At 43.1% G+C, this 144,179-nt stretch overlaps 2 protein-coding genes across 5 annotated transcripts; one reads left to right on the top strand and one right to left on the bottom strand.

The window, feature by feature from the left end:
* Positions 1-47,460: 47,460 nt before the first annotated feature.
* On the bottom strand, positions 47,461-92,437 carry GPALPP1 (GPALPP motifs containing 1). Of its 3 annotated transcripts, none has more exons than XM_070048792.1 (9): positions 91,733-92,437; positions 83,726-83,858; positions 82,853-82,957; positions 77,088-77,196; positions 73,121-73,252; positions 72,195-72,359; positions 68,851-68,949; positions 64,776-64,994; positions 47,461-47,699 (listed from the first exon to the last, which is right to left on the bottom strand). In XM_070048792.1, exons 1-8 carry the CDS (start codon positions 92,232-92,234, stop codon positions 64,776-64,778), a joined length of 1,464 nt encoding a protein of 487 aa, XP_069904893.1. In that variant the 5' UTR covers positions 92,235-92,437; the 3' UTR covers positions 47,461-47,699. The 3 variants fall into 3 exon arrangements, with proteins under 3 accessions (XP_069904893.1, XP_051706001.2, XP_051706000.2); XM_051850041.2 differs by lacking the exon at positions 47,461-47,699 and adding an exon at positions 57,818-58,878; XM_051850040.2 differs by lacking the exon at positions 47,461-47,699 and adding an exon at positions 60,917-63,810.
* A 9,494-nt stretch (positions 92,438-101,931) lies between these two features.
* NUFIP1 (nuclear FMR1 interacting protein 1) lies at positions 101,932-136,343 on the top strand. Of its 2 annotated transcripts, XM_070048795.1 has the most exons (6): positions 101,996-102,249; positions 114,542-114,634; positions 118,527-118,717; positions 127,684-127,800; positions 134,653-134,885; positions 136,041-136,343. In XM_070048795.1, the coding sequence occupies exons 3-6, from the start codon at positions 118,531-118,533 to the stop codon at positions 136,155-136,157; spliced, it is 654 nt and encodes a 217-aa protein (XP_069904896.1). In that variant the 5' UTR covers positions 101,996-102,249; positions 114,542-114,634; positions 118,527-118,530; the 3' UTR covers positions 136,158-136,343. The 2 variants fall into 2 exon arrangements, with proteins under 2 accessions (XP_069904897.1, XP_069904896.1); XM_070048796.1 differs by lacking the exon at positions 118,527-118,717 and having other exon boundaries at positions 101,932-102,249.
* Positions 136,344-144,179: the final 7,836 nt, after the last annotated feature.

Here is a 144,179-nt window from a genome sequence, read left to right as displayed (position 1 = left end):
AGTTTGGGAGGAATTATCTTCTTCATAATGAATCTTCCAGTAGCATGTGTCTCCATTTATTTGTGTCTTCCGTTTCTCTCACCAATATTTTGAGTTTTCAGCATACAGATCTTGCATACTCTTAGAAAAATGTTTAATATTTGTGATGCAGCTACAAATGATGCTTTTTGTTTTGAGTTCTGATTAGAGCTAGTATATATAGATACAACTGATTTATTGCTATTGACCTTGTATCCTGCAACCTTGCTAAACCCAGTAAGCCGGAATATTTGTAGCACTTCCGTCACTGGTTTTCCTATTCTCAGGGAATCTTTCCCAGTACTGCCTGATATTGAATGTCAGGAAATCTTCATGTATTTTTGTAGTTTTTTTTAGTTTTGTATAGAAGAGTAAATTTAATCAATGTTATTCTACCTTATCTGGAGTCATAGAGAACCAGTGAGATTTTTAGTGATTAACTCTTTAATCTGAACACATAGATATCACTGAATATTTTTTTAAAGATTTTTATTTATTTATTTGAAAGTCAGAGTTACACAGAGAGAGGAGAGGCAGAGAGAGAGGTCTTCCATCTGCCAGTTCACTCCCCAGATGGCCGCAACGGCCAGGGCTGTGCTGATTTGAAGCAAGCCAGGAGCCAGGAGCTTCTTTCATGTCTTCCACACAGGTGCAGGGGCCCAAGGACTTGGGCCATCTTCTGCAGCTTTCCCAGGCCATAGCAGAGAGCTGGATCGGAAGTGGAACAGCTGGGTCTCAAACCGGTGCCCATAAGGGATGCTGGTGCTTCATGCCAGGGCATTAACCCGCTGCGCCACAGCGCCAGCCCCGAGATCCCTGAATATTTAATTAAGGTACCAACATGAAAGACAGAGGCCTAAACAGAGAGTCAGAAAAAAATGGAACTTAAGAGAAAGCATCAGATCATTTAGTTAATAGATTACTCTGCATAAAAAATACGAAAAGGTACATGGTTGGGTACAAATCATATACCAAGAGTAAGTTCTAAGAGATTCTAGGATAGGACAGGAGGTGGGAATCAGTCACCAATAAAGCACAAGGGATGAAAATAATACTGGGTGTCTCAACAGCCACATTAGAAGCAGAAGACAATGAATCCTTGCCTTCGGCCTAGAACTCTAATCCCAAATTAACGGTTAAGATTTGATGATGGATTAAAAGTTACATAAAGCCATACAAAGCCTCAAAAATTGACCTCTCTTTCTCTGGAATGTATTGGAGGATGTTCTCCCAGATCGTTTAGTGATCCACTGATAAGGGGAAGAGAGATCAGCAGACAGGCCCTGACACACAGGAGAGGCCGCCGAGAGCCACACGATGACGACTGTGCCAGAGGCGTGGGAGTCTTCATTTTGGAGCTGGGTGGAGGATTGTTGGAGGGAAGAATCTAAGACATACAAGTGGTCTGCAGGGGCTCTGCCTTGATTTCTCCTCCCTTTCACTCCCCACAACCCCTTGCGCCTCTACCACCCCCTTTCCCAGTAGTACACCCCAGCCTCTGCTGTAGGGCCACATTGCCTGCCACACCAGCCCGTGGAGTATCACCATGTGCTTGCCCCATGGGTGTTGATGGGAACACAGGAGTGCCAAGCTGGATTAACTAAGCAAGGAATCCAAGGCTAAAACGTAAGGGGGCGCTCATTCTCCAATGTGGGTGCAACACCTCAGTGTTTCCCCAGTAGAGGCATATCTGTCCACACCCAGCACTCTCAGCCTTGCTGCCTTGCTTCCTGTTGTTTTTTTTTTTTTTTTTTTTTTTTTTTTTGAAAGGCAGAGAGAGAGAGAGAGAGAGAGAGCAAAATCTTCCATCTTATGGTTTACTCCCCAAACACCTGCAAAAGCCAGGGCTGGGCCAGGCCAAAGTGGAAGGTGAAAACTCAACATGGCTCTCCCAAATGGGTGCCCAGGTATTTTTTTTTAATATTTATTTATGTATCTGAAAGTCAGAGTTACACAGAGATAGAAGGAGAGGCAGAGAGAGAGGTCTTCCATCCTCTGGTTTACTCCACAGTTGGTCACAACGGTCGGAGCTGCACCAATATGAAACCAGGAGTCAGGAGCTTCTTCCAGCGGGTCTCCCACACTGGGTGCAGGGGCCCAAGGACTTGGGACATCTTCTACTGCTTTCCTAGGCTACAGCAGAGAGCTGGATCAGAAGTGGAGCAGCTGGGACTCGAACCGGTGCCCACATGGGATGCCGGCATTGCAGGTGGCAGCACTGCAGATGGCGGCCCTACCCACTATGCCTCAGTGCCAGTCCCATTGCCCAAGTATTTGAATCTTCACCTGCTGCTGCCCAGGATGCACATTAGGCACTCCAACACAGGTTTGACAAATGCCCACCCCTTTTGGCTGTGTTTACTCCTGCTTTTTCATGTTCCCCTTCTATGATGGGCTGAGGCCTAACCGTAAGTAAAGGTGTTTACTTTTAGAATTGATATAATTTTGGGTACTCAATTAAGTTTAAACCATGGGTTTATTTTGTACAGATATTTTAAAGATTTATTTATTTATTCAAAAGGCAGAGTGACAGAAACAGAGGGAGGGAGGGAGGGAGAGAGAGAGAGAGAGAGGTCTTTCATCTTCTAGTTCACTCCCCAAATGCTTGCAATGGCTGGGACTGGGCCAGGCAGAAGCCAAGAGATAGGATTTCCATATGGGGCTCCCACATGGGTGTCAGGGACCCAGGTACTTGTACCATCTTCTGCTACCTTCCCAGATGTATTAGCAGGAAGCTGGATTGGAAGTGGAGCACCTAGGACTCAAATTGGTGCTATGATATGGGATGCCAATGTTGCAAGTGGCTTAACCCACTGCAAAACAACACTGGCCCCTATATATTCTTCTAAAAATTTCTTTATTCATTTTTGGAAGTAAGAGTTACAGAGAGAGGGAGAGACACAGAGATCTTCCATCTGTTGGTTCACTCCCCAGATGGGCACAATGACCAGCACTGGGTCAGATTGAAGCCAGGAGCCAGGAGCTTCATCTGGGTCTCTCATGTGGGTTAAAAAATTCGGTCATGGCCGGCGCCGTGGCTCACTAGGCTAATCCTCCACCTTGCGGCGCCGGCACACCGGGTTCTAGTCCCGGTCGGGGCGCCAGATTCTGTCCCGGTTGCCCCTCTTCCAGGCCAGCTCTCTGCTGTGGCCAGGGAGTGCAGTGGAGGATGGCCCAAGTGCTTGGGCCCTGCACCCCATGGGAGACCAGGATAAGTACCTGGCTCCTGCCATCGGATCAGCGCAGTGTGCCGGCCGCAGCGCGCCGGCCGTGGCGGCCATTGGAGGGTGAACCAATGGCAAAAGGAAGACCTTTCTCTCTGTCTCTCTCTCTCACTGTCCACTCTGCCTGTCAAAAAAACAAAACAAAACAAAAAATGCGGTCATATTCTGCTGCTTTTCCCAGGTCATTAACAGGGAGCTGGATCGGAAGCAGAGCAGCCAGGCCACGAACCAGCATCCATGTAGGATGCCCATGTTGTAGGCAGTGGCTTTATCTGCTATGGTGCACTGCCAGCCCCTGGCCCCTTTATTTTATTTTTTTAAATTCTGGTAGATATTTCTTCACATTTTATGAAGCTGAATTTTAACTTTGAAATATATTAACTTTGCAACCTCAAAATTTCACAAGCCAAGAAATCTCCACAATAATATGAGGCATGTCAATCATTGATAATCCATGAATGTTAAAGAATAGGAAAGGAATCAAGACGAGAAGAAAGCTGAAGTATCCCAAACACATTTTGCTCTTACTTGTCAAATGCATTGCACTCTCTGAGGAAAATTTTCTACTTGCGAGGTTTAAGGACAAAATTTTCTCAAGTGATTGTGTGAAGCTGCAGGTGCAAGCTAAAATATGAGAAGTGGGGGGTGGAACATGAATCACTTTGCAGTCTCAAGTCTGCCTCTGAAGAGATTCAGGGAGCATTTCCAAGCGGTGCCCGGAGTTTCACTTTGTGAGATTCCTCAGTGAAATTGCATTATCATGATCGCACCAAGACGAGGAGTTGAAAATAAATCTTTACGTTGGTCAATCACCAATGGAGGAAAAGGAAAGCTTAATACTGCACTGGGAACATCACCATTAGCCAAAGACGTTCCTGGCAGAGTTTGCAAAAAGTCTTGCTACTCTTCCAGCCTCCTTTGAAAGTGACGATTTAATAGCATTAATGAGCAGTTTGGTGACTATGGGGCGGGGAGGGCAATCCAGGGGCTAATTATGCACTATAATTTTTGAATAGGACAATAAAAAAACATCATGATAACATTCCAGGTTTACTTTCACATTCCAGAGATTCACTCTGTGATGGTAATGTTTGGCCTTGATGTTGCCTTTTTTTTTTTTTTTTAAGATTTTATTTATTTATTTGAGAGGGAGAGTTACAGAGAAAGGGAGAGAGAGAGAGAAAGGTCTTCCATCCACTGGTTCACTCCCCAAATGGCTGCAACAGCTGGAGCTGTGCTGATCTAAAGCCAGGAGCCAGGAGCTTCTTCCAGGTCTCCTACGCGGGTGCTGGGACCCAAACACTTGGGCCATTTTCCACTGCTTTCCCAGGCTATAGCAGAGAGCTGGCTTAGAAGTGGAGGATCAGGGACTCAAACCAGCATCCATATGTGATGCTGGCACTGCAGGTGGCAGCTTTACCTGCTAAGCCACAGCACCGGCCCCCAAATAAACAAATTTAAAAAAATAAAATAAAATCACAGCTCTGTTGACGTTTCAATTTCAGCATTCTGGTCTCCAGAACTACAAGAAAATAAGTTTGTTGTTTTAAGTCATCCAAGTTTATGTTACTTTCTGGCAGGAGCCCCTAAGAAACTAGTAGAACATTGCAAGGTTCTATGTGACTGGGCTTTGGGGAGCTGACTCATTATAACCAAAATTCTCCACTTGCTTTATAAAATTGAGTTTGACTTATTAGTCTACAGTGGAAAATAGCTGGCTGGATGATAGGCACTCCCTGAGGGAGCAGCAACCTGGTAAACAGGGCTAAAAGACAAATCAGAAAGGAAATAGAGAGGGTCATTTTCACTGAGCATCTGATACAGTGCTGGTACCACACATGTCACAAGCACAGTACATGTAAACTTGCAGGGCAGGTGTTGTGGTGCAGCAGGTTAAGTCTCTACTTAGGACACCCCATCCCATATCAGGGTTCTTAATTCCAGTCCCAGCTACTCCACACTTCTGATCCAGTTTCCTGTTGATGAGCCTGGAAGGCCACAGATGATGGTCCCAGTGCTTGGATTCCTGCTTGCCCACGTGATAGACCAGGATGGAGTTCCTGGTTCCTGTCTTCAGCCTGGCCCAAACCTGGCTATTTTGTTTGGGCTTTTTTTTTTTTTTTTTTTTTATTTGACAGAGTTAGACAGTGAGAGAGAGAGAGAGAAAGGTCTTCCTTCCGTTGGTTCACCCCCAAAACAGCCACTACGGCCGGAGCTACGCCGATCTGAAGCCAGGAGCCAGGTACTTCCTCCTGGTCTCCCATGGGGTGCAGGGCCCAAGGACCTGGGCCATCCACCACTGCCCTTCCGGGCCACAGCAGAGAGCTGGACTGGAAGAGGAGCAACCAGGACTAGAACCCGGTGTTGTTTGGGCTTTTGGAGAGTGAACCAACAGATCTCTCTCTCTCTCTCTCTCTCTCTCTCTGTCACTCTGCTTTTCAAATAAATAATTTTTTAAAAGTCCTTTCTGAACAGCTTCAATAAATTATCTTAAAACAACACAATTGCAATGGTGATGGTGCTTGAAGAGAGACAAAACGTGACACATAACCTAGAGAGGATGTCAAAAAGACAAAGGAAGGCGACCCTTGGGGATGGATATGCAGCAACAGTGGGAAGTAACGCAGTGAAGGAGACGCTTGTGGTGCAGGTAGGGAATGCCTGCGACAAAAACCTCACACATTCAAGGACCTGAAAGAGGGGCCATGAGCACTGGGGCGGGGAATGGGGTTGTAGGAGATCAGACAGGAGAGGATGTTAGACACAAACTGAGTCTCTGAGATGGAGTTAGGGTTTGTGTCTCTCTCCTAAGGACAGTGGGGGTTGTTATAGCTTATTATGCAAAGGCGAGCATGATTAATTTGCATTTTTAAAAAGATTCCTTTCTTATTTATTTATTTTATGTATTATTTATTTGAAAGGCAGAGTAAGGCAGTAGTCTAACCTGCTACACCACAATGCTGGCCCCAAATTTGCGTTGTTTTAAAAAATCCCTCTGGGGCCCAAGTTGTTACTCAGTGGATTAAGGGGCCACAGTGATGCCAGCATTCCCTAAAGGAGGGCTGATTCAAGTCCTGGCTATTCTGTTCCTGATCTAGCTCTGCTATTGTGCCTGCAAAATCAGCAAAAGATGGCCCAAGTAGTTGGGTCCTTGCCACCCACGTGAGAGACCTGGATGGAGTTCCAGGCTCCTGGCTTCAGCTTGGCCCAGACCTACTTGCAGCCATCTGGGGAGTGAAACAGTAGATGGAAGAATTTTTTTTAAAGATTTATTTATTTATTTGAAAGTGAGAGTTACACAGAGAGGAGAGGCAGAGAGAGAGAGAGAGGTCTTCCATCCGATGGTTCATTCCCCAACTGGCCACAATGGTGGGAGCTGCACCGATCTGAACACAGGAGCCAGGAGCTTCTTCTGGGTCTCCCACGTAGGTGCAGGGACCCAAGGACTTGGGTCATCTTCTACTGCTTTCCCAGGCCATAGCAGAGAGCTGGATAGGAAGTGGAGCAGCCGGGATTAGAACCGGTGTCCATATGGGGTACCAGCGCTTCAGGCCAGGATGTTAACCTGCTGAGCCACAGCACAGGCCCGATGGAAGATCTTTCTCTGTGTCATTTTGTCTTTCAGAGAAATAAATCTTTTTTTAAAAAAAATCCCTCTGGCTACAAAGTGGAATACAGATTGAAGGGGGCTGACAGTAAAATGCCAGGAAATGTAGACAATGGTTCACCTTAGCAGACTCACAGCAGCCCACCCACCTGGGACAGCAGGAGGCCAGGTTCTCTTTCCCCCATGTCAAGAGGTCCCTGGAATCACACCCACCCTATAGACCCAAGCCTCCTCTCAGACAGAACCAGGACTCAACATTTGCCTGACTTATTGAAGCTGAGAAAGAGCAACTAAAGTGGTTATTGAGATTACTGGATTGACTTAAGATTGTGTGTGTATTTTTTTAAAGATTTTATTTATTTATTTGACAGGCAGAGTTACAGACAGTGAGAGAGAGAGAGAGAGAGAGAGAGAGAGAAAGGTCTTCCTTCCGTTGGTTCACTCCCCAAGTGGTCGGAACGGCTGGAGCTGCGCCAATCAGAAGCCAGGAGCCAGGTGCTTCCTCCTGGTCTCCCACGCGGGTGCAGGGGCCCAAACACTTGAGCCATCCTCGACTGCTTTTCCAGGCCACAGCAGAGAGCTAGACTGGAAAAGGAGCAACCGGGACTACAACTGGCGCCCATATGGGATGCCGGCGCCGCAGGCGGAGGATTAACTGGAGGATTAACCTAGTATGCCACGGTGCCGGCCCCAAGATTGTGGTTTGTTACTAACTTTTTACTCTTTTAACTGCAGATGGTGACAGTTCATAAAGTCAGATCCACACTCCCTCTATACCCCTGAGTGTGGTGTGAGTGCTTTACAGTCTGACCCAGGTGAAAAATAAACACTCAACAGTGTGTCACAAGCATGCTTTCAGCTCAGAACGCACACATCCAAGGCATTCTTTGTCATGGCTCCAGGACTCCCTGTGTGGATGAGTTATAATCTATTTTCTTATTTATTGGGAAGCAACATCTCTGTGGTATTTTGCTGTTACACCAGCACCTTACTTATATATCCATGAAGACTTCTGAATGTTTTTCTAGCAAGTCTTTTTTGTTTTTTAATAAGAGCAGTACTTACACTTCTAAAAATTATTTATTTATTTATTTTGTTTGCTTGTCTGAAATGTGGAGAGAGACAGAGACAGAGAGAGAGAGAGAGAGAGGCAGAGAGAGAAAGAGACAGAGACAGAGAGAAAGAGAGAAATCTTGTATCTACTGGTTCACTTCCTAAATCCCACAACAACAAGGGCTGAGCCAGACCAAAGACAAGAGCTGGGAAACCAACCAGGTCTCTTCATAAAAAGGGTGGCAGGGACCCAAGTACTTGAGCTATCACCTCCTGCCTCCAAGGGTGTGCATTAGCAGGAAGCTGGAATCATGAACAGAGCCCAGAGTCCAACCCAGGGACTCCTATATGGGATACAGGCGATTCAAGCAGTATCTTACTGCTTACTGCCAAATCCCAGCCCCTATGGGTACAGTCTTACTAGGAGGATCTCCAGGTCTAAGGGAGAGAATTTTTATCCTAAATAAACCTTTTATTTAAGGAATATAAATATCATAAGTACAACTTTAGGAATATAATGATTCTTCCCACCACACTTGCCCTCCCACCCACACTCCCACCTCACCTCCTCCTCATTCTCCTCCTCCCAGTCCTATTCTGCATTAGGATTAATTTTCAATTAACTTTATACACAGAAGACCAACTCTATACTAAGTAAAGATTTCAAAATTTGCACACACACACACAACTGTTTGAGAACAAGTTTTACAGTTAATTCTCATAATACAACTCCTTGAGGACTGAGGTCCTACATAGGAAGTAAGTACATAGTAACTCTTGTTGTTAATTTAATAATTAACCTTCTTATGTATGATGTCAGTGATCACCCGAGGCTCTTGACATGAGCTGCCTATGCTTGGAAGCCTTTTGAATCCACAATCTCCATCAGTATTTAGATAAGGCCATAAACAAAGTGGAAGTTCTCTCCTCCCTTCAGAGAAAAGTGCATCCTTCTTTGATGGCCAGTTCTTTGTACTGGGGTCTCACTCAAAGAGATCCTTCATGTAGGACAATTTTTTGCCACAGTGTCTTGGCTTTCCATGCTTGAAATGTTCTCATGGGCTTTTCAGCCAGACCAGAAGCCCTTAAGGGCTGATTCTGAGGTCAGAGTGCTATTTAAAGCAATTGTCATTGCATGAGCCTGCTGTATGGACTGCTTTCCATGTTGAAACATTCTCTCCTTTTAAATTATATATATATATTATTAGACATTTGATCTTATTTATATGATCCCTTTAACACTTAGTCCTATCTATATGATCACTTCAACACTTAATATGATCACTTCAACACTTAAGATGGCATTTTTACCACCCAGCTTAATAGGATTTGGGATTCCATGGCAAGTTTTTAAATTGTACTCTTAGAATTAAGTCTGTAGGGATGTATGCAGAACTACACAGCTTTACAGACACTAACTTCCACCTCCCTCTCTTATTCCCACTCTTTTTTACTGAGATCTATTTTCTTTTTTTTTTGACAGGCAGAGTGGATAGTGAGAGAGAGAGACAGAGAGAAAGGTCTTCCTTTGCCGTTGGTTCACCCTCCAATGGCCGCCATGGCTGGCGCGCTGCGGCCGGCGCACCACGCTGATCGAAGGCAGGAGCCAGGTGTTTCTCCTGGTCTCCCATGGGGTGCAGGGCCCAAGGACTTGGGCCATCCTCCACTGCCTTCCCTGGCCACAGCAGAGAGCTGGCCTGGAAGAGGGGCAACCGGGACAGAATCCGGCGCCCCGGCCGGGACTAGAACCCAGTGTGCTGGCGCCGCTAGGTGGAGGATTAGCCTATTGAGCCGCGGCGCCAGCCAAGATTTATTTTCAATTGACTTTATACATATATGATTAACTCTATGTTAAGTACGGAGTTTAAAAAATAGTATGAAGAAAAAAAAAAGCTATTCCTCAACAGTCAAGACAAAGGCTGTTCAAGTCATTGCTTCTCAAAGTGTCAATTTCACTTCTACATATTTCCTGTTAGGTGTTCTATTAGTTATCACAGATCAGGGAAAACAGATGGTATTTGTTCCTTTGGGACTGGCTTATTTCAGTAAGTATGATTTACAGATTCATCCATTTTGTTGCAAGTGACCAGATTTCATTTTGTTTTTTACCACTGTGTAGTATTCCATAGAGTACATATCCCATAATAAGGGAGAGAATATTTAACCACTGAGAGATTCAGGCAAGTCAACTACTTTGAAAGTGGTTCTGATATGCACTTCTACCAATGATCAAGCTGTAACTTAACAGCTTCTTAACTTTTGTCTGCTTCGATATACTTTATACTTTCCACATGTTATCTGTTTAAACTTTGTTCTATAGTTATAAAATTTCTATGTTCCAGGAGATAAAAATTTTCTTTCCCTTGAGCTATTGAGGAAAGCACTTTCTGTGTCACAGTGGGTTAAGCCTCTTGCTTGTAATACTGGCATCCTATATGGGCACCAGTTCAAGTCCCAGCTGCTCCACTTCTGATCCAGCTTCCTGATAAAGCATCTGATGATGGGAGACCCAGATGAAGCTCCTGGCTCCTGGCTTTGGCCTGAGCCAGGCCCGGCCATTATAGACATTTGGGGAATGAACCAGTAGATGGAAACAGTTTCCCTCCCTCCTTCTCTCTCTCTCTCTCTGCTTCTTCCTTTCGGTAACTTTGACTTTCAAATAAATAAATACATCTTTAAAAAAAAAAAAAAAGAAAAGAAAAGCACTTTCTGTGTTTGAATGAAACCCAGGGATAAGGTACCAGGATGAGTGACAGTAATCACATGGGAATGAACTGATGAAAAGCTCTGCAGAGAAGAAGGGCTTCTTAATTTTTGGAGCTTGCATTTCAGAACAAAGCTTGGGACAGCATCATCCATGTTACAGAGGGGCCAAGAGCGTGGCATTGCCAGGTGGGTTGGGGAGTCTGACTCCAGAAGCCAGTGACCTGGAACCTGGGAGGGGGAAGGACTGAGGGAGAAGCCCCAGGCACAGTGCAAGTGGATGGGGGTTTTGGAAGCAAATGCGTCATCTCCCAGAGTTCATAGAATTTCATTCTTTTTGCGTCTTTGTGCCTCAAATATGTATTGAACCTCTTATTAGAGACTTTGTGAGATGATTAGTTCTGGCCTTCCTCCCAGGAAGGCAGTTGTACAGCTTTTGTGAGTTGTTTCAACACAGCTGGGAGAAACCAGGAGAGCCAAGTTCTGACAGCGAGGGGTGAGGAAGGTAAGCAGAGGTTGTCCCCTGATGGGTAAGAAAGCTAATCAGAAGTCTGCCTCTAGATACGCCTGCAGGTAACAGATCTAAATCTGATGTTACCCTCATGTCAAAAATCCATGTGACTAGGCATAAGGGGGCACAGGTGGGTCACTGAAATGTGAGCTGAGCTCCAAGCTTGTAGACCCATCTGTACAAAGGGGCCTGAGCACCCTTGACAACAGACCCTGAGGGGTTTTAGGCATTGTACCAAAGAGAAGATCAAGGACAGCTGAGTGTCACCATAAAATGAAATAAGAGCAGTGGGAGAAACCATACAGCAGGGGCTGAGCCACTGTGAAAACCCCGGGCAAGCTGAGAGTGGGGAGGGCCTTACCTTCCTCCACCTGGGACCAAGTGTGACAGGTGAATCACCAACAAGGCCAGAGTGTGGGAGGGTGTATTTGTTTCCGAGGGCTGCAGTAACAAAAGACCACAGACTGGGTGGCTTACAACACCAGAGTTATTCTCTGACTGTTCTGGAACCTAGAAGTCCAAAATGAGGATGTCAGCAGGGCCCTCTGGAGGTTCAAGAAATTCTGCTCCTTGCCTCTTTCAGCTTCTGGTGGTTGCTTGCTTCCTTAGTTTGTGGCCACATCATTCCAATCTCTGCCTCCCTCTGTGCATGCCTGTCTCTGCTCCTCTTCTGTCCCTTGCAAAGACATTGGTCATTGGATTAAGGTCCACCTGGATGACCCAGGATGATCTCATTTCCAGATACTTAAATTCGTTACACTGGGAAAGACCTTCTTTCCAAATAAAGCGGCATCACAGGCCCTGGGGATTAGGGTGTAGACACAGCTTTTGGAGGGAGGCTGTTCAATTCCCTACAGAAATGTTCCCTGTGGAGGGGGCCTCTGGGGCAGAACCCAAACTTCTTAGCAAAAGCCCCTGGATGATCATGTCATAGTGGCATCTTTCCAGTCCTACCACCCTCCATCCCCTCTGCGCCCAAATTGCAATTCATCACTTCCATTTCCACAAATGAAGGGCTTTTCCAGGTCTCCATGTAGCTTCCCCTTTCAGTTGTAATTCATCAAGTTGGGTGCTGGAAGGGAAATCAATAGGATGGAATGATTACTGGGAGCAGGTGTAGACAGACAATGGGGACAGGCTTTGTGGTTCCAAGTGTTCCTATTTGATCAATAAATGCCTCCTAGGAACAGTTTAAGCTCTGGAAGTTTCTTTACTATTTTGTCTGGCTTTATATAAGTAGCAGTTAGAAGGTTTATTTGTATGAAATATGAACAGCTCCTCTCCAAAAATCCGATTTCACATTTAGTCATGAACAGCAGCTGCTTTCAAAAGTTGTTCACTTTTTGAGTCAATGGCGAGTTTGCTCTGAGCACGTAAATATCCCGAAGGTTTATTTCGCTTTGTGCCTCCGGAGAAGGCAGCGGGACAGAATGAGCTGGGTCTTCATGAGGCTGCAGATAACTTGTTTTGGATGCTCTCAGTAGACCGAGGAGCAGTTGCTGATGTGGGAAAGTGCATGAATTTCAATGGGGATTGTCAACCTTTAGTGAATGACAAAGATGCCAGCCAGGAGAGCAATGTATTTATATCTTTCTTTTATTGGCTCATTGCAATTAAAGCCTACAGAGGATTATGAAAACACGCGAGGAAATCTCCCCTGCCTCGGATTCGCACCTGGCACGCTGTGAAATGTGGGAGGATAGAACTGACATAATGCACATTCTGCTTGAATGGAGGGACTTGTGTGTGTAAGCTGGAGTTGCCATTGGATAAAGCTGCAAGGCTGTCCACACAAAGACAGACGAGCAGTGCTGCTTATTTAACATCATAAGTAGACTGGGAGAAATCAAAGGCAGGGGGAGCAAAGAAGCCATTGTGTGTCCGGTGCAGAGCAGATGAATAACTAATGCATAATCATGGGGACATAGCGAAGGGGGTTGGGAAGCAGGTTGCCGGAGCCTCGTCGGAAGCTCTTATCTCACAGATTTTTTTGGCTGTGTGAAACGCAATCATTGCTGTTCAAATGGGCCCCATCAGCTCACCCAGGATTTCCCAGGATGCTTGCCTTTCTGTGGCTGGAGATAACTGCCCGCTCCCCCCACAGTGCTACATACTCGGAGAGGAGGGGAGAGTAAATAAAGAAATGGGTCATGGTCTCCGCCTTCTCCATGCTGGGAGAGATCCCACAGGCCCATCCCATCTAGGGATGGACTAGAAGACACAAGCTTGGCCGGAGCAGGCTGATCCTCCCTGGCTCTCCCTGGGAGCCCTGAAGGCCTGCGGTACTCAGGAATGGCCTCTGGGGCTCTGAGGCCCAGTTCCTGGAGATTCCATCTGTGGGAGGGTGAAAGCAACCTGACCCCAGAGGCCTCTGCTTCCTCCCAATGGATGATTCTTGCCCAGTGAATGGAAGCAGAGAGGACAACCCGGCTTGTGTCAGGGCATTGGTTAGGGACAACCTGGCAGCACTGGGGTTTAGGAGGGGACGCTTTCCTGGATAGAAGGCTAAGGGCTCAGACCTCAGCCTGAACCATTGTCCTGCAGTTTCTGCCTCTTCTGGCAAAGGCCAATCATCTGCAGTCTCTGACATTGATTATCTTTCCCTAGAAATTAAAGTGATACCACCTACACGCCCAGGGTTCTTGTGTGAGGACAAGTGGATACGTATCTTCATTTATTCGGCAAAGCTTGCTTTGTGCACTGTGGTAGAATTCTAAGACAACTCCTCACTGACTCCATGCCCTTGTATTCATCCCCTTCCTTTGAATGTGAACCTGCAAACATGATGGACGTCATCCTTATGATTACGTTGAGTAACATGGCAAGTTTAAAGGATTTTGAAAATCAATTGATCCTTCATCAAAAGAGAAATGATCCCAGGTGGGTCTACATCTAATGAAGGCCTTGAAGTGTCAGAAAAATTCTGATGGCCTTCGGTGAGCCACCATGAATCCTGTTACTGCCAGGAAGTGCATTCTACCAGCAGTCTCATAAGGTCCGAGGAAGGCCTGGGGTCGCAGCTGAGGCCCCATCTCCCGGTGGCTGACACTGGATTGCAGCTTTGTGAGACCCTGAGCAGAGGACCCAGCCCCAGCCAGACTCCTGGCCCGTGGACACTGTGGGGTAAGCTTATCCCAAGAGGGCGCTCTTCATAGTATGTCATGCCGCCTCATGCAAGGTGTGTAAAGCAAGCACAGTTTTGCAGTGCTGGGGACACATACAAGGAGGCAGTGGATTCTGTCTTGTCTGGGGAATCTGCCAAGGGGTATTATCTGAATTATTTCTGAACTATTCCTAATCCTTCTACCACAACAGCCATAGGGAAGAGGAACAGAGAATGGAGTTTTGCGGGTTGGAAGGCACTGCTTAGGCCTCTAGTTCTGGAAGGCCAAGTTCCACTAAGTAAGACCTTCACATTGTGACCACAACCAAGGAGCTCTGGGAAGGAAGGGGATAGAGCATGGGGGACTCCCCTTCCAGGTGGGCAGGGAAGGAGAAAAAGCCAAGTTGTTTCTGAGAGTGGAGGCAGAGGAGGAGGAAGGCGCAGCGAGCCGTCCACATGAGCTTCCTCCTCAAACTCATGGGAGAGGGAGAGGCTTTAAATGACCAAAAATGTCTTGGGGAGATGGCAGAGTAACAGATAGGGTCCTCTCTTCTTTGCGTAGGTAGAAAATTCTTTAGAAAGATGCTTAATCCAACACACGCTGCTCAGGGGGTGAGCTGGGACCACGTCTGGTCTGAGGGAGGGCCGGGAATGGTGCCCCTCTCTCATCTGCCACCTTATGAGGCTCCAGCTCATTCTCTCACACTGCTGCTGACACAGAGAACAAGAGAAAACTTTAGAACATGTGTGTCCTACCATTGACTCAGAAATGAACTTCTCTTTTAAATTATGAATTATGTTTTTTTTTGAAGATTTATTTATTTGAAGGGCGGAGTGACAGAGAAGCAGAGGCAGAGAGAGAGAGAGAGAGAGAGAGAGAGAGAGAGGTCTTCCATCTGCTGGCTCACTCCCCAAATGGTCACAACAGCCAGAGCTAGGCTGATCCGAAGCCAGGAGCCAGGAGCTTCATCTGGATCTCTCATGCTGGTGCAGGAGCCCAAGGACTTGGGCCATCTTCTACTGCTTTCCCAGGCTGTAGCAGAGAGCTGGATAGGAAGTGGAGCAGCCAGGTCGCAAATTAGCACACGTATGGGATGTGGGCACTGCAGACGGCAGCTTTATCTGCTATACCACAGCCCCGGCCATGAAACTTTTGAAAGTAGCAGCTCTCATGAGTAAAAATGAAATCAGATTTCAGATGGGGAATTTTTCACATTTCACACAATAGAAGGTTTTAAACCAGAAGAGAATCTTATAGCTTAAATGGGCAAAATGAAGTGTTTTCTCTCACCAGCATGATGATGGCATGGTGGCATGAAAGTGAGATCAGACCACGATTAGCTGCCTTTTTTATTTGAGAGGCAGAGAGACAGAGAAGAGAGAGCTGCCACCCACTAGTTCACTCCCCAAATGCCTGCTATAGCCAGGATGGGGCCAGGCTGTATCTAGCAGCATGGAACTCATCCAGGTTTCCCATGTGGGTGGTTGGGAACTAAGTACTCGAACCATCACTGGCTGCCTCCCAGGATCTGGAATCAGAAGTTGGAGCTGGGGCCGGCGCCATGGCTCAATAGGCTAATCCTCTGCCTGCGGCGCCAGCACACCGGGTTCTAGTCCCGGATTCTATCCCGGTTGCCCCTCTTCCAGGCCAGCTCTCTGCTGTGGCCCGGGAACGCAGTGGAGGATGGCCGAAGTGCTTGGGCCCTGCACCCGCATGGGAGACCAGGAGAAGCACCTGGCTCCTGCCTTTGGATCAGCGTGATGCGCCGGCCGCAGCGCACCGGCTGCGGCGGCCATTGGAGGGTGAACCAACGGCAAGAGGAAGACCTTTCTCTCTGTCTCTCTCTCTCTCTCACTGTCCACTCTGCCTGTCAAAAAAAAAAAAAAAAAAAAAAAGAAAGAAAGAAAAGTTGGAGCTGGGAGTTGAACCCAGACACTTTGATATAGGATGCAGGCATCTTAATCTCTAGGCCAAACACCTGTTCCAAGAAAGCTGCATTTCACCCTAAGTGTTTATTTAGAGCAGTGGAATGCAGATAGCTAGAGTGCAACTGGCCTCGATATAGGCAATACCTTAAGTAGTTGGATTCCTGCCACTCATGTGAGAGATTTGGATTAAATTCCCACCCCAGCCCTGGGTGCTGCTGCAAGCATTTGGGGGGTAAGCCAGTATGTAGGAGCTCTGTCCATCTCTCAAACTGAAGGAAGAAATAAAGAGAGAGGGAGGGAGGGAGGGAGGGAGGGAGGAAGAGAGAAAAGGTACAGGCAGAGGGACAGGTGTGAGTGCAAGCCCATGGGGTGGGGTGAGTGAGGGACCCTGGCTGGGTGCGACCCCATGGAGGTGGTTGGGAGGAGGCTTAGGCAGAGGTGAGCCCAGCTCAGAGAGAACCTGTGAGGCAGCACAGACCCCGGCTTCATTCCAGGCCACTAAAGGAGCCCTCAGAGAGCTTCTTCCAGGCAAGCTGTGATGGGAGCAGGTTTTCCCTTCACAGATTCCCAGAGAATTTCAAATGCTTCTTGTCTGATCTTCGCAACCCTCAGGGAGCTAGAAGAGAAGCTGCTCCCACTCCTGCTTCAACATTGCGGTCTTTATTTCTTGACTTTCTTGACTATGAACAGGGCATAAACTGCCCTTCTGCCAAGATAGGAGGGGCTCCCAGGGGAGACAGACACGAAGCGGTCTGTTCTGGCTGAAGGGGCAAGGCTGTGCATGAAGGCTCTTAATTGCTTTATTCCTACGCCTACCAAGGCTGTGTTATTCTCACTCTGGTTAATGGTTTTTTTTTTTTTTTTTTTTTATGAAACTCGGCTGTGCCTCAGCTACTTAGCATTGCACAATTAAATCAGGTTCTACCCCAATAACAGTTGGCACACGAGTGGTGACATTCGTTTAAATTAACATGGGCTATAAGCAGAGTCTGTACATGCGCAGGCAGTAGTGTCACCATAGGAATACCACTGGGTAGTCAAGTGGGCCCTGAAGCCAGATGTTTGTCAGTTACGGTACTTGTGGCAAGTTGAGCACACAGAAAGGACCTTAATAAATGGATCAGGATGAAAACCAAGCATCCACACAGAATACATTCAGGGAAATACTGGCAGTGGCTTGCTCGTATTACCTACTTTGAGAGCATCTCCATAAACCAAGTGCATTATGCTGCCTCTTCCTGGGGGTGTGCTGGGCCTTCTCCATGCACTCTTTATTTATGATGTCCTCTAACCATGCTGGGGGTGAGGGTGGAGTGTTCTGCCTTCTGTTCTGCAGGTGGTGAGGAGGAGGATTCTGTGAATAAACTGCCTACTTACCGGCCAAGGGCAATGATTGCTTAACAACTTGTCTGATTTTTCTGGGAGATATTTGCCAATAAATACAAATTAAGTTGAGGACTAGAACAAATTCAAGAACTGATTTCTATCACCAACCATTATTGTTTTTAGTCTTGAATATTAGTGATTACACTAATGCTTTGTCTTCCACATTGCTGTAGGGTTTATTTTTTCTAAACAATGTTTAATATTGAGACACTCCTACGCTCCACATCCTTTAGCTCTCAAACCTCCCTATTGTCCATTCAAGTGTCTGACATTCAAAACCTTTCACGATCTGACCCTATCAAATCTTCCTGCTTTTCTTCCCTCCATCTGGGGTCTCAAGATGGAATCTAAACAGTAGCCATACTGTCTGCCTCTCCCCAGTTACGGTTTGCACTTTTAAAAATGTTTACTTATTCAGTTCTGTTATTTGAAAAGGAAAGAGAATCTTTCCCATCCATTGGTTCACTCCCCAAATGCCTACAACAGCTGGGGCTGTGCCAAGTCACAGTCAGTCCCTAGAACTCAGTCCAGGTCTCCCACATGGGTGGCAGGGACCCACGTTCACGAAGCATGACCTTCTGCTTCCCAGGATATGCAACAGCAGGAAGCTGGAACCAAGAGCCAGGACTCTAATCCAAGGATTGTCCTACAGAACCTGGTGCCTCAGGCAACAATTTAATAAATGCCCACCCCCTGATTTGCATTTTGATTCTTCATTTCAAACCATGTGGTTTCCTGTCTAGACTGTCCTACCATTCTACCTGAATCACTCCTATTAGCCTTTTAGGAATCATTTCAAATGGTGAGTTGGTATAGATAAAAATTACTGTATTTAGAAACCCAGATTTGGGAAGTGAGATTAAGGTCCTTGTTCTTTTGCCTATGCACGAATGTCAGTTTGACCTTTGCCTGAGTCATTTGCAAACAGATAGCTGTCTAACTTTGAGGTTCCCCTCTTTGGGAAGTGCCACCTGATCCACAGGTCACAGGAGTGAGCCTCTGGTAGCTGCATTTGTGTCACACAGTCCTCAGTTTGGCGGCTACCACTAACTCCCTAGAAGATTTTCTTTTCTGAAAATATTTAATTGGACCCAGGTCATGCTCATTGTGTGGCTAGAACTAAAATTTATAAATTTAACAAATGCAAAGCAGCCACCATCACTGTGAACCTATAGAAGACGCAGAGAAAATGAGTTCACGAAGAAAGAACAGGATAAGAAACCCTTATGGAAGAATAGAGATGAGAGATGGAGAAAGACTGGATGCCTCCCAGGCCTTCACCACATTCTTGCCCTTGGAATCCGTGAAATAACAATGCGTCCTTAGCATGTGTCCTTGTCTTTTAATTGCTTTCCAGCTCAGCTGTAGATTATAGCACACTATGTTCCTTCAACAATGAAAATCCCCTCTCTTGGTTTTATTGATTTTTCCTCTTTCCTCTTTGATCATTACTGCCTTTCCTGCAGCCACACTGCTGAATCAGCACTTGGTTGTGTGATTAAAATACAAGGTGTTTCTTCATTTTCCTGTGGATGAATGTTAAGTTGCTTTTTAAAATTTCAAATAAAGGTGTCAAGAACATTCTTGTGCTCATGCGTGTGTGAAATTGCTGAGTTGCAGGTTGCACACTTGTTCAACTTTACAAGATAATGTCGAATTGTTTTCTGTAATAGTTTACACCCCCACCTTCAATAATAATAATAATAGCTAAATTCAATGGACTTCAAAAGTCTAAAAGAAAAAGTGGAATTAAAACAAAAAAAATTTTGACAGGCAGAGTGGACAGTGAGAGAGAGAGAGACAGAGAGAAAGTTCTTCCTTTTTCTGTTGGTTCACCCCCCAATGGCCGCTGCGGCCGGCACACCGTGCTGATCCGAAGGCAGGAGCCAGGTGCTTCTCCTGGTCTCCCATGGGGTGCAGGGCCCAAGCACTTGGGCCATTCTCCACTGCACTTCCGGGCCACAGCAGAGAGCTGGACTGGAAGAGGAGCAACCGGGACAGAATCTGGCACCCCAACCGGGACTAGAACCTGGGGTACCAGTGCCGCAGGCAGATGATTAGCCTATTGAGCCACAGCGCCGGCCAAAACATAAAAATTAAGACATGAGCTTTATTTCTCAAAGTAGTTTCCATCAACTTCAAGACACATTAGTAAACAGTAATACCAGCTATTTAGTCCATCCCTAAAGAACTGAAGATTCTGGGTATTTAACTACATCTGTGAGTTTTTTACACATTACTGAGGAAAACTTTGTGCCATTTAATGATTTTAGAAGATTAGGAAACAAAGAGAAGTTAGAGGGAGCCAAATCAGGCCTAAAAAGTGGGCTGCCTGGGGTGGCATTTGGTGCAATTAAGATGTCACTTGGGGGCCAGGTGCTGCGGCATAACCAGTAAAGCCGCTGCCTGCAGTGCCAGCATCCCATGTGGGCACCAGTTCTAGTCCCAGCTGCTGCACTTCTGATCCAGCTCTCTGCTGTGGCCTGGGAAAACAGAGGAAGATGTCCCAAGTCCTTGGGCCCCTACACCCGCATGGGAGACCCGGAGGAAGCTCCTGGCTCCTGGCTTTGGATCGGCACAGCTCTGTCCGTTTGCGGTCATTTGGGGGAGTGAAACAGTGGGTAGAAGGCCTCTCTCTCTCTCTCTCTGTCTCTCTCTCTCTGTAATTCTACCTCTCAAATAAGTAAATAAATCTTAAAAAAAAAAAAAAAAGATGGCACTTGGGGCACCTGCAACCCATATCAGTCTCTGGGTTTGAGTCTTAGCTCCCCTTCTGATCCAACTTCTTGCTAATGTGCACCTTGCGGGGCATCAGATGATGACTCAAGTACTAGAGACCCAGATATTTAAAACAATTTTATTTGTTTGTTATGAAAGAGTTACATGGAAGGGAGAGATCTTCCATCCACTGGCTCACTCCACAGATGGCCGCAATAGCCTGCGCTGGGCCAGGCTGAATCCAAGAGCCAGGAGCTTCATCTGTGTCTCCTACACTGTGCCCATATTAGATGCCGGCCTTGCAGGCAGCAGCTTTACCCACCGTGTCACAATGCCAGCCCTAAGACCCAGCTTGAGTTCCCATCTCCTAGCTTTGGCCTGGCTCAGCCCTGGTTATTCCAGGCATTTGGGGAGTGAAGGAGTACATGGGTGCTCTCTGTGTCTGTTTTTCTGCCTCTTGGGTGTATAAATATTAAACAGAACTGTGCAAGCTGAACCCGGTTGCAATGTCTATGGTGTTGGCCATTATTTCTACCAGTAATCATCAGGGCACAAATAGAATTAAACTTTTTCCTTGAAAATTGATGAGGGTGGTCTGCCACCTTGGGCTTCATCATCATCTTCTCATCCTTCCTGAAAGTCAGTCATCTATTTGTAAACTGCTGATCCCCCCACCCCGATTTATTTATTTATTTGGAAGGCAGAGTAACAGAGAAGAGAGGGAGAGATGGAGAAAGAGAGATCTTCCATCTACTGATTCACTCCCCAAATGTCTCTGATAGCTGGGACTGAGCCAGGCAGAAGCCAGGAGCCCAAAACTCCATTCAGGTCTCCCACTCGGGTAGCAGGGACCCCAATTACTTGGGTCATCATCCACTGACTCCCTGGGGCATTAAGAGGGAGCTAGATCAGAAGTGGAGTAGCCAGTACTTGAACAGGCACTCTAATATGGGTTGCAGGCATCCCAAATGGTGACTTAACCTGCTGTGTCACAATGTCCATCTCTGTGATTTCTTTGAGGCGTTATCCACATAAACTTTCCAAGAAGTAACAACAAGTTCACCACTCTTTTATGCAGGCTTCATTATAAATTTGACATCTGGTCATGCTTCAATTTTAGCACAATCCATGCTGCTCTGGTAGCAGGCTCTTTTCACACTGACATCTGATCCTTCTAAGTGCCTCCAATGAGATCCTTTTCAGACAGGCTATAATAAGTTATTAAGAGTTTATTTTGGTGCAAAATGTTTTGAAACCAGTGGAAAGTTTTTTAATAATATGCATTTTCTGTAAGCTTTTAGAAGGCCCCTTGGATGTACTAAACAATTATCGTATACCAGGCGGTGCCCTGTCCTTGCATTCCTAGGATAAACCCTGCTTGATGATCTTGCACTTTATTTGTAACACTGCTGGATTCAGATAGCTAATATTTTATTTAGATCTGTGCATCCAATCTTGGAAGTACAAAGGGCCCATCATTTTCTTTTTCCTGTCATGACACTGTCTGGGTTTGAAATCAAAGTTATACCAGTCTCAAGAAATGAGGCTGTTCCTCTTTCGCTGTTTCCTACAATGACTTGCTTTATTAGAGGGTTATATTACATTCTCTGAAAATTGTCAAAACTCAACAGGGAAGCTGTTGGAAATAAGGCCGCTCTCACTGGGGACAAGGTTGAAGATCTCCTCGGCCATCGTGTAGGTTTCCTTCAAGGTCATTAGTCCCTTCCAGTTTCTGGTCCCTCTTGGGTCAGTTTTGGCATTTTATGTGCTTCTTTTCAGAAATGTCTTTTATTTCGATTGCCACCCACTCTTCATTCTTCCATTATTTTAAACTCCGCTGTGTTCGGAATTCTTTTTCTCTTCCCATTCTGAGACTTAGTTGCTTCTTGTCTGTTGTTCTCTTTGATTAGCTGTGCCAGTTCTCTGCTTAACAAAAGAATAGCTTCAGGTGCACTGATGTTCCCAAATGTGTAACTGCTGACGTTCCATCTCATTCCAGCCTTCAGCGTGATCTGTTACCGGTTTTCTCATTTCTCGAGTGCGTTCGTTTTCTGTATTTGCTTGGGGCTCCTGCGTTTGTCTTTGTATTTTTTCTGCTCCGCGCTCCCCCCCCCCCCACCCCACCGCCGCGCGCCCCCACAGAACTCACTCCCTCCTCCCTTGTGCCGTTTCAGTGCCACTTTCTCAGCCCAGCGCCCCCTGCCCACTCCGTTGAGACTTGCAGCTCTTCCTCTCTGCCTGCCATGGCTTTGTTTTTCTCTATTGCATTTCTTACCATCGGGTATAGTTTGTACTTTAATTGTTTATTATTGATATTAAAACCCTAGTCCCAGTGGGATGATACTAGGAGAGGAGGCCTCTGAAAGCTTCTTGGGTCATGCGGGTGAGGCTCTCACGTTGGGATTGGCGCCCTCTTAAGAAGAGATAAGAAGAGACAGGAGAGAGCTGGCTTGCCTTTTGCTCTCTGCTCCAAGAAGACACAGGAGAAAGAAGCCATGTGTACCCCAGAGAGCGTCGCAGCTGGACCAGCCACTGGACCTGCCCTAGTCTTTTTTTTTTTAATTAAAAAAATTAATTTATTTTTTGACAGGCAGAGTGGATAGTGAGAGAGAGACAGAGAGAAAGGTCTTCCTTTTGCCGTTGGTTCACCCTCCAATGGCCGCCGCGGCCGGTGCGCTGTGGCCGGCGCACCATGCTGATCCGAAGGCAGGAGCCAGGTGCTTCTCCTGGTCTCCCATGGGGTGCAGGGCCCAAGCACTTGGGCCATCCTCCACTGCCTTCCCGGGCCACAGCAGAGAGCTGGCCTGGAAGAGGGGCAACCGGGAAAGAATCCAGCGCCCTGACCGGGACTAGAACCCCGTGTGCCGGCGCCGCTAGGTGGAGGATTAGCCTATTGAGCTGCGGCGCCGGCGGATGCCCTGGTCTTGATTTTGGACTTCCCCGTCTCTAAAACTGTGAGAAGTAAGAGTTTGTTGTCTAAGCCACCCACTGTATTTTTGTTATAGCAACCAAGACAGTTAACCTAGGTTGGTTCTTGTTATTTGCTGCCACAGGATACTAAGATAACATGTTGATAATTATAGTATGAGGATTACATTGTGTATTTTGGCAGGGTAAACTACATTTTAAAGGAATGAGTCTCTTTAGCAATACATAAAGTCACACAACAGGGATGTTAATTATCAAAATCCAACTGTGGGACCTTACTGTGTTGCAGCAGGTTAAGCCACCGCCTGTGATGCCAGAATCCTGTATCAGAGCACTGGTTTGAGTCCTGGCTGTTCCACTTCCAAGCCAGTTCCCTGCTAATGTGCCTGGGAAGGTTCTGGAAGATGGCCCAAGTACTTGGGCTCCCACTACCTACATGGAAGACCTGAGGAAGTTCCAGGCTCTTGGCTTTGAGCTGGACCAGCCCCAGCCATTGTGGCCATCTGGGGTGTAAACCAGTGAGTGCAAGATCTCTCTCTCTCTCTCTTTCTCTCTCTCAGTGGGTGGAAGATCTCTCTCTCTCTCTCTCTCTCTGTCTCTCTCAATGGATGGAAAATCTCTCTCTTTCTCCTTCCTTGTCTCTGTCACTTTGCCTTTCAAATAAATAAAGTAAATCTTTTTTAAAAAATCCAAGTGTGGGAAACTCTAGGGGACAAATGGTGCAGTTTTTGCAAAATTGCATGAAGAAATAAAGGAGCAAGAATGGGGACCTACAGATTGAATGAAATTTAAGAGGTATATCAGCCAATCACAATGATTTTTTTAAAAAATAGTTTCATAAGCCAATTGAGCACATTGAAACATTTCACTGCATTAAAAAATTTGGTGATATTAAGGAATTGCTAATTTCCTTATATGTGGTAATGGGGTAGTGGTTATGTTTTTAAAAAAGAGACTTACCTTTTTGAAACTTCCAGATGAAATGATGTGATTTCTGTGATATGCTTTAAAAGATTCAGGGTGAGGGGAGAGGGTAGCAGTATGGATGAGGGAACAATGGCCATGAGTTGATACTTAATAAATCTGAGTGATGGGGAAATGTAGACTCACTACTCATTATACCATTCCCTCTGCTTTTGTATGCGTTTAAAATTTTCCATAACACAAGATTTTTGGTACAGTTTTCCTTTATAATTACTGACTTGGAGATCTAAGAAAAAAGAAGAGAGAACCGCATAGACAATTTATGCAAAGATTAAACTAATTAACCGTCAGGGTCTAGTAGGTGAGATGGGCAAGTAAACATGCAATTAGAACACAATGCAATTAACGTCTGTAATAGAAGCATCACAGGGCAATAACAGTAGGTTATTATATAGCTGTAGGTGAGGGTCACTCAACCCAGCTTGGAGTATCAGGCAGGCAGAAAGGCTTTGGGGCATGGTACTGGGCCCATGGCTGAAATGAAATACAGTTCTGTTTTGTTCAATGCCATCTGATAACCAAATGTACCTCCTCCAGGTGGCATCGTTCTCTTTATGTCTTCCAAGATGCCTGTTCATTAGAAAACACATTCTCTTGGTCTGTACGCTCTGTACCTACTTCCTTTAACCAAAGCCTGACTTTCCTTGGAGATGCTGCTCCCCTGTAGAGGTGGTTCATCCACGCACACGGGCCCTGTGCTGGCGACCATGCCAACAGGCCGTGGACTTTCTCCATTTTGTGGAGGCTGCCTACCTCCCACCTCCTCAGGCACCCTGCTCCTCTTTCTCCTCTTCCGCCTTCAATTTCTCCTTTCCATGGGACCTTTATTGTATAAGCATGTTCCAGTCTTTTGCACCCCAAACCAGAAACCTGGGCTCTTTGTGGGCCACACCATCCTTTGGTGAGCGCGTCTCTCTCTTTCTCTTTAGAACCAACCTTGTTCAGTGGTAACCTGGATGAAATGGAAGGAGAAGTAAGTGCACCTCTACTTCTTGACTCAGTTTTGGTAGTTTCTGGGTTCCTAGAATGTGTTCGTTGCATCTTAGTTACCTAACTTGTTGACATACAGTTGTTCATATTATACTTCTTTCATTTCCAGAAGGTCAGTAGCAGTGTCCTCTGTTTCATTTCTGATTCCAGTTCATTTGAATCTTCTCTCTTTTTTCCCTTGGTCAGTCTTGCTAAAGACTTGTCAATTTTGTTGATCCTTTTAAAGAATCTACTTCTGCTTTCAATGGTTTTTCTCTTTTGCTTTCTATTTTCTGTTCCATCATTTCTCTTTTAATCTTTAGTATTTCATTTTTCTGCTTGCTTTGGGTTTAGTGTCTTATTGCTTTGTTTGTGTCTTAAAGTGCAAGGGTAGGCCATTAGGCTTCTTCGCTTTAAAAGATGTTATAAAAGAGCTATAAATTTCCCTTTAAGAAAATTTGCAAGTTCAAATTTGCATTTGCATTTTCACTCATCTTAAAGCATTTTCTAGTTACTCCATGATTTCTTCTTATTGAAAGTAATGCTGCTATTTCTAAATGTAATGGATATATATCATGCTTATACTCAACACAGTTTCCCTCAAAGCTTTTAAAAAAATTTAAGGGGAAGGCGCAGTGGCTTAGTAGGTTAGGCATCTGCCTGCAAAGCCAGCAAACCACATGGATGTTGGTTGGAGTCCCGGCCACCCCACTTGCAATCCAGTCCTGGCTGCTCCACTTCCAGATCCCTGCTGATGGCCTGGGAAAACAGTAGAAGATGGCTCACGTCCTTGGGGCCCTGCACCCACAGGGGAGACCCAGAAGAAACTACTGGCTCCTGGTTTCGGATCAGCCTAGCTCTGGCCATTGTGGCCATTTGGGAGAAGTTCGTCATGAATGCATCCAAAATACTAGTGCACCCCCTCTCAGCATATGGAAGACCTCTCTCTCCGTTTCTGTCTCTCCCTCTCTCTGTCTATAAAACTCTGCCTCTCAAGTAAATAAATGAATCTTTTAAAAGAAAATTTAAACTACCTTTTTCTCTAGCAATTTATCTTATTCAGCGGTTTCATGGACTCCCCTTCTTCTACTTACCACCAAGAGTTAATATTCTCCATCATTCTTCTGCAGGATATAAATAGACCTGAGCCCCCAGGAATCAAGTGAATCTGAAGATTCCCACCTTAGCTTCCATTGGCTTTGAAAAGAAGTGAATACGGCTCGGGCACTATCCAAGGCCTGGGACAAGGCAATGCCCACAGCGCTGGGAGTTGGGAGACTAAACCAACCTGTGCCTCTAATCTTTATGGGAAAGCACGACCAGCTTCCGGTGCTACCTTCATGAAAGGAGACGGTATTATGAGGAGACCAGAGAAATGTGAGGTAGGAGAGACGAAGTAGGCTATTTGGTACAACAGAGAAACTGAGTTTCAAGAGCACCAGGGATCCCTGATGGATGTCATTCAGAATAATGGTGACGTCTTCAGGGGCTCTTTTGGTTTTTCTTGCTTCTTTGCCTGCCCTAGTCACTGTTGCTCAGTCATGACTGAGAGCTGTCCTGTGATTTCATGCCTCCATTTGCTCGCTTCACTATTTGTGGTGTAGAAAAGACTGTGGCTGGGCAGCTTGTAGCTGCAGGTGTGAGGATTCGACAGTTTCCATGTAGCTATTAGAGCTTGCAAAAAAAAAAATGTTTTTAATGTGCTACCAGATTTTTCTCTTGTTCCGAAAACTCATTTGGAGTGTCATTGTCATGTGCTGATGGTCCTTTATACATCAAATAGGGATGCTATTATTGATACTGCCTCTTGTCATGAAAAGTGCTTCTGAGAGAGTGGACATTTCAAGGATGTGAGCCAATTTGTATATCAAAGGATCCAGTTGCAGGCACTGGGCTTCCTGGGCAGAGAGTCAGACTGGAAGTACATGGTGTGCTCCTCTTTCTGCTTTACCATATAGTCATTGGCTATGCGCTTTAGTGCATTTTAGCATATTTTATCTACTCAAGAGAAGTTTGTCATGAACGCATCCAAAATACTAATGCACCCCCTCTCTGACATTTTTACTCTAAAATAGACAAAGAAAGAAATTATGGAATTTTCTAGCTCTTGGTCTATGGCTACCTGCTGTAAAGGTCACCGAAATTTGAAACTTCTTCCCAATGCCCTGTAGTACTGAACCGAAGTGGCCAGTAATTACTGAAGAAAGGGAAAACTGGATGCTGAAGTTCAAGTTTTCTAGTCATTGTATTGAAAAAGCAGCACAGCAGGATGAGTAAATGCTAGCTTGAGGACCAGACACTCTCAGCGATGATCCTGAGCTTGGTGGTGACAGGGTGGCAATCACTAACCACCTAAAAAACTGACTGTCTGTGTCCTAGGTACTGATGGAAAAGCTACAAAAACACAGGCCCTATCTTTGGATGACTTGTGATCTAGAGAAGAAAGAGCAGAGGGCCTCAAGATGTTCATGGAAATGCATATTATGAAAAAACTGTATGGATTTCAAAACACTTTTGCACCAAAGTAAGTATCGTTTATTTCCATTTTTCTACAAACTTCTTGAAGTACCCTCATTTGTACATGTAGGAAGCAGAAGGTAGCCAAGACAGGCCCCAATGTACTCAGCACCTAATATACCTATACCTTCTTCCAGTAAGCCAAAACAATCTAGGTATTGCTATGACAGGATTTTGAATATATCATTAAGGTCCCAAATCAGTTGCCTTTAAGACAGAAAGCTTACATCCAGATGGGCCTGACCTAGTCATGTGAGCCCTTTAAATCTAGACTGCAGGTCAGAAACAAGGGAAGTCAGAGATGGTAAGAGTAAGAGGGACTCAGCATGAGGAAGATTTATCATTGAAGATGTGGGGGAGGGGAAGGGACGGCGCTGTGGCGTAGCGTGTTAAGCCACTGTCTGCAGTGCGGGGATCCCATATGGGCGCCGGTTCAAGTCCTGGCTGCTCCAATTCCGATCTAGCTCTCTGCTATGGCCTGGGAAAGCAGTAGAAGATGGTCCAAGTTACCGGGCCCCTGCACCTGCATGGGAGACCCAGAAGAAGCTCCTGGCTCCTGGTTTTGGATTGGTGCAGCTCAGGCCTTTGCAGCCAATTGGGGAGTGAACCAATGGATGAAAGACCTCTCTCTCTGACTCTACCTTTCTCTGTAACTCTGTCTTTCAAATAAATAAAATAAATCTTTAAAAAAAAAGAAGATAGAGGGGACCATGTGGTAAGGAATGTAGGTGGCCTCCAGGAGATGAGAACCGTCTTGGGCTAACAGCCAGGGAGCATACAGAAACCACAGTGTTACAACCACAAAGAACTGAATTTGACCAACAACCTAAATGAGCTTGGTTGGAAGTATATTCTCTTCCTACAGCTTCCAAAAAGGTGAGTAGCTTGGCTAACACCTTGATATCAGCCATCAGGACACTGAGTAGACAGCCATCAAACCTGCAGAGATGTCTGAGCTTTGCAACTGTTGAGACAGGACAGAAACAGAGCTCACTAAATCAAACTTCTCCTGACCTGACAAGTACCTATCTCTAGCACCAAAACAATTTAGATCAAGGGGCACCTGGACCCTAACTGCAAAAGACCCCCTATTACGGTGAGAGGGACTTCCCAACCCGCACACAGGCCTAGAACAGCTGAATGTGATCAATATGTGGCCTTCCTGTGGTGGTAGTGAGCAACACAGCTATTTGGAGCCTGTTGTGTACACACAACTCTATAGTGCCTGCATAGAGCACTGAGCTGAGTGGGAATTAAAGCCATGTGCTGAGGGGGATGGGCCAGACCTCCAGGCCCTGTGCAGATCGAAGTACTGTGTGCCAACAAGGAAGTACTACACCTCCCCAGGCTCACAAAAGCACCTGTTTTACTCTTGTCAGAGAGTCAGTCAACAGAACCTCTTCCCATCACGCTGTCTCTCTCTCTTTTTAGCATAAGCCCCCAATAAATCTTTGCACATTGGCCTCTTGTCAATTTCTATTTGCAAGTCAGCCAAAGAACCTAGAGCCGATAACACCCTGAACTCAAGAATGAGTGTGGCTTTGAGCTGCTAAGGTTGTTGTAATTTGTGACACAACAGTGGAAAACTACTTCTTGCATAGAAAGAGAATAATAACACAAGAAAACTTGCATGTCAGACTGCCTTGCATGTGCAGCTGCACCCGTCTCCTGAAGAGATTTTATGTGCAGATATTGTAGAAGATTCCGGAGGATATTTTTGAGAGTTTGCATTGTTGTGTAATTAAGAGCTCAGGCTGTGCTTCAAAATAACCAGATTGAAAACATTCGTTGTGGGCAACAGGGCCCCTGACTGGGCTTATTCCAGGCGCTTTCCTCCATGTGTGAAAGAATTCGAGGTAAAGGCATACAGGGAAGTAGGATTTATTTAAAGCAAAGGAAAAGTGCAGAAGAGAGACAGACAGACAGACAGAGAGAAAGCAAAAAGCCAAGCACGAAAAAAATCCCCTTAACAAGATTCTGGCCATCCTTTTATACTATTGGGAGTCCTAAGGTGTGGTGTTTGGTAATTGAATATTCAAAAGAGGGTGTAGTTTGGGTCTAGGCTTCAGTACCTCCCAGTACCTTATCAGAAGAGTCATGGAACCAAGTGTATGATGGGAGTGGGAGTGTCAGCCATGGTGGTTTTTATAATGACATAAAGCCCACCACAAGGCCACATCCTGCAGCCACATTGGATATTTCCAGCCAGAATTGGTTGTATGTTTGCATACAACTTGTGGTTTCCACTATAAGGAAAATGGGGGACTTCGTGATGCAAACAGAGGGAGGCTTGGGAGGTGCACAGAAAAGAACAGGAATGTGATTGGTGCCCAGACAGGGGCTTTGGATGGTGAAGATTGGGCTGTCATGCTGTCACATGGGATGTCACATGGGGCCTAGCTGCAGTGCTGCGCCAGAAGCGAGCACTTCTGCATGGACGCCATCCCATAGCACGTGCATCACCTGGGACTGTCCCGTGTCTGTCAGCCGTGGTTGTCGAACCTCAGTTCAGCTGGAGCTGTCAAACCTCAGAAGCTTCTCTCTCTAGCTACCTCTCCTTCCACATCAGTTCCACCTCTTTTTTCTTTTCTTTCTTTCTTTCTTTTTTCTTTTTTTTTTTTTTTTTTTTTGACAGGTAGAGTGGACAGTGAGAGAGAGAGACAGAGAGAAAGGTCTTCCTTTGCCGTTGGTTCACCCTCCAATGGCCGCCGCGGCCGGCGTGCTGCGGCCAGCGCACCGCGCTGATCCGATGGCAGGAGCCAGGTACTTATCCTGGTCTCCCATGGGGTGCAGAGCCCAAGCACTTGGGCCATCCTCCACTGCACTCCCTGGCCACAGCAGAGAGCTGGCCTGGAAGAGGGGCAACCGGGACAGAATCCGGCGCCCCGACCGGGACTAGAACCCAGTGTGCTGGCGCCGCAAGGCAAAGGATTAGCCTAGTGAGCCGTGGCGCCGGCCAGTTCCACCTCTTACAAAGCTGTTTGATATTCTACAAATTACTAAAACCTAGGAATCTTGTGAGAAGTAAATAAGATGATGCAGAATGGTTTGATAGTGATCACAGAACATAAATAAACATATATATGTATTTTATTTATTTTATTTGAAAGTTAGAGTTACACAGAGAGAAGGAAAGGCAGAGGGAGAGAGGTCTTCCATCTGCTGGTTCACTCCCCAGATGGCCACAACGGTTGGAGCTGTGCTGAACCGAAGCCAGGAGCCAGGAACTTCCTCCAGGTCTCCTACATGGGTGCAGGGGCCCAAGGACCTGGGCCATTTTCTACTGCTTTCCCAGGCCACAGCAGAGAGCTGGACAGGAAGTGGAGCAGCGCCCATATGGGATGCCAGCACTTCAGGCAGCAGCTTTACCTGCTATACCGCAGTGCCGGCCCTAACATATATTTTAAGAGGGAATATTTATCAAATGTCAAATAATTTTCCATTGGTAGAATTTCCCCTAATATTGTCTACAAAGCACTCATCTTGAAAGTCATTTGGTGAAATAGGGGTTTTACAATTTAACTTGTTTGATAACATCTCATTCATTTCTCCACCATGGTACTGTATCACAGTGCCTCTTAAATAATAGGCTCTGAGAACTCCTTCAATACACAACTTGTTTAACTCAGTTATTTCTCCAACAGCGGGTTAAAGCCACAGCTTGCAGCACCAGCATCCCACATGGGCACTAGTTTGAGTACACGCTACTCCACTTCAGATCCAGCTCTCTGCTATGGCTTAGGAAAGCAGTAGAAGATGGCCCAACTGCTTGTGCCCCTGCACCCACATGGAATACCCGGAAGAAGCTCCTGGCTCCTGGCTTCTGATCAGCTCAGCTCTGGCCGTTGCAGTCATCTGGGGAGTGAACCAGTGGATGGAAGACCTCTCCCTCTCTCTGGTTCTACCTCTCTCTGTAACTCTATCTTTCAAATACATAAAGCAAATCTTAAAAACAAAAAGAGAAGAATATTTTGTCTTCCAGGAGAAGAACCGTTATGGTGCTTACTTTAGGAGACACAGATGATGCATTTATTCATCCAACACATATTCAGCACCTACCACATGGCAAGCAACCTTCTGGGTGCTGACAGCCAAACAAGACACTCATAATCATCAAACATGCTATCAAAAACTGCAGGAAGTGCTATGAAAAGATGTTGTTCAGATGGGGCAAGGGTCAGGGCAGGCCTCTTTCAAGAGGTGACGTGTAAGCTGAAGAGAGGTAGCAGCCACCCAGGTAAAGGGTGGGAAGAAGTGCAGCCTAGGCAGAAAGTCCAGTGTGTGTAAATGCCTTCTTGAGTTGCCAGACAGAGCCGGTGGCACGGTCAGGATCTTATTTGAGTGTATCTCTCAGAGGTTCATGGGTTGGAAACTTGGCCCCCAGTTCGGAGGCATTGGTGGAACCTTTTAAGAAATGAATAATGGAGGATAATTAGGTCATGGGGCACCACCCTCAGGAGGGATTAATGGTGGTCTTGCTGAGTGAGTGAGTTCTCTCCAGAGCAGGTTGTTATTAAGAGAGGCTACCCCATAGTCTTGGCCCCTTCCGCACATTGTGGTTCCTTTTCTGCTTCTCAGTCAAGTTATGGTACGATGCAGCCAGGGGGGTCCTTGCCAGGACACCACACCCTTGGGCCTCTACAACTGTCGGCTAATAAACATCTTTTCTTCATAAAGTTTCTAGCAACACAGAATGAACTAATACATAAAGAACAGTTATCAACTTGAGAAGATTGGTGAAAAAGCAGATCTGAAGAGAAAGATCAGTAATTCAGTGTTGGCAATGGACTGCTTGGGATGCATGCATCCCATATCAGAAGGCTGGTTCAAATGTCAGCTACTCCACTTCTGATCCAGCTTCCTGGCAATGAACCTGGGAGACAGAAGAAGATGGCCCAAGTACTTGGGCTGCTGCCACCCATATGGGAGACCCAGATAGAATTCCTGGCTTCTGGCTTTTGCCTGATCCAGCTCCAGATGTTGCAGGAATTTGTGGACTAAAGTAGAGGATAATAGTTATCTCTCTCTCTCTTCTTCTCTCTCTGCCTTTCATGTAGATGAAAACAAATATTTTAAAACAGAATTCAGTATTTTTTTTATTTTTAAAGATTTTTATTTTATTTATTTGACAGGCAGAGTTACAGAGAGAGAGAGAGAGAAAGAGAGAATCTTCCATCCGCTGGTTCATTCCCCAGATGGCCGCAACAGCCAGAGCTGTGCCAATCCGAAGCTAGGAGCACAGAGCTTCCTCCAGGTCTCCCATGCGGGTGCAGGGGTCCAAGGACCTGGGCCATCTTCTACTGCTTTCCTAAGCCATAGCAGAGAGCTGGATCTGAAGTGGAGTAGCGTGTACTCAAACTGGTGCCCATGTGGGATGCTGGTGCTGCAGGCTGTGGCTTTAACCCGCTGTTGGAGAAATAACTGAGTTAAACAAGTTGTGTATTGAAGGAGTTCTCAGAGCCTATTATTTAAGAGGCACTGTGATACAGTACCATGGTGGAGAAATGAATGAGATGTTATCAAACAAGTTAAATTGTAAAACCCCTATTTCACCAAATGACTTTCAAGATGAGTGCTTTGTAGACAACATTAGGGGAAATTCTACCAATGGAAAATTATTTGACATTTGATAAATATTCCCTCTTAAAATATATGTTAGGGCCGGCACTGCGGTGTAGCAGAGAGCTGGATGGGAAGAGGAGAAGCAGGGACTAGAACCGGTGCCTATATGGGATGCTGGCACTTCAGGCCAGGGCGTTAACCTGCTGAGCCACAGCGCCGGCCCCCAGAATTCAGTATTGAACATGTTTACCTTGAGATGTCCCTGAGATATTTAAAAGGAAATATAGGTAATTGGATATGTGAGTTTAAAGCCTAGAAAATAGATTTAGGTTAAGATAGTTAAATTATAATTTGCCCATGTTTCACTGCCAATTTACTAAAATTATAATAACTGAAAAAAAATCACTAGCAGTTATTGAGAAATTAATCACCAAATTGTGTGCCTATTCTAACGGGAGTGCTGGGGGGGGATATCTGGGTATGCCTTTAATTTAGTATGATTTTCCTTTGAAAAGAACAAAGCTTATTCTGGTGATTAATGTTCTTCAAGCCCCTGGGAGCCCCAGCTGGCAGCCATAGTAGCTGGTCCAAAGCCAAAGAGGAAAAGCATTTGTGTCTGCATAAAAATGGAGTAATTAATGATGTAGGAAAATATGTTTCCTTTATTTGCTTCTCAGCGTGGTTGCTTTGTATGGTGAAGATGTAGTGCTAGGGTTGAATATGAATACTATTAGGGAAAAATATTTGAATTGAAATCACTGTGTCATATGAAGGATGTTCAGATGGTTAGCAGATACACTATAAAAAATCAAGATGGCATCTTAAGACATCTAAGGAATTCTCATAGTGAAACTCTTAGCAAAGGATGATGTCTACAAGGAGCTTTGGTCATCCCAATAGTGCAAATAAAAGTGCTGGTATTGTGGTGCAGTGGGTAGTCATAGCTTGTGATGTCAGCAGCCTCTATCGGAGTGAGGGTTCTAGTCCCTGCTACTCCACTTCCAATCTAGCTCCTTGCTAATGCACCTGGGAAGGCGGTGGAGGATGGTCCATGTACTTGGACCTGTGCCACTCACAGGGAAACCCTGATGGAGTTTCTGGCTCCTGGATTCTTCGGCCTAGTGCAGGCCTGGCTGTTGAGGCCTTCTGGGGAATGAACCAACAAACAGAAGATCTCTCTCTTTTTCTCTCCATCCCTTTGTGTTATTCTGCCTTTTAAATACATAAATAATAAATCTTTTAAAACATTGCTAATAAGAATTGGAGGGGCTACTGCCTGCAACACTGACATCCCATCTGAGTACTGGTTTGAGTCCTGGCTGCTCCACTTCCGATCCAGCTCATTGCAAATGTGCCTGGGAAAGCAGCGGAAAATGACCCAAGAACTTGGACCCTCACCACCAATGTGGGCGACCTAGATGGATTTCTATGTTCCTGGCTTTAGCCTGGCCCAGACCTAGCTGTTGTAGGCATTTGGAGAGTGAACCAGTGGATGTAAGATCTCTCTTCCTCCCTCCCTCCCTCTTTGGCTTTCAAATGGCTGAAAATAAACATTAAAAAAAGAAGAAGAAGAAGAAGAAGAAATGGTATAGTCATTGTTTACTGGATATAGAATTTCAGTTTGAAAGTATGTGGAGGGGGCTGGCACTGTGGTATAGCGGGTAAAGCTGCCACCTACAGTGCTGGCATCCCATATGGGCACAGGTTTGAGTCCCGGCTGCTCCACTTCTGATCTAGCTCTCTGCTGTGGCCTGGGAAAGCAGTAGAAGATGGCCCAAATTCTTGGGACCCTGCACCCATGTGGGAGATCTGGAAGAAGCTCCTGGCTCCTGGCTTCGGATGGGCACAACTCTGGCTGTTGTTGCGGCCAACTGGGGAGTGAACCAGTGGATGGAGGACCTCTCTCTCTCTCTCTCTCTCTCTCTCTGCCTCTCCTCTCTCTGTGTAACTCTGACTTTCAAATAAATAAATAAATCTTAAAAAAAAGTGTGTGGAGATGGTGAGACAGACAGTGGTGACGGTTGTAAAACAATTTAAGTATGCTGTATGCCACTGAACTGTATACTTAAAAATGATGAAGTCAGTAAATTCTGTGTGGTGCGTATTTTATCACAGTAAAAAAGCCATCCAAACATACGTATAATTAGCTGTTTAACATCTTTCCCTTCAGCTACTCACTAAGCTCCAGGAGAGTGGGGCCTTGTGTTTTTTACTAGCTACTACATACCTACCCAGTGTAGTGTCTGGTGTTTGGCTATAGCTCTGTAGATATTTTTCAAGTGAACAAATAGTCCTAGGAGTGGGATTTGGGGGCAGAGTATGCCCCAGGAAAGCAGTATCTCATGTAATGAATTACCTAGGAAACATTGGCAGAAGATTACATAATTTGCTGCTGAAGATACCAGTTACCATGGTGCTTGGCAGTTTGTGAACATATATCTTGATGAAATACCAACAGGGGAGAACTAGGTATTATGTTCCACACCTATAGTCACCTTGCTAATTTGATCCTTTGTAGTAGAGGGCTTCTTTCTGTTGAGTCTTTTAAAACAACAAGGATTTTTTTTTTACTATCTGAGTATAATCATTTTTACATTTTCACAGATGAGCACAAATAACTTATATTTGAGTTTATAAGACTCAACCTAACTTAACACTTCAGTCTTTTCATTATAGAAAATAGAACAGGGAAAGGAGGTAGCAGAGTAGTGGGGAGAGAGAACTATAGGGAGCCTGGAGGAAGAAAAGATGGCTCTAGGGAAGCAATTGAAGATGGTATTTATTAAAATTAAAAATTCATATGTCTTTTGACCCAGCAAACTCATGCCTGGGAATCTATCCCACAGAGATATAATCAATAGTTCATATAGACACATGTACACGCCTGCTATTGCAGCATTATTCATTGTGACAAGAATCAGGAGACAAAGTGAATGCATGAATAATTTATGACATAGAACATCTTGAGTTGTTATTTAGCCATTAAAAAGAATGAATTAAATCTAAACCAATTGACTCAGAGCAATTTCCACAAATCTCTACACATGATTTTGTGAACAGAGAGAAACAAGGGAGAGTGAGTCCTTGACTGGTGGTCCAGATGGTGTGTGCTGGTAGGGCAGTGGCTGGTGTTGAGTGAAGAGGAAGAGGAGGAGGCAAGGAAGTGGGAAATGAAGCAGAAAAGTATTGCTCACAAATGAAAAAAGCATATATGGTATGTATAAAAGTATATGTGATACAGAAAAAAGTTAAGTAAAAAACTATGCAGAAAAAAGTTAACTACTTGCTTCCTCAGATCAAGGGGCTTCTCATTAGCTTTGACTGCATAATCTCTGAAACTCACATGTTAATGGCAAAGGGATGGAATAGTCTTAAGCAGCATTGACCTCCAAGAGAGATGGAGAGTCTTGATCATGGTCAGCTTCCCTTTTAACTGACTGTGCTGGGGGTAGAAGTAGGATGGGGAGCTGCTGACTGGCATGTCAGGAACCGGATTACTTATTTATAAAATAAAAAATGAATGTGTTCCTGAGGAATTTGAGATTCTCGGAGTTGAAAACATTCATGAAAACTGACTGAGAAGGTAAAAGTATGGGAAAACACCCTTGGAGGGTATCATGTTTTATTCATGCTGAGATTGTGTATAGGTCCATGTAGTGAGTCTTGCCTTTGTAAAGTGGTGGACTGCATGATCTGTTACCTAGGATGCAAGGTGTATAATAGAGAAGAGGTGTGTGGTGTGGAAAATGTCATGTTGTGGTGGTTTGGGGCTTGGCATCTGGGGTCATGCAGCCCTAGGTTCCAATCTGGATCCACTGGCTATATGCTGCTTTAAATAACAGGCTCAATACAGTAACTTCAGTAGGAAAGTAGGGTAACTCTTTCCCCAGTTAGTAATCTAGAAAAAAAGTGGAAGGCTTGATGGTGGTGGACACCTAGGCTCCTTTTGTTGCTCTGCATTCCCATCCCTTCATTGGTCCATCAGTCCATTTGCCTGCATGGGGAAAGATAAAAGGAGAGTCTGTGCACCTTTTCTTCTAAGGACTACACTCAGACTCTAGTCATATGACCACACCTAGCTGCAGGGCTAGCTGGGAAGTATGATACCCAGCTAAAAGTTCCATTGCTAGAGAAGACAAGGAGATAGACATTCACCCCTAAGTCACACAACTATGCCCTTGTAATGCTAAGAAGGAATGTCAGAATGAACTCTGAAAACATACATACAACAGGAAATCTTAATCAGTCATGGGTGGGGGAGGGACTGGAAGTTCAGGAAATTGGCTTTTTCTTAAAGAAGTGATTTTGAGTAGAGATCTGAGGGAGGGAGTTAGATGAAGCAAGGAAGAGGATCTTAGGAAGAGGAACAGTGCATGCATGACCCAGAGTGGGAGGGACAAGGTTTGTTTGAAGGATTGAAAAAAGGCCTAATTAAAGGAAATTCTGAAATCAATCAGTTGTCTTCCCAAAGACTTGAGACTGGCTACTGCAGAACACTGTATCCCAACACGTGTGCTGGCTCTAAAAGAAAACATTTATTTTCTGTGGCTTAGAAATAGGCCCCTATGGTTTCTCAAGTGGCGCAGAGAAAGCTGATATCTGGGAGGTCTAATTATTCCTAGTAAGACCTGGATCAATGAGTAAAGTCTCTGTGCTTGTGGTCTTAGAATAATTTGGCAAAGTTGAGTGCCTTGCTGTGTTATTTATGATTTTATGTAACCTTAGCAAGAAATCCTATCATTTTTGTCCACCATATGTTGAAATGCAATGGCTTTGAAAATCATTTGCTCTGGGACCAGCGCTGTGGCACAGCAGGTTAATGCCCTAGCCTGAAGTGCCGGCATCCCATATGGGCTCCGGTTCGAGACCCGGCTACTTAATTTCTGATCCAGCTCTCTGCTATAGCCTGGGAAAGCAGAAGATGGCCCAAGTCCTTGGGGGCCCCTGCACCCATGTGGGAGACCCGGAAGAGGTCTGGCTCCTGGCTTCAGATCCATGCAGCTCCAGCCATTGCAGCCAATTGGGGAGTGAACCATTGGATGGAAGACTTCTCTCTCTCTCTCTCTCTGTCTCTCTCTCTATCTCTCCTCTCTCTGTGTAACTCTGACTTTCAAATAAATAAATCTTAAAAAAAAAGAAAATCATTTGCTCTTTCGCATTAATGGAACAGATTGGCAACTGTGTAACGGATCCACCCTAGCAAGTAGGAGGTGAGAGCAACAGGAGCTGTTGACTCATCAAGACTCATTTCCATACAACACACATGAAAATTCATTTCATTACATTGTAGTTTCACTTCCCATTAAAGTTCTGTGAAATGTGAGTCATGGTAAACTTGGGGTCTCAGAATTTGAGAAAGCCTTGGATAAAAAATTCATGAGATCTTTCTGTTCTACTTATTCTACTTTTTCTTATTGCAACTGGTTAAGCTTTTTTTTTTTTTTTTTAACTTTCAATGTGCTTCTCTCCTTTGCTTTCCCAAGGACATGACCTTTACCTTATTTGGCTGTAGACATATGTCAAACTGCAGGACGTGACAATCTGCTATGGGAGGAAAGTGGAGGGAAGGACGGAGTAATTGTCAATCTGACATTCAGAACTGGGATCTGACAGCCAGGCTACTGTGTTGGGCGTGTGAATTTTGCACTTGAGCATGTTCAGCACACCTAGCAACTAGGCCCTGGGAAAAGTGTGGCACAGTGTAGAAAAGATACCCCTGCAGAGGTTGCCAGATAAGATTCAGGATGCACAGCTGCATTGCAATTTTAGATAAACAATGAATAATTTTTAGTATAAATGTATTACAAATATTGCATATGATATACTTCACTGAAAGAAAAACTCTGTTTATCTGAAACTCAAATGCACCTAGGCATCTTGAATTTTTATTTTTTAAACCTGGCAACCCCATTCCTAAGGTCTAGAATAGCTAGGCTAAGACAGTTATAAACAGTGGGCTCTTCATATATGTAGGTTCTGTAGCTGCTGATTTGACCAACTGCAGACTCAAAATAGTCACGGGGTGGGCATTTGGCTTGGTGTTTAAGATGCTGTCTGTATCCCACTTCTGAGTGCCTGAGTTTGAGTCTTGGCTCTGCTCCTGAGTCCAGCTTCCTGCTAATGTGCACCTTGGGAAGCAGCAGATGACGACTCAAGTAATTGGATCCTTACCATCCACCCATATGGGAGACCCAGGGTGAGCATCTTTGGCCCAGCCCAGTCCCCGGATGTTGCTGGCATTTGGGAGTGTGAACCAGTGGATGGGTGCTTACTGTCCCTCAGATTTCAAAGAATTCAGAAAAAAAGTGCATTTGAACATGTACAGATTTTTTCCTTGCCATTATTCCTTTAACAATATAGTACAACAACTACTTACATTGTATTAGTCATAAGGATGTCAGATTATAAGCAAATACTAGAACTTTATATAAAGGACTTGAATCCTCAGATTTTTGTGTCCAGGGGATACAATCTTGTCTGGGAAGCAACCTCTGCAGAAATAGAGAGGCTAAATTAGAGTAAGAAAATAAGCCAGGAACAAAGTATAGGGCATGCTGGCCACCGTGACCGTCCAGGCTTTGAACCTTCCCTATTTAGCAGAACCTGCTTCTCTCACAGAGTCAGAAAGTACCAGATGACCAGATGCTTGCTTTCCCAGCCACCCTGGAAGCCATATGCCAGCCAGAAGCACCTGCCCCAGCACTGACTAGAAAGCAGGTGTTTAGAAGCAGCATGTGTCATGCAGAGCGTCTCCTGGTGATGGGTGACAGTGGTGGCTGTGTTGGTGGTAGACCTGGGGGCTCCCGTCCATGGTGACAGCAGTGCTTCTAGGGCCTCACTGTGGTTCTAAGACCTTGTCCCTGTCTGCAGAGCCTTAGTGCCTGGCTCTGCCCTTCCAGGGACTCTGCAAGCTACCTACATCCTTCTGATGAATTCCTTGGCTCCTTAATTCTGATAGAGTCAGTTCTATTCCTGGCACCTAAAAACTGTGCATGGTAAATGAAATGAAAACTTCTCAAGCACGAGGAATTGTAGAGAGAACAAGAGGGGTGAGATAAGAGAGAGGCTGGCAAACTGTAAATCAGGGGTGGGTGGAGGCCTTCTCAGGGGATGCCCCTGTGCCAGTCTGCGTGTCATAGGGCCAATCTGGGAACTGGCAGCCGGTTTCGATTGTGTGATGAGGTTCATAAGGACCAGTTTCCATTCTGCCTGCACAGTGCTTGTCTTCTACTGGCTTCTCAGAATCTGGAGTCACTCAGGGGATGTCCATCTCATCTTGGTTGGGCATGGGGAGCCTCTGAGCTTTTGCTGTCCAAAGCTTCCCTCAACCCCAGTGTAGGACAGATGAATGTCAGAGTTTTGCAGAGGAGCTTGGCATGGTGGAGGAGTGGCTGTGCAGGGAACAGCATCCATGCTGGGGGTGATGCAGAGTGGCAGCCTTCACCAGTGCCATGGGCCCAGTGTGGGCTCACTGTCCAGGGAGCGCTACTGGGCTGGGTGAAGCAGGATTAGGCCAGGGGACTGTGCACATTGATTCGCTGATGCTGGCATGGCTGGGAACAACCTGGAGGGAAAGAAATGGTGTTTTCAACTCTTCTTGGCCAGCATGAGGTAGTAAAAACCATAATCCTCAACACTCCCTTAGGAGGAGGAACACAGGACAAGGTGAGCTACCTGGAGGTGCACATGGATGCAGGGATGTTTAAATTGTCAGATGTTTATCCACTTCTGTTCCTGGTCAGGTGTGGGTAGAGAGAAGACAGGGAGAGATCAAGCGAAAATGTTATTTTTCCTTGCTACATTTCTTCACTTCTCAGTCCACATCTGGTGGTCCATCCACCCAGGGCTGTTCATCACTGCCCAGACCATGCACACGTTGCCGAACAGGTGCAGGGACCCCTTCTGATGTATGTGGAGCTCTGAGCCATAGTTCAGCTGCTGCTGTCCATGACCTGGAGGAAAATCAATGGTCTCCAAGGTGCCTCAGCTTCAAACTCTATGTGCTTTTGTTCATTCTGTTCCCTTGGTGAGGAACTCTACCTTCGGCACTTGAAAAAACCCATTAGTCCCTCAAAAGCAAAACCAAATATCATGGGCAGGAAAGTCCTTGACACCTGTGCTGTTTCCTCTCCAGGCAGAATGGATCCCAGCACTCTTTCTCTGATCTTTGCATGTCTGTCTGCCTCACTGGCCCAGGAGACCATGTAGCCTACATTGTCATCCTCCAGCTCTTGGGGTAGACACAGATTAGGAGCTGGGCCTTGACAAAAGTTAGATGAGCTAATGGAAGAAATTTTCTCCTTTGTATTTACCTACCCCAGTCTCACATGTAAAATGGCCTTTAACTATATTTGTCTTTGATCTAAATCCTGGGGAGTGTTCACTCCCATCCAGTCATTATAGCTCTCTCTCTCTCTCTCTCTCTTTTTTTTTTTTTTTTTTTTTTTTTTTTTGACAGGCAGAGTGGACAGTGAGAGAGAGAGACAGAGAGAAAGGTCCTCCCCTGCCGCTGGTTCACCCTCCAATGGCCGCCAAGGCCGGCGCACTGTGGCCGGCGCACCGCGCTGATCAAATGGCAGGAGCCAGGTACTTCTCCTGGTCTCCCATGGGGTGCAGGGCCCAAGCACCTGGGCCATCCTCCACTGCACTCCCTGGCCACAGCAGAGAGCTGGCCTGGAAGAGGGACAACCGGGACAGAATCTGGCACCCCGACCGGGTCTAGAACCCGGTGTGCCGGCGCTGCAAGGCGGAGGATTAGCCCAGCGAGCCGCGGTGCTGGCCCATTATAGCTCTTAATGAAATAGCTTCCATGTCACAGGCACTCATATGGTGGTTAGTTTGATTGGATGTCTATTTTATATTTACTGCTTCTGTTCACAGAGAAGTTTCCCAGTGCAACCCCGCACCTGGTCTGTGCACCAGTGGGTTTATGTCACTCACAGACACACTCACAACGTACTCTTCTGGCCCTAAACTACTACAGGGCCAGCCTCTGTTCACTTATCACCAGTGTTTGTAACTTGCCTTCTGGTGCTGATGGTGGTGGTGAGGATGGATCATGTTAGTTTTCAAGACAACTTCTCTGCCATCCCCTTGATAACAATAGTAATATCTAATATTTAGTGAATGTCTCACTTTTGCCCAGGCATTTTGCTGGGCACTAGAGGGACAGATGAGACAAGCACAACAAATGGATAGTACTTATCTTCAAGGAACTAGTGATCTTAGGAAAGGAAGTAGAGCAGTTAAACAATTCTAGTACAAAAAGACAACTGCTGGATGGGTGTATGTAAAAAAGGCAGGAAACGTCTGGCTTGTGAGGGGATGGTGAGGGACTGGGTGGTGGCAAAGAGGAAGGAGAGAGAATAGTAGATGAGGGGCTTGCCTGTGAACAAACTGGAGAAGCAGCTCCAGAAAGAAGGGCTAGAATGTTCCAATAAGGAAGTAGAGAGAAACGCTGGGGACTGTGACATCTAGTGTAGAATTGTAGCCACAGGGCTAGAAAGACAGGGCTTCGGGAGGGGGACAAGCAACGGATGAGGCTGGAGACAGAGGTGAGAGTCTGACCTTCAAGGGCCTTTCTTGTTGTGCTAAGAAATTTGTTTTCATTATGTTAGCATTGAGGATCTTCAGGGAATTTTGTGCCACGAATTGACAGGCTCATCAGAGAGACTGCTTAGAGGGTGGGCAGTGAGGAAGCAGCCGGTGAAGGAGGCAGACAGAAGGCAGAGGTGGAGGAGCAGGAGCCAGTCATGCCAAGGGAGCAGCAGGTCCACCGGGGAACGAGTGACGAGCAGCGTTCAGTGCTGCGAAGCGCTGGACCTGGACTCTCAAAGGTCTCTTCTTGTAGCAACTTGGGGAACCATGGGAGAGCCATGGCAGTGCAGTGGTTTTACTACTTACTACTTGTTGAATTCTTTAGTTATGGAGGGTTAAGCTTGAGATAACAAAGGATTAAAATTACATCATTTAATAATTAAAAGAAAAATAAGAAAGGGAGGAGGAGTGAGGGTGGGAGCGTAGGGTGGGAAGTATCATTATGTTCTTAAAACTGTATCTATGAAATGCATGAAATTCGTTCCCTTTGTATAAATAAAAATTATGCATATATAAAGAAGTCTACAGAGGGTTTAGAACAAATGGGAGATGAGGAGTAAAGACAAGAGAACTCTTCTCAGGAGCTTGCCTGGGAAAAGGAGAGGGTGGATGAGAGAGAGAGAGAGAGAGAGAGAGAGAGATACGTGTAATAAGGGGGGACAGTCTTGGATCTGCTTCCACGCCATGAGGAAGGTGCCACGTGACAGGAAGGACCGAGGACCAGGAAGAGAGTGGGTGGGTAACTGAGGGAGCAGGGAGTGACCAAGGCTGACATCGTCCTCTGAAACATGGAGGGAGGCTGCTGGGCCAGGGTCAGAGGAAGAGCTGGTCAGGGGAGGCAGAGGTAGGGGTGGAGCAGGAGGCTTGTGAGGGAGGGCCTGCCCCCTGGACCATGTTCACGGGGAGCTCGGGAACACTCTGACTATTGCACACTGGTTCAGAGGTAGATTCCAGAGGCACTGCTGGGCCTCGCATCATCTTTCTGGCATTCTGTTGTTGCTCACGACCCTGGGAAATTTACCTAAACACCCTTCGCCTTGGTTTCCTCCTCTGTACGGTGCACACGCTAACCATCCTCAATGGATGATGAGTATAAGAATTAAATGAGTTACTGAAAAGTGCTTAGGACAGTGCCTGGTGTCTAATGAGGACCAAGTGACAAATGTGGTCATCACCATCGTCTCCAGCATCCTTATCTACCGTGGTCACAGGTGATAGAGCATTAGTTCCAGCCATTCAGTGACTAGGAGAAAGGGCTGAGCACGTGAAAGGAGGTTGCTGAGTCATGGTGGGGACACATGGGTAAGAACAAAAGATAAAGCTCTGTGGTGGGGCTGGCGCTGTGGCACAGTGAGTAAAGCATCTGCCTGCAGCACCGGTGTCCAATATGGGCGCCAGTTCGAGTCCCAGCTGCTCCAACTTCCGATCCAGCTCTCTGCTAATGGCCTGGGAAAGCAGCAGAGGATGGTTCAAGTGCTTGGACCCCGGCACCTGTGTAGGAGACCTAGAAGAAGCCTCTAGTTCCTGGCTTGGCTATTGTGGCCATTTGGGGAATAAATGAGTAGATGGAAGATCGCTCACTCTCTCTTCCTCTCTCTGTGTAACTCTGACTTTCAAATAAATAAATCTTTAAGGTTGTGTCAATTTATTTTTTTTAACTTTTATTTAATGAATATAAATTTCCAAAGTACAGCTTATGGATTACAATGGCTTCCCCCCATAACGTCCCTCCCACCCGCAACCCTCCCCTTTCCCACTCCCTCTCCCCTTCCATTCACATCATGATTCATTTTCGATTCTCTTTATATACAGAAGATCAGTTTAGCATACATTAAGTAAAGATTTCAACAGTTTGCTCCCACACAGAAACATAAAGTGAAAAATACTGTTTGAGTACTAGTTATAGCATTAAATCTCAATGTACAGCACACTAAGGACAAAGATCCTACATGAGGAGTAAGTGCACAGTGACGCAAGATTGTGGCAATTTAAATCCTCACAGTTGGTGGGGTTATCACTACATGACCTAAAGAGAGGTTTTATTTCCTTGTTACAGATGGGACACCTGAGATTCAGAGAGGCCCAGTGACTGTGAGGTGACACAGCGGCAAGTCGTGAGGACTTTGGTCTGTGCACCTTTTAACCACACAGATGCACTAAACAGAGCCAAAGCAGGTCACACTCCAAACTGTCATCAAGCTTCTTGAGGCTGTGTTTGCAGGGGACTGGTGGGGTTTGATGCACACAGGGAAAGGAGAAAATGCTTATCTCAGGATTAAAGCAGCTGAGACAAAGAAAGCAATTTGCCTGAAGCATAGACATGGTGGGATCCAGCAGAGTGCCCGGCTCAGCAAGGTGATTAGCATGTTTGCTGAATGAGTGAGCGATGACTCTGGAGGTGTGATAAGAGGGCAGGGAGGAGGTGGGGAGGCCGCTGTAGAAATCAGTCTAACGGAGGAAGTCCTATGAAAAGATTTCCTTCCTAATATCTTGCAGTATTGGCCCTGGGTGGGCATTGCAGTGCAATGGTTTAGTTGCTGCTTGACCTGCCTGGGTCTGAGTCCCAGATTCTATGCTTCTGACCCGGCTTCCTGCTAGTCAGCACCCTGGGAGGCCACAGGTGATGGCTGAAGCAGTTGGGTCCCTGCCACCCATGCGGGAGACCTGAATGGATTCCCGGGTTCCTGGCTTTGGTGTGGCTCAGCTCTACCTATTTTTTTTTTTTTTTTTTTTTTGACAGGCAGAGTGGACAGTGAGAGAGAGAGACAGAGAGAAAGGTCTTCCTTTGCCGTTGGTTCACCCTCCAATGGCTGCCGTAGCCGGCGCGCTGAGGCCGGCGCACCGCGCTGATCTGAAGGCAGGAGCCAGGTGCTTCTCCTGGTCTCCCATGGGGTGCAGGGCCCAAGCACCTGGGCCATCCTCCACTGCACTCCCTGGCCACAGCAGAGAGCTGGCCTGGAAGAGGGGCAACCGGGACAGAATCTGGCGCCCCGACCGGGACTAGAACCCGGTGTGCCGGCGCCGCAAGGCGGAGGATTAGCCTAGTGAGCCACGGCACCAGCATCTCTACCTATTTTGGTCACATGGGGAGTGAACAGCAGATAGAAGGTCTCTCTTTCTTTTCTTTCTGTGTGTCTTTCAGCTTTTCAAATAAAATGGCAATAAATAAATAAAAATTAATGTATTGGCAGTATCCAGAAATTACTTACAAGTCTGTAAAACAGTCACCTAAACAATTGACATCACTTGACTATAATAGCCAGGGCTAACTGTCCTCTAACATCTCCAGCCTCCCAGAGTCTAGATGGTAACAGCCCAGCTGCTTTCAATGGGTCTCCATGGTTACACTCATGCTCTGGTTTCCATGGCTACATTTCCTGGTTCCTCACAGAAGTGAGATATATATTTGAAATTTAAAAGGATTTTTTTCTTTCTTGCCTGCCTACACAGAAATCTAGGGTCCAAAGGTCTGCGCTGAAAGTTTCAGTGACCTCTTGGGAGGAAAAAGAGGAGGGGGGTGGTGGTAACGACATGTGTGACATTTGTCATCCACCATGGCATGAAGGAGAAAGACCCAATGGGGACATCCTGTGGTGATGGGATGATAGCCCAACACTAGGAGCCTCCGCGTTTTGCTCAGTTAGGAGAGGGGGAAGCCTGGGAGGAGGGAAGAACATGCCACTGTGTGGACGGATGGTCCCCAGGGCAGGTGGCTTGTCCAGAGGCCACACGGGAACTCTCCATCAGAGTCCCCTTAAAGTGATCCTTCATCTCTGTGCCACGACAGAGCTGCAGCTCCTGGCAGCACCAGTTCTCATTCCAGATTTTCTTTCTTGGCTCACTCTGCTCAGCCAGGCATCTGTTCTAAGGTACTAGCCCAGGTCAGGCCTTAGTTGGATCTGGCTTTTCTTGGCAGAGAGACTCCATGTGGAATTCTAGCGCCTCCTTGTGGTATCTCTAATGTTTTCGGCTCTAATCCACCTTCTAGAAAAGAATTTGTTTTTACTGCTATTTAATTTAGGAAGCAAAATATCAGTTTTCTTTATTTGTTGGTCCCTACTTGCTGCTCTCCTCCCCACCTCCCTCCATTTCTCCCACAAATGTTGCTGAATATCTATTGTATCTGAGCTGGGTCCTAGAAGCAATGCTAACAAAAAGAAAGGGTGTTACCTCCACAGACTTCACAATTTCACTATCGGGAGTAGGGACAAAACAAGCAAGCAATTCTTAAAGAGTCCCAACAGCTAACAGGAGAATGGCGGCACAGACGACCCACTGGCTGGGGAAGCTGTGGGAACTACTGAACGAGGGGACGTTTTTGAGGCAGCTGTCCAATGATTGTTTCCCAAGATTGAAAGATGAAAATAAACCTGCTTCCCAATATAGCACCAGCCTAGTTACTGTTTTACTCTCTTAGAGGCCCAGGTTTCTTGGTCACTCTTACAGAAACACACACACACACACACACACACACACATTCTCTTCCTTCCTTTTTCCTTCCCTCTCTTTCTCCCTGTCTCCTTCCTCTTTTAGTAACAAATTATTCTGCACTTCAGTGTTTTTATCTGCTATGTCTTGGAGATAGATATATAGACCCAACTTGTACCTTTAAAGAGCAGTGTCAACAGCATTCCATACAGACAACATTCTATTTATTTATTTTTAAAGGTTTATTTATTTGACAGGTAGAGTTACAGACAGTGAGAGAGAGAGACAGAGAGAAAGGTCTTCCTTCCATTGGTTCACTCCCCAAATGGCCGTTATGGCCAGAGCTAAGCCGATCCAAAGCCAGGAGCCAGGTGCCTCTTCCTGGTCTCCCATGTGGGTGCAGGGGCCCAAGGACTTGGACCATCGTCTACTGCTTTCCCCGGGCCACAGCAGAGAGCTGGACTGGAAGAGAAGCAGCCGGGACTAGAACTGGTGCCCATATGGGATGCCAGCGCCGCAGGCAGAGGATTAACCATTAACCCCCTCCCACTGATAGGCATTAAGGTTATTCCTAATCTCTTGTTATTATTGCAATTTTATATTTGTCTGAGTATATTAGTAGCGTAAATTCTAGCTAGGGAATAACAGTTCTGTTACATGCAGTGTTTATGGATATTGCCAAATTGGTCACATCAATTTACACTCCTACCCACAAAACCAATTTCCCTATTTCCACAAAACCTATTTTCCAACAGCCTTTCCAACACAGAGTGTTTTAATTTTTGTACTTCTGATAATCTACTGGGCAAAAAATTATTTCTCATTGTTGTAAAGATTTATTTGAAAGGCAGAGAGACAGAGAGAGGGAGACAGAAAGAGAGATCTTCTATCCAATGGCTCCTTCCCGAGATGGCTGCAACAATCAGGGCTGGGACAGGCCAAGGCTGGAGGCCAGGAACTCCATGTGGGTCTTCCATGTGGGTGGCAGGGACACAAGTACTTGGGCCATCATCTGCTGCAACCTAGGGGCACCTTAGCAGGAAGTGGAATGGGAAGCAGAGTAGCCAGGACTTGAACTGGCGTCCTCCTTGTAGTTTAAGTTTGCATTTCTTTTTTGCAAGTAAGGTTGACTTTCTTTTTCCATTTTTAAAAAAATCTCTTAGGGGATGGGTGTTTGGCTTACTGGTTAAGCCAAACATGGGACACTTGCATCCCCTATCGAAGTGCCTGGGTTTGAGTCCCAGCTTTACTTCCAATCCCAGCTTCCTGTTAAGGTGCACCCTCGGAGGCAGCAGGTGTTGGCTCAAGTGGCTGCTTCCCTGCCACTCACATGGGAGACCTAGACTGAGTCCCCAGCTCCCAACTTGGACCTGGCCCAGCTGTTGTGGGGAGTAAACCAGCAGATGGGAGGTTCTTTCTCTCTGATAAATTTTTTCAAAGATTTATTTTTTATTTATTTGAAAGACAGAGTTACAGAGAGAGGTAGAGACAGAGAGGAAGGTCATCCATCCGCTGGTTCACTCCCCAGATGGCCGCAACTGGTGGAGCTGCGCCAATCCGAAGCCAGGAGCCAGGAGCTTCTTCCGGGTCTCCCAAGCGGGTGCAGGCCCCAAGCACTTGGGCCATCCACCACTGCCTCCCGGGCCACAGCAGTGAGCTGGACTGGAAGAGGAGCAACTGGGACTAGAACTTAGCACCCATATGGGATGCTGGCACTTCAGGCCAGGGCTTTAACCTGCTGCGCCACAGTGGCGGCCCCTCTGATAAAATTTTTTTAATTAAAGATTTAACAGGAGCCGACACTGTGACATAGCAGGTAAAGCTGCTTCCTGCTATGCTGGCATCCCATATGGGTGCTGATTCCAGTCCTGGATGCTCCACTTCCGATCCAGCTCTCTGCTATGGCCTGGGAAAGCAGTAGAAGATGGCCCAAGTTCCTCAGCCCCTGCATTCATATGGAAGACCCAGAAAAACTCCTGGCTCCTGGCTTTGGATTCACGCAGCTCTGGCTGTTGCTGCTAATTAGAGAGTGAACCAGCGGATGGAAGACCTTGTTCTCTATCTCTCCCTCTCTCTCTCTCTGCCTCTCTGTAACTCTGCCTTTTGAATAAATAAATATATCTTAAGGATTTAACCTACCCCGAATTTACTTTAATCTACAGTGCAAGACACAGATCCAACCTATTCCTTTCTCCATGTATCCAATAGTCTCAACACCATTTATTGAGTATTTTTCTTTCCACTGCCTTGAAATGCCACCTCCGCACTTGTGTTTGCTTCAGAACTCTCCATGACGATGAGCTTGAATTCCATACGCAGCCTCGTCCTTGAAGGCAGGCTCGTTGTTTTGTTTTCAAATATGGGAGAGAAGGGCGCGTTTGAATGACAAAATAGAAAATCAAGCAGCCAAGGAGAAGGGCAGAGGAGATGCAGACGCACGAGTGAAGGGAAAACCGGGTGGCAACAGTTAGTGGCAGGCCGAGAGCTGACTGGTGTGCTCACCTCTGTGGATCTTTCAAGCAAGTTTTTCTGTATAATGTGAGGGAACTTCCCTCCTAGCTGATACAAGGGACCTTCAAACAGCTCATGGAAAATGTTATTACGAAAAAGCTATGCATGGATTTTCAAACATGTTTTGCCCCTAAATGAACTTATCTTTTAATTCCTTTTCCACAGACCTTTCAAATATCTTTGGATATCATAGCCCTCTCTCCAAGTTTGTCTGTTCCCTCCTGGCCTCTCTTCTTCCCCTGCCCACTCTGGAACCTTTGCTAATCTTTGAAACATTCCCTTGTAGGCATTGTGCCTCCCTAACCACCCCAACCTGACTGATGATGCCGCAATCTGTCTTGGCACAGTTGGGCAGATCAATATCCATGATGTGGTTTCTGGCCTCAGCTGGACCCTTAGCCTCGCCTCCTGCTGTCTTTGTTCAGGTCTCTCTCACTTGGTCCTCAGTGTTTTGGCCCTGGTGCCTTGTCCCATCCGAATAGGTTCTCTGCCTCATGTCTGTGGTTAGCATTCAGCAGTTTAGGGAACCAATTCTATGTAACAATCTGGGTAATGCGCCTTCTTGAGAGGAAGACGTCCAGAGGACTCATCAGATTCTCAATGCCCCAATAGGTTAAAGGACCTGTCTACTCCACAGCATGTGCTAGTGATGGTCTCCCTTGGCTTCCTGCCTCCGCCCCTCGAGTCATCTTTATGTCCTGTACTCTAGGTTTGGAAGATGCTGGGTCTGTTTATTCAAGGTCAACCCCCTGTACAACCCCTTTTAACTCCAGTTTCTGGAGAGATCTGTTTTCTTTGTTACCCCAGCTCCCTCGTTTCATTGTTTCTTTCTTTTAAGCTGGTCTCTCTCATCCCTATACATCCATGCAGTAACAGAAACAACACCACCCAAGCCCCTCGGTAGCCTTCTCCCTTTTTCTGGTTTTATGCTCAGCTCATCTCTGGGCTTCCCTGATGCCCATCCTCTGATCTGGGTGTTCTGTGCATCTCTGTTCTGTGCTGCCTGCATTGCATGGTTAGAGCTGGTCCTATTTATCTGTCTCCCTCACTAGGCTGTGAGGCTGAGAACTGTGTCTTATTTATTTCTCTGTCCTCAGACCAATGTCTCGCACCTTGTGGAAGCTTGATAAATATTTGTAGACAGGAACTAATCAATTTAGTTGTTCTCTCCTAGACTTTCTTATTTTTCCCTAGAGTTATAAAAACTAGAACAGGGAATAGTTTTGTAGGCAGATACTCCACAGTTTTACCCAAGTGTAGCATTTTCCCCTTCAATTTCCTTTTCTTTATTCTATTATAAAATATTCCACTAACTTTTGTTTTTTGGCTATAGTTACACACTGACTTGGTCTAAATGACTCTTGAAACTTTTTTTCTGAATCATAAGAACTCAAAACTCTCACCCAAATAAGCATAATTTGTACTACTGATGCCTAAATTAATGTCATAATGGCTCACAGTGAAGCTCAATTGCTGGCTAGGTAGTACAAAAAAAGCCTATTTAGGGGCCGGCGCCGCGGCTCACTAGGCTAATCCTCCGCCTAACGGCGCCGGCACACCGGGTTCTAGTCCCGGTCGGGGCGCCGGATTCTGTCCCGGTTGCCCCTCTTCCAGGCCAGCCCTCTGCTGTGGCTAGGGAGTACAGTGGAGGATGGCCCAGGTGCTTGGGCCCTGCACCCCATGGGAGACCAGGAAAAGCACCTGGCTCCTGGCTCCTGCCATTGGATCAGCGCAGTGCGCTGGCTGCAGTGCGCCGGCCACGGCGGCCATTGGAGGGTGAACCAACGGCAAAAGGAAGACCTTTCTCTCTCTCTCTCTCTCTCTGCCTCTCCTCTCTGTGTGTAACTCTGACTTTCAAATAAATAAATAAATCTTAAAAAAAAAAATCTACCTCTACTTGACAATACTTAAAAAACAATCCATTCCTGACTATTCATTCATGTCAGGTTTTTTAAAATTGTTTATAGTTTTTTCTTATAAGTTTTTGCCTGTCCATGATATATCCCTACCCCCTTTTTTTTTTGGTAATAATATTGCCATTTCCTTATGGTGCACAGAGACCAGAAATCTGAAGAGTCATCCAGTGGCCCACCGATGTCCTTGGCCAATGATGCGATTAGCTAAGAGTTGCTAACATGAGGTCCCATTTGGGCTTGGAGTGAGGGTGAATGCAGTTCCTGCCCATGTTAATTTCTCTCCAGGGCCATCTCAGTCGCTGGGCTTCTCCCACCAAGAGACGTGATTAAGTGTCAGAGTCAGCCAGGCTTCCTGGTTATTGATCGGGTTGGAGCCGGCAATCTTTCATACAAGTACTTTTTGATTCCCTTTTATTCTCTCTTATTTATAGTTAGAAAGGTAAACAACTCATTTAGAATTGTATTGTGATTACAGATTCCAGCAGAATGGGGTGAACATACTGTGATGGTCTCATTTCTCATCTACCTTGTTTGTACTACACGTACTTCTTGATGTCAGAGGATCTGATGAAGTGAGCAAGGAAAGGATGTGCAAGCTCTTAGGAAATGGTAGCTTCTTCCTGGGCAGATCCTGTCCTGCCCTGCTGAGGCCGTCCCTGGGTGTGTCAGTGTGTGCCTGCTTCCCTGCAGGCCCCACCCACCCAGATTCATAACCAGGAGAGCTGCACGCAGATAGCTAACGAGAAGGGGATTTGCAGCAGCCACGGGCTAACACCGACACACCTGAGGTGAACTGACAGGCGAGTGGGGGGTTCCTAAACAGCTCAAGTGTTTTGGCAAACAGATAGTGTTCTTAGAAAACAGGTGGGAATCAAAGGTAAGATGCGGCCATAGTAAACATCAGAAGTTGTTGCCTTTGTAGTTAGTATGTGCTATCCTTGTTGCCAGCCATAGCATTTCCTTCTGGAGAGCTACCCTGCCAGTTTCTTGGTCTATGTCTGCGGTTCAGAAGGACTTAACCCCGCTTTGGCTCCAAGTGTGGGGATATGGACCAGCCTGAGCTATAGGGTGTTGTTTCTCCCGGCCATGGGATTGATTCAGGGGTGTAGTAGCCAAAGCTGATCCTTGAAGCCGGCTAGCATCTGTTCTTGGACTTTCGCTGTAACTATGGGAAACAGCAGCTTTCTTTTCGTTAGGTTGCTAAGCTGTAGGATGTCGCTGTAGGGGTGTTGTTACCCATGTCTGATATCACCTAAGGGTGATGTCCATAGCAGAAAAGCAGACTAAAGCAGACAGAGTCCTGATGACATATTTTGGGCATGTGGATCCCACTGTCCCTAAAGCCAGGGCTACCCCATGGACTTGTGATTACATGAGTGAATAAATTATCCTTTTTTGATTAAGTCAGTTTGAACTGGATTTCTATTGCTTGCTGCCAAGAGTCCTGATACAGGAGTTTTCTGAGGTCCTGAGAAATGAGTAAGTCTGTATGTGTAAGTTCTCTCAGTGGATCTATTATCCAAGGGACTACAGTCATAACCATCATTTACTGCTGGCTCTTGTGCTGTTTAAATATGCTGTCTCATGCACTCCTGCTAACATGTTGTGAAATATTATTGCCCCCAGTTAAAAGATAAAGAAATTACAGTTGAGTCAAATTAAGCTTTCTCAGATGTACACAGCTAGTGGCAGGACCACATTTTGATGCTAGGTTGCTGTCTCCAAAGTTTATGCTCTTAGCTAGCATAGTATAACTCTCTTATGTTAGCCAGGGCTGTTAGCCGCAAACAGAGTTAATATATTTGGTTGTTTATGCAGGCTGGGATAGAAGAGGGATACGTCTGTCTACACTGCAATGCTCCTGCAGCGAAGCCTGTGTCACCACCTGTGTCACCACCACTCTACCATACCCAGACCTCACAGACCTGGTGGTTGGTACCAGTGGTGCTTGGGACTGCGCGCCAGAAGCACTAGTGCTGCTGAGTATCTGGACGACTCCACACTATGCCTGTTTCTCCCCTCTTCTCCCCCGGAACCTCAACCTCGTATGGGTGCATTTGATCGCTAGAGTTCAGGCAATACATTGGCTCTAGCAGCAGCAGGGGCATCTGGGAAAATGACTTTTGCTTTCTAGCCTTTGAATCACAAGGCTCAGTGGTCATAATCTGACAATAATCTTACATCTCCGAGTCTAGAAATATTAATATATCATGTTTGGATAAAAACAAGTTTGGTTCTCACACTTTGGAGTGGATTAGAATTACCTGGGCATGGTGCCAGAAAATAGATGCTGGGTCTAACCACAAACCCAGTCAAAATCTCTGGTGATAAGGCTGTCCGTCTATAGTTCAAGGGATTGCAAGGGAGATCAAAATTTCAAAAACTGTGACTGACGTTCTTGTCGAGTACATTGGTCCACAGTACTTTTGTTCCACTGTCTTCTTCTGCCTCCCCAGGCCTCAGCTTTATTTTGTTCTGGTAGATGCTGAATAAAGATGCAGGTAAAGCTGCCACTTGCAGTGCCAGCATCCCATATGGGTGCCGGTTCGAGTCCCAGCTGCTCCACTTCTGATCCAGCTCTCTGCTGTAGCCTAGGAAAGCAGTAGAAGATGGCCCAAGTCCTTGGGCCTCTGCACCCATGTGGGAGACCTGGAAGAAGCTCCTGGCTCCTGGCTTCAGATCGGCGCAGCTCCAGCTGGTGCGGCCATCTGGGGAGTGAACCAGTGGATGAAAGATGCCCCCACCCCAGCCTCTGCCTCTCTGTAACTCTGCCTTTCAAGTAAATAATCTTTCTTTAAAAAAAAGGTGCAGACCCTACTAAGTGTTCATATGTACTTACTGTAAAGACTCTAAATGTGGTATTTATTTCCCCTTTCCCTATATGGGATTTTATTATTATTTTTTATTTTATTTATTTAAAAGACAGAGTTACAGAGAGGTAGAGCCAGGGAGAGGGAGAGGGAGAGGGGCAGAGAGAGAGAGAGGTCTTCCATCTGCTGGTTCACTCCCCAAATGACAACAACAGCTGGAGCTGCGCCGATCTGAAGCAGCCAGGAGCCAGGAGCTTCCTCTGGGTCTCCCACATGGGTGGAGGAGCCCAAGGACTTGGGCCATGTTCTATTGCTTTCCCAGGCCACAGCAGAACGTCCAATCATAAGCTGAACATCCGGGAATCAAACCGGTGTCCATATGGGATGCCAGCGTTACAGGTCGGGGCTTTCACCTGCTCTGACACAGTGCCGGCCCCCCAAATGGGATTTTAAAACAGCCCCCTAATGACTTACTTGTAGAAAAGAATATTCTGAATCCATCTTTTCATGTCATTTTGAGGCAACACAGTATAACAGATTGGTTCACATTTTATAAGTTGATAGGTTCAGAGTTTTAATCTTTCTTGATAAATGGTTTCACTGCAAACACTTTTTAAACTGTAAGAACCTCAGTTCTCAAATATGCAAATTTTATTAACTACTACAAGACTATCAGGAAGAATATTGATGTAAAAGACTACAAAAAATTCAGTTAAAATGAGAAATGGCTATAATTTCTAGGTTTATTTGCTAGCTAATATCAAATTAATTACAAAGGAACTTCAAAAGGTTTGTGGAAAAGTGGGATTAAGGGATAAAAATTTAAAATATCAACTTTATTTCTCAATATATGTTCTACCATGTGTAGGACATTTTTTAAAGTGATGATACCAGTCATTGAGGCCATCCCTAAATAACTGGAGATTCTGGGAGTTTAACCTTTTCAATGCAGGTTTTTTTTTTTTTTTTTTTTTTTTTTTTTTAGTTAAGAAGCAAAACGAAGTCAGAGGGAGGCTAATCAGGACTGTAAAGTGGAAGCCTCACAATCTGCCACAGAATTCTCATGAGATTGATGAGAAGAATGAGCAGGAAATTGTCATGGTGATGGACTCTTTGATGAAGCTTTCCCATGCATTTTTCTGCAAAGGTTTGGCTTTCCCCATTCTCAAAATAAGCAGACATCACTATTCTTTCCTTCCAGAAGTCAACAGCAAAGTGCCCAGAACACCCCATTGCCAGACCTCTGGTCTGCTTTCACTGACTGGACCACCTCTGCCTCTTGGTAGCCATGCTGTCATTGGGCTTTGTCTTCAGGATCACAATGGTACAGCCAGGTTTTTATCTCCTGTCGGAATTCTTCAAAGGAACACACTGGGATCTTGTTCCCAATTTAGAGTTTCCATTGGAAGTTCTGCTCGTTTCTTTTAACTGCTCCCTGGGCACAGCAGCTTCGGCACTCATTAAGCCGAGATTTTGTATCACTTAACATTTCTTTCAAATTTATTTGAAAGGCAGATAGATACAGCGAGATATGGGTTTACTTCTCAGTAGATACAGGTTTATTTCTTGAATGCCCACAACAGCTGGGCTGGGCCAAGAGCCCAGAACTCCACTGGGGTCTCACACATGGAGGCCAGGGGGTGCAAGCACTTGAGCCAACATCTGCACCTCTCAGGATGCATTAGCAGAAAGCTGGATCAGAAGCAGAGGAGCTGGCACTCCAATATGGGATGCAGGCATCCCAAGTGATGGCTTAACTCACTGCACCACAGCACCTGCCCCCATGCGGCCTGCTGACACTGCGCCACACGTCTGCTCCCACTTGAATTTTTAATTAGAAGTGTGTAAGCTGAGCCAGCTGACTTATCTATCGTGTTGGCTGCTGTTTCTGCTGTTGTCAGAACTCTTCAATTAAACGCTTCATATAACCATACCTGTGGTAAAGTAGCAATCTTAGGCTAATAAATCGCTTTTTTAAAGTGCAGTGTGAATTAGGTATTTTATATTTTTATAACATCTTATATATATAAATTTTTATATATTTTATAAATTTTTTAGGTATTTTATATTTTAGGTGAGTACAATGTGTTGCTTTAAGTCTTTATCAAAAAAGGCAAAAATTATCATTTTAAACATTCACAACTCCATTTATTTTTTTGTATCACATGATAAAAACAGCAAGTTTATTTTCATCTCAGACTCTGGCTGTATAAAGATAAAACTTAGGAACAAATGCTTTTATCATATGACTGTTTGGCCCATATTATTCCATATTGTAGGGAAACCAAGAGGTTCTATTAAAGGACTAGAAAAGTGGTTACGAGAGAGAATTTGAAAATGAGCTTTGAAATGTTTCTTTTCAGTATTGTTTTTAAAAATCATTTATTCATTTTTATTTGAAAGACAGACAAAGAGATCTCCCACTTGCTGGTTCACTCCACAGAAATGCTTGCAACAGCTGGAGCTGGGCCAGTCAGGCTGAAGTTAGGAGCCGGAAGCCCAATCCGAGTTTCCTATGGAGGTGGCAGGGACCCCACCACCTGAGCCATCCCCTGCTGCCTCCCAGAGCGCACGTTAGCAGGAAGCCGAGGCAGGACTTGAATCCAAACACTCTGATATGGGATGTGAGCATCCCAAGCAGCATCTCCACTTCAATGCTTTACCCACTCTTCTTTCCAATATTCTAGAGTAGGTCCTTGAACTGTTTCCAGCTCTCAAAACAATGATGCGCCTTTGCTGCTTTTTAACATTCTTTTATGTTTTGTCAGAAAAGCAGAAACTGGTATCTAAAAATAAATTTGCTTGCTTCTGAAAGTACTTCTTTAAAATACTGTAGTACCTCGGCTGCCAAAGCAGAGTTACCTAAGACCTCACAGTACTTTAGCAACATTAACTGATTAATCCCCTAAGGAATACAGTCAGGAAGCGAGAGACCACCCCTTGGGGTTTAGCTTCAGTATACCATTGCTCCCCCTGCCCTATTAATGTTCTGTACTTCCTTTGTGCTCAGTGAAATCATAGGATGCTAAGTCAGGCAGGGATCAGGACCTTATAATCTACTTCTCCTGGGGGTTATTCTATTTTAAAAGGTGTCTAAGAAAAGACAAAGTTTAATGACACCAGGTTATCACTGATGGTGAAAATCTTGGGCACTGCAGCAGCTGAATGGTAGATGTCTGATGAATGAAACCTTTCACGAATTATTTCACGTGAGAGGTAATAGTCCACGCTTCAGGAGGCAGGTGTTACGGTACTGGTGAATGCAGTACTCAATGTAAAATGCTTTTGGGTTTAGGAATATGTAATATAGGAAAATAGAACATATAATAAATGATAGGGAATATTTTTAAATATTCATTTATTTGAAGGGCAGAGTTACAGAAAGGGAAAGAGAGAGAGAGAGACAGAGAGACAGACAGACATTCCATCTGTTGGTTCACTCCCCAAGTGGCCACAACAGCTGGGGCTGGAGCATGGACCAGGCCAGAGACAAGAGCCAGGAACTTCATCCAGGTCTCTGTGTGGTGGCAGAGGTCCAAGCACTTGGGCCATCTTCCACTGCTTTCCCAGGTGCATCAGAAGGGAGCTGGATCAGAAGTGGAGCAGCCAGGACTTGAACTCATATGACTTCACAGGTGGCAGCTGTCTGCTGTGCCACAACACTGGCCCCAAGAGAGGAAATTCTTTATAGGAACATACATAAATGCAGTGATTCTCAAATCTGAGTTTACAAAGAAGGACCTGGGCTGTTAAAAATGGAGATTCCAGGGCTGGCACTGTGGCACAGTGTGTAAAGCCTCTGCCTGTGATGCTGGCATCCCCTATGGGCACCAGTTCTAGTCCTGGCTGCTCTACTTCTGATCCAGCTCCATGTTAATGGCCTGGGGAAAACACATAGGACGGCCCAAGTGCTGGGGCCCCTGCACCCACATGGGATACCTGGAAGAAGCTCTTGGCTTTGGCTGATGCATCCATCTGGGGAGTGAACCAGTGGATGGAAGATCTCTCCCTCTCTGTCTCTTCCTCTCTCTGTATAACTCTGATTTTCAAATAAATAAATATTTTTATGAGTTGTTTTTTTTTAAATTTATTTGAAAGGCAGAAATAAAGAGAGAGAAGGAGAGAGAGAGAAATCTTCCATCTGTTGGTTCACTCCCTAAATGGCCACATGGCCTGGGCTGGGCCAGGCAGAAGCCAGGAGCCAGGAGCTTCTTCATGGATTTCCACATGGGTGCAGGGGCCCAAGTACTTGGGCCATCCTTGCTATTTTCCCAGGCCATTAACAGGGAGCTGGATCGGAGTGGAGTAGCTGAGACTTGAACTGGTGCTCATATCAAATGCCAGGATGGCAGGTAGAGTCCTATGTGACCTTCTATGTCGCAGCGCTGGCTCCAATAAATAAATCTTAAAAAAAAAAAAAAAAAAAAAAAAGGAGATTCCAAGGGGATAGGCATTTGGTAGAGTGGTTAAGAAGCCACTTGAGATGGCCTGCGTCCCATATCAGAGTTCCTGGTTGTGAGTACTGACTTGGCTCTGAATTCTGGCTTCTGACTACTTCACACCTTGGGAAGCAGAGGTGATAGCTCAAGTAGTCGGGTCCCTGACAGCTACATGGGAGGTTTGGGTTTAGTTGCTGTTTCCTGGCTTTGGCCTGGCATGGTCCTGGCTATTGTAGGCATCTGGGGAGTTAACCAGTAATGGGAGTTCTCTACCTGCCTCTCAAATAAAATAAATAATACATTATTTTTTTTAAACTTTTATTTAGTAAATATAAATTTCCAAAGTAGAGTTTATGGATTACAATGGCTTTTTTCCCCCCTATAACTTCCCTCCCACACCCCTCCCATCTCCTTAGTATATATTAAGTAAAGATTTCATCAGTTTGCACCCACACAGAACATAAAATGTAAAATACTGTTTCAGTACTAGTTACAGCATTACTTCATATTGGACAACACATTAAGAACAGAGATCCTACATGAGGAGTAAGTACACAGTGACTCCAGTTGTTGACTTAACAATCTGACAATCTTGTTTGTGGCATAAGTAATCTCTCTAGGCTCTAGTCATGAGTTGCCAAGGCTATGGAAGCCTTTTGAGTTTGCCGACTCCGATCTTATTTAGACAAGGTCACAGTCAAAGTGGAAGTTCTCTCCTCCCTTCAGAGAAAGGTACCTCCTTCTTTGATGACCCGTTCTTTCCACTGGGATCTCACACACAGAGATCTTTCATTTAGGTCCTCTTTTTTTTTTTTTTTTTTTTTTTTGCCAGAGTGTCTTGGCTTTCCATGCCTAAAATACTCTCATGGGCTCTTCAGCCAGATCCAAATGCCTTAAGGGCTGATTCTGAGGCCAGAGTGCTGTTTAGGACATCTGCCATTCTATGAGTCTGCTGTGTATCCCGCTTCCCATGTTGGATCGTTCTCTCCCTTTTTTATTCTATCAGTTAGTATTAGCAGACACTAGTCTTGTTTGTGTGATCCCTTTGACTCTTAGACCTATCATTATGATCAATTGTGAACAGAAATTGATCACTTGGACTAGTGAGATGGCATTGGTACATGCAACCTTGATGGGATTGAATTGGAATCCCCTGGCACATTTCTAACTCCACCATTTGGGGCAAGTCCGATAATACATTATTTTTTAATGGAGATTCTCTAACTCTAATCCCCAGGGTTCCTATTGAATAGGGGTAGGTCTGGGAATAGGCATTTAAACAAACTTCCAGGTGATTCTTTTTTTTTAATATTTATTTTATTTATTTGAAATACCAAGTTATAGAGAGAGGTAGAGCCAAAGAGAGAGAGAGAGGTCTTCCATGTGCTGGTTCAATCCCCAAATGACCACAACGGCCAGAGCTGTGCTGATCTGAAGCCAGGAGCCAGGAGCTTTTTCCGGGTCTCCCACACGGGTGCAGGGGCCCAAGGACTTGGGCCATCTTCTACTGCTTTCCCAGGCCATAGCAGAGAGCTGGATTGGAAGTGGAGCATCTGGTACTTGAGCCAGTGCACATCTGAGATGCCAGCGCTGCAGGTGGCAGCTTTACTCACTATGCCACAGTGCTGGCTCTCAAATTAAATTCGAAAATTTCTAAAGAATCACCTGGGCAGGGGGCGGTGCTGTGGCATAGCCAGAGCTGCAGGCCAGGGCTTTAACCCGCTGTTCCAATCCATGCTCCTGGCTTCCGGTTGGCTCAGCTCTGGCCATTGTGGCCATTTGTGGAGTGAACCAGTGGATGGAAGATCTCTCTGTTTCTCTGCCTCTGCCTCTCTGTAACTCTGCCTTTCAAATAAATAAATCTTTTAAAAAAATTATTTTGAGTCAGAGAGCGAGAGATAAAGAGCAAGAGAGAGAGTGCACACATCCATCTACTGGTTCACTTGCTTCCTTCTTCAGAAAAGCTAATAAATTTAAAAAATAAAAATGAAGACCACAAATTCTCAGATATGGAGGAAACTTTATTTATACATTGAAAAACCTACATCTTAAGAAGCTTTCTAAAAACATTCTTTTAATTGCAAAGCTCAAAAGGAAAAGATTGAAATGGGCAGTGAACATCTTTTCAGTTCTGTACAAACATGGTCACAGTTAAACAATTTTTTAAGCTGCAAAAAAAGAGACCTCTTTAGACAGCAAGAGCTTTGTACTTAACTCTCATGATGGCATCAAAAGCCAAGAAAAGTAAACTAACATTCTGAAGAAGAAAACTGATGTTCCATGAGAGCCATCTCTAACCACTTCTCTCCATGCTACCTTTTTCTCCTAGGTATAACTCAACAGAGGATTTTTTTCTAAAAATGACTGTTATTACTATAAAAATCCTGAAAAGAAAAGTGATAAGGGCCCTTGTAACTTGTGTAAAAACCACAATCCTACATTTCAGAATGATATTATCTCCTCTTCATAGGAAACAGAAAGTGCCATAATGTTCTGGGATCAAATAATTTATATCATCACTCTGGAGCACGAAAACCCCAATACTGTGCAAATCTCAAGCTCGTTTCTATAAAAATCATTAATTCAAAGCATGAGAAAATGTGAATGTGATGACCTAAATGTCTTAGAGCTGCTATATCCACACGGGATTAAAAACTCTTAGTAAGACCATGGCTTTTTTATTGTTTTCAGAACAGAGCTTACTTTTCTGTGTTTTGCACAACACAAAAACGCCTTAAATTATGCGACGGTGCCACAGTCACCATCTCTCACCTTTTGATGCCCCCTACCTACTTCTGTACCTGCTAACCCCAAGAGCCCTATTTACTTACCAGTAATGTGGTCACTATTGTGAAGCATCTAAAAATCCACCCGAGGTGACATTCTAGGGGCTGGACAAAAATCACGTAATTTCAGGCAGCATGAACTTAAATGTCACTTTCAATGGTAAAGAATGTTACAGGATCTGCTCCACTTTATAACCTTAGTATTGCTCTTTTTTTCTTCTTCATTTTTAAATTTCCAAAGAGCCTACTATGGCCCTATACAACTTGATCAAGAAATGCAGGAACTTAAAAAATTCTTTTTAGAACAATCCTAGTTTTCTGCCGGAGGGGAGGACACTTGATTCATTTAGGCTGTTTGCAGCTCTCAGGTGGGATGGGAAAGAAATGAAGAACAACGTTCCATTCTGCACAAACAGCTATTTTGTTCTTTCATTGTCAAGGCTCCTGTATTGCACTAGGCTCTTCATGGGGGCAAAAAGCTTCTGGGAGGGGACTGACATTTTGTTAAACTTGTCCTCAGGTGGCAGGAAAGCGTACTGGCTTCAAGCTGCCGGAGAGGTAGTATGCGAGAAGTCACAGGCAGAGAGGAGAGAGGCTTCTCCCGCTCACGCCAAGGTCATGAACGCTTCAGACGTAAGCAAAGAAGCTGCCCACATACAACATGAAATATCCCCCACCCCTTTCAGATGAGGAAAATAAAACAAAGTATCTAAACATGACACTTTTACTTTAAAAATTACCAAATTTCATAAAAATATACATAGGAATTTACATAAGTATGAGGAAGTAGAAGATATTTGTCACGAAAAAAACTTATAACAAAATTAAATGAATACACTGGACACTCCTATACAAAGTTTTGTGTTGAGAAGATGTTCCATGCCTCTCTTTAATTCTACTTAGAAAAGCTTTTACAATTTGTTAAGGAGGATAATTCGTTTTGTTAGTAGCAACAGTCCATCAGTAGGCTACTGTTGACACTGATGAGAAAAACACCATTTACTGCTACAATTAAGGGGAATAATTTACACCTTAATTCGAACAGCATACTCAGTTCTGGAACTTAGAATCTTTGTTTCAGCTTTTGCTTCAAAACTAAAACACAGAATTAGCAGAACAATTAGGCTTAATCAGCAAGAAAACGTCCATATAGCATTCATGTTTAGGTTTTATTTAACTATGTGGAAGTTTCTGCTTAATATCTCAAGAGGCAGTGCTTGTAGCATTACAAACTTAAAGTACTCCCATTAGGGTGGTTATGATCACATACTTTCCACTTCTGCTTTTATATTCATGGATTATCAAACTCGGTCTTTTATAAAAGGATGTTCATGATTCACTCCAGCAAATGAGCTACAAACTGTTACATACATGCATGGGTAATGTAAGATCATCCCAAAGCAAAGTTCCAAGACTCAGAGGCTTCAGCTGAGGTCATACAGGCCAAGTCGCACAGATTTCACACCACGCACAGATAATGGCATACCTTGTCCCTAGAAATACTTATGATTCATGGTGGAAAAGGCAAAACAGGTCTTCCTTAGCACATGGAATAACCCAGGGAGCCCACTTTCTGACTTAAAGACAAACAAATCAAAAAAACCAAACAACAAATAATGCCCTGAGTGCCAAAGAGTGAAACTGGTAACAAAGCAGACAAAAGACCGCACACTCTACTTTCAAGTCAATGGATAAGCACTGATACACGCGCTGAAAAAACAGCCAATTTCAAACGCATGATTTCTGCCAGGAACGGACACCCACTCCAGGGCAGGCTAGGTGTATTTCACAAGGACATTCAGACTCTGTCTAGTCCTGACCAGATCTGAGACGTCACTTGTCAGATGTCACAAAACTCAGGAGGGGACCCTAAAAGTTACTATATAAAGATAAGCCTATCCTTCTTCATTCTATTCTACATAACAAACATGGATGTTGCGTTTCCACATAATCTTAAAAGGACTCACAGAACAAGGCAGACTTGGCTGGTTTTTAAGATTACCTTTAAAAAGGAAACTGTAATCTTAAAAAGCCCAAAACAAAGGACTAAAGGTGGACAGAATGACAAAATGGAATTCTTCAACTTTTCTTCATTGCACAGGGAAATCCCCCTGAGGTAAGAATAGGAAAATTCCGTAAGCTGGAAAATATGTCTGACTTTAACTATATTTTCCTTTAAAACTCACATTTGAATACTGATATAGGTTTCACAAAATTAAAAATCACAAAACTTTTAACAAGCAACCTCAACTCTTATGGAACTCCTTACTCAACACTATGAACCCATGAATGATTCAAAAGTTTTCAACACTAATTTATAAGAGACATTTTAAAGCAATAAACATTTTTTAACTTGCTTAACATAAAAACTACCAGCAGGGCCAGCGCCGTGGCTCACTTGGTTAATCCTCCACCTGCGGTGCCGGCATCCCATATGGGCACCGGGTTCTAGTCCCGGTTGCTCCTCTTCCAGTCCAGCACTCTGCTGTGGCCCAGGAGGGCAGTGGAGGATGGCCCAAGTGCTTGGGCCCCTGCACCTGCCTGGGAGACCTGGAAGAAGCTCCTGGCTTTGGATCAGTGCAGCGCGCCAGCAGTGGCAGCCATTTGGGGAGTGAACCAACACAGGGAAGACCTTTCTCTCTGTCTCTCTCTCTCACTGTCTATAACTACCTGTCAAAAAAAAAAAAAAAAAAAAAAAAAAAACCACAAAAAAACAAAAAAAAACTACCAGCAAACCTCCTGTCTTATTTTGTTAATAAAGCATGCATATTTACTCAAGCTTCACACTATACTTTCCTTTGCCATTTCTCATAAGCTGAATTTTTATTTTAAAAGCATTTTAATAGCAACACCCTATTAGATTATTATGAGGCCAAGCCTATTTTCCAGTAGCCACATTTTTTTAATCCAACAAGGCTGACTTTGAAAAATCAGTTCACTTATTAACAAATGTAGATTTGTGATCTATTTTATTTTAAAAAGAAATAGGTTTTTAGTACAGAATTACAGACAACAGAGTACTTAGAAAAGGTCAAATTGATCAACATGAAAATAGACTTCACTGAAATATACTTACTTATAAAAACATATTGCCTTTGCCATGTGAAAATCTGGTGTTTAGTTCTCTAGACTTCTTTATTAGGGCTTTTTTCTGAGCTTCATCAAACCGATTAACCTTGAGATCCTTATCACGGTCAAATGGTATTCTTTCTTGTGACTTATTTTTATCTTCAGCAGCCTTATTCTTTAATTTTTTATGATGAATGTCCATAAGAGATTCTGATCTTTTTGATTCCTAGGGAGAGAAGAGCATACATGAGAACCTTAGCTTGGATAGATTATTAACAGAATCTGATCATGAGACAATAATGAGATGGGAAAAGTGCAGAGTTAAGCAGGGCTATTAAAGCCCAGCAGGTTTTCCCAAATCTAAGACAATATCTATGATATGAATGTGTTGTCAGAGGCAAATTCAAACCAATCACCATGAAGATATCTCCTATGGGCCACACAACAAAAAATAATAAGATAAAGGGAAGCAAATATTTATTCAATAACTACAATGAAAACCATGCTCTTTATGGTTGTTTAATTATTAAAAATTACAGTACAAGCTAAGATAATGTGTGTGAAAGGAAGAATGCAGGGCCAGTGCAGGGGATGTAGGCATGTTCTACAAACTAATAGAATTTGTGTTCCTTTCAGCTTTCTGTTCTTTCTCTTTTCCCTTAACTGCCTCCTTTTAAATCTTCTTAGCTATGGATGGTATTCACAGTTTCAGATACATCTAGTAAGACAAAGTCTGAGGAAAGGCAACTGATTTAATAATTTAAAATCCTTATAAACTCACTCTAGACTTCTGACTACTGACCAACAGAAAGGACAGAAAATGACTGCCCAAGATTTTAGGAGCTGAGAGGAAGATACATTAGATGCAGACAGTGCAGATCAGCAGCCTTCAACTTGGGGTATACATTCGTGGGGCAGCAGGGAATGGAATCCATGGACAATTTCAAGGTTGCTTATGATTATCAACTTCTTCATGTAACCTTTATAAAAACTGATTTGCCCTGCCTTTCTAAATTTTTATTTATTTAAAAAGCAGAGAGAGAGAAAGAGAGAGAGATAGAGAGAGAGAGCGCGTGCGCTCTTATCTGCTGATTCCCTCTTCAAATGTGGGCAGGCCAAAGTCAAAAGCCAGCAACTCAATCCAGGTCTCCTGTGTGGGTGATGGGGACCTAATTAGTTGAGCCATCACCATTGCTTCGCAGGGTTTGCATTAGCAGGAAGCAGTTGGAGCCGCGAGCTGGAGCTGGGATCAAACCCAGTTACTCAAATGTGGGATGTGGGTGTATAAATGAACCTCTATGTCAAATGCCTACCCATATGTATTTTTTAATGGATCATATTAGACATGGAATTTCTATGGCATTTAAGATTCCATGTGAAACATTTAATAGAGTAATACAATGCTATCAGTTACATCTGTGGAAGCTACTGAAACTTACAATATTTTTTTTAACAGTTAGGTTCTAGTCCAGGTACATCCATTAGATGTGGAACACACTGGACTGAGCTTCACCCTGGTAGTTTGGTATTAATAAAAGAAGGGATCCCAACACAGAGAAGTGGGGCAGGGTTAATTTTAGAATGGGAAACCTCCATGTAACATAAATACGATGATAAATGTATGGGTAAATGTATGTATAAATGTGTCACACAACAAAAATTTGATCTTTTAGCACCATTTCTCCACATTTTCTCCTCCCTTTTTCTGCATCCATATCTTTCCCTGCTAATGAATTAAGAACTCCCTAATGGAGTAGTAACAGTGAAGTTTGACAGGCTAATAAGAGTTAGAAGAGGAAAGGCCTTAAGAGAGAACTGAAAAACAAAACAAAACAAAACAAAACAACAGATCAAGTTTGGAGCCGATGCGCGGCAAAGCGAGAAGGAATGGAGTTGTAAGGAACCATCACTTTATCTAAGTCTACTACTAGGAAACTTATTTAGCCTGATGACCAAAACTGTTTAAGAGTAACAAAGAGCAAACAAAAATGGAGAAATAAAGATGGCAGGTTTCAATGTAAACATTCTCTGTATTAGTAAATTAAACATCAAAAGACAGGAAAACATTAAACCACTACTATAATCAATTCAAACAAATTAGAGTTTAAATTTAATTATGATAAAAGAAATGAACTGGGGCTGGCATTGTGGTATACTGTATTAAATTTCCACCTGCTGCACTGGCATCCCATATGGGTGGTGGTTCAAGTTCTGTTTCTCTCCTCTCTCTGCAACTCCGCTTTTGAAATAAATAAAAATAAGGATCTTTAAAAAGAAGAAAAAATAAATGAACTTTTGCATCAGTGGTTTCAGGTGTACTACTGTCAGTCTAATTTAGTATAATTTGCCCATTGTGACATACAAGAACATATTTGTGCTGAATTATTAAAAAATTATAAAAACACCCTGAAGTAGTCGACTCACTGAAAAATCCCAAGATGAAATTCAATTCTTATAGAGAGCAATTTATCAAATGATCGATTTGCTGAATTACTACATTTATTTATTTATTTATTTATTTAATATTGTTATGAATCACAGAGCAACAGAGAAACGCAGAGACAAAGAGAGAAAACTTCCATCTGCTGGTTTACTTCCCAATTAGCCACAACAGCCAGAAACGCCATCCTGGTCTCCTAGGTACTTGTGCCGTCTTTACTGCCTTCCCAGGTGCATAGCAGGAAGCTGTATCAGAATCAGTGTACCTTTGGGGTTCACGCCGTGGTGTAGCAGGTAAAGCTACCACCTGCAGTGCCAACATCCCATATGGGCACTACTTTGAGTCCCGGCTGCTCCACTTCCAATCTAGCTCTCTGCTGTGGCCTGGGAAAGCAGGAGAAGATGGCCCAAATCTGTGGGCCCCTGCATCCTGGGAGACCCGGAGGAAGCTCCTGGCTCCTGGCTTCAGATCAGTGCAGCTCCAGCCATTGTGGCCATCTGGGGAGTGAACCAGTGGATGGAAGATCTCTCTCTCTCTCTCTCTGCCTTTCAAATAAATAAATAAATCTTAAAAAAATCAGAGTACCCAGTATTCAAACTGGTACTCCAATATGAGATATTGGCATTGTAAGTAGCAGCTGGACCTGATGTGTCACACTGCTGATTCCTGCCACGCTTACTTGTAATTTTTTATTTACTTGAAAACTAGGCTGGGGTGGGGGGATTTAGGGTGGAGAGAGTGGCAGGGAAGAGAGATAGAGAGAGAGAGAAATAGCTTTTTTATCTTCTGGTTTATTCCCCAAATGCCTAAAACTGATAGGACTGCGCTAGGCCAAAGCCAGGAACTTGGAATTAAATCCAGTTTTCCCACATGGTTTATAGACATCTAAGTACTTGAACCACCACTGCTGTCTCCCAGGGTGGGCATTAGCAGAAAGCTGGAACTGAAAGTAGGACCAGGACTTTCAACCCAAGCAGTCTGATATGGGATGCAAGCATCCTAAGAGATGCCTTAACCACTGTACCACACGCTTGCCTCTGACAGACACATTCACATTTTCTAACCATTTATAAAACACCGAGCAAGTCTGTTTTGAATGAGATGGCTTTCTAACAGCCTTTGAAAACTCATGTTAAGTTTCTAGTTGATTAATTTTTATTTTCATTTCATGGTAGTATGTTAAGACAGTATTCAGTTTATCAAAAGCTGATGACATGCCAAGTGAATACTGAACTGTTTATAAATTTAGAGTGAACCATATTTTTAAAGCATTTTTCTCTCATATTTAAATCTTTTCATCAAGTATTTCAAATCTGCTTGTAATTTAAAAACTTATGAACTGAGGATCTCTACGACTTAGTACCGCTCTTGTTTTTGATCAAATGCTACTTATATCTAGGAATTAGAGTTCTGATATATAACCAATTTAAAATACATACTTGAAAACACTATGTGAAATGCATGGAAGGATGTTATACAAATGGATACACACAATAAAGTTGAGTATTTTTCAGGTCTGATGTATAGAAAATGCATGAGGTGAAAGGGCAGACATATAAAAGAAAAACAAGAAAAAGAGAGAAAAATGAGAACTCAGAATGTAGAAAAAATAAAAGGTCATGTACTTTATCTTTTTACTTACATTGTATGAAGATACTTGTTCAGCCAATCTCTTATCCCTTCCTGACAACACATGTTCTTCATCCTTCTTACTGAACGACTTCCTTGCTTCCTGTGCTTCCTGGAGAATAATCACAGATAACACATTACTGAATCATATAAATAATAAGATAAAATAAAAAAGAAATATTTTTATTTTGACTTAGGTGAAGTCATGAAAGAGTAAATGAAGCCAGGCTTGTTGAATTCCTTCTGGTTAGAAATACTAATATACTTGATAATGGATCAGTTATTGTTCAAGCCAATGAGTTTCCTAAAAACAAGAAAACAAAGGGGCCTCATTGTGGCACAGTGGGTTAAGCTGCCACCTGCCTGTATTCCTGTCACAGTACAGGTTCAAGTCCCAGCTCCTTTGTTTCTGATCCAGCTCCCTGCCAATGCGTCTGGGAAGCACTGCATGATGGCCCCATACTGGGTCCCCTGCCATTGACATGACAGACCCAGATGGATTTCCTGGCTCCTGACTGCTGTGGCCTTTTGAGGAGTAGACCAGTGGATGGAAGATCTGTCTGTCTCTGTATCTTTCCCTCTGTCACTCTTTCAAATAAACAAATGAACCCTTACAAAATAAAAAATTAAAGGGGGCAAAACTGATTCAATCAACAAGCTGGAAGAAACCATCTATTTATTGAATTCATGATGAGTTCCGATTAACAAAGACAAAATGTAGGAGTGAAAAATTTTTTTTTCAAAGATTTATTTATTGAAAGGCAGAGTGAGAGAGGAGGAGAGATGGAACCCAGAACTCCATGTCACCCAAGTGGGGGCCATCTTCTGTTGCCATCCCAGATGCATCAGTAGGGAGCTGGATGGGAAGCTCCGCCAGCACTCAGACCAGCACTGGGACAGGTGAAGCCAGTGTTGCAAACAGAGGCTTAGCCCAATATGCCACAATGCTGGCCTGAAAATAAGTCTTAAAAAGAAATTCTACATTATTTGTTTACAAAAGTAGTAAAAAAAGAGAGAGAGAGGGAGAGAAATAGAAGGTATATACACACACACACATACACACACACTCAAGAAATAAAATAAAATCTTGGGATGGAGCTGTGGCATAGTGAGTTAAGCTGCCACCTTCAGTGCTGGCATCCTGTATGGGTGCTGGTTTGAGTCCTGATTGCTCCTCTTCCGATCCAGCTCATCTTCTACTGCCTAGGAAAGCAGTAGAAGATGGCCTAAGTGCTTGGGCCCCTGCACCCACGTGGGAGACCTGGAAGAAGATCCTGGCTCCTGATCAGCATGGCTCTGGTTGCTGTGGACATTTGGTGAACCAGGTGATAGAAGACCTTTCTCTCTGTCTCTCCCTCTCTCTGTAACTCTCCTCTCAAATAAATAAATACATCTTAAAAAAATAGAACAGAGGATTAAAAATAAAACAAAAATAAATGTAGGCACAAATAAAAAGTCCATGTAAGCAAGGGAATTAACTGCCTTTTGAGACACAATCTTATAGGCTAAATATAAAAACTCTAATATAGTATTTTTATAAAAACATATCTAGAAAAGGATAGATAGACTTTCCCCATTAGCCTTCTAAGGTATAGTGGCTCCCTCATATGTCACATCTTTTGTTGCCTCTTTGGTCTCCATGTGTTTTAGTTCATCTCACCCATCTTACTTTCAGATCTAAATTATCAGATCTCTTTTTAATCTTTAGCACAAAAGAGAACTTGTGATTTATCAAATACACTAAAATGTGGAGACTGCAACACATTATCACATTTTAACAACGTTATCTACAATCAATTCTCCACCAAATGCAAGCTTCTGAAGGAGTTCTCTCATTTTTCCTTCAGTTGCAACACCAACACAATACCTGGCAGAGTAAGTATTCAGTTTATAGTTATAGGGTAGAAACAGAAATCTTGATAATTATAAGTACAGATGAACAAGATAGAGAGGAGGACAAACTAAGTGTGAATCTGTTTAAATCAGAATTGAAGAAACTATAATCAAAAAGAGACAAAAGATTTGAAGACTTATATAGGATACCTTATGGGAATTGAAACCTTTACATGGAATAAATTTATGAACTAGTGCTGGGGATACTGGTTCAGTTCCTAACATACAACTGAATACTTCTACTTGAAAACATTCAAGAGACCAATTTCTAAAATAATATATTTTATGCATATAGTTTTTCAGGTAATTTATTTAATGTATTCATGAAGGTGCTTCTTGCTTTTTGTTTATTTTAATTTATGTATTTGAAAGACAGAGTGTGAGAGAGAAAGATGGATAGATATCCTCCATTTTCTGGTTCACTCCCCAAATGGCCACAATGGCTAAGGCTGGACCAGGCTAAAGCCAGGAACTCAGAACTCCATCTGGGTCTCCCACCTGGGTGGCAGGGGTCCAAGTACTTGAGTCATTATCTAGTGCTTTTCCAGGCACAATAGCAGGAATGCTGGTGTAGCAAGTGGCACCTTAGCCTGCTGTGTCATGACACTGGCCCTGCTTCTTGCCTGTCTTGACAGTAACATGTACTGAGTACAGCTGAGATATGGTTACTTAGAGAGATAGTCTCTACATATCACTTAATTTGTTAGGTTGTTTACATCTTTTCTTTTTCTCCAAGATTTTTTTTTTAGATTTACCTATTTATTTGAAAGGCAGAGTTACAGAGAGAGAGAGAAGGAGAGGCAGAGAAAGAGAAGGAGAGGCAGAGAGAGAGAGAGAGGTCTTCCATTTGAAGTTCACTCTCCAATTGGCCAGAACGGCCAGAGCTGAGCTGATCTGAAGCCAGGAGCCAGGAGCTTCTTCAGGGTTTCCCACACTGGTACAGAGACCCAAGGACTTGGGCCATTTTCAACTGCTTTCCCAGGCTATAGCAGAGAGCTGGACTGGAAGTGGAGCAGCCAGGACGCAAACTGGTGCCAATAGAGGATACTGGCACTGCAGGTGGTGGCTTTACCTGCTATGTCACAGCACCAGCCCCTCCCCAAGATATTTTAAGAGAAACACCTTCATGAAGACAGTGATGTGTATAAAGTTCAGAGAATTAGCCAATTGCTAGTGCTGTCATCCTAGAAAAGTCAATGTCATAGATTAGTTTCTCCCACTCTAAAACAGGCTCAATAAACCCATGTTTCAGAGTTTTCTTAAGGTTTAAATGCAGCAGTTCACTGGGAAACAGTAAGCAAGTGGTGTTACTTTCCTTCCCCATACCTTTCTTCAGGGGAAAATCTGTATTTTCTTCCCTTCAGAATCCTCATTTTAAAAAGTAGCATCCTTTAAATAGTTTTGCCTTATATCTTTTCAAAACTGAGCCAACCAACTAACCGACCAACCAATATAACGTCTCACCCTGGCTTTCCTTTCTCTGTCAGCTGGAGTATCTGTCCATATTGATCGATCTCCTGATTTGTCCTCAGCTCTTCTCTTAAAAGTCCGGGGCCCAAGACCAAAGTCTTTCATTTCTGGAGGAAGTTCAGTCATCCATGACTCTCTTGTAATTGGTTTAGATGAATCCTTTAGGAGAAATAAGAAGTTAAAAAGGTATACATACAGACACACACATACATATACATACAGATATACTTTGTATATTATAAAATATATGGAGTACATATATATAATATAGTAAAAATGACTATCTTTCTCAATTGAAACTTTTAAGTTACTTAACAAACTTTTTCCTCCCCTTACTTAACAAACTTTAATGGAAAGGTCTGATGTTTTTGTTACATACACTTGTCATGTTACACTTTAATCCTTTATTCTTTTGATTTTTATGTTATCTTTTGTCACACAAACTTTTTAGTAGGCAATTTAAAAAATCCATTTATTTATTTACTTGAAAGGCAGAGTAAGACAGAGAGGGGGAAATACAGACAGAGAGAAAGACATCTTCCATTTGCTGGTTAATTCCCCAACTGGCTGCAACAGCCAGTGCTTGGCCAGGCTGAAGCCAGGAACCTCATGCAAGGTCTCCAATGTGGGTGTCAGGGCTCAAGCACTTGGCCATGTTCTGCTGCTTTCCCAGGTGTATTAGCAGGGAGCTGGATTAGGAATGGAGCAGCCAGGACTTGAACTGGTACTCTGATAATAGGATGCTGGCGTTGCAAGGGGAGACTTAACCTGCTGTGCTACAATGCTAATCCCTAGCAGGCAAATTCGACTATCTTTTCCTTTACAGTTTCTGGGTTCTAGCTCCTAAATTTATATACAGTTTCTAAACTTTAAAGTTTGAATTGATGTACTTTATCTCTGAAAGTGTCTTTAAAACTTACATCATCTCCTTTAGTCAATTTTTCTTTCATTCTCTGGGCCCTTTTTTCAAACTCTGTTGTTACGCTGTAGTTGACTGGTCCTTTTGCAGGCATTGGTCCAACAATATCCTCATTTTCACTGCTATCTGTTTCCTTTTAAAATAAGACATTATCTTAACCCAAAAGAAGAGCTATAGAAGACAGAAAATAACTCTAAATTACTCAAATTTAACTTAAACAGTTTACTCATAGACAATAAAACAAAACAGAGAACCCAAACAACACAGCCCATCACTGAACAATGAGGATACTTTCCTTGCCTTCCTAAAGTGCACAGTGCACAGAGGACAATCCCACAGCATGTGGACTGTCTCATCTCTCCTTCTTCTATGTCCATCACAGGCCTTAATAAATGATTTCACTTCTCTTCCTGATGGACACAGATGGGGCCCCCAGTTCTTCTCAACATAGTATTCTAGATTCTTAGTATCAATTAGTCAGAGATGATACAGTTCAAGCCATTTTTGTTCCTGATACATGTAAAGCTCTTTGGAACAAGTTGTGCATAAGGAAGGCATTCTTGGGAGTTCTCTCAGCCTTCATGATTCAGCTGAGTCCACTGAAATAGAAATGTTGTAGTAACTCACAAAACACCAGCCTGTATGAGTTAACTCAGTTCCACAGGTATACCTCACTGACAAAGATAGAACAGCATTGTAACAACTGACTTCAATTTGTTCTTATACAATCATTTTGATAAATGGTTTCCATAGATGATTCTATGTTAGATATTTATATATACTAGGGCTTAAAGGTATTTCTTGTCCTCCATGAAAAGATTTATGAAGATGAAAAACAACAACATGGTTGTCCTCCAGCTTTGACAGGCAGCTTCACTCTCTTCCATTTTTCAAAGTAATAGGATCAGGAGTTCATTTGTATTTTCTTTCATTTTCCCCACTAGTCACCAAAAGGTAACTTTCTATCTGAGCTTCTTTATCTGAACTCTAACAGCAATGCTATTTACTAAAATAATTAAGTAATTATATTTTAATCATATAGCTTGCTCTAAATCATATTCACACAATTAATAACCTGGATTTTGGTATAAAACACATCATTTGATCCTTGTAACAAAACTATGAAATGGCAGGATTCTTGTTGTCTCTTTGAGGAAACCTAGACTTAGAGGAGGACATATAAAAAATATAAATACACTGAGGTTCTAAAATCAGTATTTAAGGCCAGTAATTTTCCTACTTAGGTGACAGAAGCCCCTCTATTGTTTAATCTCAGCTGTTAGTGTTTTCACTTTTCAAGTGTTTATAGCTTATCTCTATATTAGTAAGCTCTTTGATGTCATAGGTGTTACCTTAAACATTGTTTGTAACTCCCAATGTAAATATTTGCTGACATAAAGTGAGCAGACATAAAAGACATAGTGAACCTTTTTACTTCTATCTATTAAAAGACAATTTTATAAAAGTAGGATTTCAGCATGTCTTGATAGGATAATATCTGAAGCTTTTTGGAAATAAAGATCACTTAAGATGTCAGGAAACATAAACTAAATGAGACAATGGAAAAGCAGAGAGAAAATTATGCCCAACACAGAAACTTAAAACATCAAAGAAATCAGAATCATAAGCCCAAATCCAATCAATATAATAAACAATTTTGGTATTCTCATTAAGTTACTTTTTACGATTTTTTAAGGGTACATTATTTTACCCAGAAACAGAATATAAATTATATACCTTATGGGACTCTAGTTTGGGTTGCAGAGTTAGACAGACCTAGTTGAAGGCTCTGTCACTGTACTAGTCATGTGACCCCAAGCATGTTTTCTAAGCCTTTTCTTGTCTTTTAGATGGGCATGCAACAACTCCTACCAATTATAACTCTACTGCCAAGAGAACCCTGTATTTTGTTCATTTTCTTTGGAGTCATGTCCTTCTTAGGAAAATGGAAATTTCTCTGACTCCTGGAAGGAAGTGTTGGTAATTTTAATCCAATCACTGGTCATTCTTCTTGTCCAACTGACTGTTTATGTATGAGTATGGTGTTGGGTAAACAAACATGAGGGGAGATCTACAGGAAACCTTCAGCGAAGATTTTTCTCTTTTTAAACAAGGGGTCTAGGAAAGGGACTACGCCCCTTCTGTGTCCAGACATTGCCACCTGCTTATGAATCTTAGATATTTGGTAGGCTTCCTGGTATGAAGCAGTCACAGATAATTTACATACAACAGATAGTAGAGCAGAGAGACGGAAAAAACTGGAGCCCTTGATGGGATCATTAGATTGCTGAATTAACCAACTGTGGAATGAGTTTACTTCTAGATATGTAAAACACATTTTCCATATTTTAAGAATATAGAATATATACCACCAAGGAAATTACACAAATAACCCATTTGTCAACTAAGTAGGTTAAGACGAAATTCCACTTTGAGCTGGCTTTTCTGTTATTTGTAGCTGACAGTATTCTACCTGATATACTACATTCACAAGTGTTATTTGGATTAGAGTAAATTTACGCTGGCGCTGTGCTTTGCAGTGTCTGGCTTGTGGTAGATGCTCAATTAGTGCTAATCATTAGTATTATTGTATATGCCTTAATTTGGAAGTATAATCTTGTGAATGAGACTAAGAGAAGCTCCTCTTTGAGAAACAGAATCTGAAAATCAAAATCTGAAAAAGGTTTTATTAAAGGGCATTTATAAAGCAAACAACTGAGAACCAAGGGTACCTTAATCAGCTATGCTACAGTGTAATTCCAGTCCCCCATCTCTCACATTTTGCTAAGAGAAGCTAAGGTACTACCTAGGCAATCATATAAATTACCCACTTGCTACATAGGTAGGTTAGGACAAAATTGTAAGTATGAACAAAGCTGACTTATGCTACGTCTTTGAAAAAGTTTTTCCCCAACTTTTTATTTTGAAAATATAAAAGCCAAGGAACAGCGATTTGATGGTTTTGAGTGCTACCAATTTGACTTAATCTCATGCAGACTTTAGCTGCTGTGTTGAGAAGAGGAAGGAGAGGGGGAAGGGCTATGTGAAACATGAGGACCAAAGAGGTGAAATATGGTCACTCAGGCCAGGGTGGGTGCAGAAGTGGCTGGATTCTGCATGACTTTTGAAGCCAGGAACAATACAATTTGTTGACAGATTCACTTCTGGGACTATGTGTCTGACACACTGCAGGTGCTCTAGAAATTTATTGACAGAATAAGTAAATGACTCTGCAGTTCATGACCTTGACCACTGTATTATATTTCCTTTCAGTGTAATGTGAATTCTCCGTGGAGAGCAACAGGAGTCTCTTGGTCAGATGAACTCATGTGCAGGAAGGTTCTATAGTGTAGCAGAACGAGCAGGCCATTAAAGTCATAAAACCAGGCCTCCAACATGGCTTTGCTAAACAAACATTATACAATGCTGGGTAAGTTATCCAATTTCTTTGCTGTTTTGAATCTGTAAAATGTAGATAATCTGTATTTCATGAGGCTGTGAAGAAGATAAAAGACCCACGTATGGCAAAAATGTATTACAAATTATAAAGTCCTCTACAATATCAGCAGTTAGGGAGAAAAACAGCTTTCATACCTTATCCCCCCAAAATCATTGGATCTTTTTGTAAAATCACTTATACATCCAGTGCATTTGTTACAACACAGGTACCAGAGCTGGATATCAGAGTTAACTATTAAAAAACCCCTCAGCTTTCTCTCCTTCAGGTAAAAATCCTTAAACTTCTCATCATGTTCTGGTTCTCTAACATTTTTAAGGCCTCCCTTCAAAGATAAGAAGCCTGAATAGGTAACACCCACTGCACCTTGTTATTTTTCTAAAAGAATCTCAAGTTTGTAACAACTTTTGATTTCATCTACTTATGGCACCAAGTTAAATTAATCTGACTAGAACCAAATCTTTATAAAGTTTTGAGTTTGTTACATCTTATTCTTTAAAACTTGCCAAACCTCAGAATTGAGATGTGATGAAACCGGTTTTCTTGGATCATGTCTGCCTTTGTCACTTTTCTGTGGAGATTTAATGAAACCAGGTGGCAATGCAGGACCTATTATGGGCCTGAAAAATAAAATGTACTTTTATCATTCCTCCTGGCTTTAAAAAACAGTTTCAGAATAAAAGTTCACAAAAGCAATAAAGCCATATAATAAAGTGAGAATTTTACTTAACATATTTTTAATAGTATTGCCTAGTATTTTTCCTTTTCTTTTTTAATTAAGATTTTATTTATTTAAAATGCAGAGTTATAAAGAGAGAGGGACAGACAGAGAGGGAGAGAAACACACACATAGAGATGCTCCATCCACTGGTTCTTCTCTAAATGGCCCAGTCAGGAGCCCAGAGCCCAGAGCCCCACCTGGGTCTTCCACATAGATAGCAGAGGCCCAAGTACTCGGGCCATTCTCTGCTGCTTTCCCAGCCACATTAGCAGGGAGCTAGATAGGACGCAGGGCAGTCGGACTCAAACTGGTGCTCAGATGGGATGCCTGTAATGCAGGCGGCAGCTCAACTCACTGAGCCTCAATACCAGTTCCTGCCTAGTATTTTTCTAATAGGTATCTTTAAAAAAAAAACAAACAATTTTTGCATTCTTTTTTTTTTCTTCAAAGGTTTAGTTATTTATTTGAAAGGCAGAGTTACAGAGAGGTAGAGGCAGAGAGAGAGATCTTCCATCCACTGGTTCACTCCACAGATAGTCACAACAGCTGGAGCTGCACCAATCTGCAGCCAGGAGCCAGGAGCTTCTGCCAGGTCTTCCATAAGGGTGCAGGGGTCCAAGTACTTGGGCCATTTTCCTCTGCTTTCCCAGGTCAAAACAGAGAGCTGGATCCGAAATGGTGTAGTAGGGTCTCTAACTGGCACCCATTTGGGATGCCGGCACGGCAGGCGGCGGCTTTACCCACTACGTCACAGCGAAGCCCCTGCATTCTAACTCTCTACTTGTTAATCAACAATTAGGTACTAAATCAATAATCCCTAATTTTTGTGACACTGGCACATGCCCACTTCCGAAAAAGAACTATTTTTGCTTCTTAAATAATCATCAAAAAAAAAAAAAGTCCCTATGAAGCACTAAAATCTGTGAAGGCCTTTTTCTATTTTTTCTGTGGCTTTCTTTCAGTTTTGTTTTCACTATCCTCTAAAAAACACCTTAGGGGCATTATAATTACAGTCAGAACTACTTAAGAAGGAACTGAGTTCTTCTAAGGATACAAGTACTGCACATACATACAACAGATGTCAGCAATCTTCTGTAAATATACCACGGTGGTATAAAATACTATACATATTTGGCCGGCGCCACGGCTCAATAGGCTAATCCTCCGCCTGTGGTGCTGGCACACCGGGTTCTAGTCCTGGTTGGGGTGCCGGATTCTGTCCCAGTTGCCCCTCTTCCAGTCCAGCTCTCTGCTATGGCCCAGGAGTGCAGTGGAGGATGGCCCATGTGCTTGGGCCCTGCACATGCACGGGAGACCAGGAGGAAGCACCTGGCTCCTGACTTCGGATCAGCGTGGTGTGCCGACTGCAGCGGCCATTAGAGGGTGAACCAACGGTAAAGGAAGGCCTTTCTCTCTGTCTCTCTCTCTCACTGTCCACTCTGCCTGTCAAAAAAATAAAAAAAAAAAAATAAATAAAAAAAAAACTATACATATTAGTGTATACTTATACACTAATCCAGGAACAATATAGAAGTATGCAGGTAGTTTACTGAGACCTACAGGAAGAGGAAAAGATGCTGTGCTAATAAGCATATTTCTACCCATGTACCTTTCTGTTTCTTTAAAATCACCCTGTATATAAAAAAAAATCACCCTGTATAACTCATCCCACTTTTTGGTGAGCAAAATAATGCCCAAGGTTAACACAATGCGTAAGTTCCTGAGCTGGAGTTTGATCTCATGATGCCAAAGTTCACATGAGATGCTCTATTACCACATCCTGAGGGAACCATCATCAGTTTAAAAGATGGAATGTCATGAATTCTCAGTCTTAGAAAGACGCAACCTTACTTTATTTGGGGCGGGGGCGGGGGAGACATTTTCCAGTGTCTTACATTAATTCATCCTTGCTTTTGTACCAAGGTTTTTTCCATAGTTGTCACTGTGCCGATATTCCCAACCCAGGTGGCACTAAAGTCCTAACTTGAACTTTCCAGGTTGCACTGTGTTCAGTTAGAGCCTCACAGACAGGCTTCCTGACAGAGGAGAAGCAGTTCCAGCAGGCAGAAAGTCTGGGTTCTGATCGTGACCATTTAATCATCTCATCTTGGTATTTGAAACTTCTCTGAGAACAATTTTGTGTATGAAGGACAAGGAAGTTTGCCATTGTAGAAAGATCCAATTACTTCTCATTTATAAACTACAAGTACATCATGAGTTTTTTCACAGTACAATTTTTAGCAGATCTACAAATGTGATTACAGCTCAATTTTCTGGCTTTAGGGGACTTGCAGAGATAAAATTACTGGTACTGGGGACAGCACTGTGGTGTATGGGTAATGCTGCAACCTGCAGTGTTGGCATCCCAGATGGACATTGGTCCGAGTTCCAGCTGCTCCACTTGCAATCCAGCTACCTGCTAATGCACCTGGAAAAGCAGTGAAAGAAGGCCCAAGACCTTGGGCCCCTGTACCTACATGGGAGATCTAGATGAAAATGCTGGCTCCTGGCCGTTGCAGTCATTTGGAGAGTGAACCAGCAGATAGAAGATCTCTCTCTCTCTCTCTCTCTCTCTGCCTCTGCCTCTGCCTCTGCCTCTGCCTCTCTGTAACTCTACCTTTCACATAAATAAATAAATCTTAAAAAAAAATTACTGGTACTGAAAATTTAAAATACAGCAAAAGAATATAACGAGGACACTCTGTGGTTGCAGAAAAGGTTTCTGACTCTGATATATGCTACCAGCTATTTACTTCACACATATATTTTATTACCAAAATACAATTCACAAGAAAGATGTCACTGGGGCTGGTGTTGTGGTGCAGTAGATGGGCACAGGCTCATGTCTTGGCTGCTCCACTTCCAATACAGCTCTTTGCAAATGCACCTTGGAAAGCAGCGGAAGATGGCCCAAGTACCTGGGCTCCTGTACCATGTGGGAGAGCCAGATGAAGCTCTTGGCTTCTGCCTGGCCTAGTCCTGGCCATTATGGCCATTTGAGAAGTGAACCAAAAGATGCGAGATTATCTCTGACTCTGCCTTTCAAATAAATAAATACAACTTGAAAAAAAAAAAAAAGAAAAGAAAAGAAAAGAAAAGAAAAAGATGTCACTATACACCTAAGTACAGGTAAGTATCCCTTACCTGGAATGTTTTGAACCAGAACTGTTTCAGATTTTGGAATATCTGCACATACCCAAGCAGATGCCTTGGAGATGACACCCATATTTAAACATGAAATTTGTTTTTCATTTCACATATACCTTATACACATAGCCTGAAGTTAATTTTATAAAACCTATTTAATAATTCTGTACAAGAAAAAAAAATTTGTGTACATATGAACTGTCAGACTTGTGGCTCTCAAAAAATTTCATGGGCTGGGTGTTTAGTCTATCAGTAAAGACGCCTACTGAGGCTGGTGCTGTGGCATAGCAGGTAAAGCTACTGCCTGCTGCCTGCAGTGCCAGCATTCCATATGGGTGCCAGTTGGAGTCCCGGCTGCACCACTTCCAATCCAGCTTTCTGCTATGGCCTGTGTGAAAGCAGTGGAAGATAGCCTAAGTCCTTGGGCCCCTGCACCTGTGTGGGAGGCTTGGGAGAAGCTCCTGACTCCTGGCTACAGATAGGTGCAGCTCTGGCCATTGTGGCCATTTAGGGATTGAACCAGTGGATGGAAGACCTCTCTCTCTCTCTTTGTCTCTGCCTCTCATAAGTAAACCAATCTTAAAAAAAAAAAAAAAAAAAAAAAAAGACTCCATACTGGAGTGCCTGGGTCCAATACCCATCTCATTCCCAACTCCAGCTTCCTGCTAATGTGGACCCTGGAAAACAGCAGTAATGGTTCAAGTGACTGAGTTCCTGTCACCCATGTGGGAGGCCTAGACTGAGTTCTGCCATTAGGGAGCATTTGGAGAGTGAATCAGTGAATGAGAGTTTTTTTTTTCTCCCTGAGTGTCTCAAAAATAAAATGTTTAGTTTTTCTGTATTTCTAAAAAAAATTTTTTATTTGAGGCGTTTTGGATTTTGGGATGAGAGATGCTCACCACACAATGCGCTTTCTTTTTAAAAATTTTATAATGTAATTTATTTGAAAGGCAGAGAGAGAGCAAATGAGATACAGAGCTCTCCTATCCACTGATTCACTCCCCAAATGCCTGCAAGAGCCTGGGCTTGGCCAGGCCAAAGCCAGGAGCCAGGAATTCATTGTGGGTCTCCCACATGGTTGGCAAGGACCCACATACTTGAGCCATCATCTGCTGCCTCCCAGGATGCTAGCAGGAAGCTAGAATGGAGGGGAGAACTGGGACTCGAACCCAGGCACTCTGTTATGGGATGCAGCTTCATTGCTGCACCAAACACCTGGCCCTGTAATATGTTTTCTTAAAAGGAATATTATATTCCAGGGTCAGCATACATTCTATAAAGAGCCAGATAATACATTAAAGAAACATTATTTATTTTTACTTTATTTGAAAGGCAGAGAGACAGAAAAAAAGAGGCAGACAGATGGAGATCTTCCATTCACTGGTTCATTCCCCAAATTTCCACAATGGCCAGGCTGAATCTGGGCCTGCCACTTGGCTGAAATGGACCCAAGGACTAGAACCATTTCTTGCCTCTGATGGTGTACATCATCAGGAAGCTGATTGGAAACTGAGGAGCTGGGAATTGATCTAGGCACTCTAATATGGTATACAGGAGTCCCAGGTAGCATCTTAACTGCTGTGCCAAATGCCCACCCTCAGGTAGCAAATTTTAGATTTTGAGGGCCACATATGGGGTCCTGGAATATGTCTTTTTGTGCTTGAAACTACTCTTTAAAAACATAAAAATCATTCTTAGCTTTGGACCATACGAAAACAAGCAATAGACTGACTGCTATAACTAAAAGGAACAAAATTACATGGAAATCATATGCTGCCAAATGCAATAATACATTTTAAATATAAAATAAGTAGCAACTTTTTCTAGGTGCTCTTGCATACTGGGGAGGGGCTGGCATTTGGCCTAGTAGTTAAGATGCCAGTAGGATGGCCCAGTCTTATACTGGAGGGCCTGGGTTCAATTCCTGGTTCCAGCTTCCTGCTAATGTGGACATTGGAAGGCAGCAGTCATGGCTGAAGTAGCTGAGTTCCTGCCCCTCATGTAGGCTGAGTTCCTAGCTCCTGCCTTCAGCTTGCCAGGCTCTGTAGGCATTTGGGGAGTGAACCAGTGATGGTTCCAGTCTGTCTGTCTCTCTTTCTGCCTCTCAAAAATAAACAAACAAAAAGAGAAAAGCAGGGAAAGGGCTGATGTTCTAGCCAGCCTACCACAAAACACTTCTGTGAGATCAAGTAAGAGATGTGGAAGTGTTTGTAAACTATGGAAGGTGTCATAAACATGTAACCAATTATTTGTATTATAGGGAACATGTACTTTTCCTTAATAATGTTCTATTTTAAATGTTATATAAATACATAAGTTAAAAAAAATTTTCAGACAACTCTAATGAGTCAATACATAGCAGTTGAAATATCTAGAAAAGACTGGCCAGAAATATCACATATTGTCACCTTGGAGGAGAATCATCCTGCTTTTTAAATCCGGGAGGAAGGGCTGGTCCAAAAAATCCATCGTCGTCGTCATCATCATCATCACCTTCATTTCTCCTCTGCTTTCTGAAAATACAATAGTACAAAATTTACCAGAATGTATGTCAAAATATTTTTCAGAGAGGGAGAATTTAATTTTGAATGGAAGCATTGACATTGGTTGTAGAAACACTTAAACAATATCCTAACTTGCAAAATTAATAAAAAAAGGATATCACAGCAGTTCTTAACTAATCTCATCCTGGAATTTATTTTTAGCCTAAATTGTTAGAAACTAGTTACTTCTTTATAGCAGTTATGTTTCACTATTCTACATCTTCTGTGGTATTAAACATTCCATGTACCAGAGTTTCCATTCTCTATTTGTTAGATGCTTCTCAGAGAAAACTTCATGACTTTGACTTTTAGTCTTATTTGAGGAAGTTGCTATTTTTCATATTCTATAAAATGTATCAGAAAACCCTGTCATCCAACTGCCTATTTACACAGCCTGAGCAGGGTAAAGCTAGATTAGAAGGAAAGTATTATAAAAAAGACATATATACCACACATATAATTTTTAAAAAGAAACTTGATGATTTATCTAGAATAGTTAGTCAATAATACCTGAAGGAAAAAATCCCTTATAGAAAATTTTTATTGAAATACTAGCTGTCTCTACAGTTATCTACTAGAATAAACTTCATTGTAGAATGCACAGTTCATAAAATGTTACACAAAATGATTTCTTCCTTTGCTGTAAAAATGCAAATATGACATCCCCTTACTAGTTCTCTGTTCCAGCCAACTTCACTATGTTTGAAGCTTGGCTTGTCATTTTAGTGAGTGACTGACCTTGCTGTTGGACCAGAGTCGTCATCTTCAGATTCTTGATTTCCTTCTTCATACAAAGAACTACTGTCCTCATCACTGTCTGATGAATCTGAACTACTGCTTCTGTAATCTGGGGGCAAAGCTGGTCCTGCAACTAAAGGAGATTGTTTGGGTATGTCACAAGCAGCCACAACTGTTTCACCAACTCCTCCTGGCTGAGATTTTCCACTTTCTTTTCTAAAACCCTCAGCACTTGGATATGTACCAATTATTACAGACTTCAGTCTCATTGGCTCCTGTTTTGTGTAGAGTGGTTTTGTCTTTCTAACTCTAAGAAGGCAACAACCATGCTTTAGACAATCTCCATGACCGCCACACAACTTTCGTTAATACCTAATTTATGGGGCTGGCATTGTGGCATAGCAGGTAAAGCCACTGTCTGTGATGACTGCATCCCATTTGGGTACCAGTTCAAGTCTCAGCTGTTCCATTTCCAGGAAGGCGTCATAAACATGTAACTAATTATTTGTATAATAACGGCCTGCAAACAGCAGCAGCAGATGGCCCAAGTGCTTTGTGTCCCTTTGGCCTGGCTCAGCTCCAGCCATTGCAGCCATCTGGGGAGTGAACCAGCAGATGGAAGATCTCTCTTTCTCTAACTCTGACTTTCAAAATAAATAAATAAATCTTTAGGGAAAAAAAACCTGAATTTTTGACAATTGCGAATAATTTCCCTGATAACAAATTTTTGCATTGGTTAGTACAGCTGGACAAACAAGTTCTTTTCCTTTTAGATAGCACATGCAAAATAATATTTGTATCATGGAGCTTACCAAATTTGCAGCTACATACTCTAATATATCGAGAATCACAATGATCATTTCTGGTTTCTTAGATCCATCACAAGATTCATCACGAGTGGATAAAGGCGCTGCCTGTGACACTAGCATCCCGTATGGGTAGCTTTCGCTTCTTGGCTGCTCCATTTCCAATCCAGCTCCCTGCTAATGATCTGGGAATAGCAGTGGAGGATGGCCCAAGTGCTTGGCCCCCTGCACTCACATGGGAGAACCCAGAAAAAGCTCCTAGCTCCTGAGTTTGACCTGGCCCAGCCCTGGCCATTGTGGTCATCTGGCAATTGTACTCATCCAGCAAATGGAAGATTTTTCTCTTTCTTTCCTTTTCTCTGTAACTCTGAGTTTCAAATAAATACATGAATTTTTAAGATCCATCACTTAACTTTTTTTTTACTCATATTACCATATTGCAGTTTTCTTTTCAAGATGACTTTTCAAGCAGAAACAAAATTAGAATCACTCCAACTTTTGCCGCTTGCTAGTATAAATAAAGAGAAGACAGTGACACTGCACTGCACTGGCATCCTACGGAGAAGGTTAAGGGTCTTTCCACCTGTGAGAGTGACTTGCTTTTGCTTTATATATAAGCAAAATTGTAAATTACTACACTGCATCGCTGCGTGATGTCACACAGACACAACTTAGCTTTCCTGTGCTACATCCTTGTTTTGTAAGACGATTGTTGTGAACATCACGTCAGTACATAGATGCAAAGCGCCTAACAGCACCTGGCATGTAGTATCATTCAATAAATGCTAGTGTACCTACAAGAAGGAATTTCGATTTTAATTACAATAGGTAGTCACTGGAAGTTTTCAAGACAAGAGAGACGTGACTTGAATCACCTTTAAAAGAATGTGGGGCCAGTGCTGTGGCGCAGTGGGTTAACACCCTGGCCTGAAGCGCTGGCATCCTATATGGGCGCCGGTTCGAGACCTGGCTGCTCCACTTTCTGTCCAGCTCTCTGCTATGGCCCGGGAAAGCAGAGGAAGTTGGCCCAAGTCCTTGGCCCCTGCACCCACGAGGGAGACCAGAAAGAAGCTCCTGGCTCCTGGCTTCGGATCGGCGCAGCTCCAGCCGTTGTGGCCACCTGGGAGTGAACCATCAGATGGAAGACCTCTCTCTCTCTCTCTGCCTCTCCTCTCTCTGTGTAACTCTTTCAAATAAATAAATAAATCTTAAAAAAAAAAAAAAGAGTGTTAGCTTTGTACAATAAACAAGGGGGATCATTAGTAGGAGATATGCATTAGAAACTGGTAAGAGGGGCTGGTGCTGTAGCATAGTGGGTAAAACCGCCGTCTGCTGTGCTGGAATCCTGTATGGGCGCCAGTTCAAGTTCCCCTGTTCCACTTCCCATCCAGTTCTCTGCTATGGCCTGGGAAAACAGCAGAAAATGGCCCAACTCCTTGGGCACCTGCACCTGTGTGGGAGACCGAGAAGAAGCTCCTGCCCTTGGATTGGCCCAGCTCTGGTTGTTGTGGCCATTTGAAGAGTGAACCAGAGGATGAAGATCTCTCTCTTTCTCTCTCTCTGTTTGCCTCTGCCTTCTCAGTAACTCTGCCTTTCAAAAAATAAAAAGAAAAGGAAACTGTAAGAAACATTTGATCTGCGGAGCTGGTGTTGCAGCAAAGCGGCCTTAGCTGCTACTTGTGATGCTATTTTGAGTACCAGCTGCTCCGCTTCCAATCCAGCTCCCTGCTAATGCACCTGGGAAGGCAACAGATGATTACCTAAGTATTTGGGTCTCTATGACCCATATGGGAAACCTGGATAGAGTTCCTTGCTCTTGGCTTTGGCCTAGCCTGTTGTGGGCATTTGAGGAGTCAACCAGTGGATGGAGGATACGTCCCACCCTAACACTCTGCCTTTCAAATAAATAAATACACTTTAGGAAAAAAAATAAATGGGAGTCAGTGTTGTGGCAAAATGGGTAAAGATGCTGCCTGCAATGCTGGCATACCATATAGGCACTGGTTGGAGTCTCGGCTGCTCCACTTCTGATTTAGCTTCATGCTAATGAGCTTGGGAAAGCAGTAGAAGATGGCTTAAATGCTTGGGTCCCTGCACCCATCCAGGAGACCCAGGAGAAGCTCCTGGCTCCTGGCTTCAGTTTGGTCCAGTCCTGACTGTTGCAGCCATTTAAGGAGTGAACCAGCGATGGAAGGTCTTGGTCTGTCTGTCTGTCTGTCTCTTTCTCTGTAACTCTGCCTTTCAAATAAATAACATAAATCTAAAAAAAAAAAAAAAAGAGGGGCCAGCACTGATGTGTAGCAGGTAAAGCCACTGCCTGCAGTGCCGACATCCCATGTGGGCTCCGGATTGAGTCCCAGTTGGTCCACTTCTTATCTAGCTCTCAGGTATGGCCTGGGAAAACAGTGGAAGATGGCCCAAGTCCTTGGACCCCTGCACCCACATGGGAGATCTGGAAGAAGCTCCTGGCTCCTGGCTTTGGATCGGCGCAGCTCCAGCTGTTGCAGCCATCTGGGAAGTGAAACAGAGAATGGAAGACCTCTCTGTCTCTACCTCTCTCTGTAACTCTGCTTTTCAAATAAATAAATAAATCTTAAAAAGAAAAAAAGAAAATGTATGTTGATTTGCAAAATATTTTGATAGAGGAGCAAAGAGAACTTCCTGATAGCTTGGATGTGAGAAGTTAGGGGGAAAAAAAAAGGAAACAGGATGTCTTAGGTTGACCACCTGATGGCCATTCTCTAAAATTCCTAGTCTTCCTAGGAAGGCAGGTTTAGGGGAAGAGTCAGGATTTTCATATCTGCTAGCACTGTGGCATAGTCGGTTAAGCCTCCGCCTGTGGTGCCGGCATCCAAAATGGGCTCCAGTTTGAGTCCTGGCTACTCTATTTCCCATCCAGCTCCCTGCTAAGTCTGGGAAAGCAGTAGAAGATGGCCCTGTGCACTCACAGGGAGATCAGGATGAGACTCTTGGCTCCTGGTTTCAGATCAGCCCAACTCTGGCCATTGTGGACATTTGGGGAGTGAACCAGCAGATGGAAGAGCTTTCTCTCTGCCTCTCAAATAAATTTTAAAAATCTTAATAAAACAAATAAAAAAACATGTTCACATCTTAAGTTTAAGATGGCCATTAGAAATTTCAATGGTACTATCAGTGATATTTGGGTTCATCAGCATAACTTAGGGGAGAATTTAGGACTAATTTTGGGACCACTGGCCTATTTCTGAAAAAAACTTTCCTGCCTCTTTTGGTATATTAGTAGAGAATAGAGTCCAATACATAAAAATAGACTTAAAAATTCAAAATCCGGGGTTGGCACTGTAGCACAGCAGATAAAGCTGCCACCTGCAGTGCAGGCATCCTATATGGAACTGGTTCAAGTCCCAGCTGTTCCACTTCCGATCCAGCTCTCTGCTATGGCCTAGAAAAGCAGTGGAAGATGGCCCAAGTGCTTGGACCCCTGCACCTGTGAGGGAGACCCAGAAGAAGCTCCAGGCTTCTGGCTTTGGATTGGTGCAGCTCCAGCCATTGTGGCCATTTGGGGAGTGAACCAGCAGATAGAAGGTTGGTCTCTCTCTCTCTCCCTCCCTCCCTCTGCCTCTCTGTAACTCTGCCTTTCAAATAAATAAATCTTTTTAAAAAATAATGAAAATTCAAAATTTGTTTTCAAAAATTATTGGGGGCAGATGTGTTGGGCAGCAATTAAGTTACCTTGTGGGACACCTTCATCTCACATTGGAATGCCTGGCTCAAGTCCTGGCTCCACTCCTGATTCCAGCTTCCTGCTAATGTGCACCCTGGGAGGCAGCATGTGATGGCTCAAGTATCTGGGTCCCTGCCACCCATATAGGAGACCCAGACTGAGTTCCAAAGCCTCCTGGCTTTGGCCTGGTCCAGTCTGGGCTGTTGTTGGCATCTGGGGAATGAGCCAGTGGATGGAAGGTCTGTCATTCACTCACTGCCTTTCAAATTAAAAAAAATTTTGATGCATTTTTTGAATGTTCTATATATCGCATAAATATATACACCAGATAAAATTGCCAGGCTTAGAGGGAGGAAGGTGCAAAGATGGTATTGGAAAGCACAATGGTTTGTGTGTACAACAGTGAGTATATGCAGAATAGGGACTTCCCACCTACTCGGCTGCAGGCCCAACAGGATGCTGTCAACCTAATAAGTCACTCAAAGACCAGCAGGAACCCTGAAGATGGTGGCTTCATCACACTGGCCAATGACAGTTCCTGAAATAAAAACTACTCAAACATCCACCAACAGTAAAATGTATAAATAAACTATACCCAGGAAGTGGCATTGTGGTACAGCAGGTTAAACTGCTGCTCTCCATTTCAGGTTCACGCCCAAGGCTGCTTATTTCCCATCAAGCTCCCTGCTAATGCACCTGGGAAGGCAGTGGAAGATGGCCCAAGTCCTTGGACCTCTGCCACCCATGTGAGAGACCTGGATGGAGTTCCTGGCTCCTGGTTTTGGCCTGGCCCTGCCCTGACCCTTGCAGTCATTTGGGGGAGTGAATCAACAGATGGAAGATCTCTTTCTCTCAGTTTCTCTCTTCTCTCTGTCACTCTTTCAAATAAGATAAATCTTAAACTGCACTCAATGGACAAGTTACTACATTTATCTACAGGACTACTGTATAGTAACAATAAAAAATAATCCGTAATCATTCTCATCAACATAGATAAATGTCACAAAATAATGTGATGCCAAAATATGAAGTCACCTACAGAAGACATCTTATTGTATTTTTCCATTTACACAAAGCTCAAAAGCATAAAAACTAATCTGGGAGGCTGCAAGTCAGGATGGTGACTATCCTTTGGTTTTTGGAGGGGAGGGATAGTAAGGTGGATAGTAACTAGAAGATGGCCCATGGGGAGCTTCTGTGATGTGATATAGGGATTTTGAAAGCTGTTGGTACTGACAAACTTCTTAAGGGTTCAGATAGAGAAATAAGGAGATGAAAAAATGCTGGCAACTATTTTAGGACCAACCATCTAGGATTGTTCCATGAAGGAAATGGAATTGTATGCAATGAATTTAAAATGACATACTATGTGCAAGATACTGTGCCTGATGAAGAGGTAGGTTCATGCAATAAATATTAGTCAAGGCTCTTTTTGATATGCCAGTAGGTTGGCATCGAACTCCTTCAATGAAAAGCATGACAGACAAATCACACACATACAGTGTTAAATGCCGGGGGCGGGGGTTGGGTGGGGGAGGATGAACACACAAAAGAAACAACCAGAGAGCAGATAAAGGAGTGCCTGAAGTAACTGTTGGCAGAATGATGGAAGCAAGTCAGCCTGGAAGTACCTATCTGGGACATGAGGGTGCTTATCTGCAACTCTTGCCGTGGTTTAAAATCAGGGACTGTGGTGGACCAGAAACAACGTACACACAGGAACCCAACCAGATAACTTGGTTAACTACACTTTTCTTCAACCTACTTGAATAGAACCTTCCTTGCTAATATAAAAGCCTGATTTTGAAGGATAAAGAAGGTCTTTATGAAATGATATAGGGTGATGCAATGTATGATTAATAAATAGGAATATATAAGTGTAAAATAATGTAAGTAATATAAAAATATGTAAGTGTAAAAAAAAAGAAAGCCTGATTCTTTAATGGTTATAACAGGAATGGGAATCTAGAAGGGAACTTCTGGTTCAAACAAGGTTCCTGGGTATCAAGGACGGATAATTAGATTCAGAAGCGGGAGGGTTGCTCTTCCGGCTTTACTCTCCTCTATCTGTAAAACCTGTTTCAGTCTACAAATCAGAACATTAAAGGAGGCAAATATGGACAGAGGAGTCTGAGAAACATTTGTCTGGTATACATGACGAGCACATGTGGGGACAGCATGTCAATAAACTATTCAGATATATACAGTGTATTAAACTTGTAATGTGGGGCAGACACTGTGCAACAGCAGGTTAAAGCCACAGGCTGAAGCACCAGCATCTATATGGGCGTTGGTTTAAGTCATGGGTGCTCCACTTCTGATTCAGCTCCCTGCTAATGCAAGTGGAAGATGGCCTAAGTCTTTCAGCCCCTGCACCCATGTGGGAAACCCAGATGAAGTTCCTAGCTCCTGGCTTTGGCCTGGGGTTGTAACCACTGGGGAGTGAACCAGCAGATGAAAAATCTCTCTCCCTTTCACTCTGTAACTCTGCCTTTCAAACAAATAAATAAATCTTAAAAAAAAAAAAAAAAAGATGCCTTTGTCCCACATTGTTGTCCTTGCATTCAACATCAGGCTCTGGACTCCAGCTTCCTGCTAATGCACATTTGATGGCTCCAATAGTTGGGTTCCTGGCACCCACATGAGAGACCTGGATTCCGTCCCCAGTTCTGAGCTTGAGTATGGGCTAGTGCCAGCTGTTTGGGGCATCCGAGGAGTGAACTAGCATATGGGAAACTGCTCTCTCTGCCTTTCAAGAAAATTAAAAAAACACAAAAAATTTCAGACACATAATGTAACCAAATAGGAAAATACCCAAAAGTAAAGAGGAAGGCGTGTCAACGTTTGAGAGTTTGGAAAGGTTTCTCTGAGATGACATTTAACTTGGGCCTTTAAGGACGGGCAAGAGATTGCCGGGTATGTCTGAAAAGTGCAACCGGGGACAGGCCAGGAGAAGCCTTGAGCTTGGAGCAACTGCGCAGAGTCTGGGAACTACAAGCGCACTGGGATGTGTCAGTTGTGATAACTGAATGAGAGGTTAGGCAGGCAGACCCGAGGCCAGGACCTTGCACATCAGAAAGCAATATGGCACAGAGGGCTGGAGACCCGCTCCGTTCTAATTCGGGCTCCATACTGACACTAGCTGTGGTTTGGGCACCTGCCTGGGCCTCGATGTCCCCATGTGTCATATGGGAATAATAGTATTTTCCTCATATAGTGGCTGGGAGGATTAAATGTCCGAATGTATATGAATTAACACAGCGCCCGGCTTTTATGAAGCGCCCTATTGGAATGCATCATCATTATAATGGTCACCAAGCCAAAGCTCGCGTTCTGAGGAGCCGCCAAGAATCTTGGGAGAAGAGTTAGCTGGGGTCGGGCCGCGCTCACTCACCACTCCTCCGCCCTCCAAGACCTCAGCTCTTTCCTCCAACGCCAGGGCCACTCCAGAAAAGGGGTCAGTCAGGCCTGGCGGGCAGGGAACACGTCTCCGCTTACCGGGGCTCGGGTCCCGCTCCTCGTCCTCCGCCGTCCCGCGGGCCTTGAAGCCGGGTGGTAGCGCCGGCCCGATCAGGTCCCTGGCCATCCGCGGTGGCCGACACTGGACACGCACACAAATCCGTCCGCCAACTTCCAATCTACCCCAAAAGCTGCCCTCGACCAGCCGCAAATGCTGGAAGTTTTTCCGGCTCCTATTAATGACGTAGAGGCCTGTGGTTGGCTGAGCCCCGTGGTTTGCGCTAACGGAAGTGACGCCTAAAGCTTGTGCCACAGTCGCATGCTGGCTGGAAGGTGGCATGGCTGAGGCAGCTAGGGAATTAGTGGCTCCTAACGAGTGGGTTCCAGCCTCGGAGGTGACGCCCGCACTGGGGCCCGTGAGCGGCACTACTTCGCTGAGGAACAACTGGATGCTGTGGTCGGCGCTGACTCCACCGCCGCCTCCTTCGTCGTCGCCTCTCGCACCCGGGTCAGAGCCTTGCACCGAGGCGCAGCCTCCCATGCTAGCCCAGTCTCTCTCCGGGGCGCCGCCCCCCTTCGATGCTCAGATTCTTCCCGGAGCGCAGCCCCCTTTCGACGCCCAGTCTCCTTTTGATTCTCAGCCTCAGCGGAGCGGCGTGCCTTCCTGGAATTTCCAGGCGGCGACCTCATGGTACTGGGGACAGTCTCCTGAGGGTTTTCCTCGGCATCAGAATCCCCATAACCCTCCGGGTAAGTGGCTGTTCGGCGCGGTACCGCCCTTTCCCTTTCTCTCCCCCCACCCCCCCTTCCTTCTCCCATTTCTCCCTTTCCTCTCTCCACTCTGCCCAGTGGTCTTGGAACTTGATCACTAATGCCTTAAAATGTGTCCGTCTGAAACGTTTTCCCATCTTGCAGCGACTTACTAACTTCTAACTGTGTGGTAGGAATTGGGGACTACAGCAGTGAACAAGATAGAAAACTTGTTTATGGCGTCTCTCGAAAGTGCTTTTTTGGAAGATAATGTGCATGCTTTGGGGTTAGATAAAGCAAAGAAAAATGGGAGGTAGTGCCGTTTGAAATGCTGCTGTGGCCATAAGGAAAGTGACATTTGAAGAAAGACCCCAGGGAAGTGAGGGAGCAGAGTCACGGCTACATCTGGGAGAACAGGCATACACGCAGCAGAAACTTCAAAGTATCAAGGCTTTGAGGCGGAAACGGTGCAGCAGAGTGGAAGTCCGCGTGGGCTGTGCCGAGGTACAGCTGTAGATGAGGGAAGAGGGTAGACCTGTTAGGTCTTTGTGGATCAGGGGCTTTTTGACTTTTCCCACGTTGTGAGATGGGTAATGCAAAGAACGACGGGATCTGATTTATCTTAAGAGGATTCATGGGCTGGAAGGGAGTCCAGTTCTCAAACTGTTGCTGTTGTCCAAGGGAGAGAGATTTGATACTTGAACCAGAGTGGAGCTGAGGGAGGATGAGAAGTAGTTGTTTTCTGGATACACGTTAAAGGTAGGACAAAAAGGGTTTGTTGAAGCCGCTGACTGCAGTGCTGGCATCCCATATGGGTGCCCCGGTTCGAGACACGGCTGCTGCACTTCTGATCCAGCTCTCTGCTATGGCCTGGGAAAGCAGTGGAAGATGGCCCAAGTCCTTGGGCCCCTGCACCCTCGTAGGAGACCCTGAGGAAGCTCCTGGCTCCTGGCTCCCCATCGGCCCAGCTCCAGCCATGGGGCCCATTAGGGGAGTGAACCAGTGGATGGAAGACTTCTCTCTCTCTGCCTCTGCCTCTCTGTAACTCTGCCTTTCAAATAAATAAAATTTTTTTAAAGGAATTTGTTGAAACACAGGAAGTGGGATGTGAGATAGAGAGGAGACAAGAACAACTTTAAAGTTTTCTGCCAAACAGCTGGAAGGATGGAGTTGGTATTAATTGAAATAGAGAAGAATGTAAATGGAGATTTGGAGGAAAGACCAGGAGTTGCATTGGGAATACATTCACGTCAACTAGAGCTGTTGAATAGGGTGTTAGCTGATAATCTGTACTCCCAGGGGAGATTTGTGGGTGGAGTTGTAAGTTTGGGTGTCATCTGTGGGTAGCTCGTATGTAAAGCCTCAGATTGTTCATGTAAAGCCGTTATCCAACTCTGTATAGGATTATGCTTACATTAAATCAAATCCAATCCTCTCTATAGGATTCAGTTTACATTAAATTAAAACCAAACAGTGTTTCCTGGGTGTCAGATGCTGGGAATATGAGTTTCACCAAGTCAGATGAGATTGGTTTTTAAGTAGAAATCACAAAACTGGGATTGGTCACAAAGGTGTATAAAAGGTATTTTCAGAGTGCAGAGAAAGTGGGGGAAAGCTTTTAGAGGAAGTGTCTTGGGAGATGTCTTGGATTTGGGAAAAGATACCTTTTTTTTTTTTAATTTATTTATTTATTTGCTCCCCAAATGGCCACAACAGCCAGAGCTGGGCTGATCCAAAGCCAGGAGCCAGGAGCTTCCTTCGGTCTCCCATGCAGATATAGAGGCCCATGGACTTGGGCCATCCTCTAATGCTTTCCCAGGCCATATCAGAGAGCTGGATTGGAAGTGGAGTAGCCGGGACTCTAACTGGTACACATATAGGATCTTGGCACTGCTGGTGGCAGCTTTACCTGCTAAGCCACAGTGCTGACCCTGAGATAATTTTTAGATAGCAGCAAAGAGGTGTCAGTGCTAGGTAAGTTCTGAAGGTCACAGTGTTCTAGTGTGATTGAAGCAGAAAGCGTGGAAGATATGGGGGAGGGGCAGGGAAAGAAACTGTAACCTCATCAGGACTGTAGGAAGCCATTTGCAGATTTTTGGTGACATGACTCAAGAATTATTTTTGTGTGGTGTCAGACTGTTGGAAGAAAAAGTTTAAGTATGGGGAAAAAGATGTGGGAAGCTAGCACAGTAATCTAGGTGAAAGATCAGGTTTTTGAGTTGGGTCGTGGCAATAAGAATGAAAAGGATTTGAGAGGAGACATACATCATACATTTCTGTTTTACTGGTATGATATTGATGCTCTAAAGAGCTGTATTAGAGACTTTTCTGGTTATGTTTCTAATATTTGAAATATCAGAAGGACTTTTATCAGATTAGATTGTCAGTATTCCTGCCTAAAGCATGTATGGACATATAATTTCTTAAAGATTTTATTTATTTATTTGACCAGAAGAATTACAGACAGTGAGAGAGAGAGAGAGAGAGACAGAGAGAAAGGTCTTCCTTCCGTTGGTTCACCCCACAAATGGCCGTTATGGCCAGAACTATGCCGATCCGAAGCCAGGTGCCAGGTGCTTCCTCCTGGTCTCCTATGTGGGTGCAGGGCCCAAGCACTTGGGCCATCCTCCACTGCCCTCCTGGGCCACAGCAGAGAGCTGGACTGGAAGAAGAGCAACCGGGACTAGAGCTGGCACCCATATGGGATGCCAGAGCCGCAGGTGAAGGATTAACCAAGTGAGCCACGGTGCCGGCCCCGGACATATAATTTCACCAGTATTTTTTTCATTTGGAAAATGCTTATTTTTAAACTAGCCCTAATCTCTGTTAGTTTGTTTGAATTTCTATTTTTCATAACTGTGTAGTTGTAAATGTTAGTGGATTTTTGTTTTTCAGGTAACCATTCTTACTTTCCACGGAAGCATGATGCAAAGTTCAGTGACTTCAACATTCCTCCCAATAGAAAACAGAAAAAAAAGGTATTTTAAAGATGTTCTTGATTGTGAAACTTTGGTCCCTGTCTCATGGTTTTGAATGTTTTGTTTCTTTCATAACTGTCTTACTGTTTTGTATCCATTGTGTATCTTATGAAATACAATAGAATGAGGTATGTATGCCTATGTTGAGACACTGGAATCTTTCTATAATAGAAGTTTTAAGTGTCTTAGCTGTAAATAAAAAATTCAAGTAAAATCTCTTTGAGAAATAAATGGAGTAATTGTAGAAAGACATTGAGTATATTTCATTTTGGCATATGCTATACTACATCTTAATTGCGTTACTAATTTGAAATGTCAGTTTATATTAGCTCTAATTACATTAAATTTTTTTTAGATCATGCCTGGCTTTTGCTACAATACTTACTAAAAATCAAAGAAACAGAAGCATCCTTTCTTTAGGAATATTTCTGTATATAAATTACCTCTACAAGAGGGCTTTTGAAAATCAGTGGAAACTTCACATTATATTTTATTTCTATTTGTGAACTTTTTGAAGCCCCCTCATGTAAGAGGTATGCGAAAAATATCAAAGTATATATTATTAGAAGGATAGTTATGTTTTTATTATGGATTAAAGATTTTTTTTCACCAAAAGCCTAATGCCTCTGTTTTTGTTTGCAGAAAAGAAAGGAGCCAGTTTTTCACTTTTTTTGTGATACCTGTGATCGCGGTTTTAAAAATCAAGAAAAGTACGACACACACATGTCTGAACACACAAAAGTAGGTTTTCTTTGTTGTCCCGAAATTTATGTAACAAAAGAGCCTTAAAACTGTTTGGTAGAAACTCCAAGCTTTTCCTTAGAAGTTCAGTTTCCATAGAAACAGGATTTGATGACAAATGGGGTTGTGACTGTTGGGCTCAGAGTTTGGGGGTGGGGACCCACTACTTCAGGAAGAAGTAAGATGGCGGCAGAGAAGGGGAATCTGACAGCTCTTCTATGTGTGCACCGCCACTGGGCAGAGGGCAGCGTTCCCTCCTGTTTCTTTGCATACCTTTGTGAGTTTTTCCCCTTTAAAGCGGCCCTTGAGGAGTGGGCATTGTGGTACGGTGGCTTAAGCGACTGCTTGGAACGGCCACGTCCCTTATCTGCCTGTTTTGAGTCCTGGATATTCCATGCTTCTGATCTAGCTTCTTACTAGTTGCCTGGAAGGCAATAGATGATGTCCCTGCTGTCCACATGGGAGACCTGGATGAAGTTGACTGACCTAGCCCTGGGCTGCTATGGACATTTGGGAAATGAACCAGTGGATGGAAGGTTGCTGTATCTCCATCTCCGTGTCACTGTGCCTTTCAGATAGATAAGCAAATAAATACATTTAATTAATAGAAAGGAAGCTTGCCCTTGACCATTTAACCACACCATGTCATTTATAATGGTTCTTACAATCTCTGAGGGTGGCCCATACTTTAATATATATATTTTTTAAAGATTTATTTCATTTATTTGAAAGACAGAGTTACAGAGAGGCAGAGAGAGAGAGGTCACTCCCCAGATGGCCACAACGGCTGGAGCTGCATCGATCCGAAGCCAGGAGTCAGGAGTTTCCCCTGGATCTCCCACATGGGCACAGGGGCCCAAGGACTTGGGCCATCCTCTACTGCTTTCCCAGGCCATAGCAGAGAGCTGGACTGGAAGAGGAGCAGCCAGGTTCAGAACCAGCGCCCACATGGGATGCCAGCACCTCAGGCCAGGGCTTTAACCCGCTGAGCCACAGCACCAGCCCCCTTTAAAAAATATTTAAGCCAGAATGTTTAAGAAGAAAAAAAAATTAACATAGTCCTTGGTTTGGAAGGGTTCTCTTTCAGTTTATAGCAGGGTTGAGGAACATCTGGTGCCTAGGCCTGCAAAATCATTTGATCTGGGCCTGCCACAGCAACTGCAAGTGGGACTCAAAATTCAATAAATCTTTTGCAGGCTAATTTTTTTAAGTCAATAATTTTGTGTGGCCTGAAAATAATGTTATAAATATCCAAATAAGCTCTTGGTAGAAAAATGGTTCCCCATCCTTGGTTTATAGGAATGACATTCAATTTAGGAATGGCATATAATTTAGGAATTATAAACATCTTACCATATTACTGATATCATGCTTTCACTCAAATGGAAAAGTGAAAAATTTGTTACTGTTCTGTGTACCTAGAGAGAGTCATTTCTCTTTAAATGTACCTCTGTTTGGAGTGATCTTTGCTACTGACCTGAGTATGCAGTGATAACACTACATAGGTGGGATAACTAGATAATATGGCCAGAATGTCTGTGTATTGGTAGTACGGTAAATTTAATTTGGAAAACATAACTCTTTCATTTTAAACTCTGTAGTGTCCGGAAGTAGATTGTTCTTTCAGTGCACATGAGAAGATTGTCCAGTTCCATTGGAAAAATGTAAGTTCTTGGATTTTATTTAACCCTGTCTTTTTTTCTGATGCATGCTTTTTATTTTATTAATCTATTAGCTTCATAATTCTTTTTTGAAATAGCCTAATAATAAGTTACATTCATGGAGTACTTTGTACTTCATAAGGGATCTTAACATCTTTTATTCAGTTTTGTCCTCACAAACAAGTGTGTGAAATAAGTGAATATTGACCCATTTAACAGATTAAAAACAGATTGAAAAATAATTTGCCCAAGGCTTCAGAATGGATTTTTGCACTTGAATTTTTTTACTTAAAATTCTGTTCTGGTTTTACTATGTTATGCCACTTCAGATTGTCGTGTCTATTCATTTCTTTAGTTACTGCCCTCAACTTTGGTTAAGTCATTCATTTGAAAATTTAATATCAGTTGAGAAAATGGGTAACATATCTACTTTGTAGCCAAAATATGTTACTCCTTTTTCCCCTGTTGTCTTAGTTCATTTTGTGCTGCTAGAACAGAATACCTGAGAATGGACAAGTTATAAATAACTCGATTTATTTCTCACTGTTCGGAAGGCTGGAAAGTTCAAGATTGAGAGGCTCACATTTGGTGAGAGCCTTTTTTTTTTTTTTGTCATCCCATGGTGTAAGGTGGGAGGGGAAGACTGCTTGAGCAAGAGAAAAGGGGTGGAGGGCAACTCACCCTTTTTATCAGGAACCTACTCCTTTGATACTAGTGTTCAATCCCTGATGGCAGAACCTGGTGTTCTAATCTTCTCTTAAATGTCCCGTCTCGGCTCTGTTGCTTTGGGGATTGAGTTTCTGAGATGGGAACTTTACCAGAGGACTTATCAGTAACGCTGATCTAAAATACACGAGAAATTTTTGAAAGAAAATATCATAATAAGGATGGATAAAATCTGCTTACTTAGTTTTAAGATGATTTCTGCTAGTGAATTTAATGTTGGCTTCGGATTGTTGGAGGCATCCAGTGTGCTGCTTTTTCCCTCCAGATGCATGCTCCTGGAATGAAGAAGATCAAATTGGACACTCCCGAGGAGATTGCAAGGTGGAGGGAGGAAAGAAAAAGGTGGGTAACGGGCTCAGAACCAGTGATGTAACTTTCTTTCACTGTGTCAAGGCTGTGTACTTCAAAGTAACGAGCCACCTGGCCATAATGAATGATGTGAAGAGGGAAATTTGGTCTTGTATAACTTTTGTTGTCCTTCAGAATAGGTATATACTGACTTTGATAATATTATTATCTAATGATTTAAAAATAAAGATACAGTATTTATTGATGTAGTTAGATTCATTTAATTCCCTTACGTTGTTGTTACCAGGGAGTAGGACTGTAAGCCATGTTATATGAGACTATTATTAAAGGTAGTTTTGGGAGACCTAATAGGAACTCTATTTAAGTAACAAATGTGTTATAATGAGGCTGTATGCTGCTCTGAAGGGAGCTGCTACATGCCACCTATTAGATATTCAGTGGCCAAGGCAGAGGTGGGTGAATGAGTATTCCTATTTAAAAAAAAAAAAGTGCAATATATTGCTATGTTTATTCATTTGGTTATTTTTTTCAACAGAAATTGTTGGATGATTGCTCCATGCTAGGCAGAGAGGGTACAGCCCTGAGCAAGATGGACGTGTGCTGGCTTGTCTTTCATAATACAAAGACCAGAAACTCATTCTTAAAAGTAAAATTAAGAAATTTAAAACTTACTGTATGACTTCTAATTTTGCATTTACTAGGGAAGAAAGTTTAGTTGATGTCTAACTAGAATATACTTTTAAAATCCCAGTATAAAAAGCCTCAGGAAGGACTGGGTACTTCATCCTGAAGCAAAAGACTAAAGCAGAACTATTAAAATGATGATATACACTCTGAAAGTCAAATGCTGTTTTTCTGTAATGAAAAGAAGGTGAGAGATCCAGGGGTGACAAAAAGAAAAATTATCTGTAAAGGTCAAGAAGGATTCTTAAAACTGTTGACCAGTAGGTTATATCTGTCCTGAGTTCAATTTAGTTTAAAGTTTTCAGTTGAAATTCACTGACATAGGCAGTAAAGTGCCAGGAGGCACTTTAGTGGTACTATTTTGTGAAAAAGTTAGTTACTGCCCCGGAAGGCTTTGGAGCTCATTCATAGAGAAACCAGGCAAAACATGAAGATTCAGAAAAACTGAGAACGATTTTTCAAAATGTTACACAAATATCAGGTATCAATACTGTGTGCAAAGGAAAGAGTTGGATGAAGGTGTAGGAACAGTCAGAGGAATTTAGTTTTTAAACATTTAGGATCCAGGCCGGTGCCACGGCTCAATAGGCTAATCCTCCGCCTGCGGCGCCAGCACACTGGGTTCTAGTCCCAGTCGGGGCGCTGGATTCTGTCCCAGTTGCCCCTCTTCCAGGCCAGCTCTCTGCTATGGCCCGGGAGTGCAGTGGAGGATGGCCCAGGTCCTTGGGCCCTGCACCCTCCTGGGAGACCAGGAGAAGCACCTGGATCCTGGCTTTGGATCAGCGTGGTGCTCCAGCCGCAGCGCGACGGCCGGGGCAGCCATTGGAGGGTGAACCAACGGCAAAGGAAAACCTTTCTCTCTGTCTCTCTCTCTCACTGTCCACTCTGCCTGTCAAAAAAAAAAACAAAAAAACAAAAAAAATGTAGGATCCATTCTGCCCAGATGGGCAAGGTGGATGTGGTAGAATTTCAAGAGCATCTTTAGTTAACAAATGAAAGAATCTAGGCAAGCTGGCGTAGGGTATTCCAGAATGTCCATTCACCTTTATCTCTTTTTCAAGACTTGTTTTAAAGGTCACCGGATTGTGCCCCCCCCCCCCATTTCCTTTATCTCAGTACTGTCAGAATGCCAGTCTGTAACAAAATAAGGAACTTGTACCAGAATGTAAATCTGTGTTATTTCCTTCACTGAGAAAGTCTTATTAAGAAAAAATACCAGCTGAAGTAAATACTCTAATTAGTGGACATATTTGATTTATACTTTGGTCTAAGTGTAGGATTGATGGCAATCCCTGAACCAAACTATCCTAAAGCATTATTACTACCTGTTTGGTGAATACATAGCTTATTTTTTTTTTAAAGATTTATTTATTTATTTCAAAGTCACAGTTACACAAAGAGGAGAGGCAGAGAGAGAGAGAGAGAGAGAGGTGTCTTCCATCCGATGGTTCACTCCCCAGTTGGCAGCAACAGTCGGAGCTGCACTGATCAGGAGCCAGGAGCTTCTTCCCGGTCTCCCACATGGGTGCAGGGGTCCAAACACTTGGGCCATCTTCTACTGCTTTCCCGGGCCTTAGCAGAGAGCTGGACAGGAAATGGGGCAGCTGGGTCTCGAACCAGTGCCCATATGGGATGCTGGCACTTCAGGCCAGGGCGTTAACCCACTGAGCCACAGCGCTGGCCCTGAATACATAGCTTATTATAGAACCACAGTAGCATTTGTCACATTACATTGTAGCTGGTCTTAGTCTTCGACATCTTTGATTCTGCTGTCCTCTGGACAGTGCTTGGAATTTAGTTATGTAAGGAATGAATATGTGTTGACTGGATTGCTGTTAGATGATGAAATATGGAAAGACTAAGTGTTGGCTTTGATAAGGGGGCATTAGCCAATTGCATGATCAAGCTAGAAGTCGGAGCTGGGACCATGAAGTCATTTGTCTTAGGGAAGAAGAAGCTGCTTGCCCTTGCTAGGAAGCTGTTTTAACAAATACAACTTTCTGTTTTTTTTTTTTTGCTTGTGTCACCACAGATGTCTGGTTTTTTAAATTTTTTTGTTATATTCTTGTTTAAAATTTGTTGGTTTTATCTTATTGCACAGAGGAATAAGCAACTAAGTATTCTGATACAGATGCCCAATACTTGGGTTTCAAAGAGCTGATGATGATGGTATTGAAGATATTGCGTTAGATGAGATGAACGTAACCTAGCATTAAGACACTTGATTCTCCCCCCACCCCAAACCTTAGCCTTGATTTTGATCAGTTGGAGGTTAGTGCAGTTCACTGATGCCAACCCCTTTTGCAAATGTTGAATTCTCTTGGGGGGAATGATAGTGGTTACTAGTCAGTTGTGAAGGAACTAAGAAACTAAATCAGTAAACTAAGCTGTTGAATTTCCCAAGGTTTGAGTTCACTTAAGGTAGTAGGGGAGGTCTCAAATGACTTTCTGATTTGCCAGATTTGGTTCTTTTGCCTCTAGTTTTTGTATAAGTTAATCATTCTTAAACTGGGAAATGTGGAACCTTATTAAGTTAATTGAAGCCAATGATAATTCTGTCAGTGTGGAAGAGGAAGAGGACCACATCTACTTTGGAATGTTAGGATATTCCATGACAACAGGAGGAGGAGCTGAACTTGGAACTAATTAGGAAAATATAAAGGGAGGCTGGGATTAGTAGTCAGACAGGTTGATTGTTCAAGGAACTGTGAGTATAGGTATAAGGTGATCGAAGATTTAAAAAAATGTCAGTTGAGACTGGCACTGTGGCACAGAGAGTTAATCCATGCTTATGGCTGCTCCACTTCCAATCCAGCTCCCTGCTAATGCCCCTGGGAAAATAGTGGAGGATGGCCAAAAACAAAGTCCTTGTGTTCCTGCATCCACGTGGGAGACCTGCAGGAAGCTCCTGGCTCCTGGCTTCAGCCTGGCTTAGCCCCTACCATTGCAACCATTTGGGAAGTGAACTGGTGGATGGAGCATATCTCCCTCTTTCTTTCTCACTCTCTAACTCTAACTCCAACTCTGACTCTGACTCCTCTCTGACTGTGACTCTGCCTCTGACTCTGCCTCCGCCTCCCCCCCCCCCCAAAAGTCAATTATGGGAGCAGAGAGAAGTAGGTAGGTGTAGAACATTTGTGAGATGAAAATTGGCAGTATTTGGTGAGGAGTTTAAGATACTTCTGGTTTTTCATGTGAGTATCTCTGAGAGATGGTGCCTCTGCTGCAATAGGGAGTATTGGTGGATGATGGGAGTTAGAGATATTGATTTCTCTGAGGAGATCCTGAGACATCTGGATTATGTTGAGTAGGCATTGAGGCTCAGAGATAGATTTGTTAATATGAAACTGAGTGTGGAAGAGATTGCCCACAAAGAGAGGGTTGAGTGAAAAGAAAAGGTAGCTTAACATTGAACCTTGCCGGCGCCGCGGCTCACTAGGCTAATCCTCCGCTTTGTGGCGCCGGCACACCGGGTTCTAGTCCCGGTCAGGGCTCCGGATTCTGTCCCGGTTGCCCCTCTTCCAGGCCAGCTCTCTGCTTTGGCCAGGGAGTGCAATGGAGGATGGCCCAAGTGCTTGGGCCCTGCACCCGCATGGGAGACCAGGAGAAGCAGCTGGCTCCTGCCATCGGATCAGTGCGGTGCGCCGGCCGCAGTGCGCTGGCCGCGGCGGCCATTGGAGGGTGAACCAACGGCAAAAGGAAGACCTTTCTCTCTGTCTTTCTCTATCTCTCACCGTCCACTCTGCCTGTCAAAAAAAAAAAAAAATTGAACCTTGAACATTTCCAATGTTTTAGGTACTAATAGTAACAGTTAACAAGACTGCCAAGTGGGATCCAGAATGGTAGAAGACTAAGATTTTGAAAGCCAATGGAGGGAAGAATTTTAAGAAAGTTATGGTTAGCAGGGGATATTGCTATGGAAAGATCAAATGAAACACGAACAAAAAGTGACAGATTTTGTGACACATGTAGAGCCTCCTTGAAGGGGATTCCAGATGCTTACTGCTTGGCCCTTCTCCTATGAGCTTCCTGCCATCTGTCTATACAGCTGTCTTTAATTCTAACACCGTATCCAGTGATTCTTAACAAGAGGGGTTGCCTCTGCCAGCTGCCCTAGGCACGTTTGATTCTGCAATGGAAGCACGTATACTTGGAGTTCTTTCAGTTCCTTTTACCTTCACATTTTCAGGGTGCTTCACCTCTGTGCAGTTTCAGCCACTTACTTTCGTAGCCACACTGTGGAATTTAAAGTTGTACACGGGCCTCTTTGATCACCACTTCCCATCCATCCAGCTGTCACTGTCACCTGCACCTGGGCTTGGAATAGTTGAGGCTTTCCAGCCCCTAACTCTTTCACCTTCTTTTCCTGTCATCTCCCTTCCGTCTCCACGCCCTACCCTCCTGCACTCTCTTCAGCCGCTCCTGTCAGTGTCGCAGCTCCCTTCATTGTCCTTCGTTGCTCTCACTTGGCAGAATCTCAGCTCTGACCCAGTTGCTAAGTTTCGTTCAAGGAAACTGCACACTTGAGCTGTACTCTGCATGTGAGTACCCAGCAACACTGTCTGACTTAGAGAACTGACTTGACTACTGAGAATTTTAAGGTATTTTTTTGTATTTGTTCTTTTGTGGTGCACAGTTAGATGTTCAGTATGAATATATGTCTTTGTTATTAGGTGACGGAAGTGTGAAACTCATTTTGTTTTAACCAGCTAAAATGCACAGTGGATACAAACCTCTTCAGAATTGATGAGCAGGATTCTGTAAAATGGACTTAACTTAGTTTTTCTGGTTATTTCCACCTTACTTCCTTGTAGGAGCTTTTGGTCTCTGCCAGGCTTCTTGCTTATTGTATCTCCTCCAGACTTTTGGACCTTTTGACCTCTGGGTTTTGCTCATGTTCCTGCTTCTAGAAAATCTTACCTTTTCTTTGAAGTTCTACTCATTGCTCTTAGCCCTGCAGAAATCCCTTTGGGGATATTTTTTCACACCCTCTTGGAGGTTTGTGGTACCCTTCTTTGAAAATTGTGTCCCCTCTCTCTTCTTTAGCATGGATAATCTTTTTTGTTGTTAAGATTTTTATTTATTTATTTATTTGAGAGGTAAAGTTACAGAGAGGCAGAGAGAGAGAGAGAGTCTTCCATCTTCTGGTTCACTCCCCAGGTGGCTGCAAAGGCCAGAGCTATGCTGATCTGAAGCCAGGAGCTTCTTCCGGGTCTCCCATATGGGTGCAGGGCCCAAGGGCTTGGCCATCTTCTGCTGCTTTCCCAGGCTACTGCAGAGAGCTGGATTGGAAGTGGAGCAGCCGGGACTAGAATCAGCACCCGTATGGGATGCTGGAGCTGCAGGTTGATGCTTAGCCCACTATGCCACTGTGCCAGCCCCGATAGTCTCTTTTTTTAAAAAGGATTTTTTTTTTTTAATTTATTTGAAAGAGTGACAGAGAGAGAGAGAGAGCGCATGTGCGCGAGCAAGTTCACTGGGTCACTCCCCAAGTGGCCACAGCAGTCAGGCCTGGGCAAGACCAGAAGCCACGAGCCAGGAACTCCATTTAGGTGTCTCATGGGTGTCAGGGGCCCAGATACTTGGTTTATCTTCCACGGTTTTCCAGGCACATTATCAGGAAGCTAGATAGGAAGAAGAGCATCCAGGACAGGGACCCGCACTCCTATATGGGATGCCAGCATTGTAAGCAGTGACTTAAGCCACTGCAACCCAATGCCATCCCCTGGTAGTCTTTGAAATGGTCCTGTTGATGAGCTTGTTTGCAAGTGCAAATTCTGGAATTAAATGTATGGTTTAGAAATAGTACCACCATCTTGTACATAGCTTTTTTTTTTTTTTTTTTAGATTTATGTATTTATTTGAAAGTCAGAGTTACACAGAGAGAGAAGGAGAGGCAGAGAGAGAGAGGTCTTCCATCTGCTGGTTCACTCCCCAATTGGCCACAATGGCCGGAGCTGTGCTGATCTGAAGCTAGGAGCCAGGAGCTTCTTCTGGGTCTTCCTTGCAGGTGCAGGGGCCCAAGGACTTAGACCATCCTCTACTGTTTTCTCAGGCCATATAAGAGAGCTGGATAGGAAGTGGAGCAGCTGGGACTCGAACCAACATCGCATATGGGTGCCAATTCGAGTCCCGGCTACTCCACTTATGTTCCAGTTCCCTGCCAGTGTACCTGGTAAAGCAATAGAAGATGGCACAAGTGCTTGGGCCCCTACACCCACATGGGAGACCCAGAAGAAGCTCCAGGGTCCTAATTTTGGCCCTGGCCATTGTAGCCACATGAGATGTTGTGGGGAGCAACTCGGACTAAGACTGTTACTGGAATTAAGACTTATTCTATGCATCTGTTTTCCCACAATATGGCGCTGGGAGAGGAGGAAACAGCTTCTACACAGCTGCCTCCAGTTCAACCAATAAACTGTAGGACTTGCTCCTGATTGGAGGAGAGCAGCGTACTCGGTGTGTGGGTAGCAGAGTTGGGATTGGTGGAAGAGGACTATAAAGGAGGAGAGAGACAACATGCACCGGGAACATCTATCTGAAGGAACATCTGAGCAGCCCCCGAGAGAGCCGGCCGGCGGTGTGCCGCTCCCCCGCGGAAGTGGGGAAAGTGGCTAGGGGGAACCGCCCTTCCACGGAGGTGGAAGGGATGGTAGCCAACCCGGGAAGAACCAGCAGCAAACCCGGGAAGGGCCAAGCAGACGAAAGAACAGCGCAGGGTCCTGTGTCGTTCCTCCGCGAAGACGGGGAGTGACAAGATGTGAACCAGCAAATGGAAGATCTCTGTCGCTCTAGCTCTCTGTAACTACATTTTGGGGGAAAAAATTTGTAAAAAAACGAAGAAAGAAAATTCGGCAGAAATAGGTTGACTTTTAATAATTATGATTGGCAATTATGATGTTACTAATAATATTTAGCTTGCTGTGGTTTTGAACAATAAATTCTCACCACATAGAACAATCACCCAGAAAAACTAGTTATCTGTAATTGAATGCCTTGCTTTCAAAGGAGCTCTTCCATATATAGTTGTAAACTATGCCCCCTTGTGGTTTTGTGCAAAGAGTGATTAAAGAGATTTTCTCTGGCTAGAGAAACTTGAAGACTATTAATATTTGAAGGTGAAAGCTAACATGGTTAGCATGTGTTTCTATAGAATTCGATGTAGAAAACTTTGATTTTCTAATTTTAGCAAAAAATTCCAGCAACCTTTGGATGTATATATTAATGGATAATATAATATCTTTTTTTTTTTTTTTTTTTTTTTTTTTTTACAGGCAGAGTGGACAGTGAGAGAGAGAGACAGAGAGAAAGGTCTTCCTTTTGCCGTTGGTTCACCCTCCAATGGCCGCCGCGGCTGGCGCGCTGCGGCCGGCGCACCGCACCGATCCGATGGCAGGAGCCAGGAGCCAGCTGCTTCTCCTGGTCTCCCATGCGGGTGCAGGGCCCAAGCACCTGGGCCATCCTCCACTGCACTCCCTGGCCACAGCAGAGGGCTGGCCTGGAAGAGGGGCAACCGGGACAGAATCCGGCGCCCCGACCGGGACTAGAACCCGGTGTGCCGGCGCCGCTAGGCGGAGGATTAGCCTAGTGAGCCGCGGCGCCGGCCAATATAATATCTTTTAATAACTTCTTGGTAATAGTTTAGCTTGACATTTTTAGGTAAACATTCTGCATTTGAAATGACAGAGATTGCCATAAATGGCTAAGGTCATTGACCACAGATAGGAGTAGACTTTTGCCTTGAAGGCTCACTCTGATATGACAAATGGGATAAATACACATGAGGTGGCTGTAAGACCACAGGCAACAGATACATTGATTTTGTCCACAGAGGGATAATAATGTCTGGGCAGAGCTACCAGGAGTCTTTAATAGGCAGGGTCATCACTTTGTTTTGTAGGGCTTCCTGTAAATGATGAAGTGCACAGCCACTTGTTTGTTTCAAAGTGCATTATATATAAATTTGCCCTTTTAGTGGAATTTTTCTGACGGACTTACGCAGTTGTATAAACACCACCACAACCAAGTGTTCCATTGCCCTAAAAACTCCCTCATGCCCTTTGTGGTCAGTCACTCTATACCCTTCCAACAGCCACTGATCTGTTTTTCTGTGTTCTTGCCTTGCAGAGCATGAATTCCTTGTAAATGGAATTACACAGGATAGCATGTGGCTTCTCGAATCTGCTTCATCCATGTTGCTGCATGGAGGCATAGTTCTTTTGTTTGTTTTTAACTTATTTGAAAGGAGGAGTTACACACAGAGAGAGGTCTTCCATCTGCTAGTTCACTCCCCAGATAGCCACAATGGCTGGAGCTGCACCAATCTGAAGCCAGGAGCTTCTTCTGGGTGTCCCATGCAGCTGCAGGGGTGCAAGGACTTGGGTCATCTCCTACTGCTTTCCCAGGCCATAGCAGAGAGCTGGATTAGAAGTAGAGCAGCCAGGACTGGAACTGGCGCCCATATGGGATGCCGGCACTGCAGATGGCGGCTTTACCTGCTATGCCGCAGCGCCGGCCCTGAGCATACTTTTTATTGTGGAGTGAGTCTGTTCCATAGCATGCATGTGTCACAGTTCACTTTTCTGTTTTCCAGTTGGGAGTTGTTTCCCATATTTGGGCTTTATGAAGGCTTTATAAACTTTCATGTATCGGCTTTTGTTTTGAATGTAAGTTTTATTTGACTTGGATGAGTACTTGGGAATGGAATTGATTGGTCATATGGTAAGCACATGTTTAAGTTTATCAGAAACTCCCAAACCTTTTAGGAGGAGAATTTTTAAGTCAAGATATGCCAATCTGAGCATGAAAGCGTTCAGATTAAAGAGAGTGCCAAGGGTGCAGTGGTGCATGCATGAGTTAGGATGGAGCAGCAACCTTACTACCATGGCATAGCACAGAGGGTTCCCTGTTTCCCAAGTGAAAAAAAGCCCAGGGCTGCTGTTGCTGGTTGACCGTACCACCAGGCACAGACTCTTTCTTACTGCTCCTTAGCAGGTGGTTTTCATCTTCCCTGCCAGAAGGTTTCTGTAAATCCAATGATAAGCCCACATTCTAGGCAGGAAGAAGAAAAAAAGTAACAGGCACATATGGCCTGTTTCCCCCTTTTTATTGGGAAAACAATGGTTTTGTTTTTAGCTTCAACCAAGGGTTTCCACTGGTCAGAAGTAGATTTCATGGCCACCTTCAGTGACAGTGGAGTTGATGGAAAGGCCCCACATTGTTGAGAGAAGAGGCAGTGACACTGTTTGCCCTGTCCTAGTGTTTGGTGGCATGCTTTGTCCAATTTCAAAACTGAATACAGAATTGACTTCAGCAAGTACTTAATATGCTTGGTGATGATTCGTTTCATGTAGGACAGTTGGGGGCAGAGAGATGGAGTAAGCTAGTTTCCAGAATGCAGGCTGAAAGTGTGCTGTGATAGTGGTTTCAAGTCCCTTGGAAGAGGAACTGCAAAATCTATTGAGTGAATAAATGAGATCGCAGATTTATGAGATTCAGAGATAGTTAAAAGAATGAGGAAATTGGGTGAAGATGACAATTTTATATGAAGTTTGTTTGTATCCAAGTTGTTGCCTTGTTAGTGGCTCTAAAATTATTACTTTTAAATATTTAATTATTTATTTGAAAGAGTTTCAGAGAGGCAGAGGCAGAGAGAGAGAGAGAGTCTTCCATCTGATTGTTCACTCCCCAAGTGGCTGCAATGGCCAGAGCTGGGCCTATCCAAAGCCAGGAGCCAGGAACTTCTTCCAGGTCTCCCCTATGGGTACAGGGGCCCAAGAGCTTGGGCCATCTTCTGCTTTCCCAGACCATAGCAGAGAGCTGCATCAGAAGTGGAGTAGCAGGGACTTGAACCAGCAGTGCCCATATGGGATGCCGGTACTGCAGGCAGCGGCTTTCCTTGCTATGTCATAGTGCCGGCCTCTGAAATTATTTGACCCTTGCTGAATTCAACTGAGATTGATCTGTATTTTGCTTCTTATTTTTCTGTTTAACTTGTTCTGAAGTGTTCATACATTTCTCATGCATATATATATATATATTTAAAAGATTATATTTATTTATTTATTTATTTGGAAGGCAGAGTTACAGAGAGGCAGAGAGAGAGAGAAAGGCCTTCCATCTATTGGTTCACCCCCAAATGGCCACAACCCTGGAGCTGGGCCGATCAGGAGCCAGGAGTTTACTCTGGTTTTCCCACGTGGGTGCAAGCACCTAGGCCATTTTCTGCTTTCCCAGGCCATAGCAGAGAGCTAGATCAGAAGTGGAGCAGCCAGGACTAGAACCTGAACCAGTGCTCATGTGGGATGTCAGCACTGCAGGCAGTGTCTTTACCTGCTATACACAGTGCTGGCCCCTTTATATTTATTTTTTAAGATATGCATTTGAAAACTTTGCTTTTAGAAACAGTGGCATGCACTTCACAGCACACAGGGAATCCACTAGGGGGAGTGGTTTTGTAATATTTGGTGCTTGACTGTGGCTCTGAGGAAACCCTATCATTCAGAATTCTGGTGTAGGGGTCTGCTCCTCAAGCAAATCACATCTCTCTGAAGTGCAGATGACATTGCAGTTGCATAGCTGGCACTGAAGCACATTGTGGGTCACTGAGAGTAAAAAGGGGTAGTGCCTTAGCAAGAAGATGCCTAGGAGGAAATGGGCAGTAGTTGGAGAATAAGGAAAAAGGGAATAATGTGACGAGAATAGTTAAGTGCTAAGGTGATGGCTTGCACCAGTATGCCCATTTATCGGTTCTGTGGTACTTAAGGACTGTTGCTGTGGCTCAAAGTATAGACAAGGAGGAGGGCAAAAAAGGAGGTAAGAAATGAGACGGGCTGGTGTTGTGCAGCAGGTTAAGCCACTGCCCTTGTCATCGGCATCCCATGTGACCGCCAGCTGCTGCACTTCTGATCCCCCTCCCTGCTAAAGTGCCTGGGAAGGTAACAGAGGAAAGCTTGGGCCCCTGCTACCCCAGTGGGAGACCCAGATGGAGTTCCTGGCTCCTGACTTCGGCCAGGCCCAGTCCTGGCCATTGGGGTCATTTGGGGAGTGAACCAGGAGATAGAAAATTTCTGTCTTTCTCTCTCTCTCTGTAACTTTGCCTTTCAAATAAAGAAATAAATTTTTAAAAAATGAAGTGAAAGAAGGAGAAGAAGAAGAGCATATGATTTCACTGCCAGTTTCTCTTGGGATGTGAAAATATCCCTTGTTGCAGTCTAGAACTTCATCACAGTCATTCTCTTAACAGGAGATGTAATTGTACAATGTGAGATAGAATCTGTGAGTCTTTTCCCCCCGGGCTTTTGGCTTCATTGTTTCAGGTGTACTTGAGGAAGCCTCACTGTATCCTTCGTAGGAGCACTTGACTTCTTATCTTCCCAGGTCCGTTTTCATTTTATGTTGGTGGGTGGTTGTTTGTGTATGTGACTATGTCTTGTGTTCTCTTCTTTTGGGGATATTTCTTTTCTGGTACCCTTATTTTCTGTGTAAATGAAATTTTGAAAGAGGATTTTACTAATTTTGGCACTGAAAGCTAGAACCTTGTAACTGAAAGATTGCGTACCTTTTGGCATGTGCCAATGCCATCTCACTACTCCAAGTGATCAATTTCAGTTCACAATTGATCATAATGAAAGGACTAAGACTCAAAGGGAGCACAAAAACAAGTCTAGTATCTGCTAACACCAACCGATAGAATAAATAAAGGGGAGAGTGATCCAACATGGGAAGTGAGATACTCAGCAGACTCATAGAATGGCGGATGTCCTAAATAGCACTCTGGCCTCAGAATCAGCCCTAAAGGCACTCGGATCTGGCTGAAAAGCCCATGAGAGTATTTCAGGCATGGAAAGCCAAGACACTCTGGCAAAAAGATCTCTGTGAGTGAGATCCCAGTGGAAAGAACAGGTCTTCAAAGAGGGAGGTGCCTTTCTCTGAAGGGAGGAGAGAACCTCCACTTTGACTATGACCGTGTCTAAACAAGATAAGAGTCGGAGAACTCAAGGGGCTTCCATAGCCTTGGAAACTCATAACTGGTGCATAGGGAGATTACTGATGCCATATACAGGAGTGTCAATTGGTAAAGTCAACAACAGGAGTCACTGTGCACTTACTCCTCATGTAGGATCTCTGTCCTTAATGTGCTGTGCATTGAGATTTAATGCTATAATGAGTACCCAAACAGTATATTTCACTTTGTGTTTCTATGGGGGTGCAAACGACTGAAATCTTTACTTAATGTACACTAAACTGATCTTTTGTAAAAAAAAAAAAAAAAAAAGAAAGAAATTTTCAATTCCCAACTTGACTCTCACTGGGATTAAACATGACAATAGGTCTGATCTGATTTCATCATCATTTTAAAAAAATCATCTATTATTTTTCACTTTATGTTTCTGTGTGGGAGCAAACTGTTGAAATACTTACTTAAGGTATACTAAGCTGATCTTCTGTATATTAAGATAATCGAAAATGAATCTTGATGTGAATGGAAGGGGAGAGGGAGTGGGAAAGGGGAGGGTTGTTGGTGGGAGGGACGGTATGGGGGGGGAAGCCATTGTAACCCATGAGTCGTACTTTGGAAATTTATATTCATTAAATAAAAGATAAAAAAAAAAAATATTATCAATAAAAAAAAAAAAAAAAAGATTGCGTACCTTTAGGAACCTGATATGTTAGGAAGTGAAAGTCAGGCTTCACCAAAGGACTTTCCCCAACATCTTTGATGTCTAATGTAGGGAGTTCTTCTGTTTCATCTAAATCTACCTCTGTAACAAATACTTTGATTCTTTACCATTGAAAAGAACATACCTAGCATTTGTTTATTTATACATTGTGCATTAAAGTACCAAATCTTACTTAACCCAAGAGGTTAAGGGTCTGCAATATTCAGAATGCTAGTACTAAAGAAACACAGGATAGTAAGAGTAAGTGAACTTGAGAGTTCTGTATGTGTTGAGTAGCTCTACCTAGGGGCTGTAAAAGTCAGCACTGTGTTTCTCATTCCTGCTTCTACATTTTTTTTTTTTTTTTTTTTTTGACAGGCAGAGTGGACAGTGAGAGAGAGAGAGAGAGAAAGGTCTTCCTTTGCCGTTGGTTCACCCTCCAATGGCTACCGCGGCTGGCGCATATCGCTGATCCGAAGCCAGGCGCCAGGTGCTTCCTCCTGGTCTCCCATGGGGTGCAGGGCCCAAGCACCTGGGCCATCCTCCACTGTACTCCCGGGCCATAGCAGAGGGCTGGCCTGGAAGAGGGGCAACCGGGACAGAATCCGGCGCCCCGACCAGGACTAGAACCCGGTGTGCCGGTGCCGCAAGGCGGAGGATTAGCCTATTAAGCCGCGGCGCCGGCCTTGCTTCTGCATATTCTATATTAAGTTTTGCGGGCAGCTGACTACCATCCTCCCTGTAAGATTATTTTATTGCCACCTCTCTCCTATTTTAAATGCTGCAAGTAGTTCCTTTCATTCTTCAGAGGTTTTATTTTTCAGCCTATTAATCATCTGTGAGTCTCTTTTGGATCCCTTCCAAATTTTATTTTTTCTCTGTCTTTCTTTTTCCAGTTAGAAGTACAAAACTGACAGTGCTTCAGAGTGTTTGACTACTCTTGAGTGTCATGGGAGGAGGATTTCACACTTGTACAAAGTGCCAGAGTCCACTTGATAGAACCCTAGAGTGTGTTTGCTTTCTGAAAGCGTAGTTCTTTGTTGCTGACGGGCTGTCAGATTTTTATCTTCTATGACCTTGATCTTTTCCTCTTATGTTTATTTATAGCTTGTGCATTCATCATCTTTTATTTATGCAGTTTATTTTTCTTGGCTGGATGTATTGCTTTACACTGTCCTCATTGAAATTCATTGCCTTTTTTTCCTGATTACTTCACCACTTACTCAGTGTCATTTCCATTCCTGTCTTCTAATATGGCCAGCCATAGGTTTCATATTGTCTATGCCATTCAAGTCAGTCATGCAGATGTTAAAAAATAAAAAAGTGTCTTCTAAGCACTGACAGGTCAGAGTTTGGTGTTTCTCAAAACATATTCTGCTGAGCATCTGGGCTGAGGATAGGAGCCACTGGTGTCCTCACCTTCTGAGTTTTCTCCCCTCTCTGGTGTCTGTGCTCGCCCTCAGAGTTTGGAACCTGTGTCTCCACTTGCTATGCCAAGAAACAAAGAAAGCAATCCATCTTGCATGCTGCTGTCAGATGGAATCACTGCCTTGTATATATCTCTCTGTTCGTGACTCTCTGGCTCCCCATCACCTGCTGAATTCAATAAAAACTTTCTAGTCTGGTATTCAAGACACATTTTGGCCTGTGCCTCCCTTTCCAGTCTGATTCCCTGTAACTATATTATATTTCATATAAATTATTCCCTGGTACCTCTCACTTCTGAGGCCAAGGTTCCTCAACTTTCTTTACCCTACTTCAAACACTGAAATGTTTCCGTCTGATTTCTGTCTGTTAATACCACTTAAGATCAGTTTCTTTCATGTTCCTCTCTGGATTTCTCCAGTTAGGTGTAATCATCCCATCTCCAATTTTTATAGTCTTATGAGTATTTATTATATTGTGTCTATGATAGTGCCGATTGTATGTTTTCCAATACTTCTGGTAGACTGTTTTCTTGAGAACTAGCTCTTCTTCATCTTTAATCTTCAATATATCTAACACATCTGCATAAGCAGTTGCATTGACTTAAAATTTTTTCTTAAAGAATTTATGAGTACATGCCAAATAAATGAATTATATCAGTCTGAGCACATTGTATGATTTACGTAAGTAAGTTCCTTATTTAGTTGCCGATTGGTAGCACATTTGTGGACCAGCAGCTGGCCAATGCTGAGTGGCACTGTTAACAGTCTATATTTTCCCCCTCTTCACAACATTCTAGAGCAATTAAAAGTTTATAATTTACTGGATTAGTTTTAAAACCAAAATTGCTAAATACAGTAATTGATTGCTTACTTCAACTTGTCCTCTCAAAGGCCTTTTATTATTTTTTAGAAACTACCCAACTCTTGCCAATATTGAAAGGAAAAAGAAGCTAAAACTTGAAAAGGAAAAGAGAGGAGCAGTATTGACAACAACACAGTATGGGTGAGTTCCCTCAGATTGCTTGCATTCTCAGTGCTAAATAAGTATTCATATGACTTTCAAAAAGATAGATCATGAACAAGTCCTTTGGGTCTGTGTCTCCTAGTGCAATAGTGTCCTTATCAGAGGCAACCTGTTTATAGCAAGCAGGTGATATAATCATTTCAGTTTATTTTTTGATGCTGTCCTGAACGTTGCTTTATTTATTTATATATTTGAAGTTTCATTTTATTTGAAAGAGAGACAGATGGGGAGAGATCTCCCATCCACTGGTTTGCTCCCCAAATGCCCCAAACAGCCAGGGCTGGACTAGGTGGAATCCAGGAGCCCAGAACTCAATCTGGGTCTCCTACCTGCATGACAGGGACCCAAGTACTTGAGCCATCATGTGTTGCCTCTCAGGGAGTGCATTAGCAGGAAGCTGGTTTGGAAGCAGAGTAGCTGGAATTTGAAACAGACCCTCTGGTAGGAGATACAGGCATCCCAAGCAGGGACTTGACTGCTGTACCACGTGGCCATCACATGGATCTGGCTTTTAGAGCCAGACAGTATACTTGAGGGTTGTCCCATTACTGATCTATAACAAACTTCATTCTGTAAGGATATGTAGGTAGCTTAAAGATATCCTACAGTATTTTTAAAAATCAGTTTTCTATGGGTAAACACTTAAGCTCTTACCAATCTTTTGCTAATAAAGTTACATTATTGCCCTTGTACATACAATATTTTACATATGTGCAAGTATTTCTAAGGATGGATTCCTAGAGATGGATTTGCTGAGTAAAAAGGTATATATATTTGTAATACTGATAGATATTGCCATATATCTATCATAGGAGCTGGACCAGGTTGCTGCCCCATCAGCAATATAGGAGACACCTTATTTCCCCCATCCTCTGACTTTCATAGAACTACTTTCATAATTTTTCCATTTTATTTACTTTTTACTGAAGTACATTATAATACAATATACAAATTTTAAGTGGACAAGTCGATGAATTCTTATATATGTATATACATACCCGTTCACATCCATGTAACCTCTGTACAGATTAATATATAGAACATCTTAACCTCATGAAGCTCTTAAGCCTTTCCCTGGTTACTGCCTCCCCACAAAGGTAGCCCCTTTCCTGAATTCTGTCATCATTAATTTATTTTGCCTGTTCTTAGAACTTTATGTAAATGGAATCAAATAGTATATATTCTGGGGTACATGATTTCTTTGGCTCAAAATTATTTTGTACTAGTTACACATTTTATATGTAGTGGTAAATTATTTCTCGTTACTGTCTGGAACCAATTGTGAGAATATATATGCATTCTGCTGGATATTTGGGTTGTTGTCACTATGGGCTATATGAATAAAGCTGCTGTGAACATTATTCTATATATCTTATGGCCAAAAGTATGCATTTTCATTGGTCATATACATGTGCTAGATCATAGGTTAGCTTTAATAGATATGGCCAGTTTCCCAAAGTGCTTGAGTCAATTTGCACTTCTTCTAATGATATCTCATTGCTTTGTACCCTGGTCATGCTTAGTAATGCTATACCTTTCCTCACGGCTAGTGGTACTGAGTCTATCTTTTCATGGGCTTATTAGCCATTTGAATATTGTCTTGTAAAGAACCGGCTGAAAGCCTTTGACTAGTTTTTAACTGAGGCTGCTTTTCCTATTTTGTAGAAGTTGTTTGCTTAGATACGAATGCTTTTTGAGTGGAGTTCGTATACTACAAATGTGTCCAGCAACATGTGGCTTGCCTTTTCATTTTCTTAATTTCCTTTTGAAGGATATATTTACTTGAAAGGCAGAGTGATGGTGCGGGAGACAAAAAGATCTTCCATTTGCTGGTTTACTCCCCAAATGGCCGCAACAACCAGGGGTATTCAGCCTGAAGTATCCAGGTCTCTCTCACAGGTGGCAGGGTCCCAGGAAGTTGAGCTATCTGCTGCTTTCCTAGAAGCAACAGCAGAGTGCTGTACCAGAAACAGAGCAGCTGGAACTTGAACCAGCACTCCAGCATAGGATGCCAGGATTGCAAGCAGTGGCTTCACCCACTGCACCACGGTGCTGTGCTGATATCTGCTGATTTTGACAAGGCTAAATCACAGCTGCAGTTGGATGGCTCATGACTAGGGTATCATTTCTGGTTCTCTTTGTTCTTTTGCATAGACAGATTTTTCCACCTGAAATCATTTTCCTTCAACCTGTTGGACTTCCATCTCACGATGAGGGTCTGTTGGGGATGACTGATTTCAGTTTTGTGTGTTTGAAAAAGTCTTTATTTTTCTTCTTCTTAAAAGGTATTTCCATTTTATTTGAATGGCAAGGAGACAGAGTTCATCCATTTGCTTGCTCACTGCTCAGGTTCCCCAACAGCTAGGGCTGGGCCTGAATGAAGCCAGGAGCTAAGGATTCTATCCAGGCCACCCACATGGGTGGTAGTACCCAAGTACTTGGGTGTGCTGCCTCCCAGGGTGCACATGAGCAGGAAGCTGGATTGGAAGCAGAGGAGCCAGGACTTAAACCAGACACTCTGATACAGAATATGGAGATCTGAACAGGGTTTTAACTATGGTACCAAAAGCTTGCCTCCTATCTTCATTTTTGAAAGATATTTATGCTGGATGTGCAAGTCTAGGTGGTTTTTAAAGAAAATTGTAGTATTTTAAAGATGTTGCTTCTTTGTTTCCAGTGAGCAACATGCTGTCATTATCTTGTCTCATATATAAAATGCCTGTTTTTCCTTTGGCTCTTTTATCACTGGTTTTGAGCAGTTTTGTTATGATGTGCATTGGTGTACTTTTCCTCAGATTTCTTTCAGTTGGGATTCACTGAGCTTATTGTATAATGAGATTGTAAGTTTGACCAGATTTGGAGAAATTTTGGCCACTATTTCTTCAAATATTTTTATCTCCTCACTGGTACTTATTTTACTGTCAGTCTTTCGTTCTTTATTTTGGCTAGAAACATGTTTCTAGTACTGTCTTTTCTTAAATAAAAGTTCTTAATTTTCATGAATTCTAATTTATTGATCTTTTATTTTTATTTATTTATGTAGTTTCTAAAAATTGATGCTAATGTATTTATGGGACTCAGTGTGATGTTTATACACACACACACACAATATGTGATGAACAAATCGGGATAGTTGGCATTTCCATCTCTTTACACATTTATAATTTCTTTGTGTTGGGAGCTTTCTATCTCCTCTTTTATTTTTTTAAGAATTTATTTATTTATATGAAAAGTTAGAGAGAGAGAGAAGGAGAGGCAGAGTGAGAGAGAGAAGTCTTCCATCTGTTGGTTCACCTCCCCAGTTGGCCACAATGGCTGGAGCTGCACCAATCTGAAGCCAGCAGCCAGGAGCCTCCTCTGGGTTTTCTCACACAGGTGCAGGGGCCCAAAGACTTGGGCTATCTTCTACTGCTTTCCCAGGCCATAGCAGAGAGGTGGATTGGAAGTGGAGCAGCCGGGACTTGAACCAGCCTTGCCTTATGGAATGCCAGTACTGCAGGCAGCGGCTTTACCTGCTATACCACAACCAGCCCCTCTCCTTTTTTGGGTTCCTTATAAGATAAATATAATAAATTGTAAACTCTACTCACCCCTCTATGCTGCTAGAACTTACTCTTCCTATGTAACTATATTTTAGTGATAGCTGACCTCCCTCTGTCCCCCTCTTCCTGTCCCTCCTATCCTCTAGGAACCACTATTCTTTTCTCTCCTTCTATGAAATCAATATTTTTAGTTCCCACATATAAGTGAGAATATGTGCTATTTGTCTTTTGATTAAGCTAGGTTTCTGTTGCATACAGTAGTCTTTTACAAATTTTTTCTTGAAAAATTAGTACCTATTAAACTAAGAATTACATTTTTCCTACTCCAGCAAGATGAAGGGAATGGCCAGACATTCACAGGTATCCAAGATCAGAAGTCCTGGCAGACAAAACAAGTGGAAAAATGACAGTACCCGACAGGGAGTGGTTGGACCAGGCAATCACGTGTGTGATTCGAAACCTAAAGACCCACTTGAGGCAAATGCAGATCCTCTTGGTGTCTTGATCAACAGTGACTCTGGTAAGTGAAACAAGAAAGAATTAGTGTGTAGACAGTGGTGCTGAAGTTGATTATTCATAGCCTTGATCGTGGAAGGTTTAATGGCAAATATTTTGGTTTTATTTTTTGTCTTTATTAGGAGGATCTTGTCAAAAAACCTTGTTTCACAACATTTTTTCTGAGTCTGGGGGCAGGCAGGCCGTGGAAGAAAAATTGTATTTGTTGGATCATTTCCATTGTGTGATGCTGTCTTGGAAAATTTCTTGGTTGTTTTTAAAGTGTTAGTACTGTCGATTCACATTTGTCCACTTATCTGCATTTCCCCCCATTATATATAATACAGAAATTCCAGGAAGCCTGTATTACTTATATTACTGATCCTGAGTATGTTCTCTTTGGGCATAATTCACTGTATTTGACGAATATTGTTCTTCCTCAGAACCTAGTATAGATTTATAAATGTTTATGGTTTCTCCTTGAGTTCCCTCTAGAATTTATTGGGCAAGTTGACTCAATGCTAATAAGTTGAAAAATTAAAGCACCAAAATGCTGCTGTCACATGCAGGTATCACTCAGGCTAAAGTACCCTGTCCTCCAGTAGCATGGTGAGGCGTTAGCTGATTGCTTATGTTTCCTGTTGCAAAGGGGTACCTGAACATTGTTGGGGCGTGGATTGATGTTATATTGAGGATTTCATTGCAGGCTCTGTTCATCTTGGGTGACAGTGGCTTCTGTGATAGTCATATGACAAGTAATTAAAATTATGGATGGCAAGAAATGGAGATAATTTGTTGACTGAATTAAGGTCATAAGGAAAGTTGGGCTACGTTTTAAAATTTTAGTAGGAATAGGGGCCAGTCCTGTGGTATAGCAGATGGAGGTGCCGTTTGTGGTACCCGCATCCTATAATGGGTACTGGTTTGTGTCCTGGCCACTAAACTTCTGCTCCAGCTCCCTGCTGATGACCTAGGAGGAGCAGCAGAGGATGGCCCAAGTGCTTGGTCCCCTGCTACCCATGTGAGGCACCTGGAGGAAGCTACTAGCTCCTGGCTTCAGCCTGACCCCGTCTCATTGCGGCTGTCTGGGGAGTGGAACAGCAGATGGAAGATCTCTGTTCCTCTCTCTCTGTAATGCTGATTTTCAAGTAGATAAATAAATCTTTTTTAAAAATTAAATTCAGTAGGTATAATAATGTTATCCTAATGCCAAGTAACACTTACCACATACGATACTTAACTTTGCTCTGTATGCATTGTACACATTTCTTTTCCTCATGACAATCTTTATTGTTGCTACTCCCATTTTAGAAAAGAGGAATACAGAGACTAAGTAATCTGCCTTAGCTATATTGCCGGTTAATGGCAGAGCTAGGATTTGAACTTGGAAGTCTGACTTCACTAGTACTACATGTGCTCTACATGTGAAGTCTGAATTTATCAAGAAAAATATTCCGAGGCTAGCATAGTTTAGATGTGGGGAAGAGTTTAGAAAGTGCATCTTACTGTTGCAGAGGCAAGAAAAGGCAGGTGATATTTTGAAATAGTGTGGAATTGACTCATGGGCACTGATTTTTTTTTTTCTCTCCTTCAAAAAATTTAGAAAGGATGAACATTTGACCTCATGGTTAAGATGCTGGTTAAGACACCCACACACCATGTTGGAGTGCCTAGGCTTAAGTCCTGGCCCCATTCCTGATTCTAGCTTCCTTCTAATGCTGGAGGCAACAGGTGGCTCAAGTAGCTGGGTCCTTGCCACCTACATGGGAGACCTGGATTGAGTTCCCAGCTGCTGACTTCAGTTTGGCCCATCCTCCACTGTCGCAGGCATCTGGAGAGTGAACCAGTGGATAGGCACTTTCTGTGTCTTTATTGTCACTCAATTTCCTTATATATTCTGCGGACTAACCTACTAGCGCAATCAAGGATTTTTTAAATCTTTTTTTGGTATGTCAGTACTTAAGGCCAAGTTTATTTTGTTGCTGTCATTTAAATGTACCTACAACAAGTTTTAAGGCTTTCCTAGCCTATAGTCTTAAACAATAAGTCTTGTCTGAGCTAGAGAGAAAGCAGTTAGTCAGTAATGTGGCATCAGTGTGCCTTAGAATGTCTCCACAAAACAAAGGTAATTTAATTTGTTGGTCATTTGCTGTAATATAAATGCAGCTGTTGTCTAGAACACTGGGACATCAGTCTAGCTATGCACTATATCAGCTGGGCAGCTTCTGTTGTCTAAAAGATAACTGTTGCCGGCGCCGCAGCTCACTAGGCTAATCCTCCACCTTGCGGCACCGGCACACCGGGTTCTAGTCCTGGTCAGGGCGCCGGATTCTGTCCCAGTTGCCCCTCTTCCAGGCCAGCTCTCTGCTGTGGTCAGGGAGTGCAGTGGAGGATGGCCCAAGTCCTTGGGCCCTGCACCCCATGGGAGACCAGGAGAAGCACCTGGCTCCTGCCATCGGATCAGCACGGTGCGCCGGCCGCAGCGCGTTGGCCACGGCGGCCATTGGAGGGTGAACCAATGGCAAAGGAAGACCTTTCTCTCTGTCTCTCTCTCTCACTGTCCACTCTGCCTGTCAAAAAAAAAAAAAAACTGTTAAAGTAAGAAAATAAGCAGCCGGCGCTGCAGCTCACTAGGCTAATCCTTTGCCTTGCGGCACTGGCACACCGGGTTCTGGTCCAACAGCAAAAGGAAGACCTTTCTCTCTGTCTCTCTCTCTCTCACTGTCCACTCTGCCTGTCAAAATAATAATAATAATAATAAAATAAAAAAAAATAAAAAAAGAAAATAAGCTGCCATAACACATTGGCTCTCATGAATGCCCATTGCTAAATGTCATCCTTGAGAGTTAGGGACTGTAAAAAGCGAAGGCTCCATTTTGGAGGGCAGCTTTTTCAATGAATAGCGTTTTAAGTAGACTTAATCATGAATCTTCTTGGATCTAAGCATATGATTGTGTTTCCTCCATAAAAACAATAGGAAATGGGGGGAACAAGGGGTAGCATGTAAAGAAATCAGTTGTAGGGGCAAGCGTTGTGGTACAGTTGCTGTGGTGCCAGCAACCCTTATGTGTGCCAATTCGAGCCCTGGCTACTCTGCTTCTGACCCAGCTCCCTGTTAATGTGTCTGGGAAAGCAGGGGAGGTGCTCCAAGTGATTAAGTCCTTGCCACCCACGTTGGAGACCTAGATGGAGTTCCTGGCTTCTGGGTGGCCCAGCCCTGTCTGTTGCGGACCTTTTGAGGAGTGAGCCAGTGGGTGGAAGCACTTGCAACTTCTCTGTCTCTGTCTCTCCCCCTCCCTCCTTCTCTGTAACTTTTCCTGTCAAATAAATAAAATATATCTTACTTAAAAACAAAAAAGGAAGAAGTGGTAAGTTGTAGCAAGAAGCCTGATGGGAGGTTTCTGCAACTGCTAACGTTTTCATAGGGGAGTGTGTTTTTGCTGTAGTCATTTCCATAGGGATTGATGCCATCCTGCATTCTGCCTGCCTAGCACCTTAATTCAGAAGAATGCTGAGGATTTTAAAGACGTCTCTCCCTGTCTTTAAGAAACTCGTAGTAGAATGATAATTTTTAGATCATTGAAGTGCAGTCCTTGCTTTGGTCAGTGGAAGCTGATGTTTATGTATGAGAGAGATATGAGATTTACCCTAAGTGTCACTGTTTTAACAGTAAGAGAAACTGTGCTGTTGTTTCATAATAATTCTACAATTTGGTTTTATCATCGTGATTGCTATGTCTTTATGCTGGTATTTTCAGTTTAGAGAAATGTTTTAGCTGCTTTTATAAAAACTGAAATTCCTTGAGCATTATTTTGTCAGCTAGTATATATAATTCCTTTATCTTTGTCTTTCCAGGATGGGAGCTAAAAATGCCTGTGTTAGAGGCGCTACATAAATCTTGGGGACTCTGGGAACAGCCTTCATTGATATATTGAGATATAAAAGTCACTGTAGAAGATACTTGGATAGTGCCAAAGGAACAATACCCCTTTTCAAAGTATTATTGCTTGTAGTGGGTCCATTAAACCTATAACTGCAGGGGGAAGAGTTAGGGGAAGAATTATTCATATGTATGAACTTGTAGCTCTCACCCTTTGGGGAGTCAGTCAAATATAGTGAACTTTGTGACACTCTTAGTAACAAGCACACTTAGCATCCAAATCATTGTTTCCAAATCACTGTTTCCAAATACCATTCTCCACTTTAACCAGGGCTTCTTGGAGAAATGACTGATGATGAGAAATGAGCCTCAGCATCTCATGGTGCCTAAAATAAGAAAGTGATCAAGAAACCTAAAGAAGTAGGTATGTCAGAAGGATAGCAAAAAAATTCCTAATGACCAAAGCTGAAACAGAGCCACAAAATAAATAATAAATTATAACCCCCAAAATAAATGCTTGAGTCTCTACTGATATAAATAAGGAAGCTGGAACAAGGAATGGAGTTGAAACTCAGACAGGGCACTCCCATAGGGAATGCGAGTGTTCTGAGCAGTGCTTTAACTGCTGTGCTATATGCTCACCGCAGAGATGAAACTTTAAAGTGAAACAGTATTTGCATAACCTCAAGATATTCCCCCCTAAACTGTTTACTAATTATTATGATGGTTTTAACATGTATCTCAAATTCTTTGATATTCCATATATGAGGGACCTTAATTCTCCTTCCCTTGAGTGTGGGCTTGACTTACTAACTCATTTCAAGGAAGAGAATAATAAGAGAGAAACAGTAACTTTATAGTGGAGAAACCAAGCAGACCATGGAGTAATGAAGTCATGTTGATGTCTGAGACCTCTGATGTGATGAGAACTCTGTGAGATTTGTTCTGAAAACCCATGACCTCAGTTTCATCTTCAGAAACATCTGACAAACTCAGACTGAGGGATATTCCACAAATACCTGACGTGTCAAATTCATAGAAGATGAGGAAAGAGTGGGAAACTCTCAAGGATTGAGAGAAGACTAAAGTGTCATGTCGCCAAATGCAATGAATATGGCGGGTGGGTTGAATCCTGGAACCAAAAAGAAGGACAGCGCCGGCCCCCAAAAACTGTTTGTTTTTAAAAAATTTTTGAGCATTCATGTACTGTTGTAGGCTCAGGACATAATATCAAATAGAGCAAAACCTCTTCTGTCCTGTAGCTTCCATTCTGATTGGGAGAGATAACAGTAGACACGTGTGCATTACGTCAGATTGAAGATGAATGAAGCTTAGTAAAAGGATAAAGGATGGGAGTCAGGAGGGGAGTGTACTATTTTATAAATCCGTTCATATAGCCGGGCAGTAAGTGAAAATGTTTGTTGTAAGGTGACATGAAGATGTCTGAATGAAGTAAGGAAGTAAGGGGCTGATATCTGAGGGGACAGCAGCCCTAGCAAAGAGAGAACAAATGCAGACACCCCAGGGGGAGAACACCCTTCATGTGGTCACGTAAGAGCCAGATATGAGTGGAGCCAGCAAATAAAGTGGTTGGGGCCAGTGTTGGGCGAAACAGGTAAAGCTGCCTGCAATGCTGGCATCCCTTATGGGCCAGTGTTCAAGTCCCAGATGCTCCACTTCCAGTCCAGCTCCCTGCTAATGGCCTGGGAAAAGCAGTGGAAGACGGCTTAAGTACTGGGGTCCCTGCCATCCATGTGGAAGACCTGGATGAAGCTTCTGGATCATGGCTTTGGCTTGGCCCAGACTGGGTTGTTGCGACCATCTGGGGAGTAAGCTAGCAGATGGAAGATCTCTCACTCTGTTTTTCTTTCTGTTTCTGTAGCTCTGACTTTCAAGTAAATAAATAAATCTTTGGAAAGTGGTTGGATTTGTTACGGGACAAATGAGGACCAGATCCATTGGCATTGTAGGCCAAAGAGGATTTGGGGGTTTTAATTTAAGGTTGAGCAGAGTGGTGATATAATCTGATTTGTGTGTTTAGGTGGAGAATGGACTATAAAGAGGGGTAGGCAGGGTTGTATCAGGGATGTCTTAGAAAGCTGTTAGAATTGTTCAGGCAAAAAATGTTGCCTTGGACTAAGGTTATAGTGGAAGTAGTGGGGAGTATGATTCTAGAACTATTTTCTAAATAGAGCTGACAGCATTTGTTGGTTGATTGGATATGGTATGTGAGAGTCATGGATAATTGCTAGGTTTTTGGCCTAACCCTTAAGAAGAAAGACTTGGCATTTTTCAAGATGAATACTGGAGCTCATGTTCCAAGTAGAAATGAAGTGTTTGTTTTTGGACATGGTATACTTGAGATACCTGCTTGACATCTACATAAGATGTTGACCAAGTAGTTAAGATTATTTTGGAGTTTAGGGGACAGTTGAAGACTAGAGATGGAAATTCATGATTCACCAGTATATAGATAGTATTTTTTTTTTTAAGATTTAACATAACATGATATCCTGGAAAAGAGAGGTATAAAAAGGTCCATCAGAATTTAATTTGAGAGGGGTAGGTCTTGTGGCACAACAAGTTGTCCAACTGCTTGGGACCCTGGCATCCCCTATTAGAGTGTTGGTTCAAATCCTGGCTACTCTGCTCCCAATCCAGCTCTCTGTTAATGTGCCTGAGAAGCAGCAGATTATGCCTTAAGTACTGGAGTGCCTGCCACCCATATGAGAGACTCAGGGGGAGTTTCTGACACAGTCATGGTTGGGGACACTTGGGGAGTGAACTGGCAAATGGAAGATCTATCCCTCTTCCTCTCCCCTGGTCTCCCTTTCTCTCTGTTAGCCGTTCAAATAAATAAATCTTTTTTTTTTTTTTTTTTTTTTTGGACAGGCAGAGTGGACAGTGAGAGAGACAGAGAGAAAGGTCTTCCTTTACCGTTGGTTCACCCTCCCATGGCCGCTGTGGCCGGCAGATCGCGCTGATCTGAAGCCAAGAGCCAGGTGCTTCTCCTGGTCTCCCATGTGGGTGCTGGGCCCAAGCACTTGGGCCATCCTCCACTGCACTCCCGGGCCACAGCAGAGAGCTGGACTGGAAGAGGGGCAACCAGGACGGAATCCGGCGCCCTGACTGGGACTAGAACCCGGTGTGCCGGCGCCGCAAGGTGGAGGATTAGCCTATTGAGCCATGGCGATGGCCTTTTTTTTTTTTTTTTTAAAGAGATCTGAGGGCACTCTGTAATTTTGGAAGTTGGTCAGTGAGGAGAGTTCAGTTGGAAGACTGGGGAAAAGAGAGCCAAATGAGGAGGTTCTGGAAGCCAGGTGAAGAAGGTGGTTTACAAAATAGATGATCATGCACTGTCAAATACTGCTGCTAAGTTAGCTAAGATGAGAACCAAGCAATGAATTCTAAATTTGCTGGCGCAGCTACCAGAAAATTTCTGGGAAGAAAAAAATTTCACTGGTATGATGGGCCTGAAAGACCCATTGGAATAGATCCTGGAGTGGGTCAGGCAGCAGTAGAAAATTGATTTCCCTGGTGAATTTTATCACCTAAGTGTTTGAGATTTTATTATAAAAAGGAACACAGAAATGGAACTACTAGTGAAGAAGACGTTATTAGCATTACTTTTGATCATAACTATATTTTAGGGGTGGGCATTTAGCTTCTTGATTAAGATACTGGTTAAGATGTCTGTGTCCCGATCAGGAATTTATGCTTGCCTCTGACTCCTGATTCAAGCTTCCAGCCCACGTAGACCTTGGGAGGGAGCAGAGATGGCTCCAGTAATTGAGTTCCTGGTTCCTGACTCTTCAGCCTGGCCCAGTCCCAGCTGTTGCACACATTTTCTATTTCTGTAGGAGGTTCACTAATTAAAGATTGAGATTTGGAGTCAAATAGCCAGGATTTAAATCTGGCCCAATTTGATCATGCTTTTAAAGAGCATAATATTCAACTGTTTATTTTACTTTTCTGATACCTTTCTTTGGGTCTTGGAAGGAGATGCTCTAGTTTGGTTTTTGATCATTCAAACACTGGATGAACAATCTTCATAGTAACATTATGGTAGATTTCTCTTTAATACACTGTAAAATATATATTTTCCATTCCCTCTATTAATCCAGAAGAAAAGGTAATAATTTAGCTTAAAATTGAGAAGCAGTGGTTTTGCGGGAGCGTGTGTGTGTGTGTGTGAGAGAGAGTGTGTGTGTGTGTGGTGCTGGGTAGTGTGGGGAGATGGAGGAGGGTTTGACTTCATCCAAAAGAAGGTGCTGGTTCAGCATTCACATAAAAGGGTGCTCTCATTTCCTACTGGCATGTTTTGGCTTCTCCTAGACTTAGTGAACGCTGAATATTCAGACTTGAAACATTTCATACTGGTTGTGGGTTGAGTTGGTTCATTAAATAGACAAGTTACTTATTGTTTTCAGCCAGGCTTTATTTTGATTGGTTGTTCAGAATAGAGTTAATATGTTTTTAGAGCTGCCAAAAATAAATTTAATAGGTGGTGTCCTGGGGCTACAACCAGGCTTGCTTGGGCTCTGATCAAACACTTCACCTTTGGCAGGCTCCTTAGTACTTGCTAAATTCTCATGGTTGGCTTGTTTACTTAAGTTCTTAGAAGTTCTAAATAATAAAAACTGGGTGGATTCATTTCAGCATTGCTTTTTGATTAGGGGTAGATATTTTTATATTTTATTTATTCCTAAATTTAGTTTTCAAAGATAATGATTCTGATCCAGTGAAATTAAATAAATTTTTGTTCGTACTTCTACCTGTAAATTAATAGCAAAGGCTGTGTAATTAAGTTAGTTTAGAGAAGGCCCAAATTCTACAGCCTGTGAAGCATGATAGATAACTGAATTATGTGGCTTTCATTTGCCTGTCTGTCTCCTCTGGGGCTGAGAGCTTCTCTGCTCATGAAGATTTAAACCAAGGGGAAATTTTTCAGGTCCCCTGGAATTAGTTTTTTGGGAAGGGTGAGGGAAATGTTTAGAAGTTACTTTTTTTTCACTAACAGATGAGGAAGCAGGAATCTGTCAGCTTTCTTTTTTGTGGTGGTAGATGCTTTGGGATACATGTTTGAAAGATTCTTTCCTCTTCTGTTTCAGAATCCGATAAGGAGGAGAAACCACAGCAAACTGTCATACCCAAGGAAGTGACGCCAGCCTTATGCTCTCTGATGAGCAGCTATGGCAATCTGTCAGGGTCAGAGAGCGAGCCAGAAGGTAAGTCGTGGCCTCGGTTTTACAGTGAGGTATGTTTTGGTGCTTTTTGCCTCTGGTATAGATTGTATGTTAATAGCATCCAGTATGTACCTTATTTGCTTGAACATTCAAATTCCTTTTTTGTTTGAAAATAATAAAAAGTAAAGTTATCATGACAAAAGAATGCTGGGGGAAATGTGTTGCTACTTCTGGGGAGAAAAAGGTAAAAGTAATTCAATATAATGAAAAAACAAGAAGGAGAACAGAAAATATACCGAGACTTGTAGAAAATTCCAAAAGAGCACAAAGAAAATTCAGTTCTTCTTCTGCTCTGAAGAACCTTTGTCATAATGAGTTTGTAGCACCTTTGTTAGGTGGCAAGAGGTCCTTTATGACAAAGGGGATGATTAAAATGTTTAAATGTATATAGGCCATGAGTCGTACTTTGGAAATTTATATTCATTAAATAAAAGATAAAAAATAAAAAAAGAAAAAAAATGTATATAGGGCATTGCTCTTTATAGATGTTTACCTAAATTACCTCATTTGGAAAACACAACAGCCCTGTTCTTGTGGTTATGTCTTGTGTGTTCTAAAGGTTGCAAGCAATGTAATCCTTTCAGGAGTCTTTCTGAGAAATCAGCAATTAAAGACAGAGTTACACAGAGAGGTAGAGACAAAGAGAGAGGTGTTCCATCCGCTAGTTCACTCCCCAGATAGCCGCAATGGCTGGAGCTGAGCCAATCCAAAGCCAGGAGCCAGGAGCTTCTTCCAGGTCTCCCACGTGGGTGCAGGGGTCCAAACACTTGGGCCATCTTCTACTGCTTTCCCAGGCCATAGCAGAGAGCTGGATTGGAAGAGGAGCAGCTGGGACTAGAACCGGCACCCATATGGGATGCCAGCAACTACAGGCTAGGGCATTAACCCACTGTGCCACAGTGCCGGCCCCAAGTATGGCAATTTTTAATCCAAGATTTTTTTTAAGGATTTATTTATTTATCTAAGAGAGTTATGGACAGGGGAAGACAGGGTGAGAGGTCCTCCATCCACTGGTTCTCTCCCCAGACGACCACAATGGCTAGAGCTAGGCCAGGCCATAGCAGGAGTGAAGAGCTCTAGCTTTCTATTCTGTGCGTCTAGCTCAGGAGATGTGTCAATGTAGGAACTGCTCAGGGGATTAAAAATGCGAGTCTTAAAGTGTATAAAATGAAGAGAAGGTGTGAATGTGATTGGATGAAGGTGGTGGCACTTTTAAAGGTGACTGTGCAGCTGGAGGACGTTGAATAAGGAAGAGTTTGGCTTTAATTTGAAAGGTAATGTTTATGCCTATCTGTAACATGGGAATTTCCCCCTTTTTAAACAGGCTGTGGCTTACTCTGGTAGCTTATTAGAAACTCCTTGAATTTTGAAATCTAAAGTGTTTTGGCTTTATCAGGGTATTATTTAACAACTAGTTGCCTCATTTCTCTCTCTCTCTCTTTTTTTTTTTTTTAGATTTTAAGAAAAACAGTATTTATTTCTTACTCATGTTTCTAATACCCTGATATGAAGATGGAGTTATTCTTTAAACATAGATTACATTTCCCACTTATTGGTTCTATTTACAATAGCTGATAACAAAACTATTAACAGATTACTGAATTCCATAAAAACAAGGTGGACTAATGCTTTCTTCTCCTTTTCTTTCTGAAGATGAAACATTTAATACTTTTATATTCATGTCTTTATTTTGAGACTGTCACCATTTTCAATAGCAAGGAAGAATGGAAACTAGAAAAGGTCTTTGAGGCCTCACACCTTCATTCTCAGAACTGTGAGCACCTTTGGGAAATCTGGATTTAGTTCCTGGATCCCCATTTTGGCCTCCTGGCCATTTCAGGCATTTGAGGCATAAATCAGTAGATGGTAATATCTAGAAGGTTGCTTATTTAAATGGATTCTAAATGAAGAGAGGTAGTCTTCTGTATTATGTATTTATTTGAAAGGCAGAGAGACAGAGATGTTCAACCACTGGTTGACTCCCCAAATACCTGCAACAACCAGGGCTGTGCCAGGCCAAAGCTAGGAGCTCGAAATTCAGTCCGGGTCCCCCATGCGTGTGGCAGGGACCCAAGTGCTTGAGCTATCCCTTGCTGCTTCTAGGGTGCACATTAGCAGGAAGCTGGCACTGGGAGCAGAGTTGGTACTCAAACCAGACAGTTACAGATTTAATTATCTCAACAAGCTTATGAAGTAGGTGCCATTGTTTTATCTCCATGTTACAGAAGAGGAAATTTAGGCAGAGATGAGTAGCTTCCCCCAAAGTCACATAGCCCACAAGTCATGGAACTAGGACTTGAACTTAACAGTCTGCCCACAGAGTCAGGGTTTCTAATATTTCCCTATATGTTCATTCAGTCTTATGTAATACTTGAGTGTGGAGGGTTTTGAGGGATATTGTTAGACTCTTCTACTCTTAAAAATAGCAATTTGGAAGTAGTAGTGGTGAAGATTCCTGTCTTTTATTTTATTTTATTTTATATTTGACAGGCAGAGTGGACAGTGAGAGAGAGAGACAGAGAGAAAGGTCTTCCTTTGCCGTTGGTTCACCCTCCAATGGCCGCCGTGGCCGGTGCATTGTGCTGATCCGAAGCCAGGAGCCAGGTGCTTCTCCTGGTCTCCCATGCGGGTGCAGGGCCCAAGCACTTGGGCCATCCTCCACTGCACTCCTGGGCCACAGCAGAGAGCTGGTCTGGAAGAGGGGCAACCGGGACAGAATCCGGTGCCCCGACCAGAACTAGAACCCGGTGTGCTGGCACCGCAAGGCAGAGGATTAGCCTAGTGAGCTGCGGCACCGGCCAGATTCCTGTCTTAACACTTAGAATTTTCAACTGTCTTAATTATAGTTTTTCTCTATTTATATGGCGAAATAAAGTGATTGAAATGTCAAACCAACCTATATTCCTGGAATACAATCTGCTTGGTATGGTCTATTATCTTTTTTTTTTTTTTTAAATTATGTTTTGTTTAATTGAAAGGCAGAGTGATGGGGTAGAGACAGGAAGGGAAGGGAAGAGGGAGGCCAGCCTAAACCAAGAACCAGAAACTCTATCTGGGTCTCCCATGTGAGTGACAGGTACTTAAGCCATCACCTGCTGCCTCCCAAGATGCATATTAGCAGGAAGGTGGGTCGAAGTGGAGGCTCCACCCCAGGCTCCAGGAGTCCCAAGCTGTGGCTAAACTGCTGTGCCACAACAGTTAACATTATAATGCATTGCTGGACTTGATTTGGCAAATTTTTTTTTAATATTTATTTTATTTATTTGAAAAACAGAGTTACAGAGAGAGGTAGAGACAGAGAGAGGTCTTCCATCCACTGTTTCATTCCCCACATGGCTGGAGCTGGGCCATTCTGAAGCCAGGAGCCAGGAGCACTTGGGCCATCCTCCACTGCTTTCCCAGGTCATAGCAGAAAGCTGAGTCTAAGAAGAGCAGCCAGGACTCGAACCTGCACCCATATGGGATGCTGGTGCTGCAGGCCAGGGTTTTAACGTGCTGTGCCTCAGCACCGGCCCCTAATTTGGCAATATTTTATTAAGGATTTTTGCATTTGTGTTGTGAGGGATACTAGTCTGTATTTTTCTTTATAGTGGATTTGGTGTCTGTCTGGATCTGTTTCCTCCTCTTCTTGGTTAAGTGTTTTCCCTCAGCATCTCCTCTTGTTGATAAAATTCAGTAGTGAAGCCATCGGAACTTGGCATTTTCTTTTTGGGAAGGCTTTAAATTATGAATTAAATTTTCTTGACAGACACAAGACTACTCAGATTGCCCATTTCTCCTTGAGTAAGTTTTGATCATGTGCTTTTCCAAAGAATTTGTCATTTTTACCTAAATTGTTGAATTTATTGGTGTGAATAATTGGTCATAATATTCCTTGTGATAGGTATAGAATCTATAGTGATGTCTTCTCTTTTGTTTCTCATATTAATTGATATTTCTTTGTTTATTGATTAGTCTTGCTAGCGATTAATTTTATTAATCTTTTCAAGGAACCAACTTCTGGCTTTGCTTATTAAATTCTATTTGTCATTGCTTTTTATTATTTTTCTCTTTCCCTCTTATTACATTGAAAGCTTAGATAATTAATTTTAGGCTTCTTGTCATTTATTAATTTTTTTTCCTTTTTTTCATCTTTTCATCACTTCTAATTAAGCAGTCAAAGCTCTAAATTTGCCCTCTGCACTGCTTTAGCTGCATCTCACAAATCCGACACATTATGTTTTCATTTTTATTTATTGTGAAATATGTCCTAATTTCTCTTGTGCTTTGTTCTCTAACATGGATCACTGTGAAGATGTAGGAAAAGAACAAATGTAATTTTTCTTTATATGTGTATTAGCAATCAACACAGAACACTTCTCTTACCAAATGTATGGTGGTTGCCCCACCCCCCCAAACAGGCTACCAGTTCTGCAGCACATGTAACTGAATTTCCCCTTACTCAAGTCCAGTCCAACACTGTATAGAATGTTAGATTCCAGAGGTTGAGGGCTCATCTCCAAGGCTGGCATCCCTCCCACCCTCATTCAGAAGAAATTGCAAGTCTCAGGTTGTTTTACTTTTGTGCTGACTGGATGGCTATAATTGGGGTTCCCTTTGATTTTGGTTAATTTGTTGGAGCAGTTCACAAAACTCAGAGCAGCATTCGCATGTATTTCTGGTTTATTGTAAAGGATATTGCAAAAGATTCTGCTGGGGCCGGTGCCGCGGCTCACTAGGCTAATCCTCCGCCTGCGGCGCCGGCACCCCTGGTTCTAATCCCGGTCGGGGTGCTGGATTCTGTCCCGGTTGCTCCTCTTCCAGTCCAGCTCTCTGCTGTGGCCCGGGAGTGCAGTGGAGGATGGCCCAAGTCCTTGGGCCCTGCACCCCATGGGAGACCAGGAGAAGCACCTGGCTCCTGCCTTTGGATAGGCACAGTGCCGGCCGCAGCGGCCGTTTGGGGGGTGAACCAACGGAAGGAAGACCTTTCTCTCTCTCTCTCTCTCTCTCTCACTCTCACTGTCTAACTCTGCCTGTCAAAAAAAAAAAAAAAAAAAAAAAAAAGATTCTGCTGAACAGGAGGAGATGAAGCGATAGGAGGATGGTGCCCTGAGCTTCCATGCCCTCTTGGGCTGTACTGCCCTTTAGCAACCTCTGCATACTTAGCTGTCTGGAAACTCTCTGAACTCTGTCCTTTTGAGTTTTTATGCAGACTCTGTGACATAAGTGTGATTGAATCACTGACTGGTGCTGTCCAGCTTCTCTCCTCTCCCCAGAGGTTGGGGAGTTGGGCTGAAAGTGACTAGCCCCCAGCCTGAAGCTCCTAGGTGATTCTAGCCTACGAAAGACAAGGTATCACTTTGAAGATTCCAAGGATTTTAGGAGTTACATGCCAGGAAACAGGAGGAAGACCCAATATATATTTCTAAATTTCTAGCTCCTTTTAATGATTCTCCTATGATCAGAGAACTCCATACACTTTCAGTTTTTCATGTCTATTGAGACTTGTTTTATGGCCCAACATAAGATACATGTTTATATGAACTTGATAGGAATATGTTTTGGGCCAAGTGTTCTTTGACTATTTGAGTTGTTAGTGATGTTCAGATCTTCTATATAACCCTCATTTTCTAATTGTTCTTCAGTTACCAACAGTGGAGTGTTAAGTCTCCAACCCTTTCAGGTCTATTAGTTTGGCTGTTTATATCCTGCAAATCTGTTATTAAGCATTATTGTTTTTGTGTTTTCGATGAGTTGACCTCTTTAAGATTATGATATCTATGCTAGCGTCTTTGTATTTGTGTCCCTCTTTATCCCTGGTGTGATACTCCTTGTTCTGAAGTGTTTTTTTGTTTTGTTTTGTTTTGTTTTGTTTTGTTTTTATATTGATGTACCCAATCCAGCTTGATTGTGATTGATGTGTCATAGTATCTTCTATCCTTTTACTTTTAACCTGTGACTTTATACAGGCAGCCCTCTCTGCACGGTTCCTTGGTAACTGAGATTTAATCTCCGTTCAAGCTGTGTAAAGGACTACTTGCATTTAAATCAAGATAGACATTATACAGTTGGGTCTTATTTTTTTTTCCAGTCTTAATGTCCCTGCCTTTTTAGTGGGGTATTTAGAACACTTACACACATACTGTACTTATTTTATGGCTTGTTTCATTTGTCTTAGCTATTTTCGTTCTATTTTTCTTGTCCTACTTATCTTTTGGATTAATTCTGTTTGGGGGACAGTGCAAATATTGATTTATTAATTATACCTCTTATTTTTTAGGAGTTTATCTAGAGTACAGTATGTAACTTTTACCTTATCACAGTGTGCTTTCAAATAATATCTACTTTATGTGTAATTTTAAGAATTTTACAGCAGTGTGCTTTCTTCTTCCTTCCTTTGTGCTATTGTTACAGATTTTATCTCCTGAGATATTACAAGTCACAAGAAATAATACAAATATTATTTTTGCTTTAAATAGTCAACTATCTTTTCATTGTTTTTCATATGAGAAAAAAATGTCTTTGGTGTTTATCCACACATTTACTGTTTCCGGCATTTGTCATTCCTTTGTATAGATCCAAGTTTCCATCTGGTATTATTTCCTTCACAGGGAGCATGTTCTGTAGCTCTTTGTGGTAATCTCCATTCTTGGCAGTTAGAGCTCCCTATTTGAAAAATATTGGTATACACTGTCAATGCCTTGCAAAATCTCTCATGGTTTTAAGTAATTAAGTAGCCAGTAGCTACTTAATTAAGTAACTAGTGAGAGATTGTTATGGCTGTTTTGATTATTTTAAAAAATTCTACCTTTTTTTAGATTTGTTTTTTATTTATGTGTTTTTTATTATGCTTAGAAACTCCAATCAAGACTGAAGCAGACATTCTGGCGGAAAACCAGTTTCTTCCTAGCACTACTCCTGAGAATCCAAGGCAAGATGTTAAAGCAACTGTTACAAATTTCTCAGAAGCCAAGTGTGAGAACCAAAAGAAAAGTTTTAAAAAGACAAACCCTCAGAGGAAAAAAAATTATCCTAACTATCAGACATTATTTGAACCAAGAACACACCATCCATATCTCCTGGAAATGGTAAGGGATTTTTCTTTACACTGCAGGCAACATAGAGCCACTGGGGTTTTCTTGGTGTGCATGTGTTTTCAGGTTAGCTGAGACATATGGTCCTTGAAGACTTGTCTATTTATCTTAATTCTGAGGCTGCATTTGGCATATAGCTGGTGTTCGGTAAATGTGGAAAAATTTCAATTTTCAAAGCTGCTTAAAATCTAGGTTTGAATGGTTATTAAGGAAATATGTATTGAGATTTATTGATATTTTTAAAGTTTTCTTTAATAGCATATCTAGATTCAATGGTAGGCTAAAAGAAAGAAAAGATTTTAATACAAATTTCTATTAAACCACAAGATAGTGGGAACTAAAGAGCTAAAGTTTCTTGACAATGCCCACTTCTTGTCTTTAGAGATTGGCTTCATTGTTTTCTCTTTCTATACCTTTATTTACTTTTCTTTTGCATATTTTAATTTATTCTCAGCATTATGTGCTTTAAAAATCTAATATTGTTCTTTAAAAAAATTCGTAAAGAGGAAGCAGTGCATCTTTTGATTTTAAGAAATGGACATGAAACCGTTGAAAGATCAACTTTCATGACTAAGAGTTAATAGAAACATTCTATGTATTCCACATTTTTTGGAGTTAACAAGCTATTGATATTCTGTAAAAAGACTATTTAAGTTCATTTTTGGCAAATCACATGTCACTCCTTGGTTATGTACTTACTCTGCATACCAGGGAGTTTTAGCTTTCTTTCAATTATAGTAAGCACAAAAATGAGAAGCTATGAAAAACAGGGAATGTTGGGGTTTTTACTGTGGTTTCATTGTTATCATTTTTAAAAATATCTACTTACCAGTTTCTAGACTAGAGATTTTAGTTTGAGGGAGTAGATCCTCTTTGCCATATTTTTAGATTAAAGAATCACAGGTTTTTGAGCCTGTTGTCTTGTCCTTTGCTAGAAGCTTCTAGCAGAGACCCTAAGTGTGAACATGTATTCTGTGTAACAAGCTACATAATCTTGGTATGAGAAAATATTCTCAGAAAATAATTGCTTAATATGATTCACATTTCTTATTCTTGTGTGTTCCTTCTATAGGAAGACATACCTGATATTTTAGACTGTGTTTCCCACATATGTTTTGTTTGTCAGCTAATCTTAATTTTTTTTTTAAGCTTCTCGCTCCAGACATTCGGCATGAAAGAAATGTGATTTTGCAGTGTGTTCGGTACATCATCAAAAAAGACTTTTTTGGACTTGATACTAATTCTGAAAAAACTCAAGATGTATGATGCCTCTACACACATAACTGAAGCATGTAAAATAGTACCAGCCCCAAGTCAGTGGCAGCAAACCAAAACCCCCTTTTCTCCCAAAACTGGATTAATTAAATTGTAAGCCTCACAGGAGATTACATTGGATCTTCAAGTCTTTCCTTTGAGTCCTTGCAAATAAATACATCACTGATTTTTTAAAAACTGTGTACTCTGTGTTGTTCAGATTGTATATAATATTTAGTGGGAGAATTTTCCTTTTTAGTTGTATTGCTCTCAGCTAAGGAAGATTGCTGGTAGACTAGTTAAGAATTGAAGTAACTGGTTTAGTGTTAAAGAAGAAAGCTTTTAAAATATTCAGTATAGCTAAGCACAGTTAGAGAAATACAGCTTTTTTTTTTTTTAAGCTGTATTTATTTATTTGAAAAGGAAAGCGACACATAGTCTCTCTCTTCCATCTCTTGGTTCACTCCCCAAATACCTGCAACAGCCAGGGTTGGGCCAGGCTAAAGCCAGGAATGCTGCCTCCCAGGGTGCACATTAGCAGGAAGTTGGATCAGAAGAGTATGTCAGGACTCAAACCAAGGCACTCCAGTGTGGGATACCAGCATCCTAAGTGGCATCTTAAACCTTGCATGACAGCACCCTCTCCAGCCTTTCTGTTTTAGTACAGGAAAGGAAGAGTTTTTATTTGACTATAGCAAGGGGAAATATTTTCAAAATAAACCAGGTCAAGTTAATATAATCAGGACTTGGAAATATTCCTGTTTATTTTTAAAGGCATATTGAAACTCACCTAACATAGCTTATTGAATGTTTGAAATACTGGTATAGATATGGGCTCTGTGTTTAGATTCAATTTGCTTTGACCTATGTATGTTTAGACTTAAATTGAAGTGCTTCTTCTTGGTATGTTTCAGAATTGGGCCTTTTTTTTACCCATGAGAAAGTATGTCAAGATAGTATTTGATGAGGTTCAACTCATTTCTTAAAACAGAAACAGTGGTTTGTGAGATAATCTGAATAATCTCAATTTTAAGGCTTTACTTATCCTATGCAAGTAGTAGTGGGACTCTAAAAATTTTTTAAATCAAAGTTACTGAGATCTTTTTGTCTCCTGTAATATGGGAGAATTTGATCTCATGTTCTAGTCCTTACGCTGGCTATAACTATAGCTCTGCCCTTCTGACATAGAGATAATGGGATAGGTTTTAAAAAATTTCATCTGCTATGTGATTGTTGAAGTTCATGAATCTTGCTGGTAAGAGAAAAGATAAGAAAGACTTCTCCCCTCTTGTCTGCTGGTAAGACCCTCTGCAGAAGCCTGGAAGGCCTGGCAACTAGTAACACTAATGACCTCTCAGACCTAAGGTTAACATTCCTGCTTAGTCACTGTTCTGTCAACCTTGTCGCCACCATACAAACCTCTTTGTTCTGTTTCACCCTACTCCTCCACTGAGCTCCCACATTTTGGAAGATTATCTGCCTAATACAGTATTTAGTTCAGTTCCTAGAACATTGTGAATTGTTTACTTGTGTGCCTCCACTGTGCCTGTATTCAAGGTATAAAAATGAGTAAGGCCTTGCCTGACTGCAAGGACCTTTTAATTTTTACATATTCAACACTGTGATTCCTAGCCTAATTCATCTAATCAGGATAAAGTAATGTTTCACACTGAGTTGATTTTCTAAAACAAAGCTGCAGTTCTGTCACTGACGCTTGCAGATCCCACAGACTTACCATTCGTCAATGAATTCACAGACTCCTGGATTCCTCTCATGGACTACCATGTCTCCACGAATGTTGACAGTCACTGATTGAAGGTACATTGTACAAACAGCTTTATTTTCAATTTATTTTCTAATAAATATATTTAAAGCTGAAAATGCTCCTCTGAGTATTGTGTTGGCTACGTCTGGCTGTGGTGACCTTTGTTTATTTCTGATGGATAATTTCAGGTTCATTTACCCTTATATTTAAACCAGGAATTATTTAAAAGTGAGTGTGAAGTTCCTAAGTGGTATAATATACCCTGTATGGTTCCTGCTTTATGGGATACATAGTTAATATTGGTAATTGAGTTTTAAGGGGTGGAGGTGCTGTGTGTATTTTTGGATGTAGGGTTTTGTATTTAGCTTGTTGATTGCTTAAGTTTTCTACATTTTTTTTACTGTCTGTTTAATCAGCTGATTTCTGAGTTGGAAAGCATTATGATGGTGTTGTACCTTCTATATTGGTAACTATGAAATACTCTTTTTTGTTTTCAGTATTTGACTTCTACTTTCCACAACTAACATAGTCAAAATAGCTTTTTGACAGTTCAACTTAAGTGTCTCTGGGAATTTAATCCATTCATATTAATTGAAATGCTGGGACCTAGCCACCTGATTTTGTGTTTCTGTATGTAATATTTTTTTAAAGATTTATTTATTTATTTGAAAGTCAGAGTTACACACAGAGAGAGAAAGAGGTCTTCCATCTGTTGGTTCACTCCCCAGTTGGCTGCAACGGCTGGAGCTGCGCCGATCCAAAGCCAGGAGCCAGGAGCTAGGAGCTTCTTCCAGGTCTCCCACATGGGTGCAGGGGCTCAGTGACTTGGACCATCTTCCACTGCTTTCCCAGGCTGTAGCAGAGAGCTGGATTGGAAGTGGAGCAGCCAGGACTCGAACCGGCGCCCATATGGGCTGCCAGCACTGCGGGCAGCGGCTTTACTCTCTACGCTGCAGCACCAGGCCCCTTTTTTGTTATTTTTATATCAGCATTTTATGGGTTTGATTGAGTGCAATTTTTCCTCCTTGTTTTTCCTTTTAGTGGTTTGGGAACAATTAAATACACTACTGTTCCTTTGTGGTTACTCTAGGTTTAGAGTTAATCAGTTGCCTGATCTTTCCATCTCCCAAGGAAGTCAATAACCTTAGCACTCTTTCACATTCCCACCTCAGCCTCTTCTTGCAGTGTGATCATGTGCGATTTTAGTTTTGGATGAATCTCTCTTACCTTGGGACGTGTGTGTGTTTTAACATCTAGCATAGTTATTAGACAAGTATGACTTTATTGTTTTCTTCACTTTGCTATTCTTGCATCCCAGAATTGGTTTTCTAGTTTATTGAAACATATCTTCAGGTAATTAAATTTGAAAAAAAATTTTAATTAGGATCTTAGGTTCAAAATAATTTTGGGGGCTGGTGCCATGGCACAGTAGGTTAATCCTCCGCCTGCAGTGCCAGCATCCCATATGGGCGCCGGTTCTAATCCCAGCTGCTCCTCTTCCAACCCAGCTCTCTGCTGTGCCTGGGAAAGCAGTAGAAGATGGCCCAAATACTTGGGCCCCTGCACCCACGTGGGAGACCAGGAAGCACTTGGCTTCTGGCTTTGGAACGGCACAGCTCGAGCCCTTGTGCCCATTTGGGGAGTGAACCAATGGAAGGAAGACCTTTCTGTCTCTCACTGTCTGTAACTCTACCTCTCAAATAAATAAATATTAAAATGATTTCTTAAGCATTTTGAAGCTGTAATATGATTGTTTGCTAACATCTGATATTGCTGATTGAAGTCAGACACCAATCTGATTATTTCTCTTTTCTATTTTCTTAAAATATTTATTAATTTGAAAAGTAGAATGACAGAGAGAGAGAGAGTGTGACAGAGAACAAGCAAGCTTCCATCCTCTTGTTCACTCCCCCAGATGACCGCAACACTCAGAGAGGAGCCAGGAGCTTCTTCTGAGTCTCCATGTGGGCGCAAGGGCCCAAGCACTTGGGCCACCTCCACTGCTTTCCCAGGTGCGTTAGGGAGCTGGACGCAGGTGGAGATGTATTTGAGAGACCTTCAGATGCCCACAGCGGCTAGTGCTGGACCACCCATGTGGATGGCAGGAACCCAGTCACTTGAGCCACCCACTTCCTCCCAGGATGCACATTAGCAGGAAGCTAGAAGCAAGACTTGAACCCAGGCGTTCCAATATAGAACACAGGCGACTAACCACTAAGCCAAATGCCTGCCCCTTTAATTCTTTTTAAAGGTATTATTTCCAGGGATTTGGAGCATAAGGGAGAGAGGTCGTCAATTGGTTTCATCCAGACTTTTAACTGAATCTCCTATTCCTTAGTTTTTTTGAGCAAAGATCTTTGAATAAAATCTTTTTCTCCTTTTATACCTTTTCAAAAAACCATTTTATTTTGGAAAATTTCCAACAAGTAGGAGCACAGAGTAATGTGATAACAGCCCTCTTCCCACCCATCAGGTGACCTCTGCCCTTCATCCGTTTGTGACCTGTCTTGTTTCCATCTGTACTTCACCCATTTCTCTCTGGCCCAGGTGTCATACTTTTCTATCCCTGTGTATTTCGTATAAGGACTTTTTGGAGGGAAAAAAAAAATGCTTAATACTGTCAGCTTCTGCAGTCAAATTGAGATCATTCTGTAGTAATCCATTTATGCCTTGGAAAACAAAGTGCCATGTTGGAAAACTATTTCGGATGTATTCAAAAGCACAAGCCGTTCATCGTGTTTGTTATTATCACTTTCCTCTTTTCCGTGAAAAACCAGACATTTCAGTTGTGAGCCTGGGCAACGTGCTTTGATGTAAATGTGAGCATGGTGGTGCCAAGTCCCGAAGCATGCACTTGCTTGCTAAGTGTAGGTGTCTAGTGGGCTCTGGGTGGGAGAGGAAGCCGTGCTGGTACCACAGGTCAGGGCAGTTCCCCTGGTGATGGCGTCTCAACCCGCACAGCCCCTCCTCACTCCCTCTGCTGCTGGTCAACAAGGCTGAAGTGGAGGGGTCGCTCTGCCAGAGGAGAAGGGGGTGTTCCAAGGGGCAGATTTGCTCCAGAGCAGTCTTAAGCAGAGCTGGAGACCTCTTGTGGGGAGTGAAACAGGGAGCGAATGAGGGGGAGAAGAGAAAATGGGTTAAAGTGAATAAATGGAATAAAAAAGAAAAGAGATTACTCAGAATGTATAGAGCTCCTGGAGGAAAAACCCCAAATTGCAATCTGTTAAGAGCTGTTGCCATAGACTACACCGCAGGTAGTGCATCTTGTAAAAAGGCAGTGTGGCTCATGTTCGGAACACTTTCTGGGTCTTGTGTGGACCTGGTAAACCAGTCTTTATACCTCACCCCACCCCCAAAAAACTGTGTCTTCCCTTTCACAGGTTGTGTGAAGGTTTCCGCATGCCAGTTTCTGGTAATTCCATCTCTGACTATTAGCAGTGCCATTTCCTGAACTGTAACATAAGAGAGTAGTACTTCAAGAAGTTTATGGAAAAGGGCAATGAAAAGATAAGGCATGCTCTTTTCCTGGTGGACTATGGTCTTTTTACTTTTTATCTGTTGAATTCTTTATTCAGTGGAGCCCATAAGATTTTGACTATAATATAAATTAAAAATATGTTGTCTCAAAAATATTTTTTTAAAGAGAAGGCACATTTTCCATGAACTTTATTAAGCCCGCTTGTATTTGTGTTTAATCTTTTAGGCTTTTCTGTATTTCTTTTTAATTTAATTTTTAAAGCTAAGCTACAGGCTTTCTTTGGATTTGATCAGTTTCCCCCATGTCATTTTTGGGGATTCAGGCTGGAATACCACATTGCATTTAGTCAGCACATCTGTTATTACCTTGTTTTTAGTCTTATTTTGGCTTTTAGTGGCAAGAATAATATGTTATTGTAAACATTCAAATAATCCAGCAGTGTGTAAGATAAAAAGTGAAGTTTGTTGTGTCCCCATTATATTCCCCAGGAATACAATTACTAACAGTTTGGTGTATATTTCTTAACTTTTAAAATACATGTATTTATAAGTAAACACATACATTTTGGTTTTACATCAGATACTGCTTTGCAGTTGGGTTCACAATATCATGAGTATTCATGTGTATGTAAATATACAAGGATAGTTCAAAAAATGTGCCAAAAAAAATTGAAATCCATTCTTAGTATTTTCATAGTATGCAGTTTCCATGAATTATTTCTAAAACTCCTCATATGCATGGATATAAAAGATTTTTTGCACCAAAATAAACTTAGCATTTTATTCTCTTTTTCCATGAACTTTTTGAAGTCTCCTCATGTTTAAAAAAACTTACTGAAACTTTATTTCAAAGAAAATCGGTTGCTGCACGCCATTTCAATGTCATTTTGGGGTAGCTGTTTGTCAAAGTGTGGTCTGAGGTCTATAAAACTATTTTTTGTAATTCTGAGACATGATTTGCCTATTTCACTTTCATTCTGTTACAAGTGCACAGTGAAGTTTTCAAAAGTTACATGATGTGTGATGTTAAACCTGCCTTTGACTATTCTTTCATTTTCTTGGATTTTCTAAGGCAGTAGATTAAGGATATACTTAGGAGGCTTTAGAGATACACTTGGTACTTTTCCTGTACCCCATCACTGCTTAATCCTGGTATTGTTGCTCTCCCCTCTGAGATGACTGCCAACAATAAACTATTTTGAAATCCCAATGATTTGCAGAACTAAAATGGTGTCACTAATTTTTTAATCAGAAAATAGAATTTTCTTTAAACATGTTAGTTGGATTAATAGGTAGATGGATTTATGATGTTTTTAAGTGGATTTATAGGTTTAAATTTTTGATTTTAATTTGCTACATTAATGGATAGCTGACACAACAGAGGCTGCTGGATGTTTTCCATAATTCCTGTGAGTCGTAGAACCACAGTGTTTGAGGAACCAGGTGCTGGAGCAGGTCCAGCACACCCACCACATGGTTAACTGACGCTTTCTGAGGTCACTTCCTGTCCATCAGCGCCCAGCCTCTGCAGAGTGGGATGTTAATTTGTACACTATTGATTATCTGATAGCAAGTTATTTTATTTCTCTCTGGCAGACAGGAGGTTACCTTTATTTATTTATTTTTCTTTAAGCCTTGTAGGATACTAACAGTGTTACTCAGTTTTTCATTAGGAAGAGTAACTATGAAGAAGAGAGGTTTTTTTGGCTTACGATTCTGGAGATGCAAGGGCAAGCAGCTGGTGTCAGCCTGGCTCTGGTGAGGACTTTGTGTTGACGGCTTCAGGGTGCCAGAGTGCCTGTGGGAAGAGGAGCCGAGAGTGATGCAGCTTCGGCTGCAGCTGCTGTGACCACGTGCTCCCAGGAGAACATGTTCCTCAGGCCGTGCTCCCTCCCAGGGCAATCCCACACTCCCGGCCAGAGCCGAGGGCCCTCCCAGCTAGGGCTCGCCTCTTGAAGGTTCTGTCAGCTCCCACTTGGCCACACTGAAGACCAAGTGCCCAACACAGGAACCTTTGGGAGACACTCAAATCCAAACCGCAGCACAACCACTTCAGCATCTAGCTTTGTAATCTTACCCTTGCATTCTTTTGTGGCATCTTTTTTGTGTGGTTCTCTGAGGTCACTCAGTAATAAGTTACATAAATCTTCAGAACTATATTTACTGAAGTTTTTTTTTTTACTTTTTGAAAATTATTCTTTGAAAAGTACATATTTTTTTCTTCTTCTTTTTTTTTTTTTTCTGATGCATGTGGTAACCTACCAGTGTGTAAAACATACTCTAATTTTCTAAAAAAATTCAGTATTTTCTCAGTTCAGTTGAGGCTTATCATTCAGGTGCTTGAGGGTGATGTGTGACTGTAAGAGGAACCACATTGTGTCCAAGCTTCTCTTGCCATACCTCAAAGGGCATTGGCTGGGGTGATGGGCCTTTCCTTCTAGAATACCCGCCGTGCCCAAGAGCTGGTCCAGTCAGCCAACCCCCAGTCCAGAGCTGTAGGACAGGCTCCCCAGGGATGGGCACTTGAAGTGTCAGACAGGGAACATGCGATGAGCTTGCTGAGGGGTGAGGACATCCTACAGCAAATGTGGTAGTGGTACTGTCCAGTGAGAGCGTGGCATGTTTTTGTATTTCCCTGTCATCTTTACACATTAACATTATCTGTTCTAATCCTTTGTTTTCCTATTGGCTTGCCTTTTTTTTCCTTCTTTTTCATTTGTACAAACATTTTATCACAGGCTTTGGCCTTAAGTTAAATAATTTCAGCCTCTTGCTGGTATTTTAACTTTGGG

Source organism: Oryctolagus cuniculus, chromosome 9 (assembly GCF_964237555.1).
Source record: "Oryctolagus cuniculus chromosome 9, mOryCun1.1, whole genome shotgun sequence".
In the NCBI taxonomy this organism is placed as follows: Eukaryota; Metazoa; Chordata; class Mammalia; order Lagomorpha; family Leporidae; genus Oryctolagus; species Oryctolagus cuniculus.
This window is presented reverse-complemented; position numbering and strand designations above follow the sequence as displayed.

Excerpts from the sequence above, each read along its gene's own strand:
- GPALPP1 (XM_070048792.1), bottom strand. The coding sequence starts at position 92,234 with ATGGGAGGCTGCGCCTCGGTGCAAGGCTCTGACCCGGGTGCGAGAGGC. Across the intron at positions 82,958-83,725 it reads GACTCTGGTCCAACAGCAAG|AAAGCAGAGGAGAAATGAAG; the intron begins GTCAGTCACTCA and ends TTGTATTTTCAG. Across the intron at positions 68,950-72,194 it reads ACAGAGAAAGGAAAGCCAGG|GAAGCACAGGAAGCAAGGAA; the intron begins GTGAGACGTTAT and ends ATTATTCTCCAG.
- NUFIP1 (XM_070048795.1), top strand. The coding sequence starts at position 118,531 with ATGAAGGGAATGGCCAGACATTCACAGGTATCCAAGATCAGAAGTCCT. Across the intron at positions 127,801-134,652 it reads GTCAGAGAGCGAGCCAGAAG|AAACTCCAATCAAGACTGAA; the intron begins GTAAGTCGTGGC and ends TATTATGCTTAG. Across the intron at positions 134,886-136,040 it reads ATCCATATCTCCTGGAAATG|CTTCTCGCTCCAGACATTCG; the intron begins GTAAGGGATTTT and ends TTTTTTTTTAAG.